General features: G+C 39.4%; 4 protein-coding genes across 10 annotated transcripts in view; 2 read left to right on the top strand and 2 right to left on the bottom strand.

The window, feature by feature from the left end:
* LOC133610641 (V-type proton ATPase 116 kDa subunit a 1-like) overlaps positions 1-8,201 on the bottom strand; it is a 71,507-nt gene extending 63,306 nt beyond the window's left edge. For all 4 annotated transcript variants that reach the window (XM_072914090.1, XM_061967094.1, XM_072914089.1 and 1 more), the window contains exons 1-3: positions 8,110-8,201; positions 171-323; positions 1-13 (exon numbers count right to left, since the gene is read on the bottom strand). The exon at positions 1-13 is cut by the window's left edge and continues 66 nt beyond it. In XM_072914090.1, the coding sequence (XP_072770191.1) occupies positions 1-13; positions 171-287 (130 nt within the window). In that variant the 5' untranslated portion in view covers positions 288-323; positions 8,110-8,201. The remainder of the gene's footprint in view (positions 14-170; positions 324-8,109) is intronic.
* Positions 8,202-13,938: 5,737 nt separating this feature from the next.
* On the top strand, positions 13,939-63,057 carry LOC133610640 (caveolae-associated protein 1-like). Its single transcript, XM_061967092.1, has 2 exons — positions 13,939-14,662; positions 60,069-63,057. The coding sequence occupies exons 1-2, from the start codon at positions 14,147-14,149 to the stop codon at positions 60,885-60,887; spliced, it is 1,335 nt and encodes a 444-aa protein (XP_061823076.1). The 5' UTR covers positions 13,939-14,146; the 3' UTR covers positions 60,888-63,057.
* A 775-nt stretch (positions 63,058-63,832) lies between these two features.
* On the top strand, positions 63,833-111,781 carry LOC133610639 (signal transducer and activator of transcription 5B-like). Of its 4 annotated transcripts, none has more exons than XM_061967087.1 (19): positions 63,833-63,969; positions 64,664-64,798; positions 80,554-80,710; positions 84,491-84,580; positions 84,721-84,898; positions 85,605-85,735; positions 88,402-88,553; positions 88,681-88,836; positions 89,153-89,332; positions 89,427-89,514; positions 89,782-89,904; positions 96,296-96,388; positions 96,646-96,852; positions 96,986-97,080; positions 100,180-100,322; positions 100,712-100,870; positions 102,146-102,197; positions 103,515-103,622; positions 104,458-111,781. In XM_061967087.1, exons 2-19 carry the CDS (start codon positions 64,671-64,673, stop codon positions 104,579-104,581), a joined length of 2,364 nt encoding a protein of 787 aa, XP_061823071.1. In that variant the 5' UTR covers positions 63,833-63,969; positions 64,664-64,670; the 3' UTR covers positions 104,582-111,781. The 4 variants fall into 4 exon arrangements, with proteins under 4 accessions (XP_061823071.1, XP_061823073.1, XP_061823074.1 ...); XM_061967089.1 differs by having other exon boundaries at positions 100,715-100,870; XM_061967090.1 differs by lacking the exon at positions 102,146-102,197.
* Positions 111,782-123,572: 11,791 nt separating this feature from the next.
* On the bottom strand, positions 123,573-129,695 carry LOC140679135 (uncharacterized). Its single transcript, XM_072914049.1, has 5 exons — positions 129,345-129,695; positions 124,195-124,404; positions 123,924-124,089; positions 123,774-123,807; positions 123,573-123,648 (listed from the first exon to the last, which is right to left on the bottom strand). The coding sequence occupies exons 1-5, from the start codon at positions 129,693-129,695 to the stop codon at positions 123,573-123,575; spliced, it is 837 nt and encodes a 278-aa protein (XP_072770150.1).
* Positions 129,696-136,594: the final 6,899 nt, after the last annotated feature.

Consider the following 136,594-nt stretch of genomic DNA (forward strand, 5'->3'; position numbering starts at 1 on the left):
CATCTGGATTCAGCTGCAAATGGAAATGTTAGGTATATGACATTAATTGTAAAATAAAGAAATAATACATATTTGTTGTGTGTTTTTTCATTGGTATCAAGTTAGGAACAAACAGTTAATGAAGATACAAAATGTATAGTGTTAATTTTAATGCAAGTGATCCGACTCACATCCCTAAATTGGACCATGCCAAGTTCTCCCAGTTCACTGACACAGCAGTAGGCCGCCTCAGATTGGAGAAACAGCTGAGCCAGGGTCATCTCCTCACTCCTGAATAGTTCCCCCATGATCACCAGCACACTCCAACACAACTATAGTAATTCCTGCACAAATTACAAACAAATATGTATAAGAAGATGACTTGATGTTACATATGCACATGGTCAAGACTGTTGGTCCCTCTTTGCCAACAAAGGAAAAAGACCCATGAATCACTGAAATAATTGGAAACTTGTAAAAGTGGTCTAGAGAAGAATGTGCTGAAAATTCCATCCATCCATTTTCTACCGCTTATTCCCTTCGGGGTCGCGGGGGGTGCTGGAGCCTATCTCAGCTACATTCGGGCGGAAGGCGGAGTACACCCAATACATCGCAGGGCCAACACAGATAGACAGACAACATTCACACTCACGTTCACACATTTAGTGTTGCCAATCAACCTATCCCCAGGTGCATGTCTTTGGAGGTGGGAGGAAGCCGGAGTACCCGGAGGGAACCCACGCAGTCACGGGGAGAACATGCAAACTCCACACAGAAAGATCCCGAGGCCGGGATTGAACTCACGACTACTCAGGACCTTCGTATTGTGAGGCAGACGCACTAACCCCTCTTCCACCGTGCTGCCCTCTGTGCTGAAAATTAACAAATGAAATACCAACATTACTTTTAAATTGGGGTTCAAGAGAATAAAAAAAATAAAAATAAAATAAACTTACCAGGAGAAAAAACTACAGTATTCTTAACTAGGGCTGCACAATAATGGGCAAAATAGAAATTACGATTATTTTTTATCAATATTGAAATGACGATTTTACTTTATGTTAGGTAAAACACTGTTGGGGGGAGAGTTGAAAAAGGCAAAAAAAAATGTATTCATATATTTAAAGACAAATATGTGAGTTTTGGTTCATTATCTGTACTGTAAAGTTAAAATTTGAATGACAATAAAAGGAAGTCTAAGTTCTAAGTCTATTATTAGTATCGATGTGTCAGCTTTTTCCCATCATATGATGCCTTTAGCTAATTTTTAATGCTTATTTTGGTGCCATAAAAAACAGCCACGTTTCATCGGTAGACCGCGCGTCATCAATTGGACACGCCTGCTTGACTTAATCCTGTGCTTCTCCGTAGGAAGCAGATAACATTTTGCAACCCCTCCCCACTTTCCCTTTCGACTATAAACAGTATCACTTGCCCATAAAATTGTTATTGTCATGATTTGGCAGCTCTGTTGCTGCCTGTCTTCTTTTAGTTGCAGTGCATGATTTCTGGATCATGATGCAGAGTCACTTGCGCGCACACCTGCTACTCATTTCCTCCTGACTACTTAAACTCTCGATGCCAGTAGATTCCTGATGGTTCATGCTCATGTCGTCTACTTTGGCTCCACTCACGCTCCTCGTTTCCTGTATTGCCGTGTAGTGTTAACTGTTACTGCTCCACACCTTTTGTGTACAATCTTTCTTATTTGTCCCTATCTCTTTTTTGATAGTTTTTTTTGTTATTATTCCTATTTATTTTTTGCTCTGCATTGGGGTCCCACTCCAGCTAAACCAATTGTGACAAATCTACTGGCCAACTTGGACACCTCAGAAAAGAAACACCTTGACACTGCGCTCAAAGGCTTTGGTCAGACTCTCGATAATGGCGACCAGCTGCAGCGTTGTTTGACGGCCGCCTTCCAGAAGCTGTCGGCCAATGTTGGCACCCTCAGCCAACGTGTCGATCAGACGACCTTTGGGACTTACCCGGAAGGAGGTCACGCCAGGACGGGGACCTTCCGAACTTCACCAGCTGCTATTCCTCCCACTCCTCGGAAGCCCAATACCCCCCCATACACCCCTGTGAGTCAGGCTGTTGCAAAGAGATTCTTCATCAGTGCTCATTAGTTTTTGACCAGCAGCCTGGTTCCTATTCCTCTGAAAAGGCTAAAGTAGCTTTTATCTGACAAAGCCGATTCCTGGGGTAATAAATGATAAATGATAAATGGGTTGTACTTGTATAGCGCTTTTCTACCTTCAAGGTACTCAAAGCGCTTTGACACTACTTCCACATTTACCCATTCACACACACATTCACACACTGATGGAGGGAGCTGCCATGCAAGGCGCTAACCAGCACCCATCAGGAGCAAGGGTGAAGTGTCTTGCTCAGGACACAACGGACATGACGAGGTTGGTGCTAGGTGGGGATTGAACCAGGGACCCTCGGGTCGCGCACAGCCATTCTTCCACTGCGCCACGGGGTACTAAGAAAATAACTAAGGTGTTTTATCACCTCTTAAAAGGCAGAGAAGCAGGCTGGATTTTAAGCAAGGAAATCTCTCTGTGGCTTCATACTCCATAGACTTACGTATCCTCTCTGCAGAGAGTGGATGTATGCTTTATGCAGCATCAAGAATGAACTAGCTACCTGTGAAGAAACTGCCACCTTTGACACACTCACTGAATTCGCCATTCGTCTAGACGACAGATTTCGCGAGAGTCGACCCCGTAGTTCCTGCCATAACCAGCGCTCGTCAGCCTAACGACGCTGTGCCAATGCAGTACATTACATTTTTGCACTCCCTGTATTGAGATGCATTTGCAGATGCATGGTGCACATAAATTCCAATGGGGAGCACGTCTCGCCAGAACACCGGCAAGAAATGTTGGCACTCGATGGAAAAATGTTGCATGATGGTTAGCTGTTAGTCCTGCTAGTGCGACTCCAAGGAGACAAGCAGAGCAGCGTGTTGTGTTGACATTTAACTCCAAAATGCCTTGATTTTTTTTTTATTGTACCCAAATTAAAGACATCCTGGTCAGATGCAGCAAAGCAGCTTTAGAACATAACTAGGGCTGCAACAACTAATCGATTAAAATCGATTATAAAAATAGTTGGCGATTAATTTAGTCATCGATTTGTTGGATCTATGCTATGCGCATGCGCAGAGGCAATTTTTTTTAAATTAACTTTTTTATTTATTTATAAACCTTTATTTATAAACTGCAACATGTACAAACAGCTGAGAAACAATAATCAAAATAAGTATAGTGCCAGTATGCTGTTTTTTTCTCCAATAAAATACTGGAAAGGATAGAAATGCAGTTTGTCTCTTTTATCCGATTATTAATCGATTAATCGAAGTAATAATCGACAGATTAATCGATTATCAAATTAATCGTTAGTTGCAGCCCTAAACATAACCAAGTCTCCTCCATGTCACACAGTAGGTTTGATTTTCTTTTCTAAAAAATGCGTCATTTTGTGTCCGTAAACACAGAGCTGATGGAACTTTATTTAGGAAAGCTTTCCAAAAGCTTTTCCTCTTGTCAATATAAATTTAAAGTTAAAGTATCCAGAGGTACCCATTTTTATTTATTTAAAAAAAAAACTCTGTCAAGTTTCAAGTTACAATATATCTGTGATCATTGTAGTGTTTTTGATCTTTCACAGTTAGGATGCAAAGGGTCTGATTTATTGAAGGTTTGCATGTATTAAAACATGTGCAAACTTGATAACACACAAAAAGCTGATCTACTAAGCTCGTGCGCAGAGGATTACGTCTCTTAAATAAGCAAAATAGAGAACGCATCATTAAGCATTTTTGTCGTCATGTTTATGCAGAATATATTTTGATTAGAACGCCCACAATACTGGGATGAGAAGATGTAAATATAATCATTTAGCACTCGCAATGTGATTTATGAATCTGTTGTGCAGTCACTATTTTGTGGTCTATATTGAGCCTGTCTTTTTTGTAATAGCGTTTGTTTTGTTTTTTCATTTAGCAGACACATTAATATATTTCCTATATAAAATAACTTCTAGCAATAAGCATTGTCTTCTTGTCCGGTATTGTGTATCTGAAATGATCCAGATGTACAATACCAGCGCCTCCCACAGTGCACATTCATCCATCCATCCATCCATCCATTTTCTACCGCTTGTCCCTTTTGGTTGGTAAAATTAGGTTGTGTATTGTAGATTGCACATCCACAGTATATCGCTCAGAAAAGATGGTTTGTATCATTTTTGTGTGTTGCATATTCCACAACATAACAAAACAGCACAGGTTGATGATATGATATCATGAATGTGGAGGAAAATTAGTGTTTTCATGGGCACAGCCCAAATGCAAAATTTTAATTTGAATAGGGCTGTCTGCACCACTTTTGCAATTGCTATAAATTGAGCAGGCAGTCTTCTAAATTCTGTGATGACAAGGGATCAGTATTTTTTTCAGACAGGTTTGGTCCAAAACTCACAAAGAACTGGTTAAAGCTACTCACTATGTCGTTCATAGTTTCCTTTCTGATATCGTTATCTATGAAATACTGACGGTAGCTTTGTCTTGAACCATTTCTGATAATGCTGTTTAGTACATCCCATATTCCTTTAGTATTTCTTTTATTTTTACTTAGTATTTCATGATAGTATGCGGGCAGCACGGTGGTAGAGGGGTTAGTGCGTCTGCCTCACAATACGAAGGTCCTGGGTTCGATTCTGCGCTCGGGATCTTTCTGTGTGGAGTTTGAATGTTCTCCCTGTGACTGCGTGGGTTCCCTCCAGGTACTCCGGCTTCCTCCCACCTCCAAAGACATGCACCTGGGGATAGGTTGATTGGCAACACTAAATTGGCCCTAGTGTGTGAACGTGAGTGTGAATGTTGTCTGTCTATCTGTGTTGGCCCTGCGATGCGGTGGCGACTTGTCCAGAGTGTACCCCGCCTTCCGCCCGAATGCAGCTAAGATAAGCTCCAGCACCCCCCGCAACTCCGAACGGGACAAGCGGTAGAAGATGGATGGATGATAGTAGCATGTTCCTGGACAATATTTATCTCATATATAATGTACCAATACATGTTATTGAATTTAATTAACACAAAAAGCACACGCTCTATGGTGGTAAAATAATTTTAAAAGGTAAAAAATGTAATTAAAAACAACCCCGTGACCCCGAAAGGGACAAGCGGTAGAAGATGGATGGATGATAGTAGCATGTTCCTGGACAATATTTATCTCATATATAATGTACCAATACATGTTATTGAATTTAATTAACACAAAAAGCACACGCTCTATGGTGGTAAAATAATTTTAAAATGTAAAAAATGTAATTAAAAACAACCCCGTGACCCCGAAAGGGACAAGCGGTAGAAAATGGATGGATGGATAGATGGAAAAGCATTTAAAACAGAAAAACTGAATGTTATTGTTTTTTATATTGCTATTGTTATTTTAGTCTATTGTTTTTACTGTTACTATTATTATTTTACTTGTTGTGGTTTATTCGTTACTAAATGGTTTAACTGTTTTTAAAGTTGAGTTTAAGTTGAGTACTTTTCAGAGGCGGTATAGTACCTAATATGATGAATTAGTATCGCGGTACTACACTAATACCGGTATACCGTACAACCAATGTTCCCTCTAAGGTGCGCGCCTGTGCAATTGCGCACTGCTCAAGCGTCCTCTGCGCACGGCAAATCTATGCCACGCACAAAATCAAATAAAAAAATAAGCGCATAACAATTTTCGACACGACACGGACACGACAGAGAAAACCGTTTTCGTCATCATTGTTCAAATATTGTAACGTCTGTCGAGACGCTTTGAGGACATGAATTCCATCCATCACTTTACTGAGCAAAACTCTTTATTGTCGGGCATAAACACATCACCAAAACATTAGTAAAAAAAACGATATCTAGCAAAATGGTAAATGGGTTGTACTTGTACAGCGCTTTTCTACCTTTTTTAAGGAACTCAAAGCGCTTTGAAACTATTTTCACATTCACCCATTCACACACACACATTCACACATTGATGGTGGGAGCTGCCATGCACGGCGCTAACCAGGCCCATCAGGAGCAAGGGTGAAGTGTCTTGCTCAAGGACACAACGGACGTGACTAGGATGGTAGAAGGTGGGGATTGAACCAGTAACCCTCAGATTGCTGGCACGGCCACTCTCCCAACTTCACCACGCCGTCCCCACGCCACTGGTAATTTTCTGCAGTACAAACCAGACCAAAACCAACTTTGTTATATCAACAGCATCCGCTCGCTTTTTCTCACTTGCGCCAACACATGCACATATGGCACTTAGCCAGTGATGCGTTTAAAGCCACAAAAAAAGTCGGACCACTCCAACACCACACACAAAGTGTAATTCCAGGTCGTTACACTATGATTTACCAATCAAATGTGTGCTTATCCTGGTGTCATTTATTAGGAATCCATCCATCCATCCATTTTCTACCGCTTATTCCCTTTGGGGTCGCGGGGGGCGCTGGAGCCTATCTCAGCTACAATCGGGCGGAAGGCGGGGTACACCCTGGACAAGTCGCCACCTCATCGCAAGGCCAACACAGATAGACAGACAACATTCACACTCACATCCACACACTAGGGCCAATTTAGTGTTGCCAATCAACTTATCCCCAGGTGCATGTCTTTGGAAGTGGGAGGAAGCCGGAGTACCCGGAGGGAACCCACGCAGTCACGGGGAGGACATGCAAACTCCACACAGAATCTTAATTTATAAATATTAATCATGAAATGCTGTTAGTATATTAAATAAATACTAATAAAAATATATTTTTTACAAACAGGAAGTTGCAGGAATGTACACATGATCCCCTGCTTACATCTCATTGTGCAACATGTGAATGTTTTAATGGGAACTAAATGCAATGTCTGAAAGGGGTACACATTTTTTCCAAAGCAGGACCTCCACCCAGACAAACAATATAAGTACACAGTTCATGAAAAACAATATTTTTTATTATTGTCATTGTAAGTGGGCCTAAACACTTATATTAGAAAATAACCTCATGGAAATGACTGCTGTCATTTGATTATAATAATAAGAGAATGTTGTCTGTCTATCTGTGTTGGCCCTGTGATGAGGTGGGGACTTGTCCAGGGTGTACCCCGCCTTCCAACTGAATGCAGCTGAGATAGGCTCCAGCACCCCCCGCGACCCCGAAACGGACAAGCGGTAGAAAATGGATGGATGGATGGAGATTTAACTTGTTATTTAGTCAGGTTTGGGACAGGTGTGCTGCTGGTGTAGCCACAGTGTGCACGTCTGATGTTGCTCACATGGGCTCCACTGAATGCTCAGGGAGTTTTTGCGTTTGCTCACACACACATGAAAAATTAGAGGGGACATTGCGTACAACCCTAGTGGACTCCAATTAGCAGCATACCTAGCCACCTCATACATGCCGTATTCTTACAGATTAGAATGCATAAAAAAAGAAAAACAAATGTTCTTAACTTACATAAGGATTGTGATCGATAGGCAACATTCTAATAAGTGCAGTTCTCCTTTAAGTTCAAGCAAAATTAGACTGTCATTCTTTCTTTCTTTTTTTTAAAAACATGTTTTTGAAGTAGATCAGCAAAACTAAGCCAATGGAAAATAACAATAACACAATAACAGTGCTTTCACATCTATTAAATCTTCTGACTTAGTAGCATGTTACATATTATTAGATAAGAAATAATGAATATGTGTTAGCATGTTAGCTTGGTGGGTTGAAGCTGAGCTCTGCCCTTCAGCTCAAGGACGCCATGATGCTGCTGGCTTCCTTCTCTGTGACAGCATCCTCTGCCCTGAACAGGCATGCTGTTTACCCTCCTCCCAAACACCACCATACGCGTATGACATAAACATTGAATAAAACGTCGACGTAATGTGACTGTGTTGGAAAGACTAGAGTGGAAATGAACTCGCGACAACACGTACTAGCTAAGGGATGTGTAACACCACGAAACACGTCCATTCAAACCTCACGTCAAGTGCTAAACCGAACACATCATGGTTAATAAATACCGCACAACCATTGGCTATATAACACGTTAACAAACATCGTTAGCATATGTTTGTTTTATTTACTTACGGTTAGAAGGAGCTGGGAATCAGCTCCGTGGCCTGTCAAGAGCCGAGGATGCTGGATGCTGCGGGCCGTTAAGGTCCGTCAAGTTAAATACGGTCCACCGGAAACAGAAAGTCTGTACACAAAAATAAAAGCATATTGGTCAAAAATATTTAATACTGCGGGTTTAATGCAGTTTATTGTATTTATTTGTATTACCTTACCCATTTTGAGTAAGTTTTATTTTAGCCAGGACGTAGTTAAAAATGATGGTCACACTTAGAACATATTCTAAGTAACAAATATTTAGAGTTGTTTGGACACTAGGGGAACATATAAGGGTTCGGGCAGTGGTTCTTAACCTGGGTTCGATCGAACCTTAGGGCAGTGTTTTTCAACCTTTTTTGAGACAAGGCACTTTTTTTTTTCATAAAAAAATCCGGAGGCACACCACCAGCAGAAAACATTAAATAATGAAACTTCTCCAGTGCCTTGTGCCTTATTTTGAGTTTGTTGGTGTTTTCCTGTGTGTAGTGCTTTAGTTCTTGTCTTGCGCTCCTATTTTGATGTTTTCCTGTAGCAGTTTCATGTCTTCCTTTGAGCGCTATTCCCCGCACCTGCTTTGTGTTAGCAAGCAAGACTATTTCAGTTGTTGCTATCCTTCTTTGTGTGGACATTGTTGATTGTCATGTCATGTACGGCTGTACTTTGTGGACGCCGTCTTTGCTCCACACGCTGTAAGTTTTTGCTGTCGTCCAGCATTCTGTTTCTCTTTACTTTGTAGCCAGTTCAGTTTTACTTTCATTTTGCATAGCCTTCCCTATGCTTCATTGCCTTTTCCTTTCCCTTTTGTTCATACCTTTCTACCTGCACACTGTCTTCTCCTCATCTCACCCGACACATTCCGACTTTTACAAAGCAATTAACTACCTGCCACCTACTGACATGGAGTATTACGTGGTTACCCTGCCGAGCTCCACACATCAAAGACACTATGTAACGGCACATTACTTGCAGATTATAATTATTGATTTGCAAAAAATATTTTTTGGACCAATTAGGTGAAGTTGCATAATCTCCCACGGCACACCAAACAATATCTCACGGCACACTCGTGTGCCGCGGCACAGTGATTGAAAAACACTGCTCTAGGGGTTCGGTGAGTCTGCCTCAGGGGTTCCGCGGAGGTCCAGACACACCCGACTCATCGTGTAAATAAAAACTTCTCCCTATCGGCGTATTATGGATACCCTCAAACAATGTTCCCTCTAAAAGTGGAGCACATGTGAGAACACCTGTCCCAAACCTGACTAAATGACAAATTAAATGTTTTATTATTATAATCAAATGACAGCTGTCATTTCCATGAGATTATTTTCTAATATAAGTGTTTTGGACCACTTACAATGACAATAACAAAAAATATTTTTTTTCGTGAGCTGTGTACGTATTGTATGTCTGGGTGGAAAACAAAGAAAAAGAACAGACTTTGCTGTGAAAATAAATACATTATTTTTTTGATCATTTAAAATGACATGAGTGACACTTACCAAAGTGAAGCCACGCATATATGAACTGGTCTCTCAAAGGCAAGAGCAGAAGTCACACTGATTTGCAGGTGTGTAATTTGTTGTGAGTTCATGCACTGTGTTGGTTTTGTTCTTTGAACAAGGTGATGTTCATGCACAGTTCATTTTGTGCACCAGTAAAAAAACATATAACTTTGCCTTGAATTTGAAAAAAAAAAAATATATATATTTTTCACTAAAGAAGGGTTCGGTGAATGCGCATATGAAACTGGTGCGGTTCGGTACCTCCATCAAGGTTAAGAACCACTGGGTTAGGGTTTGGGTTAGGGTTACTAATAAGCAATAATTCTGAGGTTATTGAGGGAAGACTCTTAGTTAATGGCTTACTGGTTGTATAATAAGGCCATGCAGAATAAGGCATTAATAAGTACTTAATAATGACTAATTAAGAGCCAATATGTTACTAATTTGCATGTTGATAAGCAACACATTAATGGTGAATATGTTCCCCATACTAAAGTGTTGCCAAAATGATTAATAGACCCACCTGATTAAAGGGGCTGTTTGCAACATTTACACAGAAGCTATGAAGGTGTGACGATCTGTCACTTTATTTCTATTTGTGCTTCCTTGTTTTGTGTTTATTTCCTATCAGTGCTCTTATTTTGTTTCCATTTCCTGCTTGTCCCGCTGAGCGCTGGTTTTTCCCTCACCTGCTGTTGATTGCTAATCAACATGTTTCTATTTATGCCTGTCTCACGCGCTCCTCAGTGCTCGAGGATTGATTTATGTTTGTAGAACCTACATGCACGACTGCTTACTTCTGTTTAATGATAATAAAATCCTCTTACCTGATCCCCAATCTCCTGGTTCCTGCATCTTGGGGTCACTACAACTGCAGCCATGCGAGTTCGCAAGAGAAGGCACTAACCTTACAATGTATTTTAAGCGGTAGAGCTACAGAAAAATGTGTATAATTACGTACGTACGTAACATACGCACGCGCATTTGCTTTGGGTTTGCTTTGTCAACTAACGATACCGTTTTGGATAGTTAATGTTAGCTATTATCGAAGGTATATTTTATCATAACAACAACTTGACCGCAAATTATTTGATGCTTCTCTTACTCTGTTTTTCTATGTGTGAATGTGTTCCTAGCGCGTACGTGCACATTGACGAGACAGGGTTAGTGATTGCTGTAAACACCAGCAACTGTTATGTAAAAGAAAAGGGGTAGGATTAAACAAGCTCTGCTTCTTCCTACTCCTTTTCGAACATGTTGAAAAGAGAAACTGGAAATTGTGATGTATCATGTTGTATGCTTGCATGTTCAAAATAAACTCAAACTCAAACACCAGTCATTTTTTTTGTCTTACATAAATTTATAGTAATTTTGAAAAAATATAAACAGTTTATGTTTTATTGAACCACTAATGGTAACATAATGTAACCGTGAACAATTTGCAAACAGTGGAGGTTAAAGGGGAATTATCATGAAAAAACAAAATTTTTTACCTCTTGGTACCTGTTTTTGTCTATTTGGGATCTGCAAAGGTCCCCAAAGTTTGGAATCAAACGATGGAGGCATGGTGGAGATATTTATACTGCGTCATACTTCCTCGAATTGAGCCGTTTGGAATTTGCCCAATTGGTGACGTGTTTCCCAATTGTGACGTCAACGGATATCTCCGTATATGGTAAAGTTTTTCCCAAAGAACTTTGCGCGAGTGCGCCATTGTAGTCCGACGCTGTGTCAATAAGCTTCTTTTTCTCAATCCTCCTGTTGTGGGGCAGACTGGCTCGTACAGGCACATGCATCCTCTGCTGTTGCCCTTTCTGATAGAAAGTAGCATATAGTTCAAACTTCTATCTCTTAGGAGACTTGATAGGGAAGCGCTAAAAACTACAACATGGCTGGCAGGGAGAAGACGCTGTCAAAGTGGAGGCACATAAATAAGACCGCTCCAAAAACTGTGCATCAGACTGTCAGAAAGCAGCTTGAAGATGGTCTGTAAAACATAATCCATGCAACATTTGGACCAAATAACCACATTACAATTTATGTAGACCACAAGAAAGTGTTTTAAATGTAGAAAAAAAAAATTATAATATGACCCCTTTAAATAAATCAATCAATCGAAATAATTTGGAGACCATTAGTCAGCGCAAACGCAGGGCAGGAGATAATAAGCCACAGTCAATATGAAATATTGCTAACAACAATGGTAAAAATCATCATCATAAAACAAAAATAAAATGATATTTCCCCTAGACATTTCTGTGGGGTGTTTGCATGTTTCCTCGAGTTCTACTGGTCCTCCCAGAGTCCAAAGTAAGCACAGTATGTTAGGTCAACTCAATCTTTCTCAAAAAGTGCTGTGACCCCCCCAGGGGGTCACAGCATTGCCGTACTAGAATATGACGAAGCATATGTAGCGCTTGGCTTCACTGGGACTACTGCGGGAAACGAGGAAAGGCTGGTGTGTTGTATTAATGTAATGTTAATAAGGACAAAACGTTATGCAGAGGTGTACTTATAACAACTATATAGGAACATGACACTATGTATAGTAGCGGTGGAGAGTGTGTGTGTGTGTGTGGGGGGGGGCGATTGGGGGGGCGGAGAAAAACTTTTTTCTTCCTGCGGTGGCATAACAAAAAATACTTGAGAAGCACTGGGTTAACTGAATACTAAACTGGCTCTAGGCCCTAAATGTAAAAACTTAAGGCACTTGCACAACTGGCACATACTGCAACTAACTTTCAGGAGATTTAGCTGTGCCATCTGTGTCATTGTGTGAATAACTGCATGAATGAATGAAGGAATGAGTCCAGAACAACACCAAAGTCAGCTGGTGATAAGTGCACAGAGAACAGGAACACAACAATTAGAACATCTGCATGTTTTTGCCCCATCAATAATCAGTCAAGAGTTACATTTTAGTTGTAAGGAACTGATAATACCTTACATTCCTATTGTTAATGCACAGGCTTACCTGGGCTGAAGCAATGATTGGTGTTCATAGTCTTTCTCTCTCATGGTTTTTTTTAGAGATGTCCGATAATATCGGCCTGCGATAAATGCGTTAAAATGTAATATCGGAAATTATCGGTATCGTTTTTTTTTATTATCGGTATCAATACATTCTGCAAGAGATACAGTCCGTAAGCACACATGATTGTGCGTGCTGCTGGTCCACTAATAGTACTAACCTTTAACAGTTAATTTTACTAATTTTCATTAATTACTAGTTTCTATGTAACTGTTTTTATATTGTTTTACTTTCTTTTTTATTCAAGAAAATGTTTTTAATTTATTTATCTTATTTTATCATTTTTTTAAAAAAAGTACCTTATCTTCACCATACCTGGTTGTCCAAATTAGGCATAATAATGTGTTAATTCCACGACTGCATATATCGGTTGATATCGGTATCGGTTGATATCGGTATCGGTAATTAAAGAGTTGGACAGTATCGGAATATCGGATATCGGCAAAAAGCCATTATCGGACATCCCTAGTTTTTTTCCCTACTGCTCTGAGTGGTGCTCGAACCCACATCGCCTGTGTGAGAGACCAGCGTACAACTACTTAGCTAAAAGCGCTGACTGTCTCCTGGATAGCCAGCATTTTACTTGAAGTTGACTGTCTTCTACCACACTCGCATAGAGGTGCACGCCCCCGTCGCAAATATGTAATTATGAACAAAAGTATTTTTAGAATGGGTGATATTTTTGCATTGTTGTGGTTCTGTTACGTAAAATCCATCCAGCCATCAATTTTCTACCGCTTGTCCGAGGTCGCGGGGGGTGCTGCAGCCTATCTCAGCTGCATTCAGGCGGAAGGCAGGGTACACCCTGGACAAGTCGCCACCTCATCACAGGGCCAATACAGGTAGACAGACAACATTTGCACTCACATTCCCACGCAAGGGCCAATTTAGTGTTGCCAATCAACATAAAATCATGATTTTTTTTTTTTCAAACTGTGTTTTCGGACGGGGTATTTGGTGGTGTTGAGGTTGGGGGGGCACACCCCCCTCAGCCCTGACCCCCTCTTAGGCTACTAGGCCTTAAGCATGTGTGTACACATTTCAACTCATCTCCAAGCATGCTGCTGGGACCCAACGACCACAAGGGGTATGTTTGTGAATCACTGAAGGGCTGGACCTCCATAACCTAAGGTGGAGTCTTATTTTCCTGCTGTGAGTGTGTGTGGGAGGGGTAAAGGGAGGGGTTTGATGACAGGAGGAGAGGGAGAGGCGAATGGAAAAAAGGGAGAGTGGCAAGAGAGAGAGAGAAAACTGCTGGTTGTAGCTTGACATAAGGGTTTCTCTGCCTGGTGAGGCATTCACAGCCCAGCGCTCATGTGGTAACATCCAGCTTTGCTTGGCACCACCTTCGAAGTGGCCTGTAGAGATCTGACAGAGAGAGCATTTATCCCTGAGACACGCAAGAGCCTTTACCAGTACAAGAGTAGCAGGTGAGCAAGCAGACAGTAACTAACTTAACACTTTCAACTTCACTGACATGGCAGCAATGGAAGCACTGGAGTGTTCAAGTGCTCAGCTGGAGCCACAATCCCTCACTGAGATCTCAGACGACGAGCTTCACATCCCACCGTCAGAAGATGAAGATGATGGCCTGACCGCAGCAAGAAAAGGTCTGACCAACATGGCCAACGAAGAAGAGGCCGCCAAAGACAACAACGACCATCAGGTCAACGGGGTGGTCGTGCTGTCTTTGCTCGACAAGATCATCGGCGCTGTGGACCAAATCCAGCAGACCCAGAGCGGGCTGGAGGCCCGGCAGCAGGAGATGGAGAACTCGGTGAGCAACATCCAGAGCGAGCTCACCAAGCTGTCCAAGAGCCACAGCACCACATCCAACAGCGTCAATAAGATGATGGAGAAGGTGAACAAGGTGAGCGCCAACGTCAAGACCGTGCGAGCCAACCTGGAGAAGCAAGGGGGACAAATCAAGAGGCTGGAGAATAACGAGGCCGAGCTGCTAAAAAGGCGCAACTTTAAAGTCATGCTCTACCAGGTGGGTGAGAGATGATTTGCATGCATCACTTTGGAAGGTTGGAGTGGATGGGATGAATGTGACATAACAATTTACTGTACTTAAGCCCCTGTGGACTTTAAGGGTGTGGTTAGAGGTTATCTTGCTGGCAAATGTTCAAGTAACAGGCGGTGCTGTCTCGCATCACTGCTGTATCACGAACAATGGAACACTGATACTTTTTGAGAAGTCTGAACTATATTTTACATGAATTTAATTATCCACTTTAACACGTATTTTCTAAATATATATATGTTTAGTTTCTTCCAACATATCTCATGTCAATATAAAGTCACACACCTAAACATAAATACTAATACTACTACTTCCAATAGTAAAAAAAATATATGCAAAAATGTGGAACATGTTTGCAAACCATACACTGGAAAAAAATTACCCTCTTAAAAAGAGTAAAACATTTATTTTTTTTGTAATGAGCAAAAACATCTGCCAATGGAATAAGTAAATCTCGGTAAGGTTTCTTGAAATAATTATGCTTTAACAGCTTAAAAGTGATCTTGAAATTACCAATTAAAACTTGTTATTAGCTATACTTACTCGTATCGGGAAGTTTTGTGTCTTATAACAAACTTGGGATGCTCAAAAGTAGTATGTTTTTCCTCAGAAGATACAGTTTTTATGTCTTACTGAGAAATGACTATTCAGGGGATTGTGACTTGAAATGTTGACTAGAAATTTGAAATATATACTTGGTGAGATTGTAATTTTTTTTCCAGTGTATTATTAGATTGTACCCTCCAAGAGCATAACACAATTAAAAATGATCAAGATTATTAATTGTCCAGTCAAGTTCTTCTACCCCAAAGTTATCCAACCACGCCGTTAGAAGCCTTGCTTTATGGACTGGGGTGCGAGAAGCATAGAAATATATATTAACTTGGTACAATTAAGAATTCAGACCCACTCTCGCCTTGGTTATTTTCTAAATGGCAAATTCTTAAATTGCTCAAACGTTATTAATGTAAAAAAAATGTTAATCGTGTTAAGTTTTTTTTGTTTAAAACATTTCCAGAAATATCAATAGCACCCCAAATCAACGCTTTCTTTTCACCACGATGCATACTTTCATTCTGTTCATATCCACACTGTAGTCAACTTGGATGTGGTTTTGGGTTCCAGCTGTTGCCACACCTCAACCTACTCTACACTTGCTCATACTTGGAATGCACTCCAGGTGCCTTGCAGATATTTCCCCTGCATATCGCACGACGGCTAGATCTGAAGCAGACACACCTTCACATGTGGGACCGCTCACTGGTTTGTTAAAGTCCATACATAATATGTTTTGCAAGGAAACTCGCTTTTCCCTTTTGTCAAACATCGATGGAAAACACCACAACTGTGTTCGAGTTCCTTTTTGATCGTAAAAGAGAAGAAGTGGTAGGCAAATATTGTATTTGAAAAGAAAGAGTTTTTTTTTTTTACTTCAAAGGGAGTTCAGGGGAGACCTGCTTCTTTTTTTAGCCTGTGAGGCAGCAGTGTGATATGTAATGGCTTGCAGCTTTTTGCACAGTGGCGCAAGAACATTCAGAGTTTCCACCCTTAACTCAGACAGCATGTCTTGGGCCGACCGCCCTCTCTGTTTCTTTCATCATCTGTGCTGTTGCTCAAATGAGAGCTCCATTTTAGGAAGTCCAGACTGTGTAAACTCTGACATATTTATCAAATGCACTGGGGTCTCTTAGATTTGTCCAACACAAGATTTGAAAGATGGTGTGGGAGAGAAGGTCTTAAAGGGGAACTGCACTTTTTGGGGGGAGTTTTGTCTATCATTCCCAATTCTTTTGTGAGACAAGCACACACATATTTGTTGTATTTTTATGCTATCTCACTTGCAAATAAACGCTAGCAAAAGTCACCAAACTGAGCCAATGAGGTTCACTCTATTCTGCCTATAAATTGCTCTAAAAAAAACATCTAAAAGCCTCCATCAATGTTTATATACTGTACATGCTTTACGTATATATGTAATGTAGTAACAGCCACATCAATAATAACATGTAGAAATTACATATTTTGGTCATTTTTAGCATATGATTGCGCATGAATTTCATCACAACGTTCGCTATTTCCTTCGACAACAACAACTACTACTACTAATCATTGCAGACTTCATGAGAAACGACGACTACTTTGGTATAAATGATGACCAAGAACCTTATATTTTTTAAGGTTAAGGTAGATGATAAGTAGGTTCAACAAGTAGCAGTATTGCTAAGTGTTGAACACAAAATAAAAACTACAAACATAATGAAACAATCTCTTACTGTACAACGTCTGCTGTCAGTGGGATGCTGACCTATGGGATGTTCATATCTTCCCATATAGATGAAGAAATCATAATCCTCACGCAGCTATAAAAAACAAAAAAACCTCCAGATTTCGCGATCTCCGGGTCAAAGTTGAATGTAAAAGTTGACCAACTTTTCGGTTTCGGTTTTCTACTAATCAAGTTAGAGAGATAATTTTAAAATAACTTTTACTAACTTAGAGGCGGGGCAGCACGGTGGAACAGGGGTTAGTGCATGTGCCTCACAATACGAAGGTCCTGAGTAGTCCTGAGTTCAATCGGGATCTTTCTGTGTGGAGTTTGCATGTTCTCCCCGTGACTGCGTGGGTTCCCTCCGGGTACTCCGGCTTCCTCCCACCTCCAAAGACATGCACCTGGGGATAGGTTGATTGGCCACACTAAATTGGCCCTAGTGTGTGAATGTGAGTGTGAATGTTGTCTGTCTATATGTGTTGGCCCTGTGATGAGGTGGCGACTTGTCCAGGGTGTACCCCGCCTTCCGCCCGAATGCAGCTGAGATAAACTCCAGCACCCCCCGCGACCCCAAAAGGGACAAGCGGTAGAAAATGGATGGATAGAACTTAGAGGCGATGCAGCAGCTCACCCGCTCAATATGTCAATATCTGCATAAGCTCGTTTCCTCTCTCTGATCACAGCGCCGCTAAAAGTAGTTCCTCTGCATTAGCGCTTATATTGCTAATACTTGGTTATTATGCAGGTTACGACCTGTAAATGGAGTATAATTGGCGGTTTTTGGATATATTTTTAGAGGGCTTCATGGGCGCAATAGATTTGTCCATATGTGCATTGTTAGTCACCTCCTTTTTTCCGTATTTTACAAATTAGAAGGCGTAAAAAAAAAAATAAGACGTATGCGTTCTTGTCTTACATAGGGATTGTAAATGATGGGCACAATTTAAAAAAGAACTGCAGATCCCCTTTAAATTAGAGGGTCTTAATTTCACAGTGTCAAATCAAGTGGCCATTCATGCATACAGTGTGACCCCTATTGTATTTTTGCACGTGGCTGCCAACACAACATAACTATTATTTATTATTTCTATTGTTTTTTTTTGTTGCCATGTCAAGATAACCTCTTCACCATATTTTTAACAAACAATATATGTTCCTAATCAGGGAGCAGGGTGTTCATGATTTGTATGATTTTTTTTTATTATTCTGGCTGTTTGAAAATGCTCTAAATTGAAGCATTTAGGTCTTCCATTGTTTCACATACACTATATTGCCAAAAGTATTTGGCCACCAATCCAAATGATGAGAATCAGGTATCCTAATCACTTGGCCCGGCCACAGGTGTATACAATCAAGCACCTAGGCATGGAGACAGTTTCTACAAACATTTGTGAAAGAATGGGCCGTTCTCAGGAGCTCAGTGATTTCCAGCGTGGAACTGTCATAGGATGCCACCTGTTTAACAAATCCAGTCATGAAATTTCCTCTCTCCTAAATATGCCTAAATCTGTTGGCTTTATTATAAGGAAATGGAAGAGTTTGGGAACAAAAACAACTCAGCCACCAAGTGGTAGGCCACATAAGGAGAGGGGTCAGCGGAGGAATTATGGTGTGGGGTTGTTTTTCAGGAGTTGGGCTTGGCCCCTTATTTCCAGTGAAAGGAACTTTGAATGCTCCAGGATACCAAAACATGTTGGACAATTCCATGCTCCCAACCTTGTGGGAACAGTTTGGAGCGGGCCCCTTCCTCTTCCAACATGACTGTGCGCCACTGCACAAAGCAAGGTCCATAAAGACATAGATGACAGAGTCTGATGTAGATGAACTTGACTGGCCTGCACAGAGTCCTGACCTGAACCCGATAGAACACCTTTGGGATGAATTAGAACGGAGACTGAGAGCCAGGCCTTCTCGACCAACATCAGTGTGTGACCTCACCAATGCGCTTTTGGAAGAATGGTGGAAAATTCCTATAAACACACTCTGCAACCTATTGGACAGCCTTCCCAGAAGAGTTGAAGCTGTAATAGCTGCAAAATGTGGACCCACATCATATTGAACCCTATGGGTTAGGAATGGGATGGCACTTTAAGTTCATATGTGAGTCAAGGCTGGTGGCCAAATACTTTTGGCAATATAGTGTATGTCATTTGTATAGATGATAGACAATGTTTGGGCTCAGTATTGACCCCTGTGGTACACCACAAACTATGTTCGTTAAGTAGTTCAAATCCACCTTCCTGATACTATACTGTTCTAATTTGTTGATTGACTAAGACAGGGGTCGGCAACCCAAAATGTTGAAAGAGTCATATTGGACCAAAAATACAAAAAAATTCTGTCTGGAGCCGCAAAAAATTAAAAGCCATATTACATACAGATAGTGTGTTATGGGATATAAATTGAATTAAGAGGACTTAAAGGAAACTAAATGACCTCAAATATACCTACAAATGAGGCATTATGATGCAATATGTACATATAGCTAGCCTAAATAGCATGTTAGCATCGATTAACTTGCAGTCATGCAGTGACCAAATATGTCTGATTAGCACTCCAACAAGTCAATAACATCAACAAAACTCACCTTTCATGCACAACCTTAAAAGTTTGGTGGACAAAATGAGACAGAAAAAGAAGTGGCATAAAACACATCCTAGAAAGTCGGAGAAAGTTATACATGTAAACAAACTACGGTGAGTTCAAGGACCGCCAAAATTAGTAGAACAAAACGGCGCTCACCAAATACTCGAATCAGTGAAGCATGTTTAATATAAACAGTGTGCTTTATAACAATTAGGGAGGTTTGTGTCATGTTTGTCCTCCTACAGAAACCATATTAAAACAAAAAATATTTTTTTTTCTCCTCATCTTTTTCCATTTTTCATATATTTCTGAAAAAGCTCCAGTGAGCCACTAGGGCGGCGCTAAAGAGCCGCATGCGGCTCTAGAGCCGCGGGTTGCCGACCCCTGGACTAAGATATGCAGTATATATACTTCACTGCTATATCTGTGATATGGCATTGGTCATGTCGTTCTGTTTTTTTAATTTATGCTTGGCACTTTTAAAATGAGGTTTTAGGTAATAAAAACAATGACATGCAAACACTATGCAGTTACTGGTGGATCAGTACGGTTGAGGTGGTTGTATATAATACATGCTGTATCCAGATATTGTCAGAGGGAGCAAGCAAATATTGTCTCCCTGTTAGAATGAGTATCCTTCTTCTTCTGGGAGTGATTTGCTTCGTTTAAGTACAATTCCAAGACAATTCCAAGATTTACTCCCTCACATCTGTCTTCAGTTCGCTGCCAGAAAGAACAGTTCAGTGTACTTACTGTACTTGACCCCCCACGCTGTGTGCGATCTACAGAGACACATTTTAATAAATTACATGTGGAATAAAGTCATGCTCATTATCACATTCATAACTAGAATGGGACCCAGGAAAGCAGTAGTAGCAGCAGCACGAACAAACTAATAATATAAAACACAGTTCATACCAAGTCTGCGGGAAGGTATAGTAAAAAAGGAGTAAAGTTGGCTGTAGGTAACAGGACTTGGAGACTGGAGAAGAAAAGCAATCCTAACAATCCTGAGGGCCGTCCAACAATTCGAGGGTTGTCAAGGGATACTGAAGAAACAATCAGGCATCGTTTCCACTGCAACCGCAGTGCTTAAGATAGGCACTAATTGCCAAAAGGCTGCAGCTGTGACTTGTACCACTTTTTGCAGCGAGTTGGGGCATTTGGGGAGGAAGCACAAAGCAGAAAGACAGGGTGGCACCAACTACACAATAAAATACAGGAAGAGACAGTAGAAACTTGTGTGGAAAAAGAAGTGATTTCTAACTGCTCTTCCTAAATTCGTAACAAAGTATTCCAGTTGCAACTATTGTATGCCAAAATTCAGTAATGGAACAAACCTTTCAGTACAAAATGTGCTCTTTTTTCTTGTCCAGATGCAGCACAGTAGATTGGGTTGATGTTCATATTATTGGAGTAAATGAGAAATGGTCTTAATTATCCTTAATTGGGCATAGCAGCAGCGTACCGTGAGGTCATATGGAACCTGCCTGGTCCAGCTCCTACCTCCATTCCGCCCAGGGCTCAAACCTGAGAGTTGATGGCACTTGGCATTGTGGTAAAACCCGGGCTGTCAGCCTGATGTCCAGCACAAGCTCTTAAGGTGTTTGAGAGTGAGGTTTCCAAACTGCCATGGCCACACTGGCTAGCGTGTGTTACATATAGCCTGGGTAGGCCTAATTATAGGTAGGCCTTGCAAAAACAAAGTCCCATTTTGCACTGGAAACCTCCACAGTGTAATTTGTATTTCAAAAGCTACTTTCCCATTGCACAAATTAGACTACTTACTTCCTGCACATGTAATATTCTTGATTATCATACAAGTGTACAAATGATTGTAGGCCTGTTTCAAATGTCAAAATTAATTATAATTGCTTAACGGTAGAAAATTGATGGATGGATGGACCCTTGCTTCCCTGAGCCTAGGAAATGAGTCTTTTCACATAAGACTAAACTGGCCGACTTTGAAGTGTATGTTGCAACGTCCTTTTAACAATAATGAGAACGGGACAAGCGGTAGAAAATGGATGGATGAATGTAGAATATTTTACTTAACAGAGACGTGTGTACTACTTTCCATACATTCCATAAGTTCCATTTCTGTAATACAAAACCACAAAAAGGCAAAGTAAAAGAGATACATTTTTACTGTATATTTTAGATGCTCAGTCGATGTGTATTTTCCATCCACGTTTTGTGTAACTTTTCACTTTTCAAATTCCAATCTGCATTTAGTGCACAATTGTCCCCTTTGTCCTGCATTTCTGCTCAACTCCATTGGGATAATGCCTCCACCTTTCTACCAAATATTTTTGTGCACAAGACCGATTCTGTCCAGTGGAAACTGATGGAAGCTGAGGGAATAAAATTGCTAAACTGTGAAAGTTTGTGTAAAAAGGTTGAGAGTGTGATTCACTGCTTGAGGAGTGCATGGGCGTGTTTTGATGGAGATGAAGAGAGCATATTTAGACAGCTGATTCATTGCTCTGGCAGCCATTGTTCTGTGTGCAAAGCTCCTCTTCATGTGTTCCACTTCTCTCTGTTCTTCCTACTCGACGTCTCCCCCCAGCTGGATAATTCACTCCACATCTTTCTGCCTCGCCCTACCCTACCCTATTTTACCTTGTCCACTATCCCAATCCCTGCATTCCTTCTACTCCCCTCTTGTTAGATTACTCACAGTTTATACGACGCAGGGCAATAGTGAAAGGGGGGCTGAGGGGGACTTGAACCTGCACCAGCGTGCAAGTTTGATACTGTATGTGAAGCAATCGATGTCCCATGCTTCTGTCATCTTGTCACATTTCATTGTCCAGTTTCAACATTAATCTCTAAATTATGTGTTGTTTTCTTCATGTTTATTTATCTTTAAAGACCAGTTTAAAAAACAACAACTTTGCATTTCCCATGGGTAGGAACAGTGTTGGGCGGTAGTTCGCTACATGTAGTGACGCTATGTAGCTTAACTACATTTAAAGTAAAAAAAAAAGTTAAAGTATCAATGATTGTCACACACACACTAGGTGTGGTGAAATTATTCTCTGCATTTGACCCATCACCCTTGATCACCCCCTGGGAGGTGAGGGGAGCAGTGAGCAGCAGCGGTGGCCGCGCCCGGGAATCATTTTTGGTGATTTAACCCCCAATTCCAACCCTTGATGCTGAGTGCCAAGCAGGGAGGTAATGGGTCCCATTTTTATAGTCTTTGGTATAACTCGGCCGGGTTTTGAACTCAAGACCTACCGATTTCAGAGCGGACAATCTAACCACGAGGCCACTGAGTAGCATGGCGGAGGTGTCGCTACTTTTTGAACCATTAGCAATCCCTGTAGCTCAGATGTTTTTGGACCCATGTAACGAGGTAGCTTACATCAGAGCTACAAATTACAAAGAAGAAAAATGAACTGCTATTCCAGTTGGGTCTAACAAAATACGGGGATAGTCCATGATAATTGATTGGTTTGCAAATGATGAGTCAAGATTGGCTGAGGTTGGGGTGAAACATTACAGAATGGCCAATCAGAGGCAAGATAAGGCGGGTCATTGAAAGCAGGAAGCAATATCATAACAGACACCAGCACATGTCACATGATGAGGGAATCAGAGACAGAGGGACGCTTCAAGCTGACAACTCTAAAAAAAAAAGAACCATACTTGAAAATGGCAGAAGTTAAAGTTAAAGTTCCAATGATTGTCACACACATACTAGGTGTGGTGAAATTTGACCCATCCCCATGTTCACCCCCTGGGAGGTGAGGGGAGCAGTGAGCAGCATTTGGTGATTTAACCCCCAATTCCAACCCTTGATGCTGAGTGCCAAGCAGGGAGGCACTGGGTCCCATTTTTTGTAGTCTTTGGTATGACTCGGCCGGAATTTGAACTCACAACCTCCCAGTCTCAGGGCGGACACTGTAACCACAAGGCCACTGAGCCGGTTAGAAGAATTCTCTGTGTAGATTTTTCCTTTAGGAAACCCACACAAATGTGTCTCCTTGGCCATATTTAGACACATTCTGTCATAACGTGGACTGTAAGGGTTTTGTTTTCCCGAGATGCAAGTAAAGTTGGACTGGACATGGCGTGAAGGTAAGGACATCATTTATTTTTAACTCCAAACTACAAAAAGGGTACAAAACTAAAGGCGCACAAAGGCAGAGAACAAACTTGACTAATGAAAACAAATCTAGCACAAAGGCAGAAACTATGAACATGAAACTAAAGTCAATAACTGTGGCATTAATAACAAAAACTTGGCAGAGCAGGAATCTATGTCATGGAACACGTAATCAATGGAGTAACAGGGATAACAGAGTTAATGTCGCCAGGCTGACTTCCTGGCAACAATGGGCTTAAATAATACAGACATGATTGACAACAGGTGCGCGAGTGCATAACGTGAAACAGGTGAAACTAATGGTCGCTATGGTGACAAAACAAACAAGAGTGCACAAAGAGTCCAAAAACCAAACCGAACATAACCAAAACAAAACATTATCACACAGACATGACACATTCATGCGTTTGGTGAAAACAAGGCCAAAACATTTGTGTTTAATTGTGTACTCGATAAGACAACATCCAAACTGTTCTCTTCATCTAAGACGTCCAACACAAATTTAAGAACACACATTCAGGTGAGTTGATTGAATGAAAAGTTTTACTGCACATAACCGTTACCAACTGTTCCCAAACAACACACAAGTCATTGTACTTTTTTTTAATCAAGTTCTAGAAAGCTTGTATTTACTGTAGGCAGAGGAAATAAATAACATTGTAGGGGTGGGCCAAAGAAAAGGCAAACCTAAATAAATAGATACAGTGCGGTGTAGGGACCCCTAGAGGGAGTTGTGGGTTGTCCGCGAGCTAACTGACAGATAGTTAATAGACCCTTTTTGGGTCCATTCTGTTCGATTTGTACACTCCAAGTTACATTCACATTGATATTATACATGTGGGCCCATGGATAGAAATGCCATTAAATGGGGGTTAATAGCTTAATGCATGTCAAACAGGGGGTCCTTGAAATTAAAATGCGTGATGATAATCACTGCTAGAGCCGTGGGGGTTCCGTGGAGCTAATGAAGTGTTGATACTTTTGCCATGTAGCTTGTAGTGTAGCTTGTTATGATTCTCTGGGGATAGCTTCTTCTGTATGCCACATTTATCCAGAGTAACTAGCAACTTATCTCACTACGTTATCCAAGTAGCTTGCCCATCACTGGGTGGGAATATGATATGTGATATTTGGACAGTGGTGTGCCGTCAGGGCCAGCAAGGCCTTCTCTGATCATGATCATAATTAAAGATACAATACTTCTTTTTATTTACTTTCCCTAAATATCTAAAAGTATTCAAATTCTCTTCATGTCATATTATGCTCCTTCCAGTGCTGTTGTTTTTAGTTTTAATTTGTATCCAATCAGAATTCAGCTAGCTTATGTTGCCATGCTGTACCAAATCTGCCAGACGCCTTCAGAATCAACAATGCTGGCGTCCGTGCACTGTAAGCGAACGGACACATACAGTGATAGACAGTTGCAATAGCCAATCAGATCACGAGTTGTTGTCAGTAAGGCCTTCTAGATGGCCTCACGTTGAACGTGACATTTACGCGTCCTGTGATTGGATACTCACCGGGACCGTTAGCGGATGAATTTGAGAACACATAGAGTTGAGAGACAGTTGCGATAGCCAATCAGATCACAAGTTGTTGACAGTAGCTGTTCTGTTACAATTAGAAGTTGTAAACTCTTGTTGTTAAAGTGTGTCATGCTTGTTATTGAATTAACATTGTTACATGTGTATTTGTCGCCATCATGTGGTCAGGGCAGTTAATATATATTTGAGAAGTGTGTACTTTGAATCAAACTTTATTGACCGGAAGTTGCATAAGCCAAGCAAAGAAATGTACGGTATATGTTTTAATTGCTGATGCGTTTAAATTAATTTTTAAATGCGCCAGAAAATAACCAGTTTTGTACACTGTTGATGTGTTTCAATGAGCAGTAGGGTGTAAATGTGTTCCTGTATAGCAGGTGTCACCCACGCGATGCCCGCGGGCACCAGGTAGCCCGTAAGGACCAGATGAGTAGCCTGCTGGCCTGTTCTAAAAATAGCTCAAATAGCAGCACTTACCAGTGAGCTGCCTCTATTTTTTAAATTGTATTTATTTACTAGCAAGCTGGTCTCACTTTGCTCGACATTTTTAATTCTAAGAGAGACAAAACTCAAATAGAATTTGAAAATCCAAGAAAATATTTCAAAGACTTGGTCTTCACTAACTGACAAAGAAACAGATAACAGATTTGGTGTCCAGTTCAAAGTGTGACATGATTTATTTAAAAATTTGAGAATTGACTTTTGTATTTTACATGAGTTATTATTTGTACAAACATGGTGCAAAGTAATTCATGATTTGTTAAAAAATGTTAGTGGCTAGCTAGTTAAAATGGGATATTGTGATTTCACAAGACTGTCTTAGAAGTGATCATTTGAAAATGTTCAATTTGAAAAATGTGCACTTAGAGAAAATATAAAAATAAAGTGTTGCATATTGATATTTATCTGTTTCTATATATATTTATTGTGAGAAATCATTAAGATGATCAGTGTTTCCACAAAGATAAATATAATTAATTATTAATAATAACATAGAGTTAAAGGTAAATTGAGCAAATTGGCTATTTCTGGCAATTTACTTAAGTGTGTATAAAACTGGTAGCCCCTGCGATGAGATGGCGACTTATCCAGGGTGTACCCCGCCTTCCACCCGATTGTAGCTGAGATAGGCTCTAGCGCCCCCCGCAACCCCAAAGGGGTCATCAATTATGATATTTTAAGAAGTAATCATTGAAGTCGGAGATCACTGAAGGCCTAGGTGGGAAATGCACAGCCCGCCACTGAATTTGGAGTACTGGCAACCGGTCCAAGGTGTACCCCACCTAACACCCAAAGTCGGCTACATTAGGCTCCATCCATGACCCAGGTTAACAGTTAAGTAAACAGATTAAATTGTAGATAATGAATGAATGAATGATAGATTAATTTATAGTTTTATTTTGGATTTGTTTTTTATGTTCATATCTCTTGGCCAGCATTTATCGCCAGCTCTCACTATACTGGTTCTTTGCCAACGTGAGGCAGAAGCGTCCAGGAGGGTAAAAACAAAGCAATACTACTACAGTATGAAATACAATATCTATAAACCAACATGTTGAGATTATTTCTCTGAAAAATATTGGAACAAAAATATTTTTTTTCAAATCACTGCTGAATCTGACTGCACACTGTTCCACTTGCCCCAAAATAATGTTGTTTTTTTCCCTTTTATCTATTGACCTTATACAGAGCATTTTGCTTTTCGCAAAGCACACATTCTATCGACAGCCTGCGAGGTATCATCTAAAATATATTACGAGCAACCCTGTGTCCTCTCACACAGGTTGATCCAGGCCCATATATGGTCATCACATAGCCTCAAATGCTGGAGGCTAACTTTACAAGCCAGATTGTGTGAAATGTCAACTAAGATCGGAACTTTTTTTTTTTTTTTTTTTTCTTTATCTGGAGTGTTTCTGTAATGGTTGGGGTGAGAGGATAAAAAACAGAGCAGGGTATCAGAGTTTGGAGACAAAGTAAGAGACAGAGTTGTCTAAAAATAGCGCGTGATTGTGAGAAGGAAAGAGCTTATAGAATGTGTTCTTGTTCCTTCCTTCATGAACATCCGATACATGGGCAAAAAGACTAGTGTTGACATCGATACTACAACATTGGATTGTTTGTATAAAACACTTCCCGAGTCTACTATAAGGTAGTACGATGATAGTATTCAGGTGTCTGTGCAACTTTAGTATTTTAATGTGTGTTGGGTTGCACGATAATTATCAGGCCGCTATGATGAAATTATGACGTCGTACCGACAAATCTAACTACATACAAAAATTGCTCTGATAAATTAGGTGAGATTACCCGTACTGTGCTGTCGGTGGGTGAAGGTGAATAAGCGCGCCTTTTCTCAAAACAGACTCAAAAAACGGCTTATAAAAGTGAAAAATTCACACCAAAGCATATCCAATATATATTATCTAGACTACAAAGAAGTGTGTAAAATGTAGATCAAAATCATCAAAGGTCCCTTTTACTTGCAAGGGGAACTGCACTTTTTTTGGACTGTTGCCTACCGTTCACAATCATTGTTGAAGACATGACGACGGATGTATTTTTTTTTGTACCGGTACATTCTAACTCGAAAATAAACGCAAACTAAACGCTTACAACGGAGCCAAAGGGAGGTCCTCTATTCCGCCCATAAAACCCAATAAATAAAAAAAATCCAAAAAGCGCCAACAATACGCCATTTACATTTTGTGACTTGAATATTAACCGAATATTAGTGACATTGTTATTATAAGCGCTAACTCAGACAAACTATTTATAGCGGCGCCGTGATCACTAGCTTGTGTGGCTAGTGATCAGCTCACCATCATTGGCTGGTGAGCTGCTCTCTTGCCTTGGTGCAAGTGAAAGTTTAATCTAGATCATAAATCATACCTCTCACCTGGATAGTAGAAGGATGAGGTCATAATCCAAAAAGTTGGTACACTTTGGCAGCCAATTTAGAACCGGAAATGCCAAGAAAAACATGAAAAGACGCTTGGTTCCACCCCCCCTTTTCATCGCAAAGATTATGAGTCATTCTTCATCGAAACGTGACTATAGCAAGATCCTATCAGTCGGCATCCTAATGACAGCAGGCATTGTACAGTGAGAGATGTTTTAAAATTGCTTAAAATGATCAAAATACGTACATATTGAATGTTATTATAAATGTACACATTACTACATTACATACATACGGTACTTACATCATGTATTTAAAACCCTAATGGAGGTGTTTGGATGTTTTTTTAAGGGCTTTATAGGCAGAATAGAGCGACTCCAAAAGGCTCTATTGTAAGCAGACTTTTGATCACATGTATTTACTAGTCAGAATGCATAAAAAAACCAAAACCATATGTGTTCTTGCCTTACATAAGGATTGTTAATGACAGGCAAAATTCCAAAAAAAAGTGCAGTTCCCCTTTGATGAAATGCACGTCTTTATTACGTAGACGTAATGCATTTGACTTTGGTTTTTTTGGAGTCTATATGTTTTTTATTTATGCACTGCCTGGCCATACCAGGTCACTACCTAGATTGAACAAATAGGTAAACTCTTTCCTTTGTGCAGTTCAGCTGGCATCAATTTATTTACACTGAACTGATGCAGTGAGTAAAGCTTTTCATTAGTTGGAAGTCGTGTGATCATCATGTTTCATCGTGTGGTTGTGGAAATTGTGTTTAAGTTTCAGCAGCAAGGGTCAAGCATTTGAAAACATCTAAGGAGATTGCTAAAACGATAAAAATCTGTCTAAAAACTGTTAATCATAAAAAAGTAGAAGAGATCCGAAACTACCGCCATCCAAACAAGTTATTGGTTATTGCTCCGGACAAAATGAAATGTTGCAACATTGGTAATAAACCTTAGAAATGAACAGTGACATACCAAAAAAACTTGGTAGTCATGTGTCAATTAGTTTAGCATGTTTGTGTGATATTCTTCCCATGATTTCTCCAGATGAAGCAGAATTGCTTTCACTGTTCCACCGAGGGAACAGACTACGCCACAGTTGTCAAACTCAAGGACCGGGGGCCACATATGGCCCGCAACATCTTTTTATGTGGGCCACGAAATAATATGGAAATAATATGCATCAATAAAGTACTTTATTTTTACTAACTAAATGTATTTGTCTTTTCTATTTTGACAGAAAAATATTTAAGGACTGCGTTAAACTGCGTATCTTTATAAACTTGTATAATATCCAAAAATGCAACAAATATTATATTATCATAATTACCAAACTTTTTTTTTTGTTAGAATAAAAATAAAACACTTAAACATCTGCTTCAAAGCAAGTTATTCATCAAATTGTACAGTGTAAAAATGACAATAGATTTTAAGATAAAATTTACACTGGTTTTTACTTGGAGTTTGCAGATCGATACTGAACTATTGATACCGATCCGATACCAGATCTTTTTGCTCTAATGTCAATCCTCAAATCAAAATATCAATACTTTTGATACTTTAGTTCAGGGGTGTCCAAATTTTTTTCACCAAGGGCCGCATACTGAAAAGTCAAAGTATGCGGGGGCATATTGATATTTTTTCATTTAAAAAAAAAAATGCTAAAAACAGATTCTGTGTCAGCTTTGTATTATCGGTGACTAAATATATTATTATGAATGAATAATTATAACATTTCAGCTTTTTCACATTACATACCGAATTTTTGTTGCTCTTTTGTTCTTACAGTTTTACAATTGTTTCCCCATGTAAGTATAGAATAAAACTCATCATATTAACAACACGATTGTTCAACTGCATAACCGAGTGTGCCAAAAATATTTTTGGCGCAAAAATTCAGTTAAGTTATACATTTAATAGTGTTTATTATGGTTGTTGTAATTTTTAAAATGAATTCATAGGTTAGAGTTATTTTATAACTAAATAAACATTGTTTATATTTTAAGTATATTTTATTTTTATTTTGAGAGCTTCTAATATTTTAGATCAGGGGTGTAAACTTTTTTCACTGAAATGTCAAGTATGGGGGGCATTTTGATATTTTTTTTAATTTAAAAAGAAATGCTAAAAACAGATTTTATATTTCAAAGGATAATTTTGTGTTATAGGTGACTAGCTATATTATTATTATTAGTTTGAAAATGTCAGCTTTTTGTCATTACATTCAACATTTTTGTCATATTTTCTTACATTTTTACTGTGATAAATATGTTATCATTTGAAAATACACAACTTTTAAAATTTTAGCAGACACGGTATATTTGCACAAACTATCGGTATTGGATCAATATCACCGATACCTGCCTGTATTTCACGTGGTATCGGATCAGAAAGAAAATCAATTTATAAAAAAATTATTTTTTTTTTACCGTATAATACTTAAAATTTAAAAAAACTCTACCACTCTTTTCAATGTAAAATTCTGGCAACTGAGATGCTGTTTTTTTTGCCGTGAAATCTACTGTTGTTGTTCGTACGGCGTACCACAACTACTACTGCTAAAAAAAATGTATACCAGAGTATTTTCTACAGTACAAAACTGGCAGCTTATTTGGCAGAATAAAAAAAAACATTTGTAATGTTTTTCCATTTACAGTAATATCTTGTAAATGCGCCGTAGATTTTACAGTAAAAAAACTGACAACTGAGTTGTCAGTGATTTACATAAAAAAAACCGGGGAACTGTTTTTCCATTCAATGTAATATGTCATAAAAACACTGTATTTTAGAGTAAAATTCTGGTAACTGAGTTGCTGTTTTTTTTTTTTAAATCTACAGCTTTTTTTTTTTTTACCATGTATGTAAAATAAATATACTGGTCCATAATAATCAAATCCATAGGCAAATTCATATATCATTCGCTGAGGACAGCCATAACGGCGACGTGGCCCTCAATGAAAACGAGTTTGACAGCCCTGGTCTAGACTATGATTTGGTTGCGTGTTGGATCGAAACAATCAACCCCCTCTTATGCACAAATTATTCTTTCATATCTTGACCTTTCTAACAAGTCAGATGCCGATGACTCATACTCCCAAGATGTGGTTACAGTGAAACATAATCACATTTTGTCCCCTCACATGATTCTATTTTTCATGTATTTTCTGATATTACATTCTCAAAAGGCTTTATATAATACTAACCCAAAAGGAAAAGGGGGGAATAGTGTGTTTTAAGAACTTCGAAGTCAACTTTTGTTTAGTCACCTTAAAGTAAAACAATAGTCTAGCAAGACACTTATTGAAGTACTATAAATAAGTACTAAAGATAATAAAATACACCCAGTTTATAATAATACATGGATGTATATGTCTTGAAATACATTTTATGAGTGTGTGTGTGTGTGTGTGTGTGTGTGTGTGTGTGTGTGTGTGTGTGTGTGTGTGTGTGTGTGTGTGTGTGTATGTGTGTGTGTGTGTGTGTGTGTGTGTGTGCGTGCGTGTACTTTAATTAATATTACTTATATTTATAATATAAATCATATATAATTGTAGACATGTTCAGCTACAAAATATGTCAAATGTGTCTTCTTTTCTGTACGCATTTTTTGTATGGGTTGCTGGGTTCTGTTTTCTGTTTAGTGTTTTTCCTATATTTGCAAGAGCTTTGGTATGTGTTGTTAATTCTTGAAGGTACCGCGTGTGTTAGTCAGTTTTTCCATTTCGCCAGTCTATTAGTTGTTATTACTTCCTCCCTTGTACCTAATTCACCTATGACAAGCCACGTTCTCTGGTTTATTTTGAAGAAATTCATGTTCAGAAGTTCAAAAATAGCAGTCATAATAAAGGGCAACTGATCATAAAAATGACATAAACCATAATACCTTGCCCTTTCAAATATATAACACGGATCACTTTATCATCTCTAGGTCGACCATAATCTGATGACAATTGTATTCAATTAAATGAAAATTGGAATATTGTGACATGTCTCAACCTAACACTATTATGCTTGGTTCAGTCAGGGTTACACAATTGGTGCCATTGTGCAGGCAACTGCATTGCCATAACACTGTATTATTATATATGATCACCTTTAAATATATTTGCATGGTCGCATAAAATGTTTGAATATTCAAGGAACTTTATTGTCGTATCAGCACACATAAGACTCATGAGATGGCATCTAAAATGCTATCCCGTGTGTCTCAAAGCCCCAGATCTAGCCCAATGAAAACTACAAAAACTACGTAAATTGCGTACATAATCATTCAAATGGACAAGGGTGTAAATAGAGTAGGTTATCAATAGCAAAAGTTAAGTGTGTACCTGTAAAACAAATGACAGCTCTCTTTACATATCCAGGTACTATTTGGCTCAGTATCCTCGGAGTATTCAATTGATTGCAGCTGGACTGTTTAGTCAGTCTTGGAAGACAGTTTGCCATTGATTAATTCATGCTAATGAAGACAAACTGAACAGTCCAGTTGTGATCGATTGAATGTCATGAGAGTACTATGACTTGGATGAATAAGAACATCCATAGACAATCGGGTCAGCAGTTTGATGACATAGGAGGAGGAGTCATGATTCTCAGAGCGTGTAGACAGACTGAAAAGAAGGCCAAGGGAATGTTGGCATGAGTTCAAGACAGTAGTTTGTAAAAGAAAAAAGTATAGGAGGTGTATTACGCTACTTACATTCAACAGAATTTGCAGTCACTACGGCCAAACCAAAACATGGCTTCATTTGGTGGGCATGTGGGAAGTATTTATTTGACTAAATATCATCGCCAATTACTCAACCAGCATATTCGTGTTTTTAGTTCATTATATTATTGTTTGTTTTCTAGGAGAATATTGTCTTCTGAACTTCAAAAATCCAACCCCCAATCGACTTAAGGTTTGTGTGTACTAAAACACGTGCAAACTTGACAGTGTACGCAAAGCTGATCTACTAAACTAAGGGATTGCTTCTCTTAAAGGTGGACTGCACATCTGCGGTCCCTTCCAAGGTTTCTCATTGTAATCCCATTGGGTTGACTTTTTTCTTGCCCTGATGTGGGATCTGAACCGAGGATGTCATTGTGGCTTGTGCAGCCCTTTGAGACACTCGTGATTTAGGGCTATATAAATAATCTTTGATTGATTGATTGATTGATTGATGGATGCATGATTTCTAATGTATTATTAACTTTCACCAACTCAAAGAGGCAAAGCAGCTGCTCACCCGCTCAGTATGTCAATAGCTGCATAAGCTAGTTAGCTAACTGTGATTGAATTGAATTGAATTGAAGTATTTATTTAAAACCTGCACAGTACAACAACAATTTTTTTTTAACATTTTGGCAGAGACATTTGCGCAAGGCTTGATAAAGTCGTTGCTAAAAGTAGTTCCTCTGCGTTAACTCTCATAATAACAATGTCGCTAATACTTGGTTAATATACAGGTCACAACATGTTAATGGAGTATTGTTGACGGTTTTTGGATGTGTTTAAGAGGCCTTCATGAACAGAATACCATACTCATATTAGCTGCATTGTTAGCTGTGTAGTATGATCCAAATATAACAAAATAAAATGCATTAAAAAAAAGAAAATATATGCTCTTGTCTCACATAGGGATTGTGAATAATTCAAAACTTTTCCAAAAAGTACAGTTCCCCTTTAAGAGGCTAAATAAAACAAATTCAATTGATGAGTTTGTCCTGCTGTCGTTCTCTTCTGAAGCTGTTTGTTTTTTTCATTTAGGAAACATATTATTATAATATACTGTATCTCCTTTATGAAAAAACGCCTCGCAATATGCATTTTCTTGCATTTGGATCATTCCGGACGCGCTGCTGTGTTGTGAGGGTCCACCGCCTCCCTGCAGAGTGTCAGTTCGCTAAAAATAGTTTCTGTTGTCTGTAGATTGCAATTCTATATTGGAGAAAAGGTGGTACAGATTATAGATGTGTGCTGCTAGTTCAACAACATTGCACACAAGTGCATGAGCACAATTAAGTTAAGTTAAAGTTAAAGTACCAATGATTGTCACACACACACTAGCTGTGGTGAAATTTGTCCTCTGCATTTGACCCATCCCCTTGTTCACCCCCTGGGAGGTGAGGGGAGCAGTGGGCAGAAGCGGTGCCGCGCCCGGGAATCATTTTGGTGATTTAACCCCCAATTCCAACTCTTGGTGCTGAGTGCCAAGCAGGGAGATAATGGCTCCCATTTTTATAGTCTTTGGTATGACTCGGCCGGGGTTTGAACTCACAACCTACCGATCTCAGGGCGGACACTCTAACCACTAGGCCACTGAGTAGGTTAATAATAATAATAAAGAATAATAACACGAATGTGGAAGGAAATGAGTGTATCCATGGCCACAGCAAAAACCTAATTCAAACATGGCGGTCTGCCCCACTTTTGCACTTGTTATCAATTATACACTCAGTCGTAATAGATCACACGCAACACGCCCACTAATAGTAGATTCTGTTTTATAGTTTGCACATGCTGTTTAGAGCATGGGATTTGGATCTTACTAAATCAAATGGGTAAACTTGGTGGGCTGGTCACATTGGTGCACCATTTTGTGATTTGCATCAACATGTAATGAATTATGTGTCAAAAGTTTAGGCGTATATTTTCATTCCATTGGGTAAATTAACAAAAATATTGTCGAGTTAAAAAGCCTTAATACAGGGCTTTTGAGTGATATCGTCCAACAGTTTCACAGGCTAGTAGGCTGCGGACGCCGACTACGCATGCTATGCCACTGGGCTTACTAACATAAGGTACCGGTACCCCCTTTGACTCAATGCCTGCCCTCACATTCTAATGGGGACTCAACATTCCTGGTGTCTTAAAGTGAAGGCCCCCTTTAAAAAGTACATAAGGCAACACAAACAAGAGTTGAGGAAACCCACTTTTTTTTCACAGCTTTCTAAATCCCTCCATAAATGCCAAGCTCCTTCATTGTTATTGGAAAGACTAACATGAGGTTGCCTTGGGAACGGCCCCTGTCATCCATCCCTCTATATCTCCCTCTATGCCCATGTTGTTGTTAGTCCAAGCGTGGTGAAATGTACTTCATATAGACCCAGTGAGCCAGAGAGGGTGATAACCAGAGTGCTTTCCCACCAAAATCTGACTATTGAAGAATATTTAATAGCTTTATCATCTACAAAGAGTATTTTTAAACCATGAGTGAGTACTATTATAAAGGGGGTTTGTTGACTTATAAGTTAGTTCAGTGTTTTTCAACCTTTTCTGAGCCGAGGCACATTTTTTTGAAACTCAGCAGATATTGACAGGAAAAAGTCGATCTCGCAATTGTTCGATATGAATTCAAACCATAACCAGACATGCATCACTATAGCTCTTGTCTCAAAGTAGGTGTACTGTCACGACCTGTCACATCACGCTGTGACTTATTTGGAGTTTTTGGTGTTTTTCTGTGTGTAGTGTTTTAGTTCTTGTCCTGCGCTCCTATTTTGGTGTTGATTGTCATGTCATGTACGGACATACTTGCCAACCTTGAGACCTCCGATTTCAGGAGGTGGGGGTTGGGGGGCGTGGTGGAGGGGCGTGGTTGGGGGAGTGGCTAAGAGGGGAGGAGTATATTTACAGCTAGAATTCAATCAATCAATCAATCAATGTTTATTTATATAGCCCTAAATCACAAGTGTCTCAAAGGGCTGCACAAGCCACAACGACATCCTCGGTACAAAGCCCACATAAGGGCAAGGAAAAACTCACCCCAGTGGGATGTCGATATGAATGACTATGAGAAACCTTGGAGAGGACCGCATATGTGGGTAACCCCCCCCCCCCTCTAGGGGAGACCGAATGCAATGGATGTCGAGTGGGTCTGACATAATATTGTGAGAGTCCAGTCCATAGTGGATCCAACATAATAGTAAGAGTCCAGTCCATAGTGGGGCCAGCAGGACACCATCCCGAGCGGAGACGGGTCAGCAGCGCAGAGATGTTCCCAGCCGATGCACAGGCGAGCGGTCCACCCCGGGTCTCGACTCTGGACAGCCAGCACTTCATCCATGGCCACCGGACCTGTGCCCCCCCCCCCCTCCACAAGGAAAAGGGGAGCAGAGGAGAAAAGAAAAGAAACGGCAGATCAACTGGTCTAAAATGGGGGTCTATTTAAAGGCTAGAGTATACAAATGAGTTTTAAGATAGGACTTAAATGCTTCTACTGAGGTTGCATTTCTAATTGTTACCGGGAGGGCATTCCATAGTACTGGAGCCCGAATAGAAAACGCTCTATAGCCCGCAGACTTTTTTTGGGCTCTGGGAATCACTAATAAGCCGGAGTTCTTTGAACGCAGATTTCTTGCCGGGACATATGGTACAATACAATCGACAAGATAGGACGGAGCTAGACCGTGTAGTATTTTATACGTAAGTAGTAAAACCTTAAAGTCACATCTTAAGTGCACAGGAAGCCAGTGCAGGTGAGCCAGTATAGGCGTAATATGATCAAACTTTCTTGTTCTTGTCAAAAGTCTAGCAGCCGCATTTTGTACCAATTGTAATCTTTTAATGCTAGACATAGGGAGACCCGAAAATAATACGTTACAGTAGTCGAGACGAGACGTAACGAACGCATGAATAATGATCTCAGCGTCGCTAGTGGATAAAATAGAACGAATTTTAGCGATATTACGGAGATGAAAGAAGGCCGTTTTAGTAACACTCTTAATGTGTGATTCAAACGAGAGAGTTGGGTCGAAGATGATACCCAGATTCTTTACTGATTCGCCTTGTGTAATTGTTTGGTTGTCAAATGTTAAGGTGGTATTATTAAATAAATGTCGGTGTTTAGCAGGACCGATAATCAACATTTCCGTTTTCTTGGCGTTGAGTTGCAAGAAGTTAGCGGACATCCATTGTTTAATTTCATTAAGACACGCCTCCAGCTGACTACAATCCGGCGTGTTGGTCAGCTTTAGGGGCATGTAGAGTTGGGTGTCATCAGCATAACAATGAAAGCTAACACCGTATTTGCGTATGATGCCGCCTAGCGGCAGCATGTAATTACTACAGAGTGCAGGGCCAAGAACCGAACCCTGAGGAACTCTGCACGTTACCTTAACATAGTCCGAGGTCACATTATTATTGGAGACACACTGCATCCTGTCAGTAAGATAAGAGTTAAACCACGACAAAGCTAAGTCTGACATATCAATACGTGTTTTGATACGCTCTAATAAAATATTATGATCGACGGTATCGAAAGCAGCGCTAAGATCAAGAAGCAGCAACATAGATGACGCATCAGAATCCATTGTTAGCAGTAGATCATTAGTCATTTTTGCGAGGGCTGTCTCCGTAGAGTGATTTGCCCTCAAACCGGATTGAAAAGGTTCACAGAGATTGTTAGACACTAAGTGTTCATTTAGCCGCTGTGCGACAATTTTTTCGAGGATTTTCGAAATAAAGGGAAGGTGGGACACCGGTCGGTAGTTTACCATGAGGTCAGGATCAAGGTTAGGTCTTTTGAGCAGAGGATGAATAACCGCTTTCTTGAATGCTAGGCGAACAGTGCCAGAGGAAAGTGATAAGTTTATAATATTTAGCACTGATGGACCTAATAATACAAAAAGCTCCTTGATAAGTTTCCCAGGAAGTGGGTCAAGTAAACATGTTGTTTGTTTTATCCCACTTACACGCCGTAATAGTTCCTCTAATGTTATTTCATCAAAAGGAGAGAGACTATTTTGTATTGCAGTATCCGTCGTGGATACAGTTGTATCTGTGTTAATAGAACCCAGTTGTAGCTGGGATGCGTTGTCTTTAATCTCCTTTCTAATGAGTTCAATTTTCTTATTAAAGAAATTCATAAAGTCATCTGCCGAGTGGGTGGAGCTATTGGGAGGAGTCCCTTGTTGGGTTAGCGATGCTACTGTACTAAACAAAAATTTAGGGTCGTTTTTGTTGAGGCGGATGAGATTTGAGTAACATTTAGCTTTAGCTAAGGTAAGCATGCGTTTATACGATATTAAACTATCACTCCATGCTTGATGGAAAACCTCAAGCTTGGTCGCGCGCCATTTGCGTTCCAACTTTCTACATGATAATTTATGAGCTCTGGTTTCTTCTGTAAACCATGGGGTGCGCCTTTTAGGGGCACCCCATGGATTCACCTAGTCAAGTATTTCATATATATATATATATATATATATATATATATATATATATATATATATATATATATATATATATATATATATATATATATATATATATATATATATATATATATAAGAAATACTTGACTTTCAGTGAATTCTAGCTATAAATATATATTTATTTTATTGTATATATATATATATATATATATATATATATATATATATATATATATACATATATATATATATATATATATATATATATATATATATATATATATATATATATATATATATATATATATATATATATATATATATATATATATGTATATATATATATATATATAAGAAATACTTGAATTTCAGTGTTCATTTATTTACACATATACTTGTTGAGTTAAGGGTTGAATTGTCCATCCTTGTTCTATTCTCTGTCACTATTTTTCTAACCATGCTGAACACCCTCTCTGATGATGCATATTGCTGTGTGCACGCACAAAAGTGCTTTCATCAAATGCACTAGATGGCAGTATTGTCCTGTTTAAGAGTGTCACAGCATTGCTGTTTACGGCAGACGAACTGCTTTACGGTAGACCAAAACGTGACTGCTGTTGTTGTGTGTTGTTGCCGCGCTGGGAGGACGTTAATGAAACTGCCTAACAATAAACCCACATAAGGAACCAAGAACTCGCCCTCCATCATTCTACAGTTATAACGTCATTGGGCAGGCACACCGTTTATATTGTGGGAAAGCGGACTCAGGTCCGCATGGACCTGAGTCCGCCTGAATTTCGGGAGATTTTCGGGAGATAATTTGTCCCGGGAGGTTTTCGGGAGAGGCGCAGAATTTCGGGAGTCTCCCGGAAAATCCGGGAGGGTTGGCAAGTATGTGTACGGATGTACTTTGTGAACGCCCTCTGCTCTACACGCTGTAAGTCTTTGCTGTCGTCCAGCATTCTGTTTTTGTTTACTTTTCAGCCACTTCAGTTTTAGTTTAGTTTTGCTTAGCCATCCCTAAGCTTCAATGCCTTTTTGGTTTAAGCATTAGATACCTTTTCGCCTTTTTGGTTTAAGCATTAGATACCTTTTCACCTTCACGCTGCCTCCCGCTGTCGTCTGCATATTGTGATCACGACAAACCATGTTCCCGACATCTACAAAGCAATTAGCTACCTGCGGCCACCTACTGATATGGAAGAGTATTACACAGTTCCTCTGCCGAGCTCTTGACAGCACAGACAATAATTACTGGTTATGCAAAAAATATTTTTAACCCAATTAGGTGAAATTACATAATGTCCCACGCCACACCAAACAATATCTCACGGTACAGTAGTGTGCCGCGGCACAGTGGTTGAAAAACACTGGGTTAGTTTGCAGTTATGTAGTTATGTGAGTTCATTTGCATGTGTGTGTATGCACATGTGTGTAGTTGTGTGTTGCGTACATGAAAGTACATGATCAGAATGCCCTTTGAACCAAAGTATGCAGTAGACCCAACCTCCAGTGATCGCTGGCAATGGCAAGCTGTGTCTTGCAGCGAGGGCTGAAAGGAGCGAGAGTAAAAAAAAACGCTACTCAGCTTCCCCACTTAAGCATGTCTGCAACCTTGGAAACATTTCATGAAATCTTTATTTTGTGTTAGATTCATGGATGCATAAGAACAAGGTTGCCCTGTTTAAGTCCGCAAGTGCATGCAAACTACTGTGGGGAGAAGCAACACACTGGAGGTCACCACCCTCTTCTTGGCCAGTGGCTGTAAAAATACACGAGAAGCGGAGAGAAAACAAATCTGAAGCTGTTGGGGTTATCTGGAACTGAAACACAGAAATATTTGTTATGTTGCCATGGAGCCGTGACTCCCATCTCTCTTATTCCTCGCTCATTGAATCCAGCACACTGAGCCGTCTTTCCTGCAACAGCGGCTGCAAAGTGACCACAGAGGACCCGGATAACCAATGTGTCTGTGTAGGGGCGAGGACTGAAGGGGACTCATACAGATGGAAGGAAATGAAAGAAAAGCAACAGCAGACAGATGTAATATAAAAGAAGAAAAAAGACACGCTGCCATGCTCCAGCGCAACACCAGACCTGGTGACTCATCCCCCACGCTCCCCCCGTCATGCAGCTGTGGCATGCCATCACTTTATATAGCAATCTCTCTCCGGTCCTGTGTCACTGATTGAAGGGAACTAGTGGAAAAAAACAGAGGAATACAGAGTTCCCTCCCAAGATTTTTATGCTGTGTGTGACCATCACACTCTTTCCCATGGCCCTCACATGAGGAATGTGTTTCTCCAAAAAGCACAAACTGCCTTGCGTGGTAAGACCCATGTATAGTATGACAATAGACAATACTGTATACGGCTATTTCACTCCAATTTTATGACATCCCAACTCTCAAAGGCAAAAATGCACTTATAAGGAATGATCCTTCAGTTAAAACCTTGTGTGGTCAAATACTTGCAGGGGTGTGGAAGTGGGGGGTTAAGTGGTGATGTTGTACGAGGCCCTCAGCACAGTAAAGTTTGAAGATTTTTGTAATCTAAATATGTAAATGATCGAAAAACAATGTCATAAATGTTTATACAAAATTAATATAACAGTGAAAGTTCAATGATAGAGTTGCTTGAATCAATTTTCAAACTTTTAAGACTACCTACACCCCCTATCAAAAATGTGAAATGTTTCGTTTTCACCTGGAGAGTGAAAAACTAGCTTAGAACACTTCACTGAACACAGACGTCATAACACCATCAAAGCTCATCTTGAAAGGGGACCTGGTATACACAACCGACTGTTCTTACCGCTTAGTACCTGATTTTGTGTATTTAGGATCTGCAAAAGTCCCGAAAATTTGACATAAAAAAATGGATATTTATAAAACAATCTTGCCTTCCTTCATACTTCCTCCAGAAGAGCCCCATTTGTGACATTTTTCCAATTGGTGATATCAGCGGATATCTCCATGCATGGTAAAGTTTCACCCAAAAAGCTTTCCACAAATGCGGCATTGTAGTCCAATGTTGTAGTCAATAACCTCCTTCTTTTTCTCTATCCTCCTGTTTTGAGGCAGACTGGCTCGTACATGCACATGCACATGCTGTTGCCATTTCTAAAATAAAATAGCGTGTAGTTCTAACGTATATCTGTCAGTAGACTCCACATGAAAGCGCTAAAAACTGCAACATGGCTGACGAGGAGAAGACGTAGCTGAAGTAGAGCCACATAAATACGACCGCATCCTGAATAGACGGTCACAAAGCGACTTGAAGATGGTCTGTAATACATAATCCATGCAAAGTTTTGACCAAAGAACCACCATTACATGTTATGTAGACCACAATGAAGTGTTTTACATGTAGAACAAAAACATACTATGACCCCGTTAAGCGTTCACACGCAGCACCGGCAATTGGGGAAAAGGGTGAGGTGATAGAAAAAAGGTAAACAAATCATCAATATATCCGTGGCAGCGTAGGAGAAAGTTAGGTTTCATTTTGCATATCATTGCACATAACTTTGGCACATTCAATGACTTCCTATTAAAGTTAGAAACAAAGGTTTCACTATGGTTTTAAAGACAGTGGGGAACTTACCCCCCAGGAGATGCACTAATAATATAATCATGATAAAAATGATCTTTCATTATGAATCAATGGAAACTTTAGAACATTTGCATGAGGCCCCAAGGGTCTTATGTAATGGTGGTCCCAATCGACCTCATAGCTAGCTAGAGGTCTCAATTCACGTGTGCGTTTTGCATCTGAATCATCTACTTTATTCTTCCTTCCAGACATGATTGTTCCTTCTTTACATTGTCTTTTACATTTCTTCCTCACTTTGCCTTTCAGCTTCCTAACGGGAATTGAGCCATTCCTAATTATTTTTCCCCCTATTTTTCAACAGTTTGACAATGCCTTATTTGTTCTTCGCTTAGATTTTGTTTTTTTTAGATTTGTCGTCTACTTTGTCAAGACATCTTATTTTAAAATGTTGGTCCGTAAACTCCTTAATTAGATGTTCCCAGAGTCTCAAGTGATTCTATGACTAATTTCAGCTTCTCCAAGACATATGTGTCCTGGTATTTTCCCTCCAAAAAGAGAGATTGTCTTTTTTTCTTTCTTCAAAAGGCATTCCATTGTTATGCAATCGCTTTGATTGTTTTTCTGTTAGTCTGGCTTCCTTGCAGCAGTTTTTCAGTTTCCAAGCATTTGATTTACAAGGGTTCAGCATCAAACCCCAGACAATAATGCTAAAGCTGAGGGCGTCAGTAAACAATCCTATCATCCTGATCTGTGGTCAGCACCATCGAAAACACACTGACCAGTTAGAGCTCGGACCAGAGGGACCATTCCCGTTGATATTGACATATTGCTTATCTTATTTGAACACATTTGCTATTTTGGCTCCATGGTTAAAAGTCTAATGTCGAGCCAAGTTTCATTTGGATCTCACTTTAATGTTGGAAATCCCAGACACAGTCAGTATGTATCCATTCACTGATTTGGTTAGATTTCTCAAATAATTCGGCCCGAAATAAGCTTTTTACAACACATGGAAAGACCTTAAAAATCCGATTCAGACACCTAGATTATGCAATTGGAAACCACTTTTCTCTGGCATGTGGGCGTTATCAGTGCGCCAATCTCCATAGAGGACTTATTGACAAGCGAATAAGAACAAGCCGGTGGGCGGGATTGTTACACCAAAAGCATACAAAAGGCAGATAAAGAAGCTGAAATAAGTCACTATTTTTTTAAATTGTGTGTGAAAAGTGTCAGAACGTTCTCAAGGAACACACTTTAAATATGTGACATGACCCTAACACATCCCGGCCAGTGGACAGAAACCTCTAAACAGCCATATTTTGACAGTAAAACATTTTTGTATACAGAGTAAAAATAATATGTGTATGTTTCATTAGTTGTCAGTAGACAACAATAATTAATAGCATTACTTCAAGACATTGATCTAATTCAGTCAAACCTCGTTGACATTGACTTTGACATTGGGGCGGCGTGGCTCGGTTGCTACAGCGGCCGTGCCAGCAGCTTAAGGGTTCCAGGTTCGATTCCCGCTTTCGCCATCCTAGTCACTGCCGTTGTGTCCTTGGGCAAGACACTTTACCCACCTACTCCCAGGGCCACCCACACTGGTTTAAATGTAGCTTAGAGATGTAGATAATGGGTTTCACTATGTGAAGCGTTTTGAGTCTTCAGAGAAAAGTGCTATATAAATATAATTCACTTCATGTGTAAACCAGCAATAAAAAATATCACACGTGCAGTTAAAGCAGCACTTAGTAACTTTTCAAACTTCATAAAATATTTTCATAACTTTTGGGATGATACCAAAAACCACAAATGTTTTATGCTTTATGGCATACGTCACTCCCCCTTTCCCTGTTTGTTAAAAAGACGGAAGTCGATGCGAATGTGCCACCACAAAAAACAACACCTACGTGCAATTACTGCTGTCATCGCAGAAAACAACAAAAGAAGGAAAAGTTTTGCCTGATGAGACAAAAAATAAGAAAAAGGGAGGCTACCTTGATCAACATTGGCCCGGCTTTCACTCGCTGGAGTGAGCTCAATGACAAGGAGGGATTTCAGACCGATGCTCCCTTGGCTCTGTTTCTACTAAAATAGTACCGGGTAAGTACCTTTCGATGCTCAAATCAAAATGATAATGCTAATGTTAGTTATCGGAAATGTGCGTGGTAGCAATAAATAACCACCAGCTTGATTGTTTGCAGTTCCACACTGACACCACCATTCACACAACAACCTCAAAAGTACTGTATAAAGAAAAAACAATGCAATGACTGCAAACCCCAAATATAAAGTTTGAGTAAAATATGTAGGTTCCTACTGTGGAAAGATCAGTCATACTGAATCATTGTGGTATTATCGTGTGAGTTTGACGCTACATGTGCTAGTCCTTAATGGGAAATATCGTCGTCCTTGAGGCAAAACACTACCACTTTGATCCAGTGGCGCCACCAAAATCAACCAAAACTGAAAGTTCTTAAGTGGGGCTTTAAGCAGTTCACCAAAGTAGCTATCTTTTTGTATGTCTTTGATGATTATAATAACCACGAGTGTCATTAAAACATCACTAACAACATAAATAGCAGTGAAAAATTTTAGTTATCGGTTAGATCCAGAGCCTGAAAGCTGCCAGCATTCTCGTCTTCAATTAATATTACAATGGCAGAACAAGCTGGAATGACTACATTGCCCTCTAGTGTACGACAGGCAACCTTCGTATGGCCAACAGTCACATTAGCGATAGAGCATGGAAACTTGAACTTCCAAGTAGGTTGGAAAATAGAGTAAATTATTTGGGAAATCAGAAAAATTTAGTGCTTGGAAACCTTTTGAATGTTCAAACAAGTTATGCTTGTCTCTTTCTATGTCTATTGTATATAGGATACAAAGGTGGTAAAGTTTCCAGAATTTTTCAAGATCCAAAAAAATAACCAAGTTGTTTGTTCTCAGGAAACAGGTCTGTGTTTTCTGATTGTTTTGTTTTGGAATTGTAATGTTGACTGGTCTGTAAGATATAACAGTTGTTGTTGGTTTTTTTTTTAAATACAAGCCTTTACTTCCATGACAACTGTGTAAACAACGTCCTTGCACATAAGCGTAAAGTTGAAGGAAAAAAATGGTAATGAATGGTCTGATTTAGTGGGCCGGTATAAAGTGGAAACACAGTGTCCCCACTTGCCTCTTGCGCTCAGTTCCTTTTTACGTCACCAGTTAAGTCATGGGGATTCCGTGTCCTGGGTTTACTGGAAAATCCCCCAGCATCCATGTCTGTTGCCACTGTGCTTTTATGTGTGAGATGTGTAATGGAATGTACACTCCAACATTGGACAGCACTCATGTTGCTAATGCAGGTACAATACGTGCACGTGCACATGCACACACACACACACACACACACACACACACACACACACACACACACACACACACACACACACTCTGAAAGACATCTGGCGGTGGCTGGGCAGCAGGGGAGTTCATAGTAGTTGAAGTTTAAACAGGAAAACAGTAACAGAGAGGGGTGTGTTCTGGCTGGATTCCTCTACCCAGAGCTGATGAGAGGTTGCACTGTGGGTTGAGGGTGGAAAGCTTCCACTGAGTGTACAAACACACACACACACACACACACACACACACACACACACACACACACACACACACACACACACACACACACACACACACACACACACACACACGCACACAAACCTACATTTCAGCAGGCACAGATACAAAACATGTGTTACACAATGTAATAGAAACACTCACACAGTCCAACACACACAAAGACACACACAGACATCCATCGGTGGGTTGCGCTCTATGACTAAACAATACATTTCAATAAGAACACATTTTTACTAATATTTTACACTAAGTGTGTATAAAAAGGTGCCCATCACATGAAAAATGGAGAGTTGGAAGGGTGCACATTTGGACTGCAGTACATGTTTGGAAATGATTGTTATTGCTCTGGAATCCTGGTGCTTATTAAATACCGCAATGACTCACTGCACGAAATATACTAACCAGAGTCGTTACATTTACATCAAAAATGCAATAAAGCAGTTCCTAATTAAATCATCATTTTCAGACACAATCCAGTCCTCCAGTAATATTTTTTTTAATTTTTCTTTTTCTACACTTTATGCTCTCATAGGGAGCGTATAAAAAAATAAACATTTATATTCAAAACTATGGGCAGAGTGGAGTTTCCCATTAACCCAATATGCATGTTTTGGTTTTTTTATGGGAGGAAACTAGAGTATCTGGAGTAAAACCACACATGTACAGGTAGTACATGCAAACTCCACACGAAGAGGTCAAAGTTGTGATTCTAATTCAGGGCCACATGGGTGTGAGGTAGAATTTCGAGCAAACTGGTTTTGGCTTTTTATGTATTTTGTTTTGGAAGAAGAAGAAAAAAAACAGAATAAAAAAACATTTGGATAAATCAGAATATGAGGACTCATGTCTGAAAGACTGTGTTGTAGGGAACAAAACCTTTGTGGGTGGTGGGTGTTACCATGCAGTCACACAATGAAAGAGAAATGCTGTGTTGTGCTGATCACATCAGCTGGCTGATCTCAGCGACTGACACATCTTGTTGCACACACATCTAAACAAGAGTTATGCGAGGCTTTTAGAAAAACTGGTTATGAAATTATTTATGAGGACAGTAATCATAAAAATACTCGAAATGCGTGATACTGATAATTAGTCATCAGTCATCAAGGTTAAAAATAGCCTCAGCTGGCTTCCTTTAATTATTTGATCAAGTCATAGGAAACCAACTGTATAAATGAGCACATTCACTTGATGCTCAACTCAATCTAAGTACTCTACGGACGAGTGTCCATTTAATAGTACTTCACTACAAAAGTGTTTGATCAGGTCAGGACTTGTCAAGTTCCTGCTTTTACTGCAGTCATCTCTGACTGACTGGTTTGCATTACCACCAATGTAGTATGTGTCGTGTACAAAACAATCAAACTCAACCAATTTCTCATTAGCATGCAAACAAAAAAACATATTTTAAGTAGCTCCTGTCTTCATTGTAGTTTCTCTTTCATCTCCCAAATATCAGGAGTAATCTGCCAGACTTTTTTTTAGCATACGCAGTTAGAGCGCTTGTCAATGTATCTTTATTTTCGCAACTGTCAATGATGTTGACCCCCAATGTGATGTTATTGTCTAAAAATTAATTATTTTTCAAATAAAATAATCACCCCTGTGACAGAGAATGGCTATTTTTTGTCAATTTTGTGATGTGTAATTTGACAAGCATTCAGTGGTACTGAAACCTTTTTCCACCAAGTACCACCCCAAGTACCACCATTGTGATTAACATTAAAATACAGTAGAGTAGTAGGCCTAAGTGTTCATTAAAAACAAGGTAGAGGTTTTATTTAACAAGTATACTGTATTTAATATAGGTAGCCACTGTAACATTGCTCACAATTTAAACAGCAACACTGTATTTGAATATAGGAAAATAAAACACTGTACTTTAATTAAGTGATTCTGTGGCGTACCACTAGATGGAGCCCACATACCATTAGTGGTCGCCAACTCATCGATCGCGATCGACGAGTCGATTTTTAGGAAACTATCCGGTCGATCGCGAAAATATTACAAACATAAATATGTATTAATATGACAAGTGACACCCACCACACCCGCCACCCAACCCAAAAAACAACCCCCCCCCCCACCCCCCCTCGGTTGAGGAGGTGAGGGAGAGGTTGCGGCATAACATATATACAAGGGTTTTGTTTGTATGTACCGTAATAATTTTAGTACATTTCCCCTCTTGTATACCAGTTACAAATGTTACAGCTCATGAAAATTCTAAGATGGTCATAGCTTTACCCCAAAGCGGATGAATTACCGTACATGTATAGTAAAATGTTTTGAAATGAATGTAATTTGAAATTATATCAAATAAACAGAAGATATTTACCGAGTACAGTATGTTATGGCTGGGTTTGTTTATACCAGATAATATGGGGCATCATGTTTGCACAATTCAACTTTTTGTCATTTAAATTTTGTTTACTTACTGTGTAAAATGGAAGATTATTTTTATATATCACTGGGGAAAAAAACAGCACAGACCATCTTCAAAAATATATATAGATGGTATGATTGTGAGTTTGAGCATAGGCCAAGATGGTATACAATATTCTAATGCCCAAAAGATATATATGATATATACTGTACATATTTGCCCTGCTTTGCAAGCTCACAAAAGAACACAGCGTTGCCGCAGCCTTGTTGGGACAATCAAATGAACCCCCAGTCGCACACCCCACACCACCTCTGCATACCTCATTTGTCTATTTTCCATGGCTCGCAGTGTACCTTCCTGCCTTTGGAGAACAATGTCCCATTAAATTAGGGCCAGGAAGTCAACACAACAAGGTGCGTGCTTGAACTTTTCCAGATACTTTGTATATGTACATACTTTGCACAGGCACTCATGCACATAGTTGACTTGCTCTCATATATTCAATCGGTCTTCCTGGCACATACGGTATGACTCATTTAAGATAATAGACAGTGCAGACACAAACTAACGCTGGTCAGTCTTAACATTAAGTTGACTTGTATAGTTCAGTTTATTAATATTTGACTAAGATTTATGGTCATGAACTTGCTACTAACTAACAGACAACCAAATGCATTCGAGACCATCCGGGTCTCAAACTCGCGGCCCACAGGTCCAAATGTTGTGGCCCTCTACTTCATAGTTTAGTGTAATTGCGGCCTACACACCCTGGACTGCTAATAAATCAAATATACGTATTATGTCAATCTTGAAGCCCACTAGAAAAAAAGCACAAGCTACAATAACGATGCAGACACATCAAATACAGCACTGCAAACACAACAAGCAACTTACTGTAAGCAAGCAGAAGTGTGACCAGCTCCTGGGGAACTCAACAGGTCAAAATATAAAACTTTTGCATCAAATTTTTCATTTATAATGGCTTTATAATGCATTAGCTACATTAGCTCAGGGTCACGATAGCTGCTGGTAGAAGTTGGTTGCCGCCAGTTTAGTTCGGACATGCATACAATTACAATGGAGTACATATTTCCAGTTGTTTCATTACAGCATGTCCGAAAAGGAGTCGGAAGAAGCAGACTACCCCTTTTCTTAATATAGCAGTTGTATCCCATTTGTTTTTTTGTAACACAGCAGTGAATAAATAAATGAGTAAATAAATATAACACGAGTAAGTAAATCATTATTGAATAATTATATAAACAATAATTACAGTTCTCATAATTAAATATTTAGGTAATTTATGCTTCACCCATGAGATAATTATGTTTATGAAATGTTTTAAATATAAGTTTTAAAATGTTTTTTTAGATTATTCTTCTTTGTACTTTATTAACACATAGTACTATGATTGGGCGGTATAGCTCAGTTGGTAGAGCGGCCGTGCCAGCAACTTGAGGGTTGCAGGTTCGATCCCCGCTTCCGCCATCCTAGTCACTGCCGTTTTGTCCTTGGGCAAGACACTTTCCCCACCTGCTCCCAGTGCCCACCCACACTGGTTTGAATGTAACTTAGATATTGGGTTTCACTATGTAAAAGCGCTTTGAGTCACTAGAGAAAAGTGCTATATAAATATAATTCAAAAATGTAATTCAATTTCCATGCTTAATCCATTCCGTAACGTAATTCCATATACTGATATCCTAAAGGTTTTAAGTGTTCTATGTGCATACACATGTTTAAACTGGATTTTCCTCTAAGGTTATATTTATTTTCTTTTGTTGAGAATAATTGTTGTGTATTCTTGGGTAGCAGGTTATGGTTTTCTTTGTACATAATTTTAGCTGTTTGCAAATTCACCAATTTATTGAATTTCAATATTTTGGATTCAATGAATAAAGGGTTTATATGTTCTCTATATCCAACATTATGTATTATTCTAACTGATTTTTTTTTTGTAACACAGTGAGTGAATGAAGTGTACTTTTATAGTTGTTTCCCCATATTTCTACACATTAGCAGTAGAGAATATGGAGTGATTTTTGGTCCACAACATAATTTGCTTAATTCATTATTGACGTGTTTCTTGCTACTTTATATTGTATACTTTCTTTCACGAGATTTCCAGTTCATTTTATCGTCATAGCAGTTAACAAATATGGTGGTTAAAACATGATTCTGAAGTGAATACTTTGCGGGCCAGCCTCACCCTGACTCTAACTCAAGCGGCCCTCAGGTAAATTGAGTTGAGACCCCTGTTGTAGACAAAAGTATGATGGTAAGATGAGACAAACTATTTGGCCACAATGACAAGAAGTAGGTCCGTAGAAGCCAACATTAAACCTAAGAACACTGTAGCAACTAACACCGTGGTGGTAGCATCATGGCCTGGAACTGTTTTGCTGCCACAAAGTAGATGGACTATTGAAGAAGGATTGCTAAACATATATGTTGTCACAACTGGGTTTTTCAAAAGGATAATAAGTTCAAACACACATCAAAACTGACCTCAAGAGTTTCTAAAATGACTATGCTTGTAGTCAGGTCCATGTGGGGAAACCAACCAATTTTAATTAACTCTACCAATTCTGCTTGGAAGAGTGGTTAAATATGCTGACAGAATTATGCCAGAAGCCTGTTGGTGACCACAAAATAAACCTGCTTGAGGTGGAAATTGCTAAGAGTTAATTACCCCAAAATGAGTGGGTGTATACACATTATATGCATAATTATTCAAATAAAATATTAATTGCCCAAAATGTATATGACATTGGGTGTAAGTAAACATATTGGTAATATTCAAAAAGGGAAAAACAAAACAAAGACAGACAATGGACAGAGAATCATTCGTGTACGTTTCAACATATTTGGACGGTCAGAAATAAAAAAATATCAGACACATTTTCTATTCAGCAACATCCTTTTATAATATCATAGCTGTTGGATGACTTAAAGGGCTGATTAAAACAAATGTAATTGATGCATTTCAGTGTAATTTAATATTTTTTTAAATTTAATTTGTAATATAATATATATTACAAACATAAATCCTATATGAAAACAACTTCTTGAAGTATGCATTTTTTTTGCATCTTGAGTACAATCGTGCATCCTCCCTCCCATGTAAAAAAAAAAAAAAGAAAATAAAGGTTGTGTCCAAGCAGATGCACTGCAGGAGTGCTTCTAAAGTGCCTATAAAAAAGTGGTACATGTCTCCTGCATGTTTGAAAATCTAGCAAAACACCGCAAGTAATGTGACACAGTAAATGAGAGTGTCCCGAATAGTGTACGCAAAATCTTCATTTAAATAAAGCGGTCTGTACCACTATACAATTGCACACGGAGTCTTGGTAGATCTTGCGCAACACGCCCACTAATAGTACAAGCTATTTTATATATTGCACACAATGTTTGGCGCGAGGTATTTGGATGTTAGTACATCCGGCCATCGTAACCAGGCTGCAAAACCCCGCGAACAGAAGCATCCAAGACTGGTAAGCAGAGGTGGGTAGTAACGCGCTACATTTACTCCGTTACATCTACTTGAGTAACTTTTGGGATAAATTGTACTTCTAAGAGTAGTTGTAATGCAACTTACTTTTACTTTTACTTGAGTATATTTATAGAGAAGAAACGCTACTTTTACTCCGCTACTTTTATCTACATTCAGCTCGCTACTCGCTACTAATTTTTATCGATCTGTTAATGCACGCTTTGTTTGTTTTGGTCTGTCAGACAGACCTTCAAAGTGCCTGCCTTACTGGTGACGTTTCACTCCGTTCCACCAATAAAATGCAGTCACTAGTGACGTTTGACTCCGTTCCACCAATAAAATGCAGTCACTAGTGACGTTTGACTCCGTTCCACCAATCAAATGCAGTCACTGGTGACGTTGGACCAATCAAACAGAGCCAGGCGGTCACATGACCTGACTTAAACAAGTTGAAAAACTTATTGGGGTGTTACCATTTAGTGGTCAATTGTACGGAATAAGTACTGTACTGTGCAATCTACTAATACAAGTTTCAATCAATCAATCAAAAGTGTGAAGGAAAAAAGACACGTTTTTATTTCAACCGTACATCCCGTCAAAAGCCTAAAGACTGACTGCACAGTTCCTGTCTTCACAATAAAAGTGCCGCTCCATCGCGCCTGCACTTACAAAATAAGAGTCTCCGAAAGCCAGCGCAAACAAGCTAGCAAGCTACGGAATTTGCCGCCAATGTATTTCTTGTAAAGTGTGTGAAAACGAATATGGAAGCTGGACAAATAAAATGCCAAAAACCAACCACTTTCATGTGGTATTAGACAGAAAGGAGGAACTTTTCTTCTCCTCCATTTGAAAACGTGGACGTTACCAGCACTACTGTCTGATTACAATCAATGCAAGTCATCAGAATCAGGTAACACCAACTTATATTCTTGTCTTCATGAAAGAAAGGAATCCGTATGTTAAACATGCATGTATATTCATTAAAACACCTTTAACATGTAAACAAAAACGGCAAACTAAATATATATATATATATATATATATATATATATATATATATATATATATGATATGTGTGTGTATGTTACTCATCAGTTACTCAGTACTTGAGTAGTTTTTTCACAACATACTTTTTACTTTTACTCAAGTAAATATTTGGGTGACTACTCATTACTTTTACTTGAGTAATAAATCTCTAAAGTAACAGTACTCTTACTTGAGTACAATTTCTGGCTACTCTACCCACCTCTGCTGGTAAGCTGATGCCCAAATGCATGAACCTTGTATTTGATGCTTTGGCATTGTTTAACACGAGTATCCCACATTGTAACAACATGCATTAGTCTGAAAAATTAAACCGGTAATGACTCAGGTTTGTGAATCTTATTTGAAAAGTGTCTGATCTGCTGGTTTACCAAATGTTCGCTACTATTGGTAAAGTTATGCACAAAGAACGTGAATGATAGGAAAACAATGTTGAAAATCATTTTTTTTCTGTCTGCAAATCTTGTTTTGGTTTGATTGCATTAAAAGAAACAATCATGTCCATTACTACATTGGAAGACTCCAAACAAGCTTGGATAATAATAATGTTGCTTCATTAGATCATATTAAATGTATTGTAGGGCTTTTTGTCTGCTTTAATTTAGTCAGAATTTGAAAGTTGCCTTATCATTTTTTTTTTTTAAATGTACAAATTTTTTGCACATGCTAAAGATCCATCACTTATCTAGGCTAATCCCTTGATCATTTTCAATCCTAAATCCGCCCCTGCTTGACGGTTATTAAGACAAATCCAACATGTTGACCCTAGAAACCCTGTAGAGATGCTTCTCAAAATAAGTGTTTCCGCAGTTAAAACCATTTCAGACTTTTTATCACCACTGAGACAAAATATTAGTGAGGCAGTTATTTTTTCCCATTTTCTTTTCAACACAGCTGTTCAGGAAAAAGGGGATCCCTCTTCCAAGGTCAGGTTTACCCAAGACACTGCAATACAATACCTTCATAAAAACACCATTAGGCTGCAACAGAAAACAATAGAAAAGAGGCCCCCCCTCCACGCTGCGCCCCACCCTCATCTTCCTTGCTTCCAGGTCTCGGTCAACACTTTGATGCTATCATCTTCCTGCTTAGCAGATTTGCGGTTTTTCCATTTCTCCCAAGCATCATCCAATTTGTGCAGGGACTAACTTCATGCGACAGCAGCACAGCAACTCTTCCTGTGTCTTTTGTTCTGACTCTTTTGTGTTCCTGTTTTGATAAAAGACACACGCAAGTGTGGCCTTTCATGAATACATACAGGTAAGATTTGCCATTATGGAAAGAGGAAGTCCTCCGCCGCCTCAATTTTCCACCCTTCGTTTACAATCTACAGTATAGCACATTGTAAGGAAAAAGACTTCCTCATGTGGAATGCAGGGGGAAAGGTGAAAAAGATGACTGGTTGATGGATGGGCAAAGAAAGCAGTGGATGGAAGATGGAAAAAAAGCGCCACTGAGCTGTTAAATACTTCATCCGAGGGGTCAGTTACAAATTACAGTATGGTTGTATTAAGTACAAGTGGTGATTTCACAGCAATAACATCTGTATTTAATTCAAATGATATTCAATACAGTAGGCAAGAAAACTGGAATAAATATAATGGGTTTAAAAATCTGTTGTAATTCCATGGCACACTTCCTATTGTTGCAGTGTATGCACTACCTTTTGTTATTAGTGCTGTCAAATGATTGTTTTTTTAATCACATCAATTACACTTTTGAATTTAGATTAATCATGATTTATCACAGGTAATTACTCGATTGCAAAATTTAAATTCACCTAAAAAAAAGAACCAAAGATTTGAACACAAATTTAATTTTATTGTCATATTGTCATGCACTGTAAAATAATAAAATAATGTTGACTCAATTGAACTCACTTTGACTGAGTAAAGTTGAGTCAACTTTCAGTGTCAAGTATATTACACTTCAAAACATGAGTTGACATTCTGTCAGATGTAAGATGAACTTGAAAATGTTAGTTGATATAACTTTAAAATATGTTGGTTCAATGCATTTTATCGAGTGCCTACCACTGCAAGTCAAGTTGGTTTAACATGGTAGACGGTTTGTAATTGTTTAGCTGCAAGTATAAAGTACGCCACTATACCTATATGTTTGTATATGTATACATTCAGTACATATTTTCACCCATTCACCAATCCACCAATTCACACACAGAAAGTGCTAACCTATAGCCCAACCTATAACCTTCTACAAGATGACCACTCTACCCAGTAAGCCATGCCGCCCATTGATTGATTGAGACTTTTATTAGTAGATTGCACAGTACAGTACATATTCCGTACAATTGACCACTAAATGGTAACACCCGAATAAGTTTTTCAACTTGTTTAAGTCGGGGCCCACTTTAATCAATTCATGGAAACAGTTGACGCTACTCGCAGTGTGTTTCTGTATCATGTAATGTTCACCGGTAAACATTACTTAGGAGAACTAAAAAGATGCTGGTTAAACGTATTTTATCTGATTTTAAGGTTCAAAACCGCACGTGACGTTACATTGCTGGCACATCCGTGTTGGTTGAAAGTCCCACCTTGATTTACTTTCTACAGTTCAGTGAACTTATTGTTATGGGTTTTCAATGAGTTTCCGCCCTTTTTTCTAGTTGAAGTTGTCCTAACTCTCCTGTCAACTTGACAACAATAGTCCTTCCGACTCAACGTCAAAGACACTTTTAACTGTCTCCAGGAATATTTTTAGAATTTTTTTTACTTAAATGCGCTTCTTTTTTTGTTAAAGATTTGCTCACAGAGTTATCTATAGTCCTGTCAGAGTGTATTTTGGAGTGAAGTTTGCCAGTGAGCACGCAAGTCTGAGTCTCCTCACTCATCTATGACACATGCATTGACCTGATCACTAACCGTTTGACAACCTGCATTGCCTTTCAGGTGTGTCATGTATACAATCTGTGTGTATACATGACATCATTGTTAGTGATTTATCACAATTATTTTTGACTGCCCTCAGAGACATACATTATTATCACTAGTATTAAGTAAAATACCGTTGGGCGTAATACTTGTCTAGTGCATTTCTGACCTACAAACATTTCAGTATAAAGAGTTTTTTACTTTGGCAACATTAAATTTGTCGTCATCAATGTCACTGGAATAATGTGGACAAAAGCTTCGCAAAAAAACAACAAAACATCAGAATTAACCTTCTTTGAGGTGTCCCAATATTTGTTGCAACCTACTGACATCATATGCATCATGGGGGGTTCAAGCTGTGAAGTTTTGCTTGACTGTAAGTTCAATTTTTTCCATGATTTCCAAGTTCTGTACAATGTCAAGAGAGTGCAACTTTCTTTCTTGTTAAATATCCAAATTCTAGGATGTTTTCCTCTGCATAAGACAAAATAACAAATACCGTATTTTTCGGAGTATAAGTCGCACCGGAGTATAAGTCACACCAGCCGAAAATGCATAATAAAGAAGGAAAAAAACATATAAGTCGCACTGGAGTATAAGTCGCATTTTTGGGGGAAATCTATTTGATAAAACCCAACACCAAGAATAGACATTTGAAAGGCAATTTAAAATAAATAAAGAATAGTGAACAACAGGCTGAATAAGTGCACGTTGTATGAGGCATAAATAACCAACTGAGAACGTGCCTGGTATGTTAACGTAACATATTATGGTAAGAGTCATTCAAATAACTATAACATATAGAACATGCTATACGTTTACCAAACAATCTGTCAAGTCTCTTACGTGAATGAGCTAAATAATATTATTTGATATTTTACGGTAATGTGTTAATAATTTCACACATAAGTCGCTCCTGAGTATATGTCGCACCCCCGGCCAAACAAAGAAAAAAACTGCCACTTATAGTCCGAAAAATATGGTATAGCTTTACCTTTTTGCTGACATGAATAGACTAGTAATGTGCCTCCAGTCTAATACATATGTGCCTCACTGCATCTTTGCTTTGAAAATATACAGTAGTATGTGTTGCACAATACTTTGTCATTTGTTTCCATTCCCTCACCTGTGTGAAAGTTAATGTACATTTTTCTGTGCAATTTCTCCCTTTGGCATGACAGAGATGAGCACAACTCAGAGTCTTGTTACAGTAAGTCCAAGGTTCTGCCAAATGTAATGAAGGACCAACTCTGTTTAGGCGAGTCTCTAATTCTAACCCTTTCCGTGACATTGATGAGTGACTCATGTTCCTCGCTTCAGTCAGCTTGTGTGTACTTGTGCTCATTTCACGAAAAACACTCGGCCTACTCTACGTTCATATTTTAGACATTCCATTACCATTCATAAATCATAGCTCCCAAACCGAAATTACCACCCTCTAAGTCAACTTCAGACAAATCTAAATGTAAGCAAATGTAATTTTAGATTTTAAGCTGCACTAGTCAATGTTACTCAAACTGTAAAATTAGCATGTCTATGAATATTCTCATTCCTTCAGGTGATTGTATTCTCAGGACTGTTCAGTTTGTTTTACAAAAAGTTTCACCTCGCATTAGATCAGGCTTTGTCGGTTCATTCATGCTCAAAGACTAGATAGGACAGCTTTCGTCTGGACACTTTTTGGACAACAACAACATGCATGAACATTCCAGTTGCTTTATAAGGGGAACTGCACTTTTGGAGAATTTTGCTTATCATTCACAATCCTTATGTAAGACAAGAACACGTATGTTTTTCATTTTTTTAATCACTCTAAATATTAAATAAATGCGATCAAAAGTCCACTCACAATGGGGCCTATTGGAGTTGTTCTGTTCTGGCTATAAAAGCCCTTTAAAAAACACCCAAGCACCTCCATTAAGGTTTTATATACATGATGTAAGTATATATGTAATGTAGTAAAAGGCACATTTATAATAACATTTATTTTGCAAATTTTAAGCATTTAAGCGGTGCATTAACTTCAAAAACGCATCACGACGTCCGCTTTCTTTTTGACAGCATCACTGATTATTACTCACTGCAGACTTCATGAGAGCCAACAAACATAATAAAACATCACTTACTGTACAATGTCTGCTGTCATTAGGATGCCAACTGCTAGGATGTTCATATATTCCCATTTAGATGAAGAATGATTTATAATCCTCGCTAAGAAAAGGGGAGTGCAATCAAGCATCTTTTCGTGTCATTCTCACCATTGCTGGGTCTAAATTGGATGCCAAACTGTACCAACTTGTCGGAATACATCGTCATCCTTCTACTATCCAGGGAAGAGGCATGATTTATGATCTACAACAAACTTCCACAAGCAAGGAAGTGAGGAAGCAGCTTACCACTCGATGATGTCAAGATAAGCACACAAGCCCGTGATTATGGCGCCCCTACAAATAGTTTGTCTGATGCAGCTGGAATGGGTGCACCAAAGCCTGATATACCAGTGGCAATTGCTCTAAGACTGCAAGAGAACCTCAGCTTCTCCTAAAACAAAAAATATTACATCGTCATAAATGTACTTTTGTGTTTGCATTTCATTAAATATGCACTAGAATGTGTTCAACTTTTGTTCAGAATCGTGTGGTTGTGTCACAGTGCATCAAACAGTGTTGAAGCTGAGCGTCCATTGACTTCAGTGGGTGAGCATAGAGTGGGTTGTTCCACTGCAGCAAAACTAGACAATCATTGGATAAATCCTTGGCTTCGGCTGGCCTGAATGCTGAGCTCCTGCATGATGATTGGATGATCTGGCTGAGGCTGAATCCCTATTTCTGAATGACAGCAAAATGAGAGAATCAGCAATCTTGAAATATTAACTACTGCCAGAGCATTTTTCAAGTTTCATTTCGTTGTTTTGAGTTGATATGGAGAATTTAACAATCTTCTAAATAACGTTTTCTTTGTAAAATCCAGCATCTTTTTGACTTTTATTTGTTATTGGAGACCGTACTCACGTTTGGAAAGGAGCAGAAAAAAAATGAATGAAATGAACCCCTTCTTGAAAAACCAGCAGTTGCTACTCTGGTACACATAAAGATATTGAAAAGTTGCTATAGACCCCAAACGACAGTAAAAAATTATTGTTGTTATGTGTGGTGTACAGTACCGGTGCATGAGATGACCAACACAATACACCACAAACTAAACGATCAGTCCACCAACAGAGACTTAATGTAGTATCTGAACTGAACTGTGAGAGGCAACAATGAGCCATGGGTTACATCGATTTTCCAGAATATAAGATTAACAATAGCTACAATAAGCTAATCAAACAAACTTTTATTGGGACATTTGAGTTTCGATGTTCTGATGCCAAAAATCCAAATGTGAAGCATGTGTTGAGCTGACTAAATCAGGTAGTTTATTTGGACATTCATTTGTTGTAGAATTACCGAGGTTCTTAATTGTTTTTTCAAAGTTAAGCATTTCGGACATGCAGTATTTTAATGCAAGAATGAGTTTGACTGAGGTCTGCATATATAAAAATAATCTGGAACTGTTTAAGAATGTTGTCAATTTGATTGTTTAAAAGTATTGTTATATCACAGTCCAGTGATATGAGTTTGATTCTCAGCACGCACAGACTGTAACAAAGACTCTAAATCAATGTTATTCAACCGGCGGCCTGGGGGCAAAATCTGGCCCAGGAATGACATCATTCCCCATCAGTGTGTGAATGTGTGTGTGATTGGGTGAATGTGGAAATAGTGTCAAAGCGCTTTGAGTTCCTTAAAAAAGGTAGAAAAGCTCTATACAAGTACAACCCATTTACCATTTACCATTCAGTTCAAAGCTTGGGAGAGACTTTAACATTTCTGCAGCAAATTCCTAAAGCCGCTAGAAGATCTTAGACCAGTGTAAACATATCGGCAGATTCTTACCTTGACATTCCAAACTCTTAAGGCCAGCATCCACTGGGGTATTTATTTATTGTATTTTGTGGAGTAAGCTATTTTTATCTTAAATGTGTAACTTTGACTAAAAAGACAAAAAACAATGGGGCAATATAGAAGATGCTGGTTCTTAAATTAGAACTAAAAATGCAGGGAGAATCCAGCCCCCCCTGGTCCTTAGCTTTCTGGAAATGTGGCCCCTTCAACAATTTAGTTGAATAGCCTTGCTCTAAATTATCCTTAAGTGTGAATGTGAGTGTGAATGGTTGTTTGTATATGTGCCCTATGATTGACTGGCAAGCTATAGCTGGGATAGACTCCAGCTCACCTACAACCCAAATGAGAACAAGATGTATTAGAAATAGATGAATAAAATATATGTTTCCTCTAAAAGAACTTCTACCTCATGTATTTGCACTCTATAATTAAGTGTACTGCAATGACTCTTTATTCTATCCTGCAATATAAGACTATACAGTACAGTATCTTTGGTGCAGTTTATTTTTGAAACTTTTCTTTTGGTCTACCGCCCCCTTGTGGAATAAAAACACCTTTATAACCAAACTCTTAAAACTTTCCAAGTTGTGTGTTCCTCTGTTTCACGTTATATTATTATCTCATATTCATTGGTAACATTTATGTCATGTAGGAATAGAAAATACAGAAATAAAGTTTGCTGTTAGAAGAAATATTCATTTGTCTTCAGTATTCTGTAACTATCCTATATGAAAAGCTGATGGTGACCAGCCTGGAGCACAGAATTGTTGATCAATCAAAATATCATATTAGGAGTACCTTGCTTTAAGTTTGTCACAATGAAATGCATTCATTGTTATTAATAATGACATCTCTTCTCCACAGGATGAAGTCAAGATTCCTTCCAAACTCAACGTTTCCAAGTCTATGCGGATCTCTGGGTCTGTGTCAGGAAGCAGAGGAGGGAGTGTGCTGGAGCTAAAGGAGGCTATGGAGGGCGAGGATGCGGAAGAGGGAGAGAAAGAAAACAAACCCAATGTAGAACTTTCCTCTGATGAGGAAGAAGTGGACATTGAGGACGTCCTTATGGAAACCCGTGCTGAACGTATCAAGCGTAGCAGCCTGCAGCGTGTACAAACCCTCAAGACCGTCTTCTCCAAGGAAAAGATGGACAAGACTAGGGCAAAGACCATGGAGAACCTAGAGAAGACCAAACAGAAAACCAGGGATAACCTGGAGAAGACAAAGCAGAAAACCAGGGATAACTTAGAGAAGACAAAGCAGAAGACTAAAGCGAACCTGGAGAAGACCCGCCACAACATTGAGAAGAAGATGGGAAAGCTTGGAACACGTATGAGCGTCAATCCTGAACACAAGCAGAAGATTCAGACGTCCCGTGACAAGGTGAAGAAAGCCTTCACACCAGACCATGTCGTTTACGCCCGCTCCAAGACTAACGTGTACACGGTGCCCCCTTTCACCTTCCACGTCAAGAAAATCCGTGACGGCGCCGTCGAGGTCGTGCAAGGCACCGAGATGGTGGAGGTCTCCCAGGATGCTGTAGATGAAGAGGCTGAGGGAGGAGCAGTGGAAGTCGAGATGGAGATGATGAATGGTAGAGGGGATGATGAAGATGAAGACGAAGACGAGGACGGCCAAGATGTCCTGGAAGACAATGAGGATAAAGACAGAGACAGCGACTAGATAAAGAAGCAGGCATCCTTTGCATCGAAAATCCAGACATCTGAGTTTGTTCAATGTAACTTACAGGAACGACAGCCAAAACTACAAAATAGTTCATTATCTAGGTAATATACATTGTGCCTTACCAAACACAGGTCACAATATTAGTGAAGTTGATGATAATCCATGCATATTTACAAGAGTGCTTCATAGGTTGCTTTCAGGACTTAATAGTTGAATGGATGCTGAAGACAAATATCAAAAACAGGAGATAGAAGACAGGAAAGATGTTACAACGGATAGCAATAGAAGGGAATTTAAACGAAAGCATCAAATTTGTTAATTTTCAGATTCCATTACCTACTGCAGGGGTGACCAAAGAGGGGACGGCGTGCCAAATTTGGCCCAGTCTTTCTTTTGGCTTCCCAAATGTAACACATTTTCATGCTGACCTCTTACAAGCTCACACAATCATTGATGAAACATGCAAGGCTAACTCGTTGGCATCAATCGAATGGCGGAATGAGACTAAACTCCTTCGTGGTGCTGCTGTACACTTAAAATCGCTGTGTTTGGCCCCATTGGCCACATTTTCACTTAAGCCTTTGGAAGGGAAAGGTTTGGGCACTCGTTACCAAGTGAGTGTAGCAAGGCGGAAATAACAATGAATATAATCAGTGATAACTTTCATATAGAAAAAAGTGCTGCAAATCCACAATGAGAAAATGATAGACATTGTTTTGCAAATACATATAAATAAATTGTCTTAAGGATACCGTAGCTATGACAGAAATTTTCATTGAACCCTTACGTTATCCAGCAGTTGTGTACAACTACCATGTCAACAGATGGAATGATAGAAATTCAGAGTGAAAGGTAATGAGCTCACACAATATGGTGCAATATGTTTTACATAGTAGGACAAGACTTAAACATGGAGTTATTGTCTCTTTTGGTTGTTAATTTTCCCTCTCCCTAAATGTTCTGAATTCCTAATTTCAGGTGAGTGTGTTAAGAGGAAAATGTTACACCATCGTGGAGGTGTGTGGGATTTTTGCCATCATGTTGTACGTGTTTAGACCAAAACGAGTTGAAACTGAAACAGCCGAGTAAAACGACATTTTGCCTGAATTATCAACTCTTCAAATATTCATTTGATGCCAGATTTTCTGACAGTGTTTCCAAAGATCAAAGGTAATCTAATGGCTACAGGTTTGTCGTGTTTCACTTTCAAAAATGTTTAGGTTTTTTGTATTCAATTTCTTTGTCATAGTGTTTCATAATCAAGATTAGGAGCACCGATCAATCTCCATAGACCAAGTTTAGACTATTCAGACTATTTTGTCCTTAGGAGCCTGGTAGACACATGAATGTGGTGCAAAGGAAGATTGTGCAACACTGCTGCATGCTACTGTCTATCTATGCTCAATCATTTTGCAATGGTTTGTCTGCTCCATTACAACAGTGCAGTTCAACACAGCATTCCAAGTGTTAATTCAAGCATTTCAGTAAAAAAAATGTACATTAAAAAGTTCCAATATTGTCAATGTATTTGTTTGACCAAGGTTTATCAGTGTATTTGATTTGTCCGCCACTGGTAGATCTACTATACAGTGCAGCATGTATTGTATCCTACAAGTGCCTTGTGAGATCTAAATCTGTAAGTCTTTCAATACTGAATGTTCTGCTATGACTGCATTATTTTTTTTAGCATATTAGCTATAAAGGTCTATCCACCAACGAGTCTCTAAACAACTCAGACTTGAAGTGGGGATGGTGTGATGTAGTAGTACACTAGACTGGGGAGGTAAACACAATTTATCCTGGAAATGTTATTAAATGGCAGGTTCTGCAGTTATTTGCATTGTTAAAGTTTATTTCCAGCACAGACACATCAGTTTGATATTTTTGTAAATAACTACAATGCAGCTCATAATGCATAAACATTTTAATTATCAGAGAACATATGCATTCTGCTGCCTGCACATACTGCATTTAGTATAGTTTATTGAGCCTAAATTGACACTCTTGTAACAGAGTATATGATATTATTTCTTTATTGATGCACAATTCTCTAAGTGGTTTATGCTCTCACTTCAAAGTTGCCTAACATTGTTGTAATTGATCATTGTAAATTTTTTCATTGCCTAACCACTAACGATTTAATCAATAAAAGCTATTTGGTTCACAATATCTTTGTGTTTTTTCATTGTGTTTATATTGTCACATACGTTTACAAAAATAAATAAATAAATACATTGTTGTAAATAAAACATATGGTAAATAAGACCGTAAATATACACCCTGTTCACATTAGGGGGGAAACAACTTAATATTTAAAAATGTAATACTGATACGGATTTATAAATAATGGTTGCGTTCCGGTTGGAATTCCATTGCAAATAGTTAAAATGTTTATTGCACATTCATCGCCATGAATTGATTAACGTGGACCCCGACTTAAACAAGTTGAAAAACGTATTCGCTTGTTACCATTTGGTGGTCAATTGTACGGAATATGCATGTACTGTACTGTGCAAAAAAGTCTCAATCAATCAATCAATCGCCTTGTAGCGGATTCTCAACTTGTAGCGGAAATAGAACCTGAGCAGTAGTAAATAAAGTTAAGATGCATTTCCGGTTTGATTGATTGATTGATTGATTGATACTTTTATTAGTAGATTGCACAGTACAGTACATATTCCGTACAATTGACCACTAAATTGTAACACCCGAATAAGTCGGGGTCCACGTTAATCAATTCACGGTAATGCATAAATAGTACTGTACTGTACTTTAAATGATACAGTACAACAAAATGTACAGTAAGTAAATAAGCAGGGAATCTCATAAAGACTCTTCAACCATCGCACTCAAGCTAAAGCGAACCCTTAACTTAAAAGGAAACGGGGTATTGTTTTTGTTTTATTTTGACAGAACAAACCGGATCTGTCCCTAATGTGGAATCTTGACTAGATTTCCAGCAACAGCTGGTTTAGCAGAATGTAACGCGTCAACCAGTGTGACGATTCAAAGTTGTGTTTATGTGTTATCTGCAACTTTCCATGGGGTTTCTCTGGGCTGCGTAGCAGCTTCTTAAAAGGTGAGTGCATTGCACAACAAAATAAGTGACGTATGGCGCAGGGTAGTTGCATTTGGATGAATTTATACTGAAACTTGACAACCTTTTCACTGAGCTATACAATGCTAGCTGAATGATAGCAAACTAGCTAGCTAGCTCAACGTACTTTCCCAAGTGCCACCCGAGTTAAAACAACGCCCAAACATCGAGAGTTTGCCACAACACTTTGCGTGTTTTTATTAAAAGAGGCAAGCAACACTTGATGATTTAGGACGTTCCTATCTGCTTGTCAACAGTGTGGCAATACCAGCGTGTATTGTAAGCAGGGTACACGCAACCTTGTTTCCAACTACAGTAGACTTTAAATCTGAGTCCGCCCAACGCGTTTGCAAATATTAATTATTAAATGTTGCAATACAATGTTGTAACGTGTGTGACCAGAACATCGAAACTAAGTATTAAATGCATTATAAACGACAATGACGGTATGGCTGTACCTCAATATTAAGGCAAGGAACGGATTGTCAAAGTCATAAAAAATCAGAATACAAATGTAAATGAATTGCATGAGTTAATGATGAGTTCGAAGATATGATTTAATATCATGTCATTATAAATGATCAAAAACATAACTTGTTCCTTTGCTCTCCCTCCTCTGCCTTTCTCTCTCCCTCATTCCTTTGCTGTCTCGTCCTTCATGTTTCTGCTTCCACAGGAGCACCATGGCCATGTGGATACAGGCTCAACAGCTGCAGGGAGAAGCTTTACACCAGATGCAGGCGCTGTATGGCCAGCATTTTCCCATCGAAGTGCGGCACTACTTGGCCCAGTGGATAGAGGGCCAACTTTGGTAGGAAGACCAACCTCATTGAAATTCCTTCATTAAACTAGACATGTTCAAATTTTACCTACAGTACTTAAAGGAGTAATCTGTTCCAAAAGGTCAGACCGAATCTATTTCCCCTAGGACAGGGGTCAGCAACCCGCGGCTCCGGAGCCGCATGCGGCTCTTTGATCCCTCTGATGCGGCTCAGCTGCATACTTGCTGACCCTCCCGATTTTTCGGGAAGACTTCCGAATTTCAGTGCCTCTCCCGGAAATCTCCCGGGACAACCATTCTCCGATTTTCACTCGGGCAACAATATTGAGGGCGTGATGTGATGGCTGTGTCTTTAACGTCGTCGCATCTGCGTGCCGGCACAGTCAGTCTCATGTTGGATGCAACACGTAAGTGACTGCAAGGCATACTTGTTCAACAGCCATACAGTTCACACTGAGGGTGGCCGTATAAAACAACTTTAACACTGTTACTAATATGCGCCACACTGTGAACCCACACCAAACAAGAATGACAAACACATTTCAGGAGAACATCCGCACCGTAACACAACATAAACACACCAGAACAAATACGCAGAATCCCTTGCATCCCTAACTCTTCCGGGCTACATTATACACCCCCTCTACCACTAAACCCCGCCCCCCCAACCCCGCCCACCTCAACCGACGCGCGGGGGGTGGGGGGGCTGATGTGTGGGGGAAGGGTTGGGGGTGGCGGGGTTTGGTGGTAGCGGGGGTGTATGATGTAGCCCGGAAGAGTTAGGGATGCATGGGATTCTGGGTATTTGTTCTGTTGTGTTACGGTGCGGATGTTCTCCCAAAATGTGTTTGTCATTCTTGTTTGGTGTGGGTTCACAGTGTGGCGCATATTAGTAACAGTGTTAAAGTTGTTTTATACGGCCACCCTCAGTGTGAACTGTATGGCTGTTGACTAAGTATGCATTGCAGTCACTTATGTGTGTCTGCAGAAGCCTCATACAACATGTAACTGGGCTGGCACGCTGTTTATACAGGTTGTAAAGGGTGCTAAAGAAAGTGCCATCACGGCACGCCCTTATTATTGTTGTTAGGGTGAAAATCAGCGGACATTTGATAGAATAGTTGCCCTGAATTTCGGGAGTCTCCCGGAAAAATCAGGAGGGTTGGCAAGTATGACGCTGTCAGTGCGTGGTTTGTACATAGCACAAAGCAAAAAAAATACTTTGTATGCAGTGTTATTTCATTTTAAATTTCAAAAGAGTTTTGCGGCTCGCATTGTTTTCTTGAATTTATGAAATGGGTCAAAATGGCTCTTTGAGTGGTAAAGGTTGCCGACCCCTGCCCTAGAAAATAATACAAATCTAATCAATCAGTTGCAGAACCCCAATTATTTTAACATAAGACACATTTGTCTGTCTATCTGTTGGCCCTGCGATGAGGAAGCGACTTGTCCAGGGTGTACCCCGCCTTCCGCCCGAATTAAGCTGAGATAGGCTTCAGCACCCTCTGTGACCCCGAAAGGGACAAGCGGTAGAAAATGGATGCATGGATGGACATTTTAAAGAACATAATAGGCCTGGGCCAATAACAAATTTTGCTGGACAATCAATTGTTGGTCACTATAAATGATTCTATGGTCAACATTATTTTGAGACCAAATTAACCATTGATGTAATGATAATACATAATAATCTTGAAAGTATTCTCTTTCAAATGCAATAAACTTGTATTTCTTTTATATTTTAACATTGTGATTGTAATGTAAATGTTTAAATATCCAAGTTACAGTAAATGAAACAAAAAAATAATGAAAATAAAATATACTGTTAGTCAAATTTTGCACTTGAATAAAAATCACAACCAAAAGCAATAAAATAGGTTCTGTCTCTGTTAAGGAGGTGTTGGAGGACCCTCAAATATACACAACTAAAACAATTACCGTACCGTCATTTTTGGACTATAAGACGCACTTAAAACCCTTTAATTTTCTCAAAAATTGACAGGCGCCTTATAACGAGGGGGTGCCAAATGTATGGATTAATTCTGGTTGTGCTTACAAAAACAGTTTTATTTGGTATATGACAAAATTATAATAGTCACACATAAGAGAAACATGTGGAATGCAGGTTGACGCCCCCTGTTCAATAAATGATGATGCTAGCAAGTACAGGTTAGCCAGCAAGCCCAAAACGTTGATGTTTCGTTGAGTGCTCAAAAATCTGTCAAAATGTTTTAGTACAACTTTGATAAACTAGGAATCCCACAGCTTGATGGATTGTTGGCGCATTACTGCTACCATAGTCAGATGTACTGTGCTTCAACATACGGATATTATTATGGTGTGTGTACAAGAACCACAAAATTGCACCTATTTGGAGACATATTATGTGTTTTGTTTCGACTTCGACAAACTTTAATGGTCCACAAGGGAAATTGTTCCACACAGTAGCCCAGTTACAAAGGATGGAAAGGATAATGCAGACAAGAGCACAAAAAGAGGGCAAAAACAAAAGGTAAAAAAGTAAACCAAAAATGTACCATAATAACAATATAATATATATATATATATATGTATATAACAAACCATAGTTATCATTTACAAAATAACAGTATATATAACAGCTGCAGCAAAAAAAAAATGGCAGCATAGAAATATAAGAATAGATCAAATAAAGGTCTGTAAAATATAATCTATGCAACATTTTGACCAAAGAACCACCAACATGTTATGTACACCACAAGGAAGTGTTTTAAATCATAAAAAAAAATCATAATATGACCCCCTTATTGCACCTTTTGTATGAAAATAGATCCGCTCATCTGCAGTACACATAATCTGGTGTGCCCTATGGTAAAAAAATATGGTAATAAAATGGCTAAATAAAGTTATTGTGGTGCGATGAGGTGGCAACTTGTCCAGGGTGTACCCCGCCTTTCGCCAGACTGCAGCTGTGATAGGCTCCGGCACCCCCGTGACCTCGAGACGGACAAGCGGTAGAAAATGGATGGATGAATGGAAGTTATTATGACCAAAATGATCACGGTTGACATTATTATCACGGTCTTGTTGAATAACTAAAATAGATTTTTTTTTAAATACTTTCTTGTCAATGGAAACATTAAATATTGTTCTGGGTTCATATGAGCCATATTTGTTTGTATTTGTGAGTTTAAATATGTTTACCATCTTCCATTTTAATTAGTAAACATTTTTTAATGTTTTTTAATGATACAAATTGGTTTATCAGTTATTTTCACATTCACTTTATGTGACGTCACTCAAGTTCACTTCATGTTGAACGGCCGACTCGACAATTACTTTGTGCAAAGACTGCACAGTCTTCATGTTTAATGTGAATACTGATTCTTAGTCGTTTAGACAGTAATGTGTTTATACAAGTTTAGAGTGGCGTATGACGTTTCTTAATGGGAAAATACGTTAATGTCGCTTGTTTTCATATTACCATTTAAGCTGCCTATTAAGCTAATGCTAGGCGTTCCATACATTTATAAAGTGCAGTTATCAATCGCGGTTTTTCGATCATTTTTATTTAACACGGTAATACTAACCGTTGAGGGAACCAGCGGATATACAGTCGTGCTCATACGTTTACATACCCTGGGAGAATTTATGATTTCTTGGCCATTCTTCAGAGAATATGAATGATAACACAAAAACCTTTCTTCCACTCATGATTAATGGTTGTGTGAAGCTATTTTTTGGCAAACAACTTTGTTTACTCTTTTTAAATCAAAATAACAAAAGAAAGTACCCAAATGACCCTGATCAAAAGTTTACATACCCCAGTGACTTTGATCTGATAACATGCACAAAAGTTGACACAAACAGGTTTGAATGGCTAATCAAGGTTCCAATCCTCACATGTGACCTGTTTGATTGTAATTAATGTGTGTGTAAAAGGTCAGTGAGTTTCTGGGCTTCTGACAGACCATTGCATCTTTCATCCAGTGCTGCACAGATGTTTCTGGATTCTGAGTCATGGGGAAGGCAAAATAATTGTCAAAGGATCTGCGAGAAAAGGTAATTGAACTGCATAAAACAGGAAAGGGGTATACAAAGATATCCAAGGAATTGAGAATGCCAATCAGCAGTGTTCAAATCCTGATTAAGAAGTGGAAAATGAGGGATTAAGGTAGACCAGCAAAGATTTCAGCCACAACTGCCAGGAAAATTGTTCGAGATGCAAAGAAAAATCCATGCAGCACATTTTTCTTCAAGTGCCTCCTTATTGTGCATCTTGAAACAGCCACACCACAATTTTTCAGAGAGTCCTGTATTTCAGGTGAAGTTATTTGTGGATTTTTCTTTGCATCTCGAACAATTTTCCTGGCAGTTGTGGCTGAAATCTTTGCTGGTCTACCTTAATCCCTCATTTTCCACTTCTTAATCAGCATTTGAACACTGCTGATTGGCATTCTCAATTCCTTGGATATCTTTGTACACCCCTTTCCTGTTTTATGCAGTTCAATTACCTTTTCTCGCAGATCCTTTGACAATTATTTTGCCTTCCCCATGACTCAGAATCTAGAAACATCTGTCCTGCACTGGATGAAAGATGCAATGGTCTGTCAGAAGCCCAGAAAGTCACTGACCTTTTACACACACATTAATTACAAACAAACAGGTCACAGGTGAGGATTGGAACCTTGATTAACCATTCAAACCTGTTTGTGTCAACTTTTGTGCCTGTTATCAGATCAAAGTCACTGGGGTATGTAAACTTTTGATCAAGGTCATTTGGGTACTTTCTTTTATCATTTTGATTTAAAAAGAGTAAACACAGTTGTTTGCCAATAAATAGCTTCACACAACCATTAAGCATGAGTAGAAGAAAGGTTTTTCTGTTATCATTCATATTCTCTGAAGAATGGCCAAGAAATCATAAATTCTCCCAGGGTATGTAAACTTATGAGCACAACTGTATTGCAGTTTATGTGCATGCGGTACTAACACCTGCAGCTGCTGAAACATATGTAAAAGGGTGACTGCTCTTAAAACGCACGCATATGGCGATTATCGACGCTGAAAAAGATACCGACTTCATCTTCATTTATCGTTCGGTTTGTTGACTTATTGAATATCGGCCCAGGCCTAAGGGGATGGTCAACAAGTCAGAGACCAAGAGCCACATTTTTACTCTGTTACTGTAAAGAGCCATATTATACACATGGGCAAACGTGAACATCACCCCATCTCTTCCATGCCCGCGCACCTGTTTTTTTTTGCAAAAATCGGCTAGATTTTGGTGGTTGGCAATGCAGCTAATTGGAGCGTTTCATTCTGCCCCTAAATCTCTTTACAAATCCATCCAAAAAACACCAACAATACTTAATTTTCGTTCCGTAACCTGTGTAATAACCAAGCTGTAGCGACATTGTTTTTGTAAGAGCGAACAATGAGGAACTGTTAGCTAGCTACGGCAAGAGAAAAGCAAGCTTTTGTGTTAGCAGCTGAATGGCTTTTGAGTTTAAAATGCACAACACAATGGACACCAATCTGTACTGACTGGAAAACATGAACAGTATCTGTAAAGTATTATTTCATGTTTTGTTTGTAAACAGCAAGCTCCACAGCGTATGTAGTTGTAGCAACAAGCATGGTGTGCTGCCTGTATCATAATCATAAAATGTAAGTAATACTTACCTGTGCCTCCAGATGAACCATAGAGTTAAACAATTACGCATTTAGTTGTCAATTGCTTTCCCCCGAAGGTATTTTCTTATCAAATGCTTTCTTATCAGTCCTGTGGCTTTACATTGGCTGCTAGTCACCACTATTAACGCTAGTTCTCGGCTTAGCAGCACGGCAGCTTCATGATACGTCCATAAATCTTCAAGAAGGTGCATATTAAAGTGAGTAGAATAGAATAGCTTTATTGTCATTACATGATTACATGACTAAAAAAAATCAGACCCATCAGATTTGTTGTGTTGAAGTTCGTCTTTTTGGAATTTCTGCAAAACGGATTTTGCAAACTGTGAGTGAAATGTCTTCTACTGACACGGTTAAAAAAAAAAAGCCCACACTGGTGACTGCCGTGCCATGAAGCTTTACTCTAGTTCAGGGGTGCTTATTACGTCAATCGCGAGCTACCGGTCGATCTCGGAGGGTGTGTCAGTCGATCACCAGCCAGGCATTAAAAAAATAGTCCTAAAAATGAGCGATCATAAATCTTCACTATGACGTCACTTGATTGACATTCACGGCACCCGAGGGTCTTCTGAGATGACGCTGGCTGCTGCCAGCTCTTTAAAATTACCGACAGGAAGGCGAGAAACACTTTATTTCAACAGACTCTGGCGCCGTACCAGTCTTCAAAACTCCAAAGACCGACTGCACAGTTGCGCTAACAAAATAAGAGTCTCAGAAACTGGCGTGCACAAGCTAGCAAGCTACGGAGTTTGCCGACAATGTATTTCTTGTAAAGTGTATACAAAGGAGTACGGAAGCTGGACAAATAAGATGCCAAAAACCAACCACTTTCATGTGGTATTGGACAGAAAGGAGGACTTTTTTTCTCCTCCATTCGAAAATGCGGACGTTATCAGCACCACTGTCTGATTCCAATCAATGCAAGTCATCAGAAACAGGTAATACACCAACTTATATTCTTGTCTTCATGAAAGAAAGGAATCTATATGTGTTAAACATGCTTGTATTATCTTTAAACACCTTTAACTTATTAACAATATTAACTATATGTGTTAAACATGCTTGTATTATCATTAAACACCTTTAACTTGTTAACAATATTAACTATATGTGTTAAACATGCTTGTATTATCTTTAAACACCTTTAATTTATTAACAATATTAACTATGTGTTAAACATGCTTGTATTATCATTAAACACCTTTAACTTGTTAACAATATTAACTATATGTGTTAAACATGCTTGCATTATCTTTAAACACCTTTAACTTGTTAACAATATTAACTATATGTATTAAACATACTTGTATTATCATTAAACACCTTTAATTTTTTAACAATATTAACTATATGTGTTAAACATGCTTGCATTATCATTAAACACCTTTAACTTGTTAACAAAAACATATATTTCATAAATAAGTAAATATAAATTATATATATGAATGAGGTAGATCCCCACGACTTGATCAATTGAAAAGTAGCTCGCCTGCAGAAAAAGTGTGAGCACCCCTGCTCTAGTTTGTACACAACAGGACGTGCGCACAGTATCATGACATAATAAATATGTGGCCATACCGTAAGGGAGGGGTTGAGGACCCAGGTAGCAGCATAAGCCACAACAAAGATTGACATTAAATAGAAAATGCATTTCTACTCACAAGCATATATTCACCAAACTCTGTAGAAACAAATATTGACTGCTAACTTTCTACTACTTGGCCAGTCGGCAGCGCTGCAATGTGTGCTTACTAGCCTGTTGGGTCAGACCTCCAATTCGAATTTTAAAACAAATAACGTAGTCAATGTTATGTTGAACATGATTACAAAGAGAGTAGCATAAGTGTTGCTTTCGTGTATGTTTAAATATACATGTTTTTTTTTTTCATTAAAAAATAATTAGTTGTGTTACGCATACCCATTTGTGTTTCTCAGGATGTCACCAATATAATGTGTGCAAAAAGATTAATTTTACAACATGGCCCCCATTTACTAAGATTCCAAAAATAAGTGCTAAATAGCATGTGCAAACTAAAAAAATGGCACATACGTTTTAGTGTGCAATTGTTATCAGGCGCAAAAGCTGTGTATTCTGACTGCCCCATGAAGTTTTACCCTGTGCTAGTATTGACTGTTACCATGGAGACAGTCATTTTCTTCCACATCCATGGCATCATGTATTAACTTGTGGTGTATTGCTAAGTGTGGAACATGCAGCAGACAACTATAATCTGTCTCACGTTTTCTGGGCAATAGAAGCCGCTCCTCTAGCGGGATCTTGCAAACAGAACCGACTTTTTGCTGAAAGATGCCTGAACTAACTGCAATGGTGTGATAGAATGATTCAGATGCAAGAAAATGCAGTGTTGCTGGAGTGTTTCCATCGGACATATGGCATGTTCCTTCTGGTGTCTGTTGGCCCCAAATCAGCCTTTTGGTCATCCAGCTGAATTGACAATATGTCTGTATCTTTTGTTTTCTGATATTGCAAGTATGTTGACCAGAGCAGGAAATATTTTTTTGCTCTCTCTGATGTTTGTCATTGCATGCCTTGCTTTCTTCCCGCCTTGTCTTTGCATGTAAATTCACAACACTGATTTTGATGCAGTATTATTATTGGAACCATGACATATTTTTCCAAAATCTCACATCATCCCTCCTTGCCGAAAGATGGACAAACTAATAAAAGTGTATAAGTTGGACGTATATGATTTTTTTTTTACTTTAAACTAGGGCTGTCAGCGTTAACGCATGTGATTAATAAAAAACATATATCACATTATCATATGTTAGTGAAGATTAATCGCATCGGATTAAGGCTTAATCTGGAAGATGTGCACTGTTACACGGTCTGTTATCACGATGACAGGCGGCCAATTTTGCTTCAAAACAGATTTTAAGATAAAACTGAGGTAATTTGTCGGTGGGGATGGGAATTGATAAGATTTTTCAGGTTCCGGTTCCAGTTTGGAATCTGCTTAATGATTCGGTTCTTTAACGGTTCTCTTATCGATTCTTATTTGGAAAAACAAAAAGGTAAAATAGCATCGATTGTTTTGAGCCGATAGGCTCCAGCGCCCCCCGCGACCCCAAAGGGAATAAGCGGTAGAAAATGGATGGATGGATGAATGTGTTGAGCCGACATGACCTTACAAAGCCAACAGTGAGGTCTTAAGAGGCACATAGCATAGAAAAAAAAATACTTTTAAAAATAAATATAATAAATATATAGTGTTCTGTAGAATTTAACAAGCTAACACATATGTGGAAATTACTCAAGAATGTAACATTTGTATTAACATTTTTAAAATGTTTAGGAATCTTATCTCCTTAGAAAACATATTGGTGACCAGTGTTGGGACTAACGCGTTACAAAGTAACGCGTTACTGTAACGCCGTTAGATTCGGCGGTAACTAGTAATCTAACGCATTATTTTTTTATATTCAGTAATTCGGTTACCGTTACTACATGATGCGTTACTGCGTTATTTTACGTTACTTTTTTTGTAGTATAAAGTGTGTTTTATCGAAGGGCTGCTGTGTCATCGTTCTGATTCTTCTTGTGTCACAAGCCGGAGAAGAGAGAGAGACACGCGCTCTGTGTGTGAGTGTGAGTGTGAGTGTGTGGAGGGAGGAGAGGGGGTGGGGTGGTGGGGGTTGTGTCTGATCATGGCGGAGCCAGAAGTCGAGTTTGCTAACATGGAGATATTTTCACTACTTTTCTTTTGTCGAGCACAAAGAAAATAACAATTTAGTTAAATGTAAATTGTGCTTTGGATCAAAGATCCCATCTACTGCCCAAAACAGCAATTCAAATCTGCTGAAACAAGCTACATAGCAACATGATTCGACGAAGCTAGTAAAGAGAGACAGAGACTCCAATGACACTTCACCACGTAAGGATTAACTCTGCCTCTGCTCATCTTTCAGAACTGAAGGTACACACACTCTGTCAATCATAAAGAGGGATGCTAGTGGGCCAGGCCAATCTTTCCTTATCTCTAAACTAAAACTGGGGAAATGTGTAGAGTGTTCTGGGCTTCAGACATGATTTTGTGTCAGAATTTCTTGAGGAAAAAATGCCTGGTTAGGCTTTGTGTATGTAGTGTGTGCCTTTCTTGCTTTACAGCTATGCTGTTATTATGCTGTTTGTTACTTATGTATGTTATGTTGCAGCTATTTAAAATAGTTTTGTCAATTTTTTCTGGCCAGAAACAAATTGGCCTTTGTAACATATCTTTGTCTTTGTGTGTTGTATGTCGACCACATTGCTTAGCAGAGTTCAGTGATACAAATGTATGTCAAGTTGATCAACAGATTGTATTATTCTCCAGTGCAATAACAGTACTGAAATAAAGGCTAAAAGGGCATTAATTGGAGCTTTAAAAAAAAAAAGAAGTAACTAAATAGTTACTTTTCACAGTAACGCATTACTTTTTGGTGTAAGTAACTGAGTTAGTAACTGAGTTACTTTTGAAATGAAGTAACTAGTAACTATAACTAGTTACTGTTTTTCAGTAACTAACCCAACACTGTTGGTGACACACAAAATATTAGGTTTGTTTAGATTTACTAGATGGAAATATACATACCATGCAACACAAGATATTTCAAGCCTTATTTTGATTTAATTTTGATGATTATGGCAGTTTATGAAAACCTTGAATTGAAAATCTCAGAAAATGTGGGGTCTTAAAAAACTATAAATCATGATCATCAAAATTATAAGAAATACATGCTTGACATATCTCACTTTGCATGTAATGAGGTAATATCACATATTAGTTTCACATTGGAAGTTAATCTGCTGACATAAATGGAATTCATGATATTCTAATGTTATGAGTTTCGCCTGAATAATGAAAATTACTGAGTGAAAATGTGGTTGCAGGAAAACTACACTTTTCTCCGACTACAATTGAACATTCACCTCTTGAAAACCATTAGCACTGTGGCAAATTTGTGCAAGCTTTTAACCACAAACTTAGTCACTGCTTGTGCACTTCCCTGCCGCGATGAAAGGAGACGCTGTAGCGCCAGGCGGCAGACATGAAAGGGAGCTGCTACTTATGTACTGCTTGCCTTGAAGCCAGTGAGAGTCTGTCCCTCGTCTTGCTCATCTAAATGACAAAGCATTCATTTCAATTTAACAGGTAATAGCACTAACATGGTAGGCGGTGAGTTAGTACCTGTTGTATTCACGGCAGATGACGTGCTAGTGTTTCTGCTGCTGGGATGAGAATGACACGGTTCAAAAACGCAACATTCATTTATAGTTGTTGGCATGTTGCGTGTTCAAATGTTTCAGCATTTTGCTCGGATGTCCCCCTTAATGAAGGAGCAACCTTGCAGTTATTACAAGTAGTGCTGTTGCAATCGTTTCTTGTTAAATTTAGTCAACTCTAGAGTGTTTGTTTCGTCCATTTTGCTTTCTGGCGTCACTACGCACCTTGTGTAATAATGTCATTCCCAACCACTGGTATTGATGAGGGAATCATTTGAAAAATTGGCAAGCGATTCCAAGGAATTGATATACCGTATTTTTCGGAGTATAAGTCGCACCGGAGTATAAGTCGCACCTGCCGAAAATGCATAATAAAGAAGGAAAAAAACATATATAAATCGCACTGGAGCCCGGCCAAACTATGAAAAAAACTGCGACTTATAGTCCGAAAAATACGGTACTAAGTTTTCGATTTTCCATCTCTACTTGTTGGTATTGCAGCGACAAACCTTATGATCGGCGCACATCAACTTTAAAATACCATCTTAAAGGGAAACACATACTCCAGGATGCTGCCGATAGAATGAATGCTACATTGACAACAAGCAGAGAACGCTACGCTGGCAGTTGTTGTCAACAAAGGTGGCACAGTTATGTTAAACATATTGCTTTGGAAAACGGACAGCCACCGCATGTAGGACACCTAACATCTGTGAAGACCAAGTTCTGCGAGAAATTGACGTTCATATTATCGCAGCGAATCTGTCGTACAATACGTTGGAGAGGCACAATTACAGCAATGATAAACCAACTCTACCACACAAACAAGAGTATCAAGTTGCATCTACTGGCTGTAAGTGAATGTATTTTTTGCTTACTGGAGAACATTGGACACCGATAAGTAATCACAATGAGCTGGGTTCGCGTTGTATTAAAAAAAAAAAAAAGATAAGCATTGTCATTTGAAAAGGTAAGCAAGCTTGTTTGTTTAAACAACTGATTAAACTAAAGAGTAACTGCAGATTTTATGGTGCGCTATGTTAAGTTGTTTATGAGTGTGTTTACGACAATATTAATTAGTAACTGTATCTTGTTTGCAATATATTTGCAAATATTTTCAAATTGTGCACTGAACTCTTACTGTACTTGAACAAAGTTTTAAGCAAATCAAAGACTTGCAGTTCAGTAAAACATTTTGATTTTTTTTTTTTAAATCACTTAACAGCCGTACTTTAAACACTTCAAATCTTTCAGCAGCTTCAGACCTATCCATAAATATTATGTTTGTATTATGTTTTTATGTATTTTATGTTTTACTATAATTTTGGCAGCTGGGATAGGCTCCAGCACCCCCGCGACCCCGAGAGGGACAAGCGGTAGAAAGTGGATGGATGGATATAATTTTGTAAAAAAAAAAAGAAAAAATGGGAAAAAAATGTGTTTCAAAGTGGTATATATAGAATTAGATTTCGGCATGGGGTAGCACAATGGCGTAGTAGTTAGCGCTCGTGCTTCACTGCGAGAAGGTCCTGGGTACGACTACCGGGCTCGGGGTGTTTGAAGGGTTTACATGTGCTCTATGGTACTGCGTGGGTTCCCTCCGGGTACTCCAGCTTCCTCCCACCTCCAAAGACATGCACTTGGGGATAGGCTGGCTTCACTAGATTGGCTCTTGTGTGTGAATGGTTGTCTGTCTATCTGTGTTGGCCTTGCGATGAGGTGGCGACTTGCCCAGGGTAGGGCTGCAACGATTAGTCGACATTGTCGACAAATGTCGTCAATAAAATTTGTCGTCGACAATAGTCGTGATGTCATCAGTTGTGTTTTTCTGGGCAGAAGTGGGTCACTCACAAAAACATCGTCAGTGATAACATGTAAAGTTTGAGGATATTTCCTTATTATTGTTAAAAACATGAATACCTTGCTCATTTTGTAAAGCAGACCTTGTTTTTAATGGCAGTACATCTGTGATACGCAAGCATTTAAAGCAAAGGCATGATGTTGGACATTTTGTGTTGGAGAATGCGGTCTCAACCTCGGTAAGAGCGTTAGCTTCTTCAAGAGTGAGACAAAGTTGTGTAAAAAATACTATCATTTTAGCCAAAGTCACCCAGCCCTATTTTGTCTACATCACACACACGCACACACACACATTTTTAAATGACAACATTTTTTTTGTCATTTTAATATTTGTAACAGCTGAATGAGCAGCACAGTTACAGTAAAAATAAACATTTTTGGATGAATTAGTCATCTTTGTTGTAAGCACATGCCTAAAATAAATTTAGCTGCATTTAGAAGTCGATAGAAAAATTAGAGCAATTAAATATGTGTACGCGTTATTATCCTACGAGTCGACTAATCGTTAAGATAGACTAATCGACTATCAAAATAATCGTTAGTTGCAGCTTAAGTCCAGGGTCTACCCTGGATGTCTTCCAAGTGTAGCTGGAAAAGTCTCCAGCCCCCCTTGTGACCCCTAGCGGTAGAAATAGATGGATGGGAGGTATCGGCCCCTATTCTTGCTAAAACTGAACGTTTGTTTTAACAAAAGTAATGTTGAAGACTCCATGCATATGAAGTTACGTAATTACATAATTTTTCGTCATCTAGTGGTTTAGTGGTGCCATTGCACATATACACATTGACAATGGACACAAAATGTCTTCAAAATCACATTTACGCACAGCAATGTAGCAATAACAACCCACCATGATCATAGTTTATAGCATTTAAGTCTTTTGGTGGCATATTTTTCAATTGAATGAACAACTATGCAAAATCACAGTAACTGAATGAATAAAAAGTATCTCGCATTAAATCAAGGTTGAGAAGTGTAATTAGTTCCAAAACTATTTTTCCTTGTATTTCCAAGGCAGATGTTTACAACCATCCAGTATTTGTGGTGAAAGCATTATAGCATGTCAGGTTTTCAGTACCGGTACATTGAAAAATGTGTTACAATGGGAGTGAATGGGCAAAGGGGCTATAAGTGTATAGTAAATGAATATCTCCCATTTGGAATAACTTGGCAAAAAGTGTCATGATGCCATTTTAAAGATAAACTTGTTCAACACTATGTGGCCAAATTTCAGCCCTCTAACCTTTAAATTTAAGTGATTTGTCGAATATGGGGAAAAATGCAGAAAACGTCTATGACTCGGGAGTTAAAAGACGCAAATCCTGGTGCACAAACTTAATAGATCAGTTTTGCTGGCGTTTTTTTATACATGCACATCTTTAGTAGATCTGAGGGAAATTGCACAAAAGACAAAAGTAGAATGAAGATATGCAGGCTAAATAAGAAATTGTGGCTTGACTAAACCTTGTTGGGGCTTTATTGAAATTATTTGGTTACACGTTTGCAGAGTCTGGATCACTTAAATAAGACCACAAAATTGATAACTGATGCAGAAATGGAATAAGGACATGTACATTTTTTACAGTTGCTTCTTTAGCAATTAAAACAAATAAAAGAAACAATAAAAAAGCAACACAAACACTGTTCAAAAAAGAAAGAAAAAGATTAGCAGACCGTAGCTGACAGGCTTAATGTGGAAGTCACTATGCTTTTATGTGTTCCAAGTGCAATTTACTCATGTTAAATAGAGTATATTTAAGAAATTATTCAATGGTTGATTTTCTTAGTGAAAAATAAAGTTAACACAAATAATCAAATTGTGAACTCTTCCTCCCACAAACCCTGACCAATAATCAAATCCGAGACGTTTCCTTTACAGACAAAGAAATTAACTACTACTCCAACAGGGACTGTGAATATAATTGGGAATTGTGTCATGACATCCTAATTAGTGACAATGCAGGGAAGGACTGAGATATTTTTGTTTTTAAATTTAATATGAAGTTCCATGACATTTTACCTGTGCCAACTTGTATTGAATTGTGGGGCCCTATGCACAGCGTGTATTCTACATTATAATAATTGGAATTAGGTACCTTTTTCCAATCATTGTTGAATGCTGCTAATTCCGATCATCCATGAGTGAGATTAGCGAATACCAATACCGATCACATTTGAAACTGTACATCTTTCAAATAATTTATTGACAGTGCGTGACAGTTTAATAACAACACAATATTTAAACTAATTCCTTATTTTCTTTTAGTGCATACAATTGTTTGAGCAAAACAAAGTCAACAGTACATACTACACACTACCTAAACAAAAGCAAAAACTACTGTATACTATGTGTTTTTGTTTAATCAAATTGTGAAAAGAAGAAATAAATATTGTGTCAATGGTTTGAGGTTGCGATTGAAGCGGCAGTGAATACAATCATAAAAAGCTGTGGTTGCTAGCTCTCCATGCCACTATCGATTGCACACATAAGATCACCGAGTGAAATAAGCTGGCATAAAGCATTGATCCCTTGATTATTTAAAAAAATTGTTTGGTCCTATACTGACAGAGTGGCAAAATTACTAAAAGATAAAATGTATCCTCGATTGTTAGCCTGCAGAGAATAAATCGCTATAGTTGCTTGTCCGGTATATTCTTTACTTGCTTTTTTGCAACCGATTTGAGGCTAAATTAATCCAGGATAACCACATTTTTCCAGGCTTAATGCCTTTTCCTGGTTTTGTGAAATACCATGTATTTCACGTAAGTGTATGACATATTTGTTTTTGTCCCTCTTGGACAGGGGAGCTGGAGCCTATTCCAGCTGCACTTGGGCGCAAGCGGGCCATATTGCAAAAAAACTCATTAGAGGGGGCGTACATGTAAATCTACCTCCAAAGACTCACTGGTTCCAGTGTAAACTTTTTGTATCAGCTGTTTACTAATAATGATGTTAAAGAGAATTGCATATTTGTGGAAGACATTTTGTCTGGTGAAATGATCATCACAACCAATGCGCCTCCACAGGAATTCAGTAGAGTTGGATAACCCAGCAGAGGAAACCAAAGCCAAGCGACTTCTGGATAACCTGGTGGCGGAGCTCCAGAGGAAAGCACAGCTTCAGGGAGGGGAGGATGGTTTTCTTCTCAAGATCAAGCTGGGACACTATGCAAATCAACTAAAGGTAAACCAGCAAAACTAGTAAGTCAGATACAGGGTTTCCCCCAGATTGTCTATATACTTGTGGAGGTGGGGGCGTGGCCGGGTACAAAAAAGGCTAAAAAAAAATTAAAAAACAAATCTGTGTTATTAGTAATTAGTATTAACATGTATTTTTTATATTGCATCGTTTTGCTCTATATTTCATTTTTAATTTTTTGTTGCTGTATACCAGTGGCGGTTACTGGTCTTTCACATAGAGGAAGCCCATTTTTAGCTACTTTCTAAACACAAATACAATCTCTAATGACAGATAAAAGATATTAAGATGCTAGATTTTACAAAGAAAGCATAACTTACAAGACTCTAAAGTTCTCCGTATCAACATGGAACAACAGAATGAAACTTGAAAAATGCTCTGGTATATTTCGAAATCGCTGATTTTCTTATTTTGAGATTCAGCCTCAGACAGATCATCCAATCATCATGCAGAATCTCAGCATTCAGGCCAACCGAGGCTGAGCCCACTTCTCATTCACTTCAAGCTTGTTGTCCATGGGCAGGACAGAACTGAGCATTTATCCAATGGGTGTCTAGTTTGGCTGCAGTGGAACAATTGAAAGTTCAAGTCAATAAACGCTCAGCTGTTTAATGTACTGTGACTCTACCACAATGAATGAGAAGAAAGTCATGTGAGTTGTCGTGAAAGTAGTACAAATACAAGACACATTAACGTCTTTCCCCATTTCAAAGCATATAACCCCAATCTAAACTTCTATTAACACATTGCTGTCTGAGCTACTAAGATAGCTAGGGTTGCCAACCGTCCCTTAAAAAAACTGAATTGTTCCGTATTTAGTAATATAAGTACGTGTGCCTTATCAATCTGTAATGGGACAGACTTTGTCCCGTATCACCGTGTAAATCATAAGTCTTTGAAATGTCAATGGAATTATTGCATGACAGGTCGCTTTATATTGCATTTTACCGTAAAGCTGCAGCCCTTAACTGCCCCACGACCAATGAGCAGACAGCACCCTTACAAGTGACCATTTCAACACAGAATGTGGCTCATCTCATTGGTTGATACACTGGCGTGTGTGACGAAAATACCGGCAGAAAACAGACGAGAACACAAAAGCATGTCTAACAGGGATGACGCCGAGACCGATGCTACGCAAACGAGTGACAACCTCAGTAGGCATTCTTCTCCGAGGAAAAAAAGACAAAACGGCTTCAGAAATACAAATTTGATTAGGTAAAGGAAAATATGTGGCTGGAAAAGGTGCGTGGTTTGCCGCCGCATTTTTTTCTATGGCCCATGGTGGATTGTAGAGGTGGGAATTTTTGGGCACCTGACGATTCGATTACGATTACGTTTTAGGAGCTACGATTCTATAAAAAATAGATTATTGATGCATCTTTAATTTATGTATGATGCAGTTTTACCTTTTTTTGTTTCATCAAATAAGCATTTATCACCTACAACTTAAAAAAACCCTATTCATTTGGAATTACAATCCATCCATCCATCCATCCATTTTCTTCCGCTTGTCCCGTTCTCAGCTGCATTCGGGCGGAAGGCGGTGTACACCCTGGACAAGTCGCCATCTCATTGCAGGGTCAACACAGATAGACATACAACATTCACACACAAGGGCCAATTTAGTGTTGCCAATCAACCTATCCCCAGGTGCATGTCTTTGGAGGTGGGAGGAAGCTGGAGTATCTGGAGGGAACCCACACAGTCACGGGGAGAACATGCAAACTCCACACAGAAAGATCCCGAGCCCGGGATTGAACTCAGGACCTTCATATTGTGAGGCACACATACTAACCCCTGTTCCACCGTGCTGCCCGGAATAAGAATCAGTTGAATAATTCTCGCCTGTAATAAATAATGAAAATGTGTGCAAAACTGGACCATAAGTGCCCTATATTAGAGGAGCTGGTCGGATTTCTCGGTGAGGTGGTTCGCTGCAGTCAGCCACATTTTAGAACTGTCTGCATTACTTTATTAACAATAAACAAATCGATTATTGACGTTTACAAATCAATTCTATAATCGGCCATGTCCGAATTGCGATGCATCTAAAAATCAAGTATTTCCCCCACCTCTTGTGGATTGTGTGAAGTTAAACAGCTTGCTGCTAGTAGTGGTAGTCCGAGACGAAAAAAAACAGTGGAAACCTTTACCGGTTTGTTGGCCACCAGGCAACACCAAAAACCAACCGGAAGTCAAGCAGAATATAATTTTAAGAGTTATATTTACTTTATTTTGATATGTATATATTTTTATTTTGCATTAAACTCAAGCTGTTGAGCAATTTGTTTCCCAGGTAGCCTATTCATATTACTCCAAAACATGCATTTAATACAATCTAAGTTTGATTCAAATTGCATCGTTTCACAAAAAAGGCCAAACCAATCACTACCCTGATAGGGGTGAAGACGATACGTTTGGCCGGTCTTCTGAGAAAATGTGCTACATGTAAAATTTTGCTTCCCAAAATTACTGAGCATACGCACGCATGCGCATCAACACTGTTTCCTCAAACAAAATAGCTATAGCAATTAAGGTAAAAAAACGTTGCTTTATTGTGGTTATTTTTAGCATTATTTTACATACCAGAAAACAAAAACAGTAGAAACCTTAATTAACCTAAAATTCATGGCCGATTGTTTGTGTCTACTGTATGGTGACAGAATAAATGTCAACAACAGGTTTTTTGACAAGCTCATATATAAATCATAATAAAAACTACAAAAGCACTTGTTCCAGGACCTATTTTGAAATTTTCTGAAAATATCATCTAAATCCGTCCATTAGTTATGTTGCTAATTATCGGATTACGCAGCTGGTTGCATTTTTTTTTTTTATGAATCAGCACATTTTTTCGGAATACCGGTCCTGCCGTCAAGGTGTCCTTTATTTTTTTCAGGGAGTTGGCAACCCTAAAGATATCCAATTGAGCACATGCAACCTAGACTGTGCTCTCTTATTACAGAGTGATAAATATGAAGTTTTATGGGGGATTTTTTCTATTACAAGCGATACAAATCACCATACATGAAACAAACACCATACATAAACAATACCGGTACCCTTTTTCAAAAAATGTACTGTATCTTCTTTACATTTTCAAAATGTGGTCATAATAAAAATATCTTCAGTAGTTGCCAGACTATCGATGCTATTCAGAAAATAAACCAACATTTTAAAACATGACTACTATACAGTAATGGTACATATAAAAATCCATAAACGAACGTGTCTATAATCAACAGGAAAAGAACGCATATGATGTCACATCAACCAGAAATTAAGCATGCTGTTTTTCCTTTATCATTAAGAAATACTGAGCCTAAAACCTTATCAAATTATAACGGAAGGAGATAATATATAATATTGATTTTCAGAAGCAGAACAATATTTAATGTTTGCCTCTGCCAAGGAAAGTATCTATTGTGTGTCTGTGTGTGTGTGTGTTGTTTATTTATCTTAAATAACGCTTGATTAAAATAGTTCAGTGTGTGTAAGTAGCCTACTTTTTGGGCTCATTCAGCAATACCTCGATAATAGTAACCGTGATATAAAATGTTCATATCGTTACATCCTGAGAGGTTGTTTTATTTTTGCATTTGCATTCTTATGATTTATACGGTACTGTACTGTCGGTAGATGTGGTTGATTCAACAAAGTGATTATTGCAGAGGATCAATAAAGTATCTTATTAAAATCTCCTACTGAAGGTCTTACAGGTGTCAGATGACAGTATTAACAAAATATTCTCTGTCTGTGCAGAGCACATATGACCGCTGTCCTTTGGAGCTTGTGCGCTGCATCAAACACATCCTGCTCTCTGAGCAGCGGTTGGTTCAAGAAGCTTCAAATGTAAGTGTCATGGCGATCCTTTCAATGTGTCATCTAACATGGGATTTGTGCATGTATGGAAGAATATGGTGTAAATTGGGAAGTATTGTGTTTTGGAACACAACCTTAATCTTTCTATTCATTCTAATGATTGTATTCAGGTGAGTTGTGCGAGTGGGGGGCAGGTCCTGGACAGCCTCTCCCAGCGGCATCAGCAGATCAACCAGTCCTTTGAGGAGCTCCGATTAGCCACACAGGAGACTGAAAATGAATTGAGAAAGCTTCAGCACAGCCAGGAGTATTTCATCATCCAGTACCAGGAAAACCTGCGTCTCCAGGGTGAGCGCACCCATTATGTACTAACATGCACTTGCGGCACGTGAGCAATGTGAAATGTACTCTGAATCACAAGGTGAATTTGTGACGAGTAAATGTCACATTTCCACCGAGTGGTACCAATCAGTTCAGAATTCCATGACAGTTCAGTTCATATAATAAATTCAGATTATATAATCTTCGACCAGGCTTGCATTTCCACTTTGGGGTGTGTAAGTGAAATAATATACAATATTATATACCAGCCAGCCACACTGCTTTGAATCCTCTTGCTTTCTATTTACATTTTTTAATGGAAATGTTGTTTTATTCTTATTCAGTTCATAAATTGTAAAAAAGAAGAAGGGAGGGTATTTATTAGTCAATCAATGTGTGGACAGTAGGTAAACAAAGTTATGCAAGTGGTGCTGACATTTCCAAAGATGGCCAACAAGCTGTGATTCAATCAAGCCATCATGATATTCACAGTAGTTAAATTACCAATCATGTCAGTGGCAAGGCAAAGCAGTGAAATCACTATTGGATATTTTGATATACTGCCTTCAGCTTTGTATGGAGCTTCTAATAACATTAATTCTGTAAGCATATAGTGTTTCCCATACTGTTATGTTAGCGGAAGCACACATGTGCATTAACACAGGTAAGTGCATACTGACCAGTGGACAGAGCGTGTGCCCCACTTATATCATCTTTTTTCTTTTTCTGTCAGCCCAGTTGAGCAATTTGAGCTCCCTGCCTCCAGCAGAGCGCACCCAAAGGGAAACCACTCTCCAAAACAAGAGAGCTACTTTGGAGACCTGGCTGGCCAGAGAAGCAAGCACACTACAGAAATACAGGCTTGTATGACACAGCATATACTGTGTGTGTGTGTGTGTGTGTGTGTGTGTGTGTGTGTGTGTGTGTGTGTGTGTGTGTGTGTGTGTGTGTGTGTGTGTGTGTGTGTGTGTGTGTGTGTGTGTGTGTGTGTGTGTGTGTGTGTGTGTGTGTGCGCGTGTGCGCGTGTGTGCGTGTGTGCGTGCGTGCGTGCGCGCGCGCGCGAAGATACATACATATTAAAGCATGTCAGAGAACATATTGATCTTATATTATTTTAATACTTTAAAAGGAAATTGAACTAAACCGATCTGTCGACGATGGTGAAAATATATATTTTTTCCCCCGGACATAAAACAGTTTGTGATGTATTACTTATACTGGTCTCTAAGTGCAGTAATGTGACTTGCCCAAAGTTGATAAAAGATACATATAGAATGACTAATACAGTTTTTCATTGAAGAGCATAAAACCCAGATTACTTTTGCAACTTTTTAACCTCAAAAAAAGAAAAAGTCTTAAAAGCTGATGAAAAATAAACACAATAGATATTAAATGGTGTATTGCGGTCCTCAGGAGGAGGCTACCAAACTTGACTAGACGAGGATGTAAAAGTTGTAACAAGGTTTTCATAGGTGAACCTGCGCAAGGATTATTACCTTTTGCCAGAGGGTAGCAGTGATGGAGACATCCTGCCCGTGCAAACTGGTCGAGGCTGCGTCCAATTTCCAGCAAGTTCCACCGATGCTGACTGTGGTCCTTTGGCCGCCTGTGGCGCACGGTGGAACGGTCAGCTGTGTCTGATTGCGCCCCAACAGGCCACGCATCCCCCACCATCCTAAACACACACATCCTCTATGCAGGAGCCGCAGGCGCTTAACTCGTCTCCCTAGATACGACAGAAGAGGGATTCATTGTCTGCCGAATCGTCAACTTTTAAATCAATATTTTGATATCATGACTGTAAAGCGGCCGTGATCAGCACTTTGCTTCCTTGGGCTTGTACAACCAACCAAGTTATCCTGGCAGGATCTCTTCTTTGTTTTCAGACTTAACCAAACATTGAAGATTTGGCATAAGTGAGTTACAAAGATTTGAACATTTTTATCAGTTTTATTATTTTTATTTTCTGGTTTCGTATAGTCATGAGCGCGTTCACACACAAAAGGGATGGTGTTAGCTGCAGACGACCAATCACAAACGTGAACAATGTACCAACAACACAGCAGCCTACTTCTGTTGAAAAGAACAATCTTTTATATTACATACTGTACAAATTATATAAAGATATTACACTTTCTCAAAGAAAGGTTGCAGCTGCTAAATGCAGACTATGTGGATGCTTAAATTTGTCACATCATTAACGAACAAATACATACTGTACATATAAATAAACTGTCATATATTACTACTTTTCTTTTAATTGTGTAGTTGAACATTGTTGTTCTATTGTTTAAGTAGCACTCCAGATATTATCAGACATCATTGTAGCTCACAAAAATGAAATATAGAAATGATATTCAAAGCAATAAGTTGTGCCATACCAGTACAATGTTTTAAGTGTGTCTGTGGTATGGTCAGGTTATATCATTACATTAAGACACACTTGAAAGATATGGACATTGATGCACCAGAAATAGAAGAATAAAGGAAATGAGGGCATCATGCAGTACCAACTGTCACTCAGGCTGCGGCAGCAAAAATAAGTAAACAAATAAAAGGGGTCTGATATTAAGTACACTTTTATTTATAGAAAATAAAAAAATGAAGATGTAAAGTAAAATAAACTACCGTCTGTCCTTTTTAGCGGCGCTGTAAGTACACAAGTTCACTGTGTCACTATGACCGCAGAAGAGCCGATCCCTTTTACAACAACCATTTTTGCCCAGTCCAGCAAATTTTTGCTTTTAGTTTTAATTCTTTTACTTCCGATACTTGTGGGAATCTCCACAGAATTGTTAATGAATGGCAATGTCATTTTTTTAATGACTGGTCAGTGGGCAAAGCTTTTTAAAAGGCTCTGATCTCTTATTGGTTTGGGGTTAATAATAATAAAATAATAATAATAATAACAATATTACATTTTACTTATAAGGTGCCTTTCAGGTCACTCATGGACACTGTACAAAATCAAAACAATAAAATCAATTGAATAAAAACAACAACTACAACAAAGATCGATAAGATTTACAGTGAAAAAGCAGTCAGGAATAGGTGTGTTTTGAGTCTCAATTCAAAAAGGGATATTGAGTCTATATTACGAAGGTCTGGTGGTAATGAGTTCCAAAGATGAGGGGCTGAGCGGCTGAAAACTCGGGCACCCATGGTGGACAGTTTATATAATGGGGCAGTGAGATGGATGGATGAAGAGGATCTTGGGGTACGTGAGGGCATGGCAACATGGAGTAGGTCAGAGAGATATGACGGAGAAAGGTTATGGATAGCTTTGAAAGTGAGGAGAATTATTTTAATATAGATACGGTGTTTGATGGGTAGCCAATGAAGTTATTGTCGTACTGTTATTTGCTCTGATCCTGTGTAGTATTCCCAAATCTAGCCTGCTCCCGAGTGGGCCATTTCCAACACATAAATTACCAGCTTTAATCCTCAAATTTGTCCTGGTTGAGCAAAAATCTTTCTTAGCATGGCCGACCACTGGTCTTCTCAGTGTGATGCTGTTTGTGTGTATGCAGGACCTGTCAGAACAACACCAGAAAACCCTGGTCGTTCTTAGGAAACAACAGACTTTGATCCTGGATGAGGAGCTTATCCAGTGGAAGAGGAGGCAGCAGCTAGCAGGCAATGGGGGTCCTCATGAGGGAGGACTCGATATCCTCCAGTCCTGGTACAAATAACAGAGATACTTAATTTTGTGATAAATAAGGTTTTTCCAGTTCACTTGTGTTTTAAGATTACGTATTGTGAAAAATAAAAGAACCTGTCATGTTTTGTCCCTGTCCTCTTGTCTATAGGTGTGAGAAGCTGGCAGATCTAATCTGGACTAACAGGCAGCAAATCCGACGCTGTGAACATCTTACTCAACAACTTCCTCTGCCAGGCCCCATGGAAGATCTACTCAACAAACTCAATGCTGACATTACAGATATAATCTCTGCCTTAGTCACTAGGTGATCTTTGTACCTGCAAAACAATTAAATTATTGAAAGAGAGAAGGGAACATATAATGATATTAACAGACAATGTTTTAACCTCAGGATTGAGTCAATTTTGTTGGTGTTCAACACTGCAGCATAATCGCATAGATATTTCAAAACATGTTGAATTCTTGTTGGAGAACTTCTTCTAATAATCGTTATTGGGTTATTGTCTTGAGATCAAAGTTGTTTCCTTACAATTCATACAAAATGAATCATACAAAATACTACATGTCTCATTTGCTTTGGAAAATTGACTTCAGCATGTTAATACTATTTTTATGTCTAGCACCTTCATCATTGAAAAGCAACCGCCCCAGGTGTTAAGGACCCAGACCAAGTTTGCAGCCACAGTGCGCCTTCTGGTGGCCGGGAAACTTAATGTCCACATGAATCCACCTCAAGTCAAGGCTGTCATTGTTAGTGAGCAACAGGCCAAAGCTCTACTCAAGAATGAAAGCACACACAGGTCAGATTTAGTGTCATCATAGATTATAGTGTACAATCATGCTTTTTTTACGAACTGCTTCTGTAACTGATTATTTATTCTGTTCCATTTGAAGTGAAAGTAGTGGGGAAATCCTGAACAACAACTGTGTCATGGAGTATCACCAGGCCACAGGCACCCTCAGTGCACACTTCAGAAACATGGTATGAGGACGTCTCACCTTAACCACTTTTTCTATTTATGATGAAATGTCATTAAGTGGCATATCAGAAGAAGCCATTACATGTATTTTAATCGCTTTAGGCAAGCACATTCATCAGTTCTTACGTTTTAACACTGTTTTGACGTGCATGGTCAGCCTGCCTTTTCCTTTTGGGACAAATCAGATATCTGTTGCCTTTGTTCCTACTATTATTGCATGTGCTTATTTGAAGGTTTAAATAGTGCATCCGTTTTGTGTATGTGCGCAGTCTCTAAAGCGGATCAAGCGTTCGGACCGCCGAGGAGCAGAGTCAGTGACGGAGGAAAAGTTCACTGTTCTGTTTGAGTCACAGTTCAGCATTGGAGGCAATGAGTTGGTCTTTAATGTCAAAGTAAGAACTTGCCAATGACCCTTTATTTTTGTATTTGATGGCTTTATCAGTAATTATATGTAGGGATGAGTGCCATAACTCTGTTCCATAATGGCACCGATGCAATCAAAAGGTGCAAAAAATACGGCTAAATGATTGCAGGCTCATGTGGCTAAGCATCCTGACACAGAGTCAGACACTCTTTTAATGCTATATTGCTGACCTTTACTCGCCAGCAGCAGTGCTGAACTCCAACACAGCAAACATATTTTGCTGTAGCGCTCCTAACAGCACCCAATACAGTATTTACTCATTAAGCAACAATTACGGCAAGCAAGGTGCATTCGCAATTCCCTGAATTGTTGACAGCAAATGCAATTAATTTTTTGTGAATTCTCTGTTTTCTGTATTGCTGCTGGTTTTGCTGCGATAATTCTGAAATAATTTAGTTATTCTATTTATACTGTTGAAATGTTTAAATTACCACGGTGGAACCTCGATTTACGAACTTTATTGGTTCTTGAACGTGGTTCATAAATAGAAAAGTTCTTATAGTAAAGCATATTTCTCTGCAAGAAACGATGTTTACATGAAAACTGGGTTCCAACGTCAACAAAAGTCCAAATTTTAGGGAAATTCTGTACACTTTGTACACAAATATAATACTGTTTATCAAACAAACATAACAAGGGGGTAATGGATCAACTGTTTGTTTATTAACAAGCCAAAACAATAACGACGACATACTGAACTGTCCTGTATGCAGCTGCTCTGCCAACACGCGCACACACACAGAAGCCCCCTCGGTGCCCTTAAAGTACAATCAACTTTACGTGCATGCGTGTTCAAAGACAAGCTGCTGAAGAAGGTGATCCTTTATTGACTTGTGTCCCGCGAACGTCTTTTCCACCGCTGTGTGATATAAGTCCGCTTTGGCATATTTTTCCAGAAAGGTCTGGGTGTTGTAACTTATGGGTTATATAGTTCATGTGTGATGATCATTCATAATTTGCATGCTTAATTTAATTGCTGATAAATTGATCTATTATTATTTACAGCTAAAAAGAGTTAAAAGGGAATTAATTTGATTTATACATGTATTTGATATTGATTATTTGAGAAACACTGACATTGAATTGAGTTGTTTTTTTACTTCATAGCCTAACAAGGGGTTAACTAAAATACTGCATGTTCCACAATGCATTGCGGCAAACCGGATGTTAGAAAGACCGGGAGCAGAGGCGTTGTGGTTGTAGATTGAGGATTACAGCCTAAGGGTTTTTGATTGATTGATTGAGACTTGTATTAGTAGATTGCACAGTGTAGTACATATTCCGTACAATTGACCACTAAATGGTAACACCCGAATAAGTTTTTCAACTTGTTGTAAGTCGGGGTCCACTGATTCATGATACAGATATATACTATCATCATAATACAGTCATCACACAAGAGTATATACATTGAATTATTTATATTATTTACAATCGGGGTGTGGGATGTGGAGGGGGTGGGGGGGCGTTAGGTTTGGTTGATATCAACACTTTAGTCATCAACAATTGCATCATCAGAGAAATGGACATTGGAACAGTGTAGGACTGACTTGGTAGGATATGTACAGCAAGTAGTGGACATAGAGAGAGAGATCAGAAAGCATAAGAATAAGTATCTACATTTGATTATTTACAATCCGGGGAGGTAGGAAGGAAGGGAGGGTGTTAGATTAGGGTTGAAGTTGCCTGGAGGTGTTCTTTTAGTGCGGTTTTGAAGGAGGATAGAGATGCCCTTTCTTTTACACCTGTTGGGAGTGCATTCCATATTGATGTGGCATGAAAGAGAATGAGTTAAGACCTTTGTTAGATCGGAATCTGTGTTTAACGTGGTTAGTGGAGCTCCCCCTGGTGTTGTGGTTATGGCTGTCATTTATGTTAAGGAAGTAGTTTGACATGTACTTCGGTATCAGGGAGGTGTAGCGGATTTTATAGACTAGGCTCAGTGCAAGTTGTTTAACTAATGAATGAACGACAGATAACAAGATAAAAGGATCGTTTTGTATGCCCATTTTTTCTTATATAAAGTACAACTTTATTACACATTTCCGACGTCCTGTCTAATACTTTTGATTGTAGTTAATCTACATTTTTTGGTGCCGAAAAACCCGGAAAAAGATGAGCGAGGGAGAAGCTAAAGCTGCTGCTCAGAGGACAGAAGAGGAACGTAGGATCGAAATGGAAAGAATGAGAAGAAAACGGGGTGCAATCATAGGTACTACTACACGTCTTTTAAATCAGATAGACGGAGAAATGACCAAGCCAGATCCGGACATTGATAACTTGAGTACTTTATTGGACATGTTGTCCGCGGAGGAGGACAGTCTATTTGAGTTGGACAATGGAATTGAACAGCTCACAGCGTTGGATGACTTGGAGCACGAGATCGAAAATACGGAGGACTACAAACAACGTGTCATCTCGTATAAGAGCCGCGCACAGCGCATGGTGAGGAAAAGAGGATGAAAACCAGCAGCAACAAGCATCAACACAGCAGAGGGTGAGCGACGCTAACTCGGCTAACTCATTAGCACACAGACAGTCTGTAAAGCTACCGAAATTGATGATTGATAAATACAATGGCAGGAGTTTTGAAGCCAGTTTGAGACCGCTATTCACACGAATGATGCATTGTGCAAACGTGAGAAGTTTACCTCCCTGAAAACGTACCTCACAGGAACAGCTGCAAAGGCAGTAGCAGGTCTTATGCTTACATATGCTAATTATGACAGTGCTATCACGTTATTGAAAAGCAGATTTGGAAGGAAAGATCTGGTGATCAATGTTCACATGTCAAGGCTGCTGAATCTAACTCCTGTGAAGAAATCCTCTGATGTGCATGCATTAAGGCAGCTATATGATGAATGTGAAATTCATTTAGGAGCTTGGAGTCACTGAGTGTAGTGTCAGACACTTATGGAAGCCTACTATGCCCAATTTTAATGAAGATGATTCCAGATGACATAGCTCTTGAATATAGCCATCAGAGGGGAAATGATGATGAATGGAAGGTTGATGAAATAGTCAAATTCCTACAGAAGGAGGTTCAGAGCAGGGAAAGAACACTGCAAATGACAACGTCATACACCCAGAAAGAACACTAACCAGAAAGTAAGCCATGGAAGCAGTTATGCTCATCCAATGGCACAAAAATGAACAGACGCAGCATGTAATCTGCTGCTGCACTGCACACAGTCAGCCAGAAGACACACAACAGTATATTCTGTGACAGTGCAGAACACAAATCTGAGCATTGCCCTACTAACAGCATTCCTCAACGCAAAGAAAAGATCAAGAAAATGGGAAGATGTTTTGTGTGTCTGGGACAGAAACACAATGCAAAAACATGCAAAGTGAAGGATGCATCATGTGAAAAATGTGGAAGGAGGCATCACATTGCTCTGTGCACCAGTGAGAAAAGTGAGGTACAGCCCCCCAATGTTAAAGAAGAGACTGTTGTTTCCTCAGTCATTCCTCACTCAGCGAAGATTATGATTACACTGCATTGGATTTGCAGCTCAGCTCAGAAGTGTAAACAGTTTGTTGCAAACAGAGTGACTGAGATCCAGTCACTGACCAACCCTGAGAGATGGTCACACATCCCAGGGAAGATAAATCCAGCTGACCTCCCCACAAGAGGACAAAGTGTTGAAGGGCTGATACAGAACCACCTATGGTGGAACGGGCCCAGCGTTCTGACATCAACTGATCAGTCAGAGGAGACTGAAAATTACAATGTTCCAGACAAGGTGAATGCAGAGCTAAGGTCCAGCCAACAGATCACTGTGCAGCTCGCTGCAAATGACACAGACCCCGCTGAACCAGTTTTAGAACTGGAAAGATACAGCAAGCTGAAAAGAGTCCTCAGAGTGACAGCCTGGATAAAGAGATTCATAGCCAATGCTCAAACAAAAACAAAGAAAAAAGGAGAACTAACTGCTGATGAGTTCTTCGAGGCAGAAAAGTACTGGATCAAGACAACACAACAACAGATTTTCAGCCAGGAGATCAAACAACTGAAAGTGGAAAAGGGCCTAAATAATGACTGCAAGATTAAAGAACTCAAACCTTTCCTGGATGAACACGAGCTGCTCAGTGTGGGAGGAATGCTGCAGCAGTCCGATTTCACATACAGAGAGCACCACCCATGGATTATGCCCAATAAAAACAGATATTCAGAACTGCTGATACAAAGCTGTCATGAAAAAGTGATGCACTCAGGAGTGAGAGACACTCTCGTTCAAGTAAGGGAGAGATACTGGATCCTGCGTGCCAGGCAGCTTGTGAAGAGAACTGTGGCCAGCTGCACAGTTTGCAAAAGATTCAAGGCAAAAGCCGGACAGCAGATCACTGCGCCCTTGCCCAAAGACAGAATAACTGAATCTACACCATTCGAAGTCACAGGTGTGGATTTTGCAGGGCCACTTTATGTGAAAGCAGATGATTCTGGGAAGAAGTCATACATCGCGCTATTCACTTGTGCTGTTACCAGAGCAGTACACCTGGAACTGGTCTCAGATCAGTCAACAGAGACATTCCTGTTAGCGCTGAAAAGATTCATCTCCAGAAGAGGATTCTGCAAAATAATCTACTCAGACAATGCCAGAACATTTAAGAGAGCTGATCAAGACCTGAAGGAGCTGTGGAAAGCTATCAAAGAACCCCAGCTGTTAGAGTTCTTCTCAGAAAAGGGCATCACCTGGAAGTTCATTGCAGAGCGAGCAGCCTGGTGGGCTGGATTCTGGGAGAGGCTCGTCCGATCAGTAAAAACATGCCTGAAGAAAGTTCTAGGGAGAGCTTCACTCAACTTTGAAGAGATGTGCACAGTACTGACAGAGGTGGAGGTGATCATAAACTCAAGGCCTCTGACATTTGTGCACAATGAAGTGGATGAACCACAGCCGCTGACCCCAGCCCACTTTCTGGTGGGAAAACGGCTGACCTCTCTGCCACCAAAGCCCTTCCCTGCTAACTTTCAGCACCCAACTGCAAACAAGGCAGAGATCACTCGAAGATGGAAGTACAGACAGAGACTCACAACCAGCTTCTGGAACGCCTGGCGTAAGGATTACTTGCTGGACTTGAAGTCAGCACACCGCTGTGACACACCGACACCCACCCCACTGAGAGCGGGTGATGTTGTACTCGTTGGAGAGGACGACACCCCCAGACAAACCTGGAAACTTGGAAGAATCACAGAACTGTTTATAGGCCAAGATGGACTTGTCAGGTCGTGCATAGTCCGCACCCCCTCAGGGACGTTGCTAAGAAGACCTATTCAGTTACTGTACTGTCTTGAGATTTAGATGAACGTAGTTCATGGGGGGAGGATGTTGTAACTTATGGGCTATATAGTTCATGTGTGATGATCATTCGTAATTTGCATGCTTGATTTAATTGCTGATAAATTGATCTATTATTATTTACAGCTAAAAAGAGTTAAAAGGGAATTGATTTGATTTATACATGTAATTGATATTGATTATTTGAGAAACACCGACATTGAATTGAGTTGTTTTCTACTTCATAGCCTAACAAAGGGTTAACTAAAATACTGCATGTTCCACAATGCATTGCGGCAAACCGGATGTTAGAAAGACCGAGAGCAGGGGCATTGGGGTTATAGATTGAGGATTACGAGCCTATGTGTCCAATACTTTTGATCTTAGTTAATCAACACTGGGCTACTCACAATTAAAAACGTGCTATGGTACAAAGCCTGCGTCGTCAATTCTTTTATATTATTTGCTGGCTCCATTGATGTACTCCTCGCAAATAGTTATTTTTGTAACTCCACGGCGATCCCCTCCTTCTATCCACGCTGATCTGTTGTATTTTTGGGACTGGTATTTAGTTAGTAAAATGAACAAAATTTTTCGAAGGCGAAAAAAACACAGAAGGGGCACATACACAGAAACACTGAGTAGTGTACTCTACAGCGCAGCAAGCAATGTTGAGGCTTCACCTCCCCAAAATGGCTGCCAGTGGGACACAAAATGAATGAATGAAGTGTTCGTACACAGAGACATGGTTCGCACACGTAAGCATATTTGGCTTGAACTAATGGTTTGTAAATTGAAAAGTTTGGAAAAAGATGGGTTTGTAAATCAAGGTTCCACTGTAATCTGTTACACTTCCATGTGACAAATGTCCGTATAAAATAAATAAACATTGTCAAAATGTGAATATTTTCCATATATCGGGCATCGTTTGGCCGTTCTTTGATCAGCGGCACCGTTTCTAATGTACCGATTTGGTTCAAATGTAAACGATACCCATCCTTACTTATAAGACAAATCCACAATGTTTTAACCTATTTTTAAACCTGTCCTTGTTCCTCCCCTCTTTTCTTTAATCCACAGACTTTATCACTACCTGTCGTAGTGATAGTTCATGGTAGTCAGGACAACAATGCCACAGCAACAGTACTATGGGACAACGCTTTTGCTGAACCAGTGAGTTGTATAGTCCTATTCCTGTTCCAATATGACATTACAGTAAAGTATGTCAGAGGTCATATTAATCTTGTATTATTTTTATACCATAAAAATAAACCGAACTGGACTGCCCTAGACTCTGCTTTTTGTTAAATAGTGTTTTGTAAAATTAGATTTTTTAGATGAGCTATCATAAAAAACAATATTTGTCACTTGGGCAGCAACTTAAAATAGTTTGGAGGATTTCTCTCATTTTCTTACCCTTGTGTTGCCAGGGCAGGGTTCCATTTGTCGTGCCAGACAAAGTTCTATGGACCCAACTTTGTGAGGCGCTTGATATGAAGTACAAAGCAGAAATGCATAGTGAACATGGGCTGTCAGAGGATAATCTGGTCTTCTTGGCGCAGAAAGCTTTCACAAGTACAAGTAATAATGCAGAAGAATTCCGCAACATGACCATATCATGGGCCCAGTTTAACAGGGTAAGGCTATTGTCTTTCCACCAGTACTAATGCGCTCCCTCTTTTGTAATTTAAGGGAAACGTGTTAATGTGGCACATCTTAGGTTCTTGTACCTACCTGTTACTCAGCAATTCTCATCTATTCTATTTATAGGAAAGCTTACCTGGACGTAACTTCACCTTCTGGCAGTGGTTCGATGGTGTTATGGAACTCATGAAGAAACATCTCAAGCCTCATTGGAATGATAGGTAATAACCACATATTTCCTCTTTGTTGCGACAAACTGGTAACTGTAAAAGTACTTCATGAAATCATCCATCAAATTATCATCATAATAAATAACATTGAATAACCGTAGCATTAATGTTTTCCAGTACAGATAACGTACCGCTATTTAAAAAAAGATATTCAAAATAAGATTTTTAAAAGAAGATTAACTATTGTTTGGATTTTACTGACGTCATGTCCGGCTCTTGTTTGCTCCATTAAATATGCTTTGTCTGGTCAAGCTAGCTCTGTTCTCAAATTGGTACTTGGCCCCATTTATCCTTTCTCGAAGAAAAAATCAAATCAAATCAAATCAACTTTATTTATAAAGCACATTTAAAATTTACCACAGGGGTAGCCAAAGTGCTGTACAATGAACAGGTTAAAAGATAAAACGAGTACCGAGCAAACACAACACAACACAAACAGAACACGATAAAAAATAAATAATTAAAATAGAATTAATAAAAACATAAAAACAGGATCACAGCAGGTGTATTATGGGGCGCCATTGCAGGATGGATATCACTCAGTGTTAAAAGCCATGGAATAAAAGTATGTTTTTAAGAGAGATTTAAAAACAGGAAGAGAGGAGGCTTGTCTAACACTCAGAGGTAGGTCGTTCCAGAGCTTGGGAGCAGCAACGGCGAAAGCTCTGTCACCTCTAAGCTTCAGCCTTGTGTCAGGGACCGTCAACAGCAGCTGATCGGCTGATCTTAAGGATAGGGTGGGGCAGTAAGGCTGAAGGAGGTCGGAGAGATAGGTTGGCGCGAGGTTGTTTAGACATTTAAAAACAAATAAAAGGAGTTTAAAATTGATACGGTAACGCACAGGGAGCCAGTGAAGGGACGCTAAAATAGGGGTGATGTGCTCACGTCTGCGGGTCTGTGTTAGCAGACGAGTAGCAGAGTTCTGCACGAGCTGCAGGCGGGCGAGGGAGGCCTGGCTAATGCCTACATACAGGGCATTACAATAATCAAGACGAGTCGAGATAAAGGCGTGGATTAATTTCTCAAGATCATGTCTTGATAGAAGCGGTTTCACTTTCGCTATTTGGCGTAATTGATAAAAGCTTTTTTGAACGACGCTGTCGTTGATGCCCAATGCTAGAGTTGTTTTCGGCTGTAAGAAAAGTTCAAATCGCAAAAAGGATAAACGTTTCTTCAGAATCACTCGAGGTAATCAAAAAGGTCGGAAGAGTGCAAGATTTTACGAAACGACGGCGAGAAAAGCGGGTCACACTCCAGTCCAAGGGAGCAGAGTTTGCAATGATCACTTTGTTAAAGGTTTGTTTGATATACATTTAACCTTTATTATTTCCCATTTAATTATCTTGATACAATATGTATTTCTTAAACACATTTTTGCTAAGAGTGTTTTGAAAAGCACCATCTCGGGAAGTCTAAATAAAAAAAAGCAAAAGTGAGCAAAACCTAAAAGAGTGAAGCTTTTACCAAAAGCAACAATCATAAACAAAGTTTTCAGCACATACACAATGTTGACATCTATAGTTCTATTTTGATAAAGACAGGGGAAAACACGCTACTCGTAAAAGGCGCGTGCGACAGCAACAAACATGGCATCTTAGACGCAAATTTCAATCATGAAACGCAACTTTATCTGAGCAAAAACGATGCATATTTAACTGGGAGAGTCTTGATACCAATTTGCTTGACCCAACCACACACAAAGAAGTCGTAGACCTCGTGTTGTTCCAATTTTCCATCTGTTTTGTCCTATAGAATGGCGTCTAAAGCACAATAGTTCGATATGTCTGGGAACGCGGCCGACGTATAATCCTTGATATCACTCGACAAATCTTTTTTTGACAACGTATAGGGATCTATTCCATTGCATGGTTGGATTTTTTTGCTTGTATCTCCTTTTTGCAGGGAGATTTAAGCCTCTTTTGTACTCAGATATTTTGTGCGCTGCTTGCTGTACAATCACCACTGGTTTTCACTAAGCATTTACTGTACCGTATTTTCCGCACTATAAGGCGCACCTAAAAACCACAAATTTTCTCAAAAGCTGACAGTGCGCCTTATAACCCGGTGCGCTTTATATATGGATTAATATTAAGATTCATTTTCATAAAGTTTCGGTCTCGTAACTACGGTAAACAGCCGCCATCTTTTTTCCCGGTAGAACAGGAAGCGCTTCTTCTTCTACGCAAGCAACCGCCAAGGTAAGCACCCGCCCCCATAGAACAGGAAGCGCTTCTTCTTCTACTGTAAGCAACCACCCGCCCGCGTAGAAGAAGAAAAAGAGCGCGGATATTACCGTACGTTTCATTTCCTTTGTGTGTTTACATCTGTAAAGACCACAAAATGGCTCCTACTAAGCGACAGGGATCCGGTTCATGAAAAGACGCAATCTCTCCATCCGCACACGGATTACTATTTCACAGCAACTGATATTCATGTGAACCGCACTGTGGATACAACGGGAGCACGTACGGTGAATATTCGCACCACAGGGAATGAGAAGTCATCCTTCACTGTGGTTCTAGCTTGCCATGCTAATGGCCAGAAACTTCCACCCATGGTGATATTCAAAAGGAAGACCTTGCCAAAAGAGACCTTTCCAGCCGGCGTCATCATAAAAGCTAACTCGAAGGGATGGATGAAGAAAAGATGAGCGAGTGGTTAAGGTAAGTTTAAGTTTACGCGAAGAGGCCGGGTGGCTTTTTTCACGCAGCTCCGTCCATGTTGATATACGATTCCATGCGCGCCCACATCACGCTGGTTTTAATATATTATTAAAGTTTGACTGACCTATTTGACTGTTTTTTTGACATTCCTTTAGCGCAGTTAGATGCGGCTTACAACACGGGGCGGCTTATAGGTGGACAAAGTTTTGAAATATGCCGTTCATTGAAGGCGCGGCTTATAACCCAGGGCGCTTTATGGTGCGGAAAAAACGGTACTTTTAAATTACTACACAGCTTAAATGCCTCACTTACAGTAGTAGTAGAAAATAATGCCTAATTGGATATCTGAATTTCGGGCAGTCAATTAAAAACATAACAAAATTTAACAGACATCAAAACATTTGTTAATAAATCTGGATTATTGCAGGGCCATCCTGGGTTTTGTTAACAAGCAACAGGCACAGGACATGCTAATGTCCAAACCTAACGGCACATTCCTGCTAAGATTCAGCGACTCTGAGATTGGCGGTATCACCATTGCTTGGGTGGCTGAGAACCCCAACAAACCAGGTACCAAGTTTGTGCACTTGCTGTAACTCTTTAGTCATCAGAAGAATGTAATAACAACTGAAGTTAATGTAATATTCAATTCGAAACAGCAATAATCCTGCAGGTGAACCATTTCTGTCTTTCATTTTAGTGCTGAATGAAAGCTTGTACATAAGTACATTTGACGAATGTGTTTCTTTAGTTTAGACCATTCTTCTGAAATCAAGTGGAAGAAAAATAACATTCCTTGATATAACCAAATTTTGTCTTTTTCATAAGTAATGTTACCTATTTGCTGTAATCTGTTATGATCATACTGTATGTACACATGAGGAATCTTCGGAAATAGTATACACTGCAAAATGAGTATTAGTGAAAGTGGTGAATGTGATTCTGTTCCTATCTTTGAGCAGGTGAAAGGCTCGTATGGAATCTTTTGCCTTATACAACCAAGGACTTCTCCATTCGCTCCTTAGCTGACCGCATCAGTGATCTGAATCATCTTCTGTTTCTCTATCCTGACCGGCTCAAAGATGAGGTCTTTGCCAAGTACTACACGCCTCAACTATGTATGTATCTGCAATAAACCCTGTGACCATTCACTTTACTCCTCTGCCTGAGGCTTAAATAGCACCTATTATGCAAAACCAACTTTTCTTACCTGTTGGTATCTATTTTTGTGTATTTGGGATCTGCATAAGTCCCGAAAGTTTTAACTCAAACCATGGAGACATGGCAGGTATATTTAAAAAAAAAAAGTTTTGCCTTTCTTCATACTGTACTTCCTGCAAATCAGCTGTTTGGAATTTGCCCAATTTGTGACGTTTTATCAAGTGTGATGTCAGCTGATATCTCCATATATAGTATAGATTTACCCAAAAAGCTTTGCGCGAGTCCGCCTTTGTAGTCCCAAAGTTGTTGTCAAAAAGTTCCTTTTTGTTGTTGTGGGGCAGACTGGCTTGTACATGCACATGCATTCTCCGCTATTGCCATTTCTTTTTTTCTTTTTTTTCAACTTTTTTTTATTGGCATTTTCAAACAGACAGAAAAAAGTACAAGTCAAAACAGTACAATTTTAAAGGCAGTAAATGATTCACACCCTTTCCCTTAAAACCCAAACCACCCACCCACCCACCCTCCCACCCCACTCAGGTCCCACTAACGAGGGACAAATGGCGCAATTGTGTAACAAGTAACGCTATTGCCATTTCTAATACAAAATAGTGTATATTTCTAACTAATATCTGTCAGTAGACTCCTTATGGAAGCGCTAAAAACTACAACATAGCTATGGGGGAGAAGACGCAGTCAAAGGGGAGTCACGAAAATAAGATCGCCCACAAAACGGCACACCCTGAAGAGATGGTTGAAAAGCCGTTTGAATGGTATCTGTAAAACATTAGCTATGTAACATTTTGAGCAAAGATCATAATATATGATCCCTTTAATACAGGACATATTAATTAAAAAAAAAAAAAATTAATTCTCACTTCATTTGAATATTTATTTATATTAAGAAATGTAGCAAAATGTTTACACGAAATTCCATCCATCCATCCATCTTCTTCCGCTTATCCGAGGTCGGGTCGCGGCGGCAGCAGCCTAAGCAGGGAAGCCCAGACTTCCCTCCCCCCAGCCATTTCGTCCAGCTTTTTCCGGGGGATCCCGGGGCGTTCCCAGGCCAGCCGGGAGACATAGTCTTCCCAACGTGTCCTGGGTCTTCCCCGTGGCCTCCTAACAGTCGGACGTGCCCTAAACACCTCCTGAGGGAGGCGTTCGGGTGGCATCCTGACCACTTACACGAAATTATCTAATCTAAAGTCCATTTTATGTCTGTCTTTCAGCAAAAGCAGTGGATGGTTACGTAAAACCACAGATCAAACAAGTTGTGCCAGAGTGAGTTATTTCATGATCTACTAACTAAGTACATACTGCAATATACTAATTAAATCTGTCCTCCTTTTTACACTAACACACACACACCCATACAACTCAATGTTTGACAGTAGGAATGGTGTTTCTGTGTTCATATTCAGCATGTATGTGATGGAGGATCTGAGCCGAGGATGTCGTTGTGGCTTGTGCAGCCCTTTGAGACACTAGTGATTTAGAGCTTTATAAGTAAACATTGATTGATTGATTCATTGATTGATTGATTGATTGATTGATTGATGTATGTGCTTCTGAACATTCTAAGCAACTTCTTGCTGAAGAGCTCAACTATGGTCTCATTTGACCATGTCAGGTTCTCCTAAGCCTTGTCTAAATCCTTCAAGTGTTCATAGTCAAACATCAAACAGATCTACACGTGCAACCTTGCGGGAAAAGTGTTACCTATATTTTGGTTACCAGGCTTCTTGTTGAAAGACAGGACTCATCTGTGTGCTAGATGCGTGCTTTTGGGCTCAGCGCTCTTGCTGTTTGGTTTGTGCTCTGTTATGTGTGACCTAATGTAGACAGGTCAATACAATGCCAAGAATGTACTGCAGTTGTTCGCCTAAGGGTTCTTTCAGTTTTTTTGGTCAGCTCCTGCTTTTTGTGTGGGTTGTGCTTTTTAACAGTCCAAATAACGAATAAGTGATTGTCAAGCTGAAGTTTGATTACCCTCTGGGTGCAGTTTATTTGTTTGGTCTGGTTTGAACGATGAATGTGTGTGCAGACCAAAACTGGTCCAAGACTACATTCTAAAATAAGTCTGGCATGTAACCATCACCACTGAATCAGGTAAGACTCTAAATGGCATGATATTGATGCAGCCGGCCTATAAACCAGGGGTGTGCAAACTTTTTCCACCAAGGGCTGCTAACAAAAAAACACTTTGATATTCTTCACTACACTAAAACCAATCCAATGAAGGTTTAACATTTGATATATACAAAGTTTTCCCTTTCACATGACTATGTGAGTTATTAACTCAAGGGGGTATTTGTTTTTTTCATGCAATTTTAAGTTAACAAACCCATCATTTGGTTTGACCAAAGAAAGTATAGTGTAGGAGTGATAGCAACATGTTTCTGGACTGTGAGAAGCCAGAATACCATTTGTGTTGCATACATTTTTTTTATCATAATCTTCAGAGGCCAAAGTTAAATTTTTAAGACATGGTGTCCCTAAGAAATTCAATGTTTTCTTCAAAATATCAAGTTGATATTATGAGATAATGATAATTGTGGTAGAGTTGTAATAAAACAGTGTGTCACATCCCTGTGACAGATTCACCACTCCCAACCCTGAACCAAGCGGAACAACTCCCATCTTCATGGACCAGACATCTTCTCCCTCTGTTGTCAACCCCAACAATTTTGCCGCCTTCCCCTCAATGTAAGCATGTACCCTTATTTTTTTTTAACTACAAAAGTACGCCTTCTGCTTTTCAGATTATCATTGTAACATTTAAAAAGTTGACAGTTATATAAAATATTGAGATTATCCAACCCTTATTGTAAAGTATTCATTTAGTGTCCTTTTCTATTGGCCAGACAAAGACACACTTAGGGCTGCAATGATTATACAATTAATTTGGTTAGAGAAAAGCTTTGATTCATATTCTGTTGCTTCGATTAATCATTAAATTAAAGTAACTAATAGAAATTGATAAAAATCTGGACATATGGAGTGCCCAGAACTTAAAATACACGGACATAGTTCCCGTACAGCCGCTGCAATAGAGCGCTTTTTAGAGCGATGGTGTGTGTACTGTGATCTGTGGCACAAATGTTAAAAGTGCACATTTTTAGTTTTTTTCTTTTAAATATTTAAATACGCATTGAGGTTATAAAGTGGGATTTACCCGATTAATCAAACAAAATAATTCAATAGATTACTCGATTACTAAAATAATTGATCGCAACAGCACTAAGCATACCTGTGCAATAATCATGATGTGTAATCAGCATCTTAATTTGCCACATTACTGATGTGGATAGATTATCTCAGCAAAATTGACATGCTAACTAATGCAGATTTAAACATATTTGTCAATAACATTTGACAGAAATAGTCTAAATGTGTGTAGATTTTGTGAACCAAAAATTTCGGTCTTTAAAACCATAAAAAAGGGGGCAGAAATAAAAGGGTTGCATTTATTTTGTTTTTTTCTGGCTACAACAGCGATTGTTTTTTGTCTAATTATATTAACATTGTTGTGTTGTCTCAGGGCGGACACCATGTTGGATGCAGAGGCAGAATTTGACCTGGATGACACCATGGATGTGGCTCGACATGTGGAGGAGCTGCTCCGTAGGCCCATGGCTAACCAATGGAGTAGTCAGCAGTCCTGAATGAGACACATGCCATCACTCATGTGACCGTGTCACCAGAGACCCGCAAAAGGGACTTTATAGACGGGACTTTGTGTAAAGATAACAGTCAGGTATTGAATTGCCTTTTGTTTATCCCCGTTTACACTGCACACCAAATCAGATTTTTTTTTTGCCCTCAATGACACAGATCTGATTTTTTTTTGCCAGTCTAAACGCTCCAAAGTGCTTCAAATCTGATCTTTTTGCACCAGGAGGTAGTCCAAATCCAATTGGAAGCTGATCTTTTTAAATATGACTTCAGTCTAAACGCAATGACCCGTATGTGACTTTTTCATCAGCTTTGTGCGAGCTATGTCATTCGTGTGAGCAGGGAAAGACAGAGCCTGCCAGCGGAAGTGGATATTTCATCACAACATCCGGTTACGGAGAGCTTTTTTCGACGGCTGAATTTTCGGTGCATCACTAGTGAATAGTGTGAAAATAATAGGCTAAATGTAATATATGAATATGTATTTTGAGTCCGAAGAAATAGCGATTAAAAAAAACAAAAAACGGAATTGACACTGTGGCGTAATTGCTTATGTAACGCGTAATTGCTTACATGTTCCGTACATTGCATAAATTGTTTACGTAAGTGTGTTGAAAAATAAAGCTAACGTAGATCCAAACTGATGTCCGTGTTGCCTCTACTTCACAGCCATAAAAGGATTAGAACCCTCAAAAATATATTACACTATACCGTATTTTCCGCACCATAAGGCGCCCTGGGTTATAAGCCGCGCCTTCAATGAACGGCATATTTCAAAACTTTGTCCACCTTTCAGACGCCCCGTGTTATAAGCCGCATCTAACTGCGCTAAAGGAATGTCAAAAAAACAGTCAGATAGGTCAGTCAAACTTTAATAATATATTAAAAACCAGCGTGATGTGGGCGCGCATGGAGTCGTATATCAACATGGACGGAGCTGCGTGAAAAAAGCCACCCGGCCTCTTCGCGTAAACTTAAACTTACCTTAACCACTCGCTCATCTTTTCTTCATCCATCCCTTCGAGTTAGCTTTTATGATGACGCCGGCTGGAAAGGTCTCTTTTGGCAAGGTCTTCCTTTTGAATATCACCATGGGTGGAAGTTTCTGGCCATTAGCATGGCAAGCTAGAACCACAGTGAAGGATGACTTCTCATTCCCTGTGGTGCGAATATTCACCGTACGTGCTCCCGTTGTATCCACAGTGCGGTTCACAGGAATATCAAAAGTCAGTGGAACCTCGTCCGTCCATGTTGATAATGTTCTCTGGCCGGATCTTTTTTTCAGCTATCTTGTTTTTACAATATGCACGGAAAGTAGCCAGCTTTTCTTGAAAGTCTTTAGGCAGTTGCTGTGAAATAGTAATCCGTGTGCGGATGGAGAGATTGCGTCTTTTCATGAACCGGATCCCTGTCGCTTAGTAGGAGCCATTTTGTGGTCTTTACAGATGTAAACACACAAAGGAAATGAAACGTACGGTAATATCCGCGCGCTTTTTCTTCTTCTACGCGGGCGGGTGGTTGCTTACAGTAGAAGAAGAAGCGCTTCCTGTTCTATGGGGGCGGGTGCTTACCTTGGCGGTTGCTTGCGTAGAAGAAGAAGCACTTCCTCTTCTACGGGGAAAAAAGATGGCGGCTGTTTACCGTAGTTGCGAGACCGAAACTTTATGAAAATGAATCTTAATATTTATCCATATATAAAGCGCACCGGGTTATAAGGCGCACTGTCAGCTTTTGAGAAAATGTGTGGTTTTTAGGTGCGCCTTATAGTGCGGAAAATACGGTATATGTTCATTCACACATTACATTACTTACATTTATTTTCACATATGATAACACTCATTTTTAAGGTGTGGCGACTTTATTTTATTTTGTAGTAGTTCTAGCGACTTCCTTGTTCATTCACAGAATCCGGTCAACTTTCTTTGTTTACACTTCAGCGAACTGCGTCAAGGTCACGTTGGGGCCACATTGGGGCCTGTGTGTTTTTATACTGGAGTCTGATAAAGATCACATTTTACTTACAGTGTAAACAATCGGCTAGAAAAAAATCTGATTTAGAAAAAATCTGATTTGGGCCACTTTGGCCTGCAGTGTAAACGTTGTCTTAGTGTGTTTTAGTTTGTTTGTATGGATTAAAAAATCTGAAACCTGTTGGCACTATTTGATGGCAGCCAAAAATGTCTGGGTTTTTTTCAGATATAAATCTTACTAATACAAAAGAACAGGATTATAGATACCCACATCAACTTCAGTATTAATGTAAAGAAAATACATAAGCTCATCTACCTTTTTCTTCATGTTGTAATTGTGTATCGGTAATGTTTTAATGTGTTAGGGATGCTCATTTACCTGTACAATTGTACAGGCAATTGGGTAAACTGCATGCAATGTATATAGAAAGTATATCAAAAACAAACATTTGGCATTTTAAACTGCAATTACATAGATACAACTGTTTTGTTTAATATGTTTGCCTAAATGTATTCCATAGAAGTGAGGTGTGTACAGTATACAGACATGTGGTCAGGAGACTAGCATTTCTGTCTGCCAAAGCAACCATGTATGGCCTTCTCTAGTGGTCAGTAGTTTTAGGGAACTTGTCTGTACTTATCGTGTTTAGGCACTGCTTTATGCCTTCTGAACAGTAAACATACAAGAAATGGCAAATTAAATGATAACCTTACAGAATTTAGCAACTTTAAGATTAGCCAATAGTTACTTTCCTTACTGATGATTTGGCAACAGTGTATACCAAAATATTGCCATAAAAGAAGAGACAAGTATTGCCTTGGTCACACACCACTTAGTATAGTGGGAAAGTTTGTATGTAAACTTGTTTTTCACAGAGTGACCTGATCGTTTGCCACAAGCATGAACTTTTCACAACTATTTTTACTGACCTTAAATGTAATATGAGCTTGGATGAATGAACAATAAGTGCAATAAAAGTATTTTTTTTACTCGTTACACTTAGACGTTGAGCGAAGTAATACAATCATAGCGATCGAATTTCAACAACAAAATTCTCACATTTACACTGACACTGTGGCCTGCAGTGCAAATTATTTTCAGACATTGGCTTCATTGGACTGTCAAAATCTGGCATTTTGCCGTCTAATACTAACCTAACCGTACCTAAACACAAGCAACTCTCTGTCGCACTCAAGGTAATAATTAACCTTTTGATAGCATTTCAAGGTCCAAGGGGCCTTTCCCTATTTGTCATTATCAGAGCGTATAAATATACACACGAGAATGAAATGCTGTTCTCAACTAGCGCTCCAGTGCAAAAACAAATAAAAATGATAAAAACATACAATTTGGATATGTTATGAAATACAGCTCTGTCAGGCTAGCTAGTATCTTCATTAATATTAACATTTACAGTTGCAGTACTTGTACGAACGTAACTAAAATAATCCAAATATATACATTTGGAAAGTTGTGTTGGTATTAATCCATGCAGGTTCTGACCTTTTCCTTGCATTTAACCACAGTGACTTACTCTTCACTAGAGGGAGACAAAGCACAAGAAACTGGACAAATTACTGTACAGTAAAACATTACTAGACTAACTCACTTTTCACTTTTAAATCAATAATATTATATTACATATTATGGTAATAATGTCAGTAAAATACCAGCCGCCTGTGAGAAATGGAAAGGTTCTATTGCCTTAAAGCCTAAAGCCCACGTCAGAAAACTACAAACAAGGTTTGGCGCCCCACTGAAAAAGAAGAGTCACAAGGAATAGTTAACATGGCAAATGTAGAACTCCAATATGGAACACATGTATCAGACCACCACCCATTGTTTAAATTTACTGGTATGGGGAAAAAAAAGAAAAATGGTAAATTACATTTTTAGTCATTATTATTTCTTCATAAGACATCAAATTGTAGTTATCTAATTAAATTTATGAACAGAGTGAGCATCTCAAACTATTGAAATTATATATTTTGAAATGTGTTTATTTTAAAAAATTGAATTGTTTTAGTTTACTTGACAAATAAATAACCAGAACATTTTTAGTTTTTAACATATTTGTATTATATTTGTTCAATAGATGTTGGGTTTTTTTACACAGATTTGTCCAGCACGAAACAATGATTGTGTAGCTCTTGTATCCTTTATTTTTCTGTATTGGGCTTTTTTGGAGGAAAAAAAAATCTGGATACAGCTGCCTTACAGTGAGTTTCCATATGTGGTTACTTGCCTTGTTTACATGACCCTTCTTAAAAATATTCAATGCCTGTTACCATGCTGCCTTTCTTATCTTCATCGTAGACTCAACATGAGTTTTTTACCAGATTTTTAACGACTATACATTGGGGAAAACAAGTATTTGATACCCATGTGAAATTTTAATTGTAGATTTATTTTTACAGAAAGATCACTCATTTCCCCCATTGTATAATATGTTTCTCCCACCGGTGTTATTTACTCTATCTACTGTGATTTTTGGAAAAGCAAGTTGCAGTGCTTACAGACCGCTGTACATTGGATTTCATCACTCTGTCTTGACTGTCATTACTTAACCTACCGTATTTATAAATGGTTGATTTATATAGGCTAGTAAGGTAAAGTTTTGTACCTGACAAGGAGCCTATATAAATCAACCGTTTATAAATACACGTCAGTGGGCTAAATGAACCTCTTCAACATTCTTAACTTACAGTATAGAGCCGCACCTACTACATTTTAGAAGAACCTTTTTTTCCCCATATATTAGCCGCACCAGACAATAAGCTGCAGATAAATATGTTGTGGATTTAGTTATATACACAGACATATTCTGTAAATGTTTATTTACATACCTTAATTGTTTCCAAATGGTGTTTGTAACACGGCAGTTAAACAAATGATCAAACAAAAGACGAGTCATCGCCATGGACCCAATCAGCTAAACAGTCTCAATAACTCCACGGTGACGTTTTGGTGAGGCTACTGAGGAAACAATACAAAAAGAATGCTATTAGTTAATAATACTAACACAGACACTTGTAAACATGTTACCATATTAGCTCATGCTAACGACGCTAGTGTCATTACATTACGATATAAATGCATGAAAACACTCCGACAGACATCACACATGGGACGGCTTAGTAAGTAAGAATTGTTTTAGTTATATTGTAAAACTTAAAAATGTTAATTGCAGTGATGAGTGAAGAATCCTTACGAGTAGAAACTAGGGATGGCTGGAAGGCAAAAAGGCACTACCCCTAAATGGAAAGACACTTGCAGTGAGCAAACTTGATCATAAGCTGGCGCCGTAGCACAAACGATAAAACATTTTCTAGGTGTATTTGCTTGTTTTTTGGGGCTTTTTTAAAAAAAATTTTTAAATCCATAAATTAGCCGCACCGTCTTATAAACTGCAGGGTTCAAAGTGTAAGAAAAGAGTAGCGGCTTACAGTCCGGAATTTACAGAAAATTTAAGGTATTCTATTAGATGCCTTTCTTGTTGCTGCTTAAATGCACTGCAGTATTAAGGTAGAAGACGGGTACTTTGATGAAGGTCAAGTAAGGAGAGTCAAGCAAGAATGAAGTATTTATGGTCACCCTAAATGTGAATAAACGTGTTTAGTTTTTCGTTTTGTTTTGTTTTTATTGTGGACCCTAATCGTGCTTATTGAATGCATAACAGTTGTCAAAATAAAAACCGATCGATCTTTATGGAGAAAATGCATATGCCTCATAATGACATTGTTTTAAGTGAACAATTGTTGATCTTTTGATCGTGAAATGAAATGGAAACATATTCTGGGTTGTACTTACTATGATCTGGTCCTGCTTTTGGAATTGCTAAGGGACAAGACTGTTCAGTACAGTCTAGGACTTTTAGAGACATGCCAGTCATCTAAGGCTCAACAAAATAATCTTCAAAAAACGGGGGGGGTCCAAAGTGCGGACCGGGTGCCATTTGTGGCCTTTTTGGTCGTTGGTATATTCCTAAAAATTAAATATAGTAAAGCCTTGTTTATTGCGGTCAATTGGTTCTGGACCTGACCGTGGTAAATTTATTTCACAAAGAAGGAATTGTCATTTTAAAAGTAATATTTTTATAGCTAGAGCATAAAAAAACCTATTTACTACCTTCAAAATACAATTAACAGGACACAATACCTAGACATTAAATAATGCCCACATGGTCACTTTTACACTCGTTATATCCAATATTGTAAAGCATCCTGAGGCTGAGCCAATTGGTGGCCATGACACTGAACAGCATTCTGATTGGTTTGGTCTCATCTAGTGGCCAGTACGGCTGTAATATTTATAATTTTAGTTCATTTAGCCATTTTTATGCTTGAAAATCATTAGGTAAAAGTTTGGCCAAAAAAACGTAGAATTTGCCCGATATGTCAAGGGACGACTGTTAGTATACATGAGAGATATTATACTAATAATGCTTTGTCAGCTATAACACAATAGCTCAATGTAAGTTTTTTTCAAATAGCTTAGCATATATATTGACCTTAAATGGATTGATTTTACTAACTTTGAAAGTCAAAAGGTAGTCCCTAAATTTTTTTTGTATGCAGCCCTCGGTCAAAAAAGTTTGGATACCCCTAGTTTGAAGGATGTGAATTAAAAATACACCGAAACCTCAAGGAAACATGCTGTGACAAAAAGCCAAACCAGCCTCAAATTATTTTAACATGGTATACTATATTAACTGTACATAATGTCCTGTGGATACACACTGTACAGTAGGGAAGGTATTCATATGGCCCCATTCCTGGGTGGATCTTGTGTGAGAGGAAGGGTGGGGGGGGGCTTAATCATTGTTGCAATGCAGTCTGCTGAAAATGATGGAAAGCACCACTCTACATAGCAACTGATGCTGTGGTCAAAGTTGAAATTGCCACAAAACACATTTTAGGATATTCAACACTCTCCTGCCATCCCCCAATTCATCACTTTTCATGTGTCAGGTTAACTGTGACAAATAAGGCCATATGAATCCCCTTCCTACTGTAATTGTGCGATTATCAGTGAGGAAGCACTCATGCTCACATTAACAATTACTTGGTGTTCTTGCTTGTGTCGACATATAAAAGTACATGTCTTACATGGGCTGCCCAAGTTCCTGCCGTTTGTACAGTCTGTAGCTTGCTTGTACAAATTATGCTTTATTTTGTTTGAGTTTTGTGAATATGGGAAATTAAAAGTATTTTTTGCCAGTTGGTTGGTGTTTCTTAATCGACGTGATCGTTCTCACCACTTGTTGAGCTTGAAGAATGAAACAAAACTACAAGGAGCAATTGTCGAGCAGAAAAATATGAAATTATATATGCATTGTATAATAGGAACGTGCAATGATGCAGACAACCACAACAGGGTTGCACTTTATTGAACATGTTTTGTTTTTAATAAATTAAAGCTTTTTATTGGCTGAAGTGAAGCTTTTATAGTTTTGACTTGTCCTATTCAGATGTATTTTGTCATTAAAACATTTACATCAAAAATGCACGGCAGAAGGAAGTTACGTTGCATTTCTAACCCACAATAAAAAAAAAGTGGAAAACATTTTATCAAACAGAGACCTTCAATGATGGAAGAAGTTTGACAAGCTCAGGCTTCTTCTTGGCACCCCTGCTAGACATAACTTGTGCTGGTCAAAGATTGGGCAGCAGTCTTGGTTTACCTAGTGATCATGCAACGAGATGCACACTTCCAGTCTTGTTTGCGCCAAAGGTTTTGTATTGAAAAATCCGATGACGGGTACATTTTATTTACATGATTTTGATTGAACACAGGGCAGCACGGTGGAAGAGGGGTTAGTGCATCTGCCTCACAATACGAAGGTCCTGAGTAGTCTTGGGTTCAATCCCGGGCTCGGGATCTTTCTGTGTGGAGTTTGCATGTCCTCCCCGTGACTGCGTGGGTTCCCTCCGGGTACTCCGGCTTCCTCCCACCTCCAAAGACATGCACCTGGGGATAAGTTGATTGGCAACACTAAATTGTCCCTAGTGTGTGAATGTGAGTGTGAATGTTGTCTGTCTATCTGTGTTGGCCCTGCGATGAGGTGGAGACTTGTCCAGGGTGTACCCCGCCTTCCGCCCGATTGTAGCTGAGATAGGTTCCAGCGCCCCCCGCGACCCCAAAGAGAATAAGCGGTAGAAAATGGATGGCTGGATGGATGATTGAACACACACACACACATTCAAATGTTAATGTGGATGAAACCTCGGATATTAAAATCCATCAAGCTGACGTGACCCAGGCAGAACAAACAACTTGCAGTGGCAGATGAATGCCGACTACTAGCCAACATGCATGTCCAGGCGCTGTTCACAACCAGATGGGGTGACATCGATCATCATCACACCTTAGAACAGTGGTGTCAAACTCATTTTAGATCAGGGGCCACATGGAGAAAAATTTACTCCCAACCGGGCCAGACTTGTAAAATCACGGCACGATAACTTAAAACTAAGGAAAACTTCAGATTGTTTTCTTTGTTTAAAAATAGAACAGGCACATTCTGAAAATGTACAAGTCATAATGTTGTTGGTTTTTTTTACACTTACTGTACATGTTGCGGTTAATAGTATTCTATCTTTATTTGTCGATATTTATACTTTCTGAATAAATGATGTGATAATGTTCATCAGTCAACTCATTGGTGTTAATTTTAAATCTATCAAGATAAAAAAAAATCATCATATCAAGATACAGGTGATGGAATTTCTGCTGGGCATTGCTGCCTGACGCACCTCCTCCAGTGCCTTTTGACAGGTGTGCTGTGACACCTCACCGAACACCTCTGTGGGCATAAACGGGTCATCAGCTGGGGACCACCATTCATCAACGTTTCGCTCCTTTAACCCCAGAACCTGTCATGGTGGCCGAGCGATGGCAGGGATGTCTCCCTGCCACCCCCTGCTGATGTCCTTGGTGTTTGCCCCCCAACTCTTATGCTTCCTCCTTAGCCACAGCCAGAAGCTGCCTTTGTCCGCCTCCTCGGCCAGCTCTTTCATGGCTTTCCGATGCCCCGCTCCTGTGCATCCAATGTCTCGGAGTAGGCGGGCAGTTGAGGAACCCACGAAGCCCCTACACCCCACTTCCACAGGGCAGATGACAGCTTTCCAGCCAGCCTCCCTGCACTCTACTGCCAGGTCAGAGTATTTGGCTTGCTTCCGCTCATAAGCAGCCTCCAACCCCCCCTCCCATGGGACAGTGAGCTCGACCAGAAGAACCGTCCTGCAAGCCTCTGACCAGAAGACCAGGTCTGGCCGTAGCGATGTTTTGACGATCTCCCTGGGGAACTGGAGCTGCTTCCCCAGGTCGACCTTCATGCTCCACTCATTTTCTGGTGAGAGGAGTCTCACTGTAGCTCTCTGGCGGGGGTATTTGGTACCCTCCCCAGCCCTCGCGAATTGGATGGGATGTCTGACTGGAGCGGAAGGTCTTCTATTCGCCTCCTTTCTGCAGGTCTCTGACACCTCTGCCAGCTTTTTCAGGACTTGGTCGTGTCGCCATCTATAGCGGCCTTGCGACAACGCTGTCGTGCAGCCCGACAGGATGTCCTGGAGGCTTGCGTTGATGGTGTTGCAGAGGGGACAGGTCTCCTCGGCACCAAACCATTGGTGGAGGTTTCGGGGACAAGGCAAGGTGTCGTACGTTGCTCTGATCAGTAAGACGACCTTGCTGGCCCTGGGACACCGCTTTGATGTTTAGGCGTTCCTGCTCATTTCTTGCCACTTCTGCCACCACCAAGGCTCTCCGGTCTTCTTTGGAAGCCTTTGACCAGAACAAGGGAGCCTCGCCCCTCCCAAGGCCTGCTCGACCTTCCTGAACCACTTCACGGTGCTTCAGCCTGCAGATCGCCGTGTCAACCTCTTCTTGGGCTTTCCACTTTCTTCCTGTTCTTATCTGGGTGCCCGCTGCTCTCACCAGCTGGTCAGTGGATTCCCTCAGTTCCAGCACCAGCCGAGCCTTCTCTTGCTTGTATCCCAGGCTGATGGATCGCAGTGGTAGTTGAAGAGAGTTCCTACCAAAGAGGCCTATGTCTGAGAGGCACCTTGGTAGTCCCAGCCACTTTCTGATGAACGAGTTTGACACCCCGTCCATCTTGCTTACCACTGAGGAGGGGATTTCGCTCATCTTCAGTGGCCACATCACCCTTTGGTACAGTATGAACTGGTAGCACCATACTTTGTACTTCCCAGGGAGTTGGCTTTTATTGATCTTGGCCAGGCCATCTGCGAGCTGCTTCCTCACCGTCTCCCCCATCTGCCTGTCAGAGAGCTCTGCTGTGTAGGTGCGACCCAGGCTACGAACAGGTTGATCTGCCAGCAATGGGATCAAATTACAGGAAGTTATTTATGTAGTTGGCTCATTTCCTCAACTGGTGTAGTAACATAATGTGGTTTATTTTTATTTGTATACATATGTAGCATAATCTACTAAGATACAAAGAATTGCTATGGCGACATCTAGTGGACACATTTAGATCAGCAGTTTCTTTCATTCAACAAATTTCGGCTCATTTTTATACTTAGCAAATTCATCCTGCGAGCCGGATAAAACATATTCAGGCCCGTGGGCCGTACATTTGACACCCCTGCCTTAGAACAAGGATCCTCAACTAAATTGTTCTAGGGGCCACATTTCCAGATAGGGGTTTTCCCGATAGCAATAGTTTGGTACTGGTACAACAATGTATTTCGATAGACTAAAGTCACATTTGAAAAGAACAGAAGTCGGACTACCTCCTGATGTGGCCCAGATCTGATGCAAAAATGTCAGATTTGAAGCCCTTTCGTGCGTTTGGACTGGCAAAATAAGTATCCGATTTGTATTTGAATTCACAATAAATTAAGTCCATAATTATATAAAATAGTTCAAATTAAAACAGGGAGAACATGTACAATGTGTGCATATATATATATATATATATATGTAGTGCATATATATAGTGTAGATGTATATAGTGTATGTGTGTCTGTATATGTGTGTATGTGTATGTATGTGTGTGTTTTGATTGATTGATTGATTGAAACTTGTATTAGTAGATTGCACAGTGAAGTACATATTCCGTACAATTGACCACTAAATGGTAACACCCGAATACGTTTTTCAACTTGTTTAAGTCGGGGTCCACTTAAATTGATTCATTGTGTATATAAATATATGTGTGTGTATGTATATGTACAGTATATGGAAATGTGTGTGTGTGTATGTATATATATATGTATGTATGTATGTATGTATGTATGTATGTGTGTGTGTATAAATGTGTGTATATAAATATTATGTAATGTGTGTATTTATGTGTATATATATATATATATTATATACATACATACACACATGTATATAATATATATACACATTAATACACATGTACAGTATATATATATATATATATATATATATATATATATATATATATATATACACACATATCCATATACTGTATATGTACATACTCACGCGTGTGTGTGTGTGTGTGTGTGTGTGTGTGTGTGTGTGTGTGTGTGTGTGTGTGTGTGTGTGTGTGTGTCTGAGTTTGCCATAGTTAAACATTCCACCACGACAATTAGTTCAATTGAAATGTATCATTTTTCATTGAATATGAATAGTATGTAGGTGTATATTTGAAAAGAGTTGCAAACTGGGATTGACATTTCTTTCAAATAGTTTGGTTCACTGAATTTCAGAGCTGAATTGTGTGTTTATGCTGCATGCATATACATAAACCTCATCATGTTAGGAGGAAAACACACATACTTTGACAGTAAACAGTGTTTTCATTTGTTGACTCATTCCACTCCCTGTGTTTATGCAACTGTCCCAATTAGGGTTAAACGGCAACAGATAAGTCTAATTGTCAGTACAACTATAGAAGTTGAAGGAGTTATGGGAATTAGAGAAGATGGGATAAGATGACCTAGAAACTTTCTCAGGGCACATCAGTCCACCAAGTAAAGTATATCATTTCCCAAAATCATAGCAGTCACACTCATGTCACATGACAACAAGGGAGTCAGAGACAGACACTTTAAGATGACTCAAAAAAGAAAAAGAAACATACTTGAAAATGGCAGAGGAATTCTCTCCCATGGGTTAAACTTTTACTTTAGTGATGAAGACGTGCAGGGAACTTTTATAATAATAATGCGTGTCCTTATCCATATTTAGACACATGTATGTGTTTAGAGAAAACAAGGCCCAAAACCTTACTTTTTACTTGTTTACTCCGTAAACCAAAACCATAACTGTTCTCTTCATCTAAGACGTCCAACACAAATTTAGGAACACACGTTGAGGTCAGTTAAGTTCATGAAAAGTTTTACTGCACATAACCATTACCAACTGTTCCCAAACAGTTGATTCATTTTTTGTCAATATATAAATATATGCTGTTGTTTTTTTTACTGCTGGTAGAGAAAATAAATAACCTTATAGGGGTGGGCAAAAGAAAAGGCAAACTAAAATAAACACATAAAGTGGAGCGCGGGGACCCCTAGAGGTAGTTGTAGGGTGTCCCCAGCTAAATGACAGTTAGTTACCGTATTTTTCGGACTATAAGTCGCTCCGGAATATAAGTCGCACCAGCCGAAAATGGATAGTAAAGAAGGAAAAAAACATATATAAATCACACTGGAGTAAAAGTCGCATTTTTTGTGGACATTTATTTGATAAAACCCAACACCAAGAATAGACATTTGAAAGGCAATTTGAAATAAATAAAGAATAGTGAACAACAGGCTGAATAAGTGTACGTTATATGAGGCATAAATAACCAACTGAGAACGTGCCTGGTATGTTAACGTAACATATTATGGAAAGAGTCATTCAAATAACTATAACATATAGAACATGCTATACGTTTACCAAACAATCTGTCACTCCTAATCGCTAAATCCGATGAAATCTTATACGTCTAGTCTCTTATGTGAATGAGCTAAATAATATTATTTGATATTTTACGTTAATGTGTTAATATTTTCACACATAAGTCGCTCCTGAGTATAATTTGCACCGCCGGCTAAACTATGAAAAAAACTGCGACTTGTAGTCCGAAAAATACGGTAATTGTAATGGACCCTTATTGGGTCAATTTGTACACTCTCAGTTACATTAACATTGATATTATACATCTGGGCTCATACATAGATATGCCAGGGGTCTATAGCTTAATGCATGGCACCCTCCGCGACCCCGAAAGGGACAAGTGGTAGAAAATGTACAAACCCCGTTTCCATATGAGTTGGGAAATTGTGTTAGATGTAAATATAAACGGAATACAATGATTTGCAAATCATTTTCAACCCATATTCAGTTGAATTTGCTACAAAGACAACATATTTGATGTTCAAACTGATAAAAAAAATTTTTTTTGCAAATAATCATTAACTTTAGAATTTGATGCCAGCAACACGTGACAAAGAAGTTGGGAAAGGTGGCAATAAATACTGATAAAGTTGAGGATTGCTCATCAAACACTTATTTGGAACATCCCACAGGTGTGCAGGCTTATTGGGAACAGGTGGGTGCCATGATTGGGTATAAAAACAGCTTCCCAAAAAATGCTCAGTCTTTCACAAGAAAGGATGGGGCGAGGTACACCCCTTTGTCCACAACTGCGTGAGCAAATAGTCAAACAGTTTAAGAACAACGTTTCTCAAAGTGCAATTGCAAGAAATTTAGGGATTTCAACATCAACGGTCCATAATATCATCAAAAGGTTCAGAGAATCTGGAGAAATCACTCCACATAAGCGGCATGGCCGGAAACCAACATTGAATGACCATGACCTTCGATCCCTCAGACGGCACTGTATCAAAAACCGACATCAATCTCTAAAAGATATCACCACATGGGCTCAGGAACACTTCAGAAAACCACTGTCACTAAATACAGTTCATCACTACATGGTGCCGGCGTGGCGAAGTTGGGAGAGTGGCAGTGCCCGCAATATGAGGGTTACTGGTTCAATCCCCACCTTCTACCATCCCAGTCACGTCCGTTGTGTCCTTGAGCAAGACACTTTACCCTTGCTCCTGATGGGTCCTGGTTAGCGCCTTGCATGACAGCTCCCGCCATCAGTGTGTGAATGGGTGAATGTGGAAATAGTGTCAAAGCGCTTTGAGTTCCTTAAAAAAGGTAGAAAAGCGCTATACAAGTATAACACATTTACATTTTACATCTGTAAGTGCAAGTTAAAGCTCTACTATGCAAAGCGAAAGCCATTTATCAACAACATCCAGAAACGCCGCCGGCTTCTCTGGGCCCGAGATCATCTAAGATGGACTCATGCAAAGTGGAAAAGTGTTCTGTGGTCTGACGAGTCCACATTTCAAATTGTTTTTGGAAATATTCGACATCGTGTCATCCGGACCAAAGGGGAAGCGAACCATCCAGACTGTTATCGACGCAAAGTTCAAAAGCCAGCATCTGTGATGATATGGGGGTGCATTAGTGCCTGTACAGCCCTTACCTTTGGGCTGGTACCGAGGGCGACTGTGTTGACCATTTTGACGCGTGTAAATGATAGAATGTCCAGTACTGTAGAACTGTGTTTGGATATGACAATCCGTTTATTACAAGCTATCTAAATTAAACCAAGTGTAAGTTATATAACCAAGTATGCTAACCTTGAATGGCACATTATAACAGCATTGTCACCACAAGTCACGACAAGACACCACACGACACCACACGGTCGAAAACTGTTTGTCCTCCAATCGCCCTGCCCATGCTCACACCTGAACCCAATTTAAGGAGGCTGCCATGGTAACCCCACCATAGCAACAGTCCCCTCCCTGTCGACACTTCCTGGTTCTTAACAGGAAGTGGGCGGAGCAATCTGCCAAAAAAGGAAATACAACATGCTGAACCCAACAATCAATTAGAGAAAATAAAATAAAAGCATTATAAACAAATAGGGAAATTTGGCTCCAACACTCCGGCCCCCAATTGAGAAGGGCAGGATGCCATTAACAATTCAAAATAAATAACAATGGAGCCATAAATATAAACAAATAATAATCATCTTTGAGTTAAGAGTTTTTCAGTTTTGATTATAGCAGAACGCACCAATCCTTTTTTATCTGGATAAGTCTCCATGACTCTTCCAAGTACCGTATTTTCCGCACCATAAGGCGCCCTGGGTTATAAGCCGCGCCTTCAATGAACGGCATATTTCAAAACTTTGTCCACCTATAAGCCGCCCCGTGTTGTAAGCCGCATCTAACTGCGCTAAAGGAATGTCAAAAAAACAGTCAAATAGGTCAGTCAAACTTTAATAATATATTAAAACCAGCGTGATGTGGGCGCGCATGGAATCGTATATCAACATGGACGAAGCTGCGTGAAAAAAGCCACCCGGCCTCTTCGCGTAAACTTAAACTTACCTTAACCACTCGCTCATCTTTTCTTCATCCATCCCTTCGAGTTAGCTTTTATGATGACGCCGGCTGGAAAGGTCTCTTTTGGCAAGGTCTTCCTTTTGAATATCACCATGGGTGGAAGTTTCTGGCCATTAGCATGGCAAGCTAGAACCACAGTGAAGGATGACTTCTCATTCCCTGTGGTGCGAATATTCACCGTACGTGCTCCCGTTGTATCCACAGTGCGGTTCACAGGAATATCAGTTGCTGTGAAATAGTAATCCGTGTGCGGATGGAGAGATTGCGTCTTTTCATGAACCGGATCCCTGTCGTTTAGTCGGAGCCATTTTGTGGTCTTTACAGATGTAAACACACAAAGGAAATGACACGTACGGTAATATCCGCGCGCTTTTTCTTCTTCTACGCGGGCGGGTGGTTGCTTACAGTAGAAGAAGAAGCGCTTCCTGTTCTATGGGGGCGGGTGCTTACCTTGGCGGTTGCTTGCGTAGAAGAAGAAGCGCTTCCTGTTCTACCGGGAAAAAAGATGGCGGCTGTTTACCGTAGTTACGAGACCGAAACTTTATGAAAATGAATCTTAATATTTATCCATATATAAAGCGCACCGGGTTATAAGGCGCACTGTCAGCTTTTGAGAAAATTTGTGGTTTTTAGGTGCGCCTTATAGTGCGGAAAATACGGTAACCAAGAGCCACGTGCAGCGGTATTGTCTGTGATCAGTACAATGTAATTTGGGATGAGACTTCTTCTCTGTTTGCTCCACCTCTGCCGCTCCAGTAGCAAAGGTAAGTACTCTCTTAACCAGCGTTTCCAGAATAGGTCAGAGATGTATTGGACTTGTCTCCATCTTCGTTTGAGACTTTGTCTGCAGGATTTTGAGTGGTATTATTGTACCGCCATTGTGTGACATCAGAAATCTTGCATCTTTCCCTCCTTTTCCGGCCAAGTATGCGCTGCCTAGTAGCGCACTGATTGTTGGGCAGAGACACATCATCCTTTTTAAAGGGAAGTTCCAAAGTGTAGTGTCCATCTTGAAGCTTGCACGTTTTAGTCATGACCTTCATGAACTTCATGTCTCTAGAAATGTCTTCTGATGACCTGTCGTGTAAATCATGGTTGTATTGATTGTGCAGTAGCTCCTCTTGCTTTGTTATGGAGATCCTGTTAACAGTAGTAGTGGAGCAGCCAATCTTACTCCTCTTCTTACTGTAATCAGGAAGGCCATTAATGACCCACCCCAATAGAGTCTTAACGGCATACGGTCCATTTCCACGACTGTTGACCACTTCCCAGGGTTCAAGCAGTTTAGAAGCATTGGTCCCAATCACTAGCTCTACATCGGCTTGAACACGAGGAAGAGTGACGCCATCCAAGTATGGCCATTTAGCCAACTCCTCTTCATTGATGAGGTTGTTTGTAGTTACGGGCATCCTTTTTTGGGTGTAGACCTTGGGAAGGTCGTAGAACTGTTGCCCAGTGAGGCTTGAAATCTTTAAGTCCGTCAGCATGTAACTGGAAACTGATGTTTTTGGGCCCATGGTTAGGAGATTGATTTTAGTTTTTCTTCCTTTCAAGTTGAGCTTTGTCATCAAGCTTTCAGAACAAAATGTATCTGTGCTGCCCGGATCCAGGAATGCATAGGTTTTTATGATGGTGTGTCCTTTGCTGGACTTTATATGTACAGGCAGAATTGACAGAATTCCATTTCCAGCCCCCGTTTGTCCACATGTTTGCAGAGATACTTGTGCACTACACTCTTAGAAATAAAAGTGCTAAGTAGAACCATATAAGGTTCTTTGGCTCGTCCTCATAGGAGAACCCTTTTTGGCTCCAGGTAGAACCTTTTTATAAAGGTTCCACCTGGAACCCTTTTGGAGGGTTCTACCTAGAACCCAACATGAAGGGTTATACCTAGAACTGTGTGTGTAAGGTTCCACCCAGAACCCCCCATGAGAGGTTCTACAAAGAACCCATGCAGGACGTTCCACTAAGAACCCTTTCATGTTTCAAGGGTTTCATCTAGAACCCACACAGGGAGTTCCACTAAGACCCCTTTTGTATTTCAAGGGTTTCACTAGAACCCACGCAGGGAGTTTCACTAAGAACCCTTTCGTATTTCAAGGGTTTCATCTAGAACCCACACAGGGAGTTCCACTAAGAACCCTTTCGTTTGTCAAGGGTTTCATCTAGAACCCATGCAGGGAGTTCCACTAAGAACCCTTTTATGTTTCAAGGGTTTCATCTAGAACCCACGCAGGGAGTTCCACTAAGAAACCTTTCGTATTTCAAGGGTTTCATCTAGAACCCACACAGGGAGTTCCACTAAGAACCCTTTTGTTTGTCAAGGGTTTCATCTAGAACCCATGCAGGGAGTTCCACTAAGAACCATTTCATGTTTCAAGGGTTTCATCTAGAACCCACACAGGGAGTTTCACTAAGAACCCTTTTGTTTGTCAAGGGTTTCATCTAGAACCCATGCAGGGAGTTCCACTAAGAACCCTTTCATGTTTCAAGGGTTTCATCTAGAACCCACACAGGGAGTTCCACTAAGAACTCTTTCATGTTTCAAGGGTTTCATCTAGACCTGACACAGGGGGTTCTAAAAACATCCCTTTTCAAAGGTTTTCACCGATAACCGTCCTGTCTTCTGAGGGTTCTATAAAGAACCATATTGTATTCTACAGATCAGTTTAGTTCATATTATATTGTGGTCATTTATCATGTTGACATTGAACAAACATTCAAAACATTTTAATGAGAAAAACATTTATTTAAAGATAGTCCAACAAAACAGGAGAGGCTGTGTAGGTCCCAGGGGAGAACAGGTCAAAAGTCAGCATAGGTCCAGTGGAATCAGCAACATGACAGGCCAGACACATCATGCTGTCCTCAGTAGGTGAATTTGTGTAAATAAATCTCCAGCAATGGTGACATGGCAGAAAGAGACACAAAATAGTTTTAGTTCAATCAATCCAAGGTGCACTTACTGCATTTACTGTGCCTTATTGTAAGCTATCTACAAACAATAAAAGAATGCATGGTCCAATGAAAAGAATCAGTGTACATACTGTATGTACTAATTGTGACAGTGGAACAGAATCATGAGAAAGTGAGGGAATCCCACAAAGTTTTCACATTGATTTAAATAATGTTGAAATACTTTTCAGTGTTATGTAATAAGTACTCAAAATGTTACGTATTGTAACAATAATGGAAATCTAGAGACGTCACTATGCCAAAATGAAACAAAATGTATTGGTCCAAAATATGTATTAAATAAGGGATTTTTTTTTTTATCAATATGTACAAACAAAGGGCAGCAGCAGGAATTTGACCATTAACAAGAACATAAAGTATGAAATCCCATGCTGCAACACATCTACTCACTACTCCCCACTTCCGACACAGTTGTATAGTCTCTTCACTGAAATGGGTACAACACTGTGGTCCTTGATCCCCAACACACATCTTTCAATGAAAATAAGAGTTTTTCTCAGTTCCTTTGGGTACTGGACAGCAAAAACAAAATAGAGTGACATTAATGCACTCATAGTATATGATCTGTCCATGCTGCTGTCCTCAGTCAAAACCTGTATACCATCCAGGTATAGGGTTATCCTTTGTGCCTGCAAAGGGTTCCCCTCGTGTGTGTTATGGAGCATGATTGCTGGAGTAGGCACGCTTGGCCCCTATGCAATAAAAACAGATACATGTCAGTAAATAAAACCTGCTGTGAAAACAGCAAAATTACTCAATGTTGCCATAATATGGATAATGGCAATTCCTAAATCTTGACCTTAAATGCAGTATTTACCTCCAGTAGAGTGTATAGAAAGGATGAGTCCTCTCTGAAAATGGAAGGCAGCAGTAGAATTACTGCATCCCTAATGAGTCCTGAGTAATATTTTTTGTTTTCAGAAATACAGATTGTGGCTCCTATAGATACACATATAGGCCTAGATACCTCGTCTTACTGAATCATCCAGGCAGGCATTGATTGCCCTCTGGCAGCAGTCCTTTAGGTCACACATAGATGCTCTTTGAACCATCTTCGTTGCCATTCGATCCAGCTCTGTGGCCATTCTGCGATCAGCTTCTACAAGGAATTGCTCCTTCATCTCCCACAGAAGCTGTAAGGAGTGATAAAAAGTGTCATCTCAAAATACTTGATGATCATGAATTAAGTAATACACATACAAATAAATATGGTCAATTCAATGCTTGAAGATACCAACTATTTTAGGAAGCTTCAGTGCGGGAAACTTTTCGATGATTTCCTCTGCCTTGGCAGTTGCCATGAAGGTCTTTCGGTATGCATAGGTTCGTCTCCTTCTCTCCTTTAAAGAGTTCAGATCTGGGTGTACTTTAAGCATCTCTGTAGACATTTCATTGGTATGAGCTTCAATGCTCCTTTCATCCTCTCTACATTCTTCACTCTCTTGAGCCTATATGCATTCAAGAAAAATGACAAGCAATATAGTAAGAGGTAACCATTAAGATGAGGTGTACATGTTTTTTAAAAAGTTATATAATATGGAAGAATCATCCTCTCTGTAATCCTCGTCTTGTGTTATCTTTCTGCTACCACTATGTTGGAGACCAAGCTCAAGCCCAGTCTCCCTGCTCCTCCTACCCGCACATTAGTGTGTGCTCAACATGGATGTATTAGATCCATGGTGCTCAACAGCCCACCCATCCCTCCAAAGACGAGCTAGATGGCGACCGCAACGCCGCTACCGACAACGTTAAAGCTCCTTCTAACATTGACAATTTATACTATAATATTTCATTAAAATAACAACTACGATAACCTTTTTAGGATGATTTCAGATTAATTGTACAGATATATTGTAACCTATTTTGTTATGGCAGCTCTCAGCAGAGCTTTGTCAGGTATTGTATTGTTTGACCACAATGCAATTTGTTTGTTTTCTACAAGAAAACAAACAAACAAATAAGCAAACGAACAAAACATAACAAGAAACAAATGCTTAGTCCACCTTTTACCATAAAAGTCCTCAGCTAGGGTCAAGCATGCTGAAATAAGATATTATATTTAGCTCACCTTGATTCTCGGAAGTTTCTTCTGTTCTCTCTCCTGTTCTTCTTTGTTCTGTTCTGTTCACAGTAATCACTATTGGTATGTCACACCTGGTTTGTAGGCAGGGAAGAACAGACCATGTGGTGCAATCCATGGGGCAACCAGCTCTTAACTCACACATGACAGCCACCATCATGCCAGCTCCCTGGCCCAACACACCAAACCTTGCCCTTTCCCCTGGGAGATCAGGGTTCAATTCCCAGCATCAACAAACCCTGATGTAGTAGCCTAAAAGTCAGCATTACAGTGTGATTTTTGCATCAGTTAAGGCTTGGCCTCTGACATCAAAGACCGTTGTCTATCAATGAACTTATGTGCAGCTTCACAACTGGACTAAGCCAGTCAGCAGGGTACAGCAACCATGGGATGAGGCCGATCATGGAAAAGTATGAGGAGGAGACAAATACATGAGTAAAATTGTCTGTAAAATAAGTGTTTAATATTTTTTAAATTGTCTGTCACTAATCCACACATCACCTCAGTATGCTTTAACATGGTCACTCTGCATCAACCAGGCCTTGAACTCACAACTTCAAACTGTATCCCTAGATCACATGACTTGTAACAAACTTTCAAAAGCCTTTGTCCAGTGAGTCGTATAGCTCACTTAGATGCCCCAGAAAGAGGGGTTATATCCTTGCTGCAGGGACCACCTTGCTAGTTCTTTGCTGTGTGTCATTTCCTCCTGAAGAAGGGAGTAGTGTAACTAAACTAAATAAACACAATAATAACTGCTGCGCAGCGATGGGTCGGGTCCGGGCGATTTTTGGCAAATAAAGGCAATTCTGAGCAACAAACAGGAGAACAGGAAGGCAAGACAGTTGACATTATAATGTTCCTTTTGCACCAGTTGAGGCTAAAATCCACAACAATAGAACCAAAGACTGTGGTCTATCATGCTGAGCTAATTGGCAAGTGACAGTTCAACAGTGGCTTCACAAATTGATTAAGCCTTTCACTGTTGTGCATGCAGATTTGAAACCACTGTAAATATATCAGTTATCAAGACAAAAATCTGAAAATACACATATTGCATCTAGACAGAATGGAGATATTGGTAATTAGATTTTTTAATTGATTCGATTTGTTCCATAAATTAATAACTGATGTTTAATCTATCATGACTCTAAAATGTATATGTTTGCTTCACAAAGACCATCTGGCATTTTCATGAGCTGTCATCACCACCTTTGTTAGGGCTTGAACCCAGGTTCTTTGGCACCAAGAACCAGTTCCTAAATCACTGAGCTATTTCTCAAATGGAATCACTAGCCAGACAGCAGTTGTCAAGGCAGATTTCAAAATTGGTCCTCCCAGTCACAGCTAATCTTTGCTTGAGTCAACAAGATTTGCTGATGAAGATCTTGCTTTCTTATAATTAATGGTTGTGGAAATAAATTGGTAACAGAACATTTCAGTTATAGGACTGCCATTATTTGTATGTCTGATCAGAAGGTGTAAGGTAATAGACTAGTATGGTGGACCTGATGACTGTAGGCAGCCAACTGGTTAGCTCAGTCACTATTGCCAGTGACTTTAGACTGGGTGGCAGGTGTTCAAATCCCAAGATGGGCAATTATGTTACAGTTTGATCAACAGGATCTGGGGAAGAAGAGTTTGCTTTAAAATAAACAAAGATATTGAATATGAAAAGTATTTGTATCAGTAGTCACAAGGAAATGTATTTTGCACCATTATTGGCAAATGTTATCAGGAAGTATGTCCCTGGTGACACAGGATCTTACCCATGCTTTCAACAATCCCTGAAGAACTCTTTCTTCCAAAAACGGTTCTCTGCATCAAAATAGTTCTTACTGGAACCCTTAGTGTTAGTGAGAACCCTTTTAAAACCAATTATTCAGAAAAGGGGTTTTAAAGGGTTCTCTGGATCAAAATGGTTCTTACTGGAACCATTAGCGTTACTAAGAACCAGAGGTGTGGACTCGAGTCACATGACTTGGACTCGAGTCAGACTCGAGTCATGAATTTGATGACTTTAGACTCGACTTGACAAAATGTAAAAAGACTTGCAACTCGACTTAGACTTTAACATCAATGACTTGTGACTTCACTTGGACTTGAGCCTTTTGAATTGACATGACTTGACATGACTTGCTACTTTCCCCAAAACCCAAAGATGAAAAAGTTATTCGGGAGCGCTCCGTATTTTTCATTGTGTACTTGTCTATCAGCGTTGCGTGTGTCAGCTGGTGTGGTCTCAGTACAACAGCCAATCAAATTAGATCTACTTTGTTTTCATCACACAGCATTCATCCAATCAAATTGCAGGACAACCAACGAAGAAGACATGTCCAAACCACACGCCAGTGAACAAAAAATGATACCTAAAATAATTTCGTTTGGGTATAAAAATTACGAGGTGGTCAACACAAAACGGTTTGCAGTATGCAACACATGCGGTTCGAAAATTACTGATGGAGAGGCAACAACTTCCAACTTCGTCCGGCATTTGAAGTTGCACAAAGAACGGTAAGTTTTGAATGTAAGATAACGTTTATTGGCTACGTAACGTGACTTTTATTTGCTGTGTAGTTAAATCAGTGAGGCTGTAAACTCACTGCTAACGTTATAACGTTATTGCAAACACGGGAATCTGTTGCAGTTCACTACCTTATTCATACTTTTTGTTCAGTGATTTTTTTTTAAGCAGGGTTACGTTAGTCAATATATCACACGTAACGTTAGACGGCGGTCAGCAGCACCGCGTATTTTAGTCACCTAAAAAAAGACAAAAATAGTAAAATAAAGGTCAGTTAAAATGTATACTATATTATGAATATGTGTACCGTTTTAGCTAGCTTTCTGACATACTGTTGGTTGTTTACCTCAGTGGTCCCCAACCACCGGGCCGCGGCCCGGTACTGGTCCGTGGATCGATTGGTATCGGGCCGCACAAGAAATAATTTTTTTTTCTTTTCTTTTTTTAATTAAATCAACATAAAAAACACAAGATACACTTACAAGTAGTGCACCAACCCAAAACAACTCTCTCCCCCCTTTTGTTCTGGGCATTGAACATGAAGACTCTTCCTTCACTGTTCCGAGTGGCCATGAGAGTCTTGGCAGTGCCTGCCTCCAGTGCTCCAGTGGAGCGAGTTTTCAGCCATGGTGGCATCATACTACGCCCCCATCGTGCACAAATGACTGACAGACTCTTGGCTAATTTGGTCTTTTGCAAATGCAATGCAGCATAGGGCCCTGACATATAAAAAGTACAACTTTTTTGTTATGTTCACATATATGTCATGTTTTTTCAATGTTAACACTTTTGTACAAATAAGTACATTTGCACTTTATTTTTCAATGTGTTTGTTCTGTAAAGGAATGAGTTAATGTTTAAAATGACTGGTTAATAGTGCTATTATAAAGTGCAATGTCAGCACAATTTTCTTTCCTGCAATTTAAAATGCACTTGTTTTAATAAATAAATACAGCGTTTGAAAAGCATACACAATCTGTGTTAATATATTAGTCTGTGGTTAAAAGGACTTGAAAGGACTCGAAACTCAAAATGCAGGACTTAGGACTTGACTTGAGACTTTCCAGTCTTGACTTTGGACTTGACTCGGGGCTTGCCTGTCTTGACTCGAGACTTGACTCGGACTTGAGGGCAAAGACTTGAGACTTACTTGTGACTTGCAAAACAATGACTTGGTCCCACCTCTGCTAAGAACCCTTGAAAAACCCTTTCTTCGGGAAAGGGTTTTTCAGAAGAAAATGGTTCCAGTTAGAACCGCAGCCCTTGTAGAAGAACCCTTTTGGAACCCTTATTTCTAAGAGTGTACTCAGAGATAGTCCCCTTGCCTTATTTTGGTTTGGAATTATGTTGCTTGCGCTTTCCTTCTGACCAATATGAAGCAGACTTGGATGGTTTTGCTTGCATATCTTGCAGGTCAAGCGCTTATCACAATGCCTGCTAAGATGTCCAACATGAAGACACCCAAAACAGATTCCTTTCTGTCTTATGAAAGTTATCTTTTCCCTGTGGGTCTTCTCCTCCAACTGAGGACACTGGTCAAGAGCATGATTGTTAGAGCAACAAACACAGGTATTTGTGGTACGAGTTGATGCACTTTGCTTTGGAGCAGGTTTGTATCTGGTTTGCTCTTCCGTTTGAGGGGTTTCGATATTAATAGTTGTGGCAAAACTGCTACCTTGGAATTTGGGTTTACCTTGTGATTTTGTTGCTTTTACAGATTTACTTCCTGTACTCTGTGGTGCATTCTGGATGTCTCCAAAGACTGGGTCAGAGACAATTTTCACCTGTCGCTCAATGAATGCTACAATGTCTGAGAACTGAGGTCTGCGATGGTGGTTTTCTAATATGTTGCATGCAGAGACTCTCCAGCTTTCTCGCAGCCTGTACGGCAGCTTGGAGATCACAGTTTTCATGTGAGCTGACATATTAAGTTCCTGCATGTACTGCACGTTTTCCATAGCAGTGCAACATTCTCGAAGGTAAAGGGAGTAGGCTTGCAGAGCTCGTACGTCTTCAGACTTTACCAAAGGCCAGTTAAACACTTTGTCCATGTAAGCTGCTGTTATCTGGTACTGGTCACCAAAGTGTTTTTCCAATAAATACTTTGCCATCTCATAGCCTCTTTCTGGGGGCATGTGTTGACAGCTACGCACCAATTCTTTAGGTTGACCCTTAGTGTACATTTAGGTAGTACAAACAGTCTCCTTTGTTGCTTGTGTTCTTCTCAATGCATTGCACAAATGCTCTGACAAAGGTTCTGTACAGTAATGGATCACCGTCAAAATAGGGAATCTCCCTTGGTGGGAGTAGATGAGAAGTTTGCAATGACATTTGCAATGTTGCAATCTCATTTTGCCTGTGCAATAAGTCACATAAAGTGGGGGTGCCATTGGTTGGAGGGGAAATGTTAGTTTGCCTTGATTGCTGTACAGGGGGGTCCATGTGGGTTGTAGGGCTATGGTACTGCACTGTATTCCAAGAGACCTGCTGCTGTTTTGGTACAGAAGGTGGTGGTTGCAGTGGTACCTGAATGGGTTTAGGGTGTGAAAGCATGGACTGTTGCTCTTGCCAAAAGGTGGGTGGTTGAATGGGAAGTGGTGTCCTATATTGTAGTTGCCATGCTGTTATTTGTTGTTGCTCAGATGGATGGTGTATAGACTGTGGTGGAGGTGGTGGTGAAGCTTGGCTTGACTGCTGCTGTGTGAGGGGTTGATAGTCTTTAGCCTGGGGGTTGAGAGTGACTGGTGCTTTAGCCTGGGGGTTGCGAGTGACTGGTGGTTCCTTGGTTCTCTTTAAGTAGGAGCTCATGCCATCAGATGCTGTATGGGAGGAAGCATAAAGACTGGGAGCTTTTAAAACTGCTAATTTCGCATCAGCAGCTGCCAATTGAGCATCCAGATCCATCATTTCCTTTTTCTTTCTGATTTTTTCCTCCTCCTCTTCCAATGCATGTTTTTCCTTTAGAGCCGCAGAGAGGACAGCGAGGGCAGCCCTTTCAGCCTCTGCCTGTCTGCGAGCTGAGGAGGTGCTTGACCGACTAGAACCAGAGTGTGTGTGACTCCCATGTTTTTTGTGACTTATAACATTAGAAATGCTGTCATTTGGATTAATTTCACTTTCTAAATCCTCAATACCCTCCAGGATTGGCGCTTTTTTCCAGGTGTTAACATGCTCAACAAATTCATGTACATTAATTAATTTGGCTTTGTACCATATGTCATGTTTGATTTGGTCCTCTGTAGGTAGAATTGGTAGGAGGGATTGGTGTGCACTTGCAGTTTCTTTTATAACATTGTGATATTTGGTGAAAGCACATTGCACTTCCATTTTGTCCTCTCCATTTTTCATCATCTCCATGATATGTTTCTGCATGTTGCTTGCCTTGTTTAACTTGGATCTTCTCTCCTTCTGAAGTGTTTCAATTCTCTCCATTAGGGCTTTTGGTGTCATTTTCACTGTGCGTTTTTTAACAGCAGATGTTTGATTTGTGTCCACCTGATTTTCCATCTCTGCAGGCTGTGACTGATTTTCAGTCATTGCTGACAATTCAGCCTGTGAGGGTTCCATTTGACCTTTGATTGTGTCACCAATTGAATGCGTTAACTTTACCTCCTCCATTAACGCATGATCATGCATTTCCCAAGCATCATGTTTGCCTTTTCCAGGATCCATGATTGTACACAACCCACAATTCAAAATCAGATCAAATATATGGAAACCTTGTTAGTATCAGTCAAAACACCAAAAATCAAAACCCGCAATTATTAATTTGCATTTCTTCAAACCAAACCTCACCCACGAACGGGCTTGCACAAGGAATCATAAACACCACCTTGTAATTGAAATGTACCCACGAACGGGTTGCAATCATGCACAAAACCTCATAGAAATGTACCCACGAACGGGTTAAATTACAATGAATATTAACCACCAATGCATTGGGTTTTTTGTTTGTCTTTGTGTGCACACACTATTATATGGCCATATATTAACCCGTGTAGCGCGCTACATACCTTTATGTTGTTCTTGTCTTCAAAAGATTGTCTTCCAAAAGAGTTCAGTAAATTCAAAAAGAGTACAAAACTTCAAACAGCGTTGCGCGTCCCAGCGCTGCTCAGCTGTCGCTCCAAACGGCGAGGCCCGCGGTGATGCTGTTGTTCGATCAGCGCGACGTCCTCCGTCTCGATCAGCGCGGCGTCCTCCGTCTGCCTGTCGCTGCGTTGCTCCTGGCCCCAAACGACGATCCCGTCGGCTGTCTGGCTCTTCTCCTGGTCCATTCGAGGTGAAACAGCCCGGCCTGTGGCTGAACACCGTCCCAGCATGCGCTCCAGGTGCACACACTGCGCGTTGATGCAATCTAATTACTTCCTGTTCCTAATGAAGTGTCCACTGTGTGTCTTACTGACATTCAAACTTAGTCCTTTTCCAAAACGAAGACTAAAGTTTTCGACTTAATGTACAGCACTTACCTTTGGGCTGGTACCGAGGGCGACTGTGTTGACCATTTTGACGCGTGTAAATGATAGAATGTCCAGTACTGTAGAACTGTGTTTGGATATGACAATCCGTTTATTACAAGCTATCTAAATTAAACCAAGTGTAAGTTATATAACCAAGTATGCTAACCTTGAATGGCACATTATAACAGCATTGTCACCACAAGTCACGACAAGACACCACACGACACCACACGACACCACACGGTCGAAAACTGTTTGTCCTCCAATCGCCCTGCCCATGCTCACACCTGAACCCAATTTAAGGAGGCTGCCATGGTAACCCCACCATAGCAACAGTCCCCTCCCTGTCGACACTTCCTGGTTCTTAACAGGAAGTGGGCGGGGCAATCTGCCAAAAAAGGAAATACAACATGCTGAACCCAACAATCAATTAGAGAAAATAAAATAAAAGCATTATAAACAAATAGGGAAATTTGGCTCCAACAGTGCCCAAGGCATGGGTAACTTACACATCTGTGAAGGCACCATTAATGCTGAAAGGTACATACAGCTTTTGGAACAACATATGCTGCCATCTAAGCGCCGTCTTTTTTATGGACGCCCCTGCTTATTTCAGCAAGACAATGCCAAGCCACATTCAGCACGTGTTACAACAGCATGGCTTCGTAAAAAAAAGAGTGTGGTTACTTTCCTGGCCCGCCTGCAGTCCAGACCTGTCTCCCATCGAAAATGTGTGGCGCATTATGAAGCGTAAAATACAACAGCGGAGACCCCGGACTGTTGAACGACTGAAGCTCTACATAAAACAAGAATGGGAAATAATTCCACTTTCAAAGCTTCAACAATTTGTTTCCTCAGTTCCCAATCGTTTATTGAGTGTTGTTAAAAGGAAAGGCCAAGTAACACAGTGGTGAACAAGTCCTTTCCCAACTACTTTGGCACGTGTTGCAGCCATGAAATTCTAAGTTAATTATTATTTGCAAAAAAAAAATAAAGGTTATGAGTTTGAACATCGAATATCTTGTCTTTGTAGTGCATTCAATTGAATATAGGTTGAAAAGGATTTGCAAATCATTGTATTCCATTTATATTTACATCTAACACAATTTCCCAACTCATATGGAAACAGGGTTTGTATATATATATGTATGTATGTATGTATATATATATATATATATATATATATATATATATATTTATATATATATATATATATATATATATATATATATATGCATATATATATATAATATATATATATATGCATATATATATATAATATATATATATATGTGTGTGTGTGTGTGTGTGTGTGTGTGTGTGTGTGTGTGTGTGTGTGTGTGTGTGTGTGTGTGTGAGACAATCATGGGTACTTTTTAACTTATATATATAAGTTAAATGTGGCAAGCTACTTTTTCTGTGTAGCTTGCTACAATTCACTGGGGACAGCTTAGCTTAGCTACATTTAATGGAGAGTAACTTGTATCTTAGCTTACACAATTTTCCAAGTAGCTTGCTCATCACTGCAGCTAAAAGATGGAGCAATAACTGTGACGTCATACAATTTAAAAATAAATCTTTAAACATGTTCTTTAAAAACAGGGAGTATCAAACATACAATATCTTAAAATTGTAATGTGTTTACCGTAGTAATACAAAGTACATTTGATGAAATGAGTAGGTTTAATTTTCTGAATATGATTTTTGTGGGTGTATTTACAGTATATGTATGTTGTAGTAATATACTAAATATTGTTATCTATCAGAGGATTGTGTATTGTATTGCTGAAGAATCAGACTATTACATACTTGCCAACCTTGAGACCTCCAATTTCGGGAGGTGGGGGTTGGGGGTTGGGGGGCGTGGTTGGGGCGGAGGCGTGGTTGGGGGCGTGGTTAAGAGGGGAGTAGTATATTTACAGCTAGAATTCACCAAGTCAAGTATTTCATATATATATACATATAATAAATACTTGACTTTCAGTGAATTCTAGCTATATATATATATATATATATATATATATATATGTATATATATATATATATATATATATATATATATATATATATATATATATATATATATATACATATATATATATATATATATTTATTTTATTATATATATATATATATATATATATATATATATATAAATATAAAAATAAGAGAAATACTTGAATTTCAGTGTTCATTTATTTACACATATACACACACATAACACTCATCTACTCATTGTTGAGTTAAGGGTTGAATTGTCCATCCTTGTTCTATTCTCTGTCACTATTTTTTTAACCATGCTGAACACCCTCTCTGATGATGCATTCTGCTTCGTCTCCTTGTTTTGTGCGCAGTTGTGCACTGCACTCTCTAAAAGCCCGAGGTATTATTGTCACATATGCATGTACAGTAGATGGCAGTATTGTCCTGTTTAAGAGTGTCAAAACATTGCCGTTTACGGCAGACGAACTGCTTTACGGTAGAGGAAAACGTGACTGCTGTTGTGTGTTGTTGCCGCGCTGGGAGCACGTTAATGAAACTGCCTAACAATAAACCCACATAAGAAACCAAGAACTCGCCCTCGATCATTCTACAGTTATAAAGTGATTGGGCAGGCACGCTGTTTATATTGTGGGAAAGCGGACGTGAAAACAGGCTGTCGACACGTCACAGGTCCGCCTGAATTTCGGGAGATTTTCGGGAGAAAATTTGTCCCGGGAGGTTTTCGGGAGATGCGCTGAATTTCGGGAGTCTCCCGGAAAATCCGGGAGGGTTGGCAAGTATGGACTATTATAGCTGAGTGATGGAGCAGGAGTAGGATATTATAAGCTTTGTTTCTTCTTGGTCACCATGTTTCTTTTTTTCATTTTCTCTTAATAGTCCTAATGTTTTTACAATGACTACCGGTATATTGTTTTTAGAGATGCTATTGTGTAGATCACAGTGTGCACATTTCAGTTATGGCTTCCCTCAGAAGGCCACGAGTAACAGTGAATATATATGAATATAAATTCATAAGCATGCATTTGCCTCATGATATTTCATAATTTCATATGCATTTGATTTTTTTATTATTATTTTTTTTACATACATTGTACATGCACTGTAAAATAAATATCTCGACTTTACGGTAAAAACTGCTAGCTAAGTCGCCAAAATGTTACTGTAAAATTTAGTGGGGTTTTTTATTACTGCATAATATTACTGCAAATGGAAAAACTGTACAAGAGTTTTAAAAATAAAGAATTTAAAAATAGTGTTTACCATAAAATCTACAGTTGTTGTTTTTACAGTGTGTTACTGCAGGTTTTTTGCAGTAAAATTCTGGCAATTCAACTGCCAATTTTATACCGTTAAAATCTATTGTTATTTTTACAGTGTACACTTTGATGGATAACTTTCTTTGAAGGTCAAGCAGATATCTAAGTATGTTATTTTGTTTCAAAAATGTTTGGAATGTATGATAATATTTGTTGCATTATTGGGATAATACTAAAGTTTAAAAGATATGCAATCGCATGAAGAACATGTCTTTTTTTTCTGTCAAAATTGAAAGAATTAATACATCTAGCAAGGAAGGACTTAGTTGATGCATATTATTATTTCCAGGCTTTTACGGGCCACATAAAGCGATGTGGCGGGCCAGTTCAGGCCTGTGGGCCTTGAGTGTAACACCTGCAAAGTAGATGAAGATGGTGTCTGAAATAAATTAATACAATTTAGAAATGGAAGATTTGATGCTCTATTTGGGCATCTGTGTCTAGTTTTGACTGGATACTCCTGCTTCAGAATCATAATTGTTAGGTTTATCCATGAATGTGAGTGTAAATCAATCAATCAAAGTTCACAGCCAGACGGGAAAACATGATCCTTGTCAGGATTTTGCCTGCAACTGAAAGGAGTGAGACACCTCTGCTGTTGTCACAAGACAATTTGTCACCTTTCTTTTTTATATATGGTGATAATGGTGGCGTCTTTCCAGTCTTGCAGGACATTGTGAGTTGTCCAGATGGCAGAGATGAGCTGATATAGCCAGCGAGGGAGGAGGTAAACTCCACACTTGAATACCTCAGCTAGTCTGAACCTGCACTTTTTTTTGTTTTTAAGGCAATTGATTGCTTTCCGAACTTCATGAAATTCAGGAACTTCATCAAGTTGAGGGACAGAGGGGACCTGGGGAGTTCCTCCAGGATGGTCAGGTCTGCGGGGTTGCTCTGATTTACAACGGTGCTGAAGTGCTTTGCCCAACGTTCTAGAATGTGCTGTTGTTCTTTTATGAGGGTGGTGCCATCTGCAGATCTGACTGGTGCGATGTTTCTGCTCTGGGGCCCATAGATGTTTTTGATTGCGTCATAGAAGCCGTGCGTGTTGTTGGCATCTGCAAGAGATTGAATTTCTTTTGAATTTCTTCCGCTTTATTGACCCACCAATCTGCCGTAGAGCTCTTTGTGCTTCTACTTTGATAGTGGACAATTTCTTCCTGAGATGTGCTGATTGAGGGTTGGCTTGAGCAACTGAGTGTGCCTTGTGTTTTTCCTTTAGAAGATTGTGAATGCCAGGTGCGTGTTCGTCAA

This window comes from Nerophis lumbriciformis, linkage group LG11, assembly GCF_033978685.3.
Source record: "Nerophis lumbriciformis linkage group LG11, RoL_Nlum_v2.1, whole genome shotgun sequence".
Classification (NCBI taxonomy): Eukaryota; Metazoa; Chordata; class Actinopteri; order Syngnathiformes; family Syngnathidae; genus Nerophis; species Nerophis lumbriciformis.

Bases quoted from the DNA above. Each gene is read 5' to 3' on its own strand.
- LOC133610640 (XM_061967092.1), top strand. From the start codon at position 14,147: ATGGCAGCAATGGAAGCACTGGAGTGTTCAAGTGCTCAGCTGGAGCCA. The intron at 14,663-60,068 runs GTGGGTGAGAGA...TCTTCTCCACAG, and splicing joins TTAAAGTCATGCTCTACCAG to GATGAAGTCAAGATTCCTTC.
- LOC133610639 (XM_061967087.1), top strand. From the start codon at position 64,671: ATGGCCATGTGGATACAGGCTCAACAGCTGCAGGGAGAAGCTTTACAC. The intron at 85,736-88,401 runs GTATGACACAGC...GTGTGTATGCAG, and splicing joins CACTACAGAAATACAGGCTT to GACCTGTCAGAACAACACCA. The intron at 89,515-89,781 runs GTATGAGGACGT...GTATGTGCGCAG, and splicing joins GTGCACACTTCAGAAACATG to TCTCTAAAGCGGATCAAGCG.
- LOC140679135 (XM_072914049.1), bottom strand. From the start codon at position 129,695: ATGCCCCCAGAAAGAGGCTATGAGATGGCAAAGTATTTATTGGAAAAA. The intron at 124,405-129,344 runs GTGAAAATTGTC...GAATGCATATAG, and splicing joins TAGCATTCATTGAGCGACAG to GCTCAAGAGAGTGAAGAATG. The intron at 123,649-123,773 runs GTAAATACTGCA...TTTATTGCATAG, and splicing joins TTCTATACACTCTACTGGAG to GGGCCAAGCGTGCCTACTCC.